At 52.1% G+C, this 139,134-nt stretch overlaps 4 protein-coding genes across 7 annotated transcripts; 2 read left to right on the top strand and 2 right to left on the bottom strand.

The window, feature by feature from the left end:
* The first annotated feature begins 2,940 nt into the window (after positions 1-2,940).
* Positions 2,941-13,053, top strand: Pin1 (peptidylprolyl cis/trans isomerase, NIMA-interacting 1). The gene is made up of 4 exons (XM_048342323.1): positions 2,941-3,037; positions 6,082-6,300; positions 11,674-11,784; positions 12,471-13,053. The coding sequence occupies exons 1-4, from the start codon at positions 2,980-2,982 to the stop codon at positions 12,578-12,580; spliced, it is 498 nt and encodes a 165-aa protein (XP_048198280.1). The 5' UTR covers positions 2,941-2,979; the 3' UTR covers positions 12,581-13,053.
* A 3,334-nt stretch (positions 13,054-16,387) lies between these two features.
* Positions 16,388-64,592, bottom strand: Olfm2 (olfactomedin 2). Of its 2 annotated transcripts, none has more exons than XM_048342268.1 (6): positions 64,561-64,592; positions 21,558-21,707; positions 20,611-20,757; positions 19,329-19,548; positions 18,899-19,005; positions 16,388-17,543 (listed from the first exon to the last, which is right to left on the bottom strand). In XM_048342268.1, the coding sequence occupies exons 2-6, from the start codon at positions 21,564-21,566 to the stop codon at positions 16,866-16,868; spliced, it is 1,161 nt and encodes a 386-aa protein (XP_048198225.1). In that variant the 5' UTR covers positions 21,567-21,707; positions 64,561-64,592; the 3' UTR covers positions 16,388-16,865. The 2 variants fall into 2 exon arrangements, with proteins under 2 accessions (XP_048198225.1, XP_048198224.1); XM_048342267.1 differs by lacking the exon at positions 64,561-64,592 and adding an exon at positions 54,597-55,063.
* A 12,398-nt stretch (positions 64,593-76,990) lies between these two features.
* Col5a3 (collagen type V alpha 3 chain) lies at positions 76,991-121,137 on the bottom strand. Of its 3 annotated transcripts, none has more exons than XM_048342187.1 (67): positions 120,979-121,137; positions 113,917-114,078; positions 113,608-113,797; positions 113,372-113,528; positions 112,250-112,354; positions 111,865-112,023; positions 110,082-110,168; positions 109,836-109,982; positions 108,709-108,756; positions 108,595-108,636; positions 108,135-108,197; positions 107,292-107,366; positions 107,074-107,157; positions 106,573-106,629; positions 106,427-106,480; positions 105,967-106,020; positions 104,670-104,723; positions 104,534-104,587; positions 103,743-103,796; positions 103,203-103,247; positions 103,045-103,098; positions 102,725-102,769; positions 102,538-102,591; positions 102,370-102,414; positions 100,021-100,074; positions 99,882-99,926; positions 99,700-99,753; positions 97,901-97,945; positions 97,719-97,772; positions 97,195-97,302; positions 96,781-96,834; positions 94,514-94,567; positions 94,030-94,074; positions 93,762-93,815; positions 93,608-93,652; positions 92,688-92,741; positions 92,536-92,589; positions 92,397-92,450; positions 92,164-92,271; positions 91,920-92,009; positions 91,654-91,707; positions 89,991-90,098; positions 89,784-89,891; positions 89,650-89,703; positions 89,249-89,302; positions 87,936-88,043; positions 87,801-87,854; positions 87,294-87,347; positions 87,155-87,208; positions 86,991-87,044; positions 86,576-86,683; positions 85,026-85,079; positions 84,824-84,877; positions 84,554-84,607; positions 84,417-84,470; positions 83,965-84,072; positions 83,554-83,607; positions 82,342-82,395; positions 82,091-82,198; positions 81,490-81,543; positions 81,374-81,409; positions 80,405-80,458; positions 79,898-80,096; positions 79,703-79,815; positions 78,991-79,059; positions 77,992-78,231; positions 76,991-77,898 (listed from the first exon to the last, which is right to left on the bottom strand). In XM_048342187.1, the coding sequence occupies exons 1-67, from the start codon at positions 121,049-121,051 to the stop codon at positions 77,752-77,754; spliced, it is 5,196 nt and encodes a 1,731-aa protein (XP_048198144.1). In that variant the 5' UTR covers positions 121,052-121,137; the 3' UTR covers positions 76,991-77,751. The 3 variants fall into 3 exon arrangements, with proteins under 3 accessions (XP_048198144.1, XP_048198143.1, XP_048198141.1); XM_048342186.1 differs by having other exon boundaries at positions 110,082-110,195; XM_048342184.1 differs by having other exon boundaries at positions 110,082-110,219.
* Positions 121,138-122,267: 1,130 nt separating this feature from the next.
* On the top strand, positions 122,268-127,366 carry Rdh8 (retinol dehydrogenase 8). Its single transcript, XM_048342296.1, has 6 exons — positions 122,268-122,370; positions 124,296-124,457; positions 124,988-125,167; positions 126,182-126,275; positions 126,791-126,974; positions 127,054-127,366. Exons 1-6 carry the CDS (start codon positions 122,268-122,270, stop codon positions 127,267-127,269), a joined length of 939 nt encoding a protein of 312 aa, XP_048198253.1. The 3' UTR covers positions 127,270-127,366.
* The last annotated feature ends 11,768 nt before the right edge of the window (positions 127,367-139,134 follow it).

Raw genomic sequence — 139,134 nt, forward strand, 5'->3', positions numbered from 1 at the left:
ACAAGTTAACCCTATCTCTAGTATCCAGATGTAGATACAGAAAACAGACCAAGGCAGCCTTACTTTTCCAACTTGAAACTGTGTTTCTCTTTTTTTTTGGGGGGGGGGGAGTGGGGAGAGTGGGGTGGTGGTGGTACTAGGACTTGAACTTAGCCTCAAACTCTCACTCATCTTTCTTGCTTAGCTGGCACTTTACTTCTTGAGCCTCCAGTCCCACTTTGCTGGTTAATTGGTGATGGGGTATTGTAGAATTTTCTGTCTGGCCTGGTGTAAGGAACCAATGCTAGGCTTGCTATTCTGTTTTCAGTTCTTTTTGATTTTTCCTCTAAGACAAGGTCTTCTCCAAGTTTTCACATTTCATTGGCATGCTGTAGAGAGTATATGAAAAAAAAAAAACCAAAAATCTGTGTAAGCATCCATCATCTCTGGTGTTTACAGAGACTTGAGGCCCAATGCCTCCCCTCCTTTCCCTGGCCAAAGATCTTGTAGGCCTTGGCTTTGTACAGGGATTGGAAGAGGGACCCAGACCCAGCCTCATTGCCAAGCCTTCCACAGCTTCATGCATCCATTCTCTTCCTATGGACCTTGAGATCCTCAGTACATAAACATGTCTTAAGTCTTGGCCACTGCACCTTCACTCCCCTAAGTTCCAGCCTCTTGCCTCCTTCCTTGGGAACTGGATTTTTTATTTTTATTTTTGCCAGTCCTGCGCCTTGGACTCAGGGCCTGAGCACTGTCCCTGGCTTCTTTTTGCTCAAGGCTAGCACTCTGCCACTTTAGTCACAGCGCCACTTCTCGCCATTTTCTGTATATGTGGTGCTGGGGAATCGAACCCAGGGCTTCATGTATACGAGGCAAGCGCTCTTGCCACTAGGCTATATCCCCAGCCCCGGGAACTGGATTTTTAAAAATTAATTAATTAATAGATGTGATATACAGAGGGGTTGCAATTACCTGAATCAGGCAGTGAGTGCATTTCCTTTCATACAGTGTCTTCTGTTCCCTCATTCCCAGTCCTTCCCTCCTGTCTCCACCCACAAGTTGTATAGTTGATTCCCATCAGTATCTAGTGAGCTCCACTGCCGCAGTTGTTCACCCTTTTCCCCTCGAGTTCTGCACCCTCCTTTCTCAATCCTGCCAGTAATACACTTGAATACACCATAAGGTAAAGAAGACAGAATCATGAAAAAACTTTTTTTTTTTTTTTTTGGCCAGTCCTGTGGCTTGGACTCAGGGCCTGAGCACTGTCCCTGGCTTCTTCCCGCTCAAGGCTAGCACTCTGCCACTTGAGCCACAGCGCCGCTTCTGGCCGTTTTCTGTATATGTGGTGCTGGGGAATCGAACCTAGGGCCTCGTGTATCCGAGGCAGGCACTCTTGCCACTAGGCTATATCCCCAGCCCATGAAAAAACTTTTTAAAAAAGTCTCTTGTTTCCATATCTTGGCGTTTCAATATGTATATTATTTTACATAAATATGCAGAGCACTTAGGCATTGAGCCTCTGTGTTTCTCTCTCAAGTGTATCTTCTTTTGGTCTCATTGTGTGAATATCTAGAATCCTGTATAATTTAGCATACCCAAGTCAGTGTATTTTAGATATAATTTTTTCATATCAGAGAGAACATGCACTGTTTGTCTCTCTGAGCTTGGCTTACTTCATTTTAGTATGATTTGTTCTAGGGGAACTAGATTTGAATGCTTCAGGCATGGAGCTTGCTGAGGGTGGTCTGTCCTGTCTTCAGGCTAGCTTCCAATCTGGATTCTCAGATCTCAGCCTTCTGAGTAGCTGGATTATAGGCAGGAGCCACAGACACTTGGCTTATGTTGCCTTGTCATTCACTTATTCATGTCTTTGTGTTTTTGTCAGACAACTGGGCTCTGGCTCTGCCAGTAAACACACAAAAAGATGTTTTTCAATTCATCACCTTGGCAAGAATTTGAATTTGGCAGACCGCCGGGGGTCTCATGCCTATAATCCTAGCTGAATTATTCAGGAGACTGAAATTTGAGAATCGATTTGGAAGCCAGCCCAAGCAGAAAAAATGACACCTACCTTCAGTTAACTGGCCCAAAACTAAAAGTGGAGCTATGACTCAAATGGTAGAGCAGTCTCCTCGAGCAAGAAAGCTCAGGGACAGAACCCAGGCCCTGAGTTCAAGCACCAGGGCCAGTGTCATAGATGGATGGGTGGGTGGATGTAAAATTAACCTCCTCCTACCCAAACCTCCTCCAGTGTTCTCATCTGACTGGCAATGCCATCACCCACCAATCATCCAGGACAAAGAAAGAAGCCAGATTGAGAGGGACTCGGTTAAAGTTAATCGCAAAAGACATGTGTTTGGGTCAGCAGCAGAAATGGTTATCCTTGCAAAAACAAATAAAAGGAGCAGGGTTAGCTTTGGACAGCTGGAGGAAAGGGGTGGGAAGGGGGAGGAAGGCGCAGCCAAGTCTAAGCTTTGGGCTCTTAGCTGTTCGTCACTAAGGCAACTGCGTTACTATGACAACAGCAAAGGCAGCTCCCGCTTCTGACTTCCAGACCGGCCCGCCGCTTCCGCGTGGGGACTTGTGGGCCTCTCAGAACGGCTCGGGGAGGCGGGACTTGCAGCTTCGGTAGCCAATCAAGACACTCTGTCTCACCCGGATGGGCTCTGCGGGTCGGACTTCGGCGTTTGCCGAAGGGCGTCGAAAAGGGCGGGCTCCCCTATCTTCCCACCACTAGGTTGCTGAGGAGAGGGAGGGGGTGGAGCCCAGATGAGGCCGTCGGGGGCGGGGCTCAGGTAAACCATGAGTAGATCCGCCCGCCGTTGCTTTCTATCCAATAAGAAACCAGAGTGACAGACGGACGGTTAGTAAGTCCAATGAACATTGTGAGCCTGCCTCAGGGCGGGACTCAATTGACCAATCAGTAGCGGCGGTAGGCGGTCGCACAGATCTCAGGCGGCGCGGCGGAGGCGGAGCAGGCGCTGCGGCAGGAGGAAGATGGCGGATGAGGAGAAGCTGCCGCCCGGCTGGGAGAAGCGCATGAGCCGCAGCTCAGGTGCCGCAGGGGTCGGGGCTGGGGCGGAGCCGCACGAGCCTACGGAAGTTAGAGCTCGAGCTCGCTTCCTCGAGCACCGCGGGATGGCCACTGCTGTCCCTCGGGGCCTTGCTTCCTCCCTGTCGCCCTTAGGGTAACGGCCTGTGGGGCTATGAGCCCCGGGGAAACTGAGGCAGGGGGCGGGGTTGGGCGGGTGAGGGACTTGGCGGGGGGGGGGTGTCGCTTCGTCGTCCGGCTTGAAGGACATGGTCTTGTCGCTGAATGCATCTTTGCATCCCGCTAGGTCCGGAGAGGGGCCCCCCTGGGAGGAGGTCACCCCAAGACCTTGCAAAGGGCGTGGCCTCAGCCTACCATCCACAACTACCGCTCGTTCTGAGCGTTCATCACAATGATATTGCGAATAATTATTTCGCACCAAGCAACGTGCGAGTCTACGTTCTCTCTCTAAATTGGCACAACTGTCTGGGACGGATGCAGTTAAAATAGTATGTTTTATTTTTGTGCAGGTCCTGGGTCTTGAATTGAGGGTCCGAGCACGGCCCCGTGGCTTTTTTTTTTTTTTTTCTCACGGTTGGCCCTCTATCTACCCCTTGAGCCACAGCTCCACTTCTACCTTTTTGCTGGTTAACTGGAGTCTCGTGGACTTTTCTGCTTAAGCTACTTTCAACCGCAATCCTCATATTTTAGCCTCCTTGAGTAGTTAGGATTACATGGGTGAGCTACTGGTACCCAGCTAATAGTCCTATTTTTACAAGTGAGGCCATTGAGGTTTGGACACTACTGGAACTCACTGAGATCGTGCATTTTAGGGGTCGAGGACTGGATTTAAATCTAGTCACCCTACTTGCAGAACCCCCTTTCTGGTGGCATTTGTCAACTTCCATCAGGGGTCACTGTTGCCTTCCAGAGTCCATAGTAATGCCAGTCGCAGTAATTACTGATTGAACATCAGGCTCTTCGAGAATACTTTGCAAACATCGATTGTCCACATTAACCCCACTAGATTTGATATCCTTCTACTCTTGCTGCCATTTTTCAGATGACAGTCCATAGCTAAAGTTTTAAGAGTCATTCAGTGAGCTGGGTGCTGGTGACCAATGGCTTCATTCCTAGCTACTCTAGAGGCTCAGATCTGAGGGTCATAGTTCAAAGCCAGCCCAGGCAGAAAAGTCTATGAGACTCTTACTTCCAATTAATCACAGGAAAATTAAGAAGTGGTACTGTGGCTCAAGTGGTAGGTAGAGTAGCTAGCCTTGGGCAAGAAACAACAACAACAACAAAAGCCCAGGAACAGCACCCAGGCTCTGAGTTCAAGCCCCAGGACTAGCACACACATAATTTAAAAAAAACACAAAACAGTCCTGGGGCTTGAACTCTGAGCCTGGGCACTGTCCTTGAGCTCCTTTGATCAAGGCTAATATTCTACCCCTTGAGCCACTGCACCACTTCTGACTTTTTCTGTGATTAACTGGATTAACTGGAGATATGAGTCTCACAGACTTTTCTGCACCGGCCAGCTTCAAATGGCAATCTTCAAATCTCAGCCTCCTGAGTAGCAAGGTTTATAGACATTAGCCACTAGTGCTGTGCCTCACACACATTTTTTTTTTTTTTTTGGCCAGTCCTGGGCCTTGGACTCAGGGCCTGAGCACCAGCCCTGGCTTCTTCCCGCTCAAGGCTAGCACTCTGCCACCTGAGCCACAGCGCCCCTTCTGGCCGTTTTCCATATATGTGGTACTGGGGAACTGAACCGTGAGCTTCATGTGTAGGAGGCAAGCACTCTTGCCACTAGGCCATATTCCCAGCCCCTCACACACATTTTTTAAAGAACCAGCTAGATTTTTCTACAGAACCCATACTCTTTTGCCTATTCTGTTTTAGACCTTTTGTGAGTGAACCTCCAGCATAAACCTGATGCTGGACATTGTAGTGCATACCTGTAATCCTGGCACTCAGGAGGTAGAGGCAGGAGAATCATGAGATGTTAGGCCAGCTCTGCCCATCTCTAGGCCCATTCTGGCCATTTTTTGACACCTTGACAGCCTTCTTCATAGGTGACACCCAACTCCTTATAGTGCTAATATACCCAGGCCAACTTCCAGGCCTTAGACTTAAACCCCAAATCTTCTGGCTTCTTTTCTGTCTTTTTTCTTGATGCTCCTCAGTGCCTGGGTCACATCTGTCCCAAAAGTGCTATTTCCTAGCCTTGCAACCCAGGGCACCAGGTAGAGTGGAGACCAGAGCTTGTGGAGTGAGCTGAGCTCCAGTTAGCCTCTGGATGTGCCTGATGCAGGGTCAGCGTGCAGAATACATTGCCCATCACCATATTATCAGAAGGTACATCCTCCGTTTCATAGCCTGTCTAATGGAAAGAAAAGCTTTAGTTCTGTCATAAGCATCTTACAGATGTGTGAACTTAGTTCTTCCAGTAGCCCAACAGGCAGGGTACTGTGTTTTTTTTTGTTTTTTTGTTTTTTGTTTTTTTGGCCAGTCCTGGGCCTTGGATTCAGGGCCTGAGCACCGTCCCTGGCTTCTTCCCGCTCAAGGCTAGCACTCCGCCACTTGAGCCACAGCGCCGCTTCTGGCCGTTTTCCGTATATGTGGTGCTGGGGAATCGAACCTAGGGCCTCGTGTATACGAGGCAGGTACTCTTGCCACTAGGCTATATCCCCAGCCCCAGGGTACTGTGAATCTCCACTTTACAGGTAAGAAAACCGGAGGCCCTGGGAAGGTAGGATCATAGACTAAAGAGCTTAGCCAGATTTGAACCCAGATGTCCTGGTTGCTGAATTCATTACCTGAACTCCTTGCTGCTCCCGGCTTCCTTTCCTCCATCAGTCTGGTCTTTTTATCAGTGACAATGGCCTGGTCTGGCTTTGCTTGCTGTGTTAGCTCCGAGTCTTCCATGGTGGCCTGTACCTATGAGCCTGTTGCCAGTGGTGGACACTGAGTGAGTTTGCTGAGAGAAGGTCTCTCACCAGCCAGTCCAGGGTGCTGTCCTGAGTATAGCCCCAGCTGAGTCCTGCCCACCCCCTCCCCTACAGGCCGGGTGTACTACTTCAACCACATCACCAATGCTAGCCAATGGGAGCGACCCAGTGGTAGCAGCAGCAGTGGCATCAACAGCAAAAATGGCCAGGGGGAGCCGGCCAGGGTTCGATGTTCACACCTGCTGGTGAAGCACAGCCAGTCCAGGCGGCCCTCATCCTGGCGGCAGGAGAAGATCACCCGGACCAAGGAGGAGGCCCTGGAGCTGATCAATGGTGAGCAGAGCTGGGACAGTGTCCTAAGGGACCCGGGTGTTCCCTCCCTGTAGCCCAAGTGTGCCCTATGGAGCTCACAGCGCCCCTCACCCATAGCCTGCTCTGCTCAGTGTGGCATTGGCTGGCACAGAATTGCCTTGTGTGATGTGAGCATAGCCCAGATGGTTGCCTCTCTGGCTTTCTGTTTTGTTTTGTTTTTGTTTCTGGTAGTATGGGGAGTTTGAACTCAAGGCCTTATACTAGCTAGGTAATCACTCCACCACTTGAGCCATATCACCAATCCCTTTTGCTTTTAGTTGGTTTTTCTGGTGGGGTCTAGAACTTTTGCTCCTAACAGCCTTGGACTGTCATCCTTCTACCTCGGCCTCTGCAATAGCTGGGATTACAGGCATCCCCAGCCTCTTTCCTTTTGTCTGCTATTTCCTAGTTGGGGTGAGGCAGGTAGTAGCAGAGGACCCAGCCCAAGTTGGGTGGGCACCCCAGGGATTTTACACAGTACCAGTGCCTTGCCTGCTGTGGGACCTTCAGAACTTTTCTCTCACCCAAGACTCAGTCTTCTCAGTTTTCTGTGACAAGGGCCTCATGGTGCCCCTGCCTCCAGGCCTGTTGTGGACATTCTGTGAGGCAGTACGAGGCTCTGGGTTGCCATCAGCGGGTGGGCACTGTACTGAATGGCACTGTAGTCAAGGAGGGCCTTGGCACTTACTTGTTCAGTGGGGTGCCAGCCGAGCTAGCCAACAGAGTTGATGGGACCCACCTGGGGTCCAGTTTGCTTCTGCCAGGCCCTTGCTGGTTGATCTTGGGCTAAGTTTTAGTCCTTTTCTTGGGTAGCAGTTAGTGGCCTCCTAGGGCTGCCAGAAGGATTCATTATAAATAACTGGGCATGGCATGTTGGATATGGCCCTGCTACAGCCAGTGTTCCTGGTGGTGCAGGACCCAGCCAAGAGCAGGTCCTTGCTCTCTTTGGTAGACTTGCTGTCCCACAGCCAGGCCCTCCATTGGCCCCTAGGATACTGCGCCTGCATACACAGGCACACACGCATACATTCCAGATCAGTGAGCTTGTGTTGAACGGTGAGGTCTGGTGTAGCCCCTGCCAGGCCTTGGTGTGTGGAGGTGGGACAGTGAGGGCAGAGGAGGGCTGGGCAGGAGATGCAGGTCCCGTCCAGGCTGAGGAAAGAGTACCCAAGGTGAGAGGCCTGGCTGTGTTCTGAAGGCAGCAGGGTGTGGAGGGCTGTGGAGGGCCCTGAGAATGCTGTCCCTTCAGGAAAGGTCTAGGGCAAGGTGTGCTGGGCTAGAGAAGTGAGCTGCTCAGCGCCCAGACTGAGTGGGGGCTAGGGAAGAAGAGGAAGGATTGAGGTGACTTCTTGAGTCCTCCAGTCCTCCTAGCTCTAGTGATCCCTGGTCTCAGGCCACACCCCATAAGAGTGAACTAGAGAAGCCAGGCTTGGTAGTGCAGGCCTGTAACCGCAGGTACTTGGCAGGTAGAGGCAGGAGGATTACAAGTTCAGGACCAGTCTGAGCAGTTTTCAAGACCTTGTCTCAGAAACCAAAGGGCTTGGGATGTAGCTCATTGGTAGAGCACTTGTATAGCATACCTGAGGTCTAGGGTTCCATTTTGTGTGTGTATTGGGGTGGGGGGGCGCAGGATTCTGGGGCTTGAACTCAATGCCTAGATGCTGTCCGTGAAATTCTCTTTTCTTTTCTCAAGGCTAGCGCTGTACCCCTTGAGCCAGCTCTACTTCCAGCTTTTTTTTTTTTTTTTTGCCAGTCCTGGGCCTTGGACTCAGGGCCTGAGCACTGTCCCTGGTTTCTCTTTGCTCAAGGCTAGCACTCTGCCACTTGAGCCACAGCGCCACTTCTGGCTGTTTTCTATATATGTGGTGCTGGGGAATCGAACCCAGGGCTTCATGTATACGAAGCAAGCACTCTTGCCAATAGGCCATATTCCCAGCCCTACTTCCAGCTTTTTCTTAGTAGTTTATTAGAGCTATCTCATAGACTTTCTTCCTGTCTTGGCTGGCTTCAAATTGCCATCCTCAGATCTCAGCCTTCTGAATAGCTAGGATTACAGGTGTGAGCCACCAGCGTCTAGCTTCCATTTCTGACCTAATGCCCAAACTAAACTAAGCTAAAATGATCAAGGAGAAATGGCTGGCTGGAGCTAGAATGATGAGGGCCCGTTTCCAGCAGAGGGCTCTCATGAAGAAGCTCCATGTTGGGAGCCTGGTGTGAGGCAGGGAGGAATGAAGTAGATTTCGGATTTAGGAGGCAGAATCGGGATGTGGTGATGGTGAAGGGGCAGGATGGGGTACTGGGGGAAGGTGATGTAAGATCAGCAGCAGAGTGGGCCCTGAGTGGCACAGCACTGATTCCGGTGCCAGCCATGATGCCTCCAGCAAGTAGCTTCCTCCTGAGAGCATCGGTGGCCACTTGTGGGTGGGAACAGGAGGCTCAGGGTTTGCCACTTTCTGCCCATATGCTAGACTTTTTTTTTTTTTTTTTTTGCCAGTCCTGGGCCTTGGACTCAGGGCCTGAGCACCAGCCCTGGCTTCTTCCGGCTCAAGGCTAGCACTCTGCCACCTGAGCCACAGCGCCCCTTCTGGCCGTTTTCCATATATGTGGTGCTGGGGAATCGAACCAAGAGCTTCATGTGTAGGAGGCAAGCACTCTTGCCACTAGGCCATATTCCCAGCCCCCATATGCTAGACTTCTGATCCCCACTTGGTCTGTGTGTGCAAGTGGGACACCGGAGCAGGGGGAGGCTTCTTAGCCCAGGAACTTCCTCTCCTGCTTGAGTGTCCTGCCTGGGGCAGGGCAATCCATTGGACAGTTGGCATGCATGTTAGTGCTTCCTTGCTCCGGACCTCAATCACCCTCCATGGCCAGGGCCCATTCAGGTGACCTGGAGAAGATCTGGAGATGGTACCCACCCCAGCTGGCAGGCTGGATCTAGTGAGCATCCCTGATATCCCCATTGGCCCAGGGGACAGGCTGCCTGCAGCTGACCAGCACTTCCCAAGCCTCCACGGCACTGCGGAGGCTCTTTCTCAGCGTCTGTTCCTCTGCAGCTGCTGGGCTACGGCCAGAGGCCATCAGTAACCTGAGCCCCGCCCGCCAGGGTCATTGTCCCTGTCCTTGTCTGACTGAGCAGAACGAGCCTTGGACAAGTCTTCACTCCCTCTTGCCCTGGGCTGCACTTTCGCAGGCTGCACCCACTGATGGGGGTCTCAGGGAGGCCCAGAGTAGAGCAGCAGTCCTTTTGCCCAGGCCCTGACAAGCATTGGGCTCCTGCAGCCTGCTGGAGTGCTTTCAGCCTGCTAGCTTAAGCCAGGCCTTGGCTTTGCTGGGACAGCAGCTGAATCTGTCCCCTCTCTCCCTGACTACCCCTCCCTCCTGCACACCTTCAGCCTGAAAGCAGCTTAGTGATTGGTAAGTGAGGGCTGGCCCGTGTCTCTGTGCCTTTTTAGGGTCACAGCCAGCCTTTGGTTCATTCACTCTCCCCTAAGTATTTACAGTAATTAGCCTGGGCTGGCCTTGTAGAACGCCACACACCCGGTGGCTTAGTTCAGAAGTCCAGGATCAGGCTTCAGCCAGTTCAGTTTCTAGGGAGATCTGTGTCTTGCACATAACTGCCGCCTTTGTCCTCACGTGACCTTTCCTATCTTTATGGTGCTTCTTCTTTCTCTTCTTCATTTTTCTTCTTTTTGAGACAGTCTTGATCACTAGGTTGCCCAGGCTGGCCTAGAACCTGCGATCCTCCTACCTCTGCCCCCTGAAGGCCGAGATCACAGGCGTGTACCACCACGCCCAGCTGGTTATTTGTTCTGAAATGGATATTGCTTATGTATGTGCATGTGTGGAGAATTTGGGCACTCCAGTCTTGGGACCCCTGTGGCCCCAGCTGCTGGGGGATACAACAAGGTGACACTCGAGGATTGGGGCTGGAGCTGGCTCTGTGAGTGCTGTTTCCACTCTGTATCCCCTCCTGCTTCTGAGAGGTGGGCAGGCGCCCAGGTTAGTGGATGGCCACTGTGCTCCATGCAGAAAGGACAGGGGAATTTGAGGCTCTGTGGGCAAGTCCAAGGAATGGGAGGGCAAGCAGGAACTGTGACATCAGTTGCATCCCCTAGGGACAGGTTCTCATAGCACCAGGATTTTACAGGCAGAAGCCACTGCAGTGTGCAGGCCAACAGGAAGGGGGCTTGTGTGCATCCCCCAGGCTTGTCCTGACAGGGCCACCAGTGCCTCATGGTGGTGGCTGCAGCTGATGGGCAGAGCAAACACAAGTAGGGGCAGCTGCAGCCTTGGAATGCAGACCTCAGAGAAGGGAGATGGTGGTGGGTGGTGGCGTTTGTCAGGACCTCAGTGTTGGGCACGACGCTCCTGCCACCATGGTCTGTGGGTGGCCAGTTCTGTGTTCTTCCAGAAGCAGGTCACACACCCACATTGCTGCTGGACAGGCTGCCTACCACGGTGCCAGTTGGGTGGGTCATGGGGCATTAACCTTCCTCAGAAATCTGAGGCCCAGGAGCTCCTGGGGAATTTGACTTGGCCCAGAGTCAGGCAGACATCCAGGTGGGGTGTTGGCCTCAGCATTAGTCATGTGCTCAGGGGTGCTGAGGGGTTCTGTCCAGCATCCACCCAGTGGTGTGTCTGGTAGCCTGCAGCAGGGAGGGTGACAGGTGTGTGGAAGAAAGCCTTGTGTGGCTCAGACAGAAAAGTACACTACAAACCCAGGGGTGGTAGAGCACTTCTGTTATCCCAGCACTCCAGGACAGCCGCAGGAGGATGAGGAGTTTGAAGTCAGCCTAGGTTCATGAGACTCTGTAGCACCACACCCGGCACTGCACTCCTGGCTGGCGCGCCCCGCGGCTTAGCCGGGCAGGGTGGGTGGGACCTCTGCACCACGAAGTGCAGCTGCTGGCTGGTCAGGAAAATGCTATGTGGCTGCCCTGGGGCCTGGCCACTGCCCTGGAAAGATGGAGATGCCCTCGTGTGCCCAGGCAGTAGGCAGACAGGGTGGGCCACCCCGTGTCTGTGTCACAGGTGTCTATGTCACAGGCTCCTGTACCTGCCCAACCCAGGGACCTGGGAGTGTGCATGGGAGTGTATATCCGCGAATCACACGTGCCAGGCCCCCCAGCAACCTGTGCCTCACACAGAGGCTAGGAGGCTCATCGGGGCTGCACCTGTGCCCCACCTGTCCTAAATATGACACATGGTGAGGGGCCTCCACCCTCTGTCGGCGAGGAGGTAACTCTCCTCTGGCCTGTCCATGGAGGTCACACAGAGTTATAGGGGCGTTGGTGGGGAGCCCAGCACCCTCTAGAGCCTCTGTGCCCTTAACGCGGGCCCCCATTGTCCTCACAGGCTACATCCAGAAGATCAAATCGGGCGAGGAGGACTTTGAGTCTCTGGCCTCACAGTTCAGCGACTGCAGCTCGGCCAAGGCCAGAGGAGACCTGGGTGCCTTCAGCAGAGGTGGGCTGGGCCCAGCACCACCCTCGGCCCTAGAGGGGGAGGGATGGGGATGTAGGGGGGGAGGGCCCTTGGTTCTTGCTGCACTTGCCTTTGCAGCCCACCAGGTGGCAGCACAGCCCCCTCAGGCTCTGACACTGCCCTGCTCTGGGCTGGAAGGAGGGTAGGAGGAGACTCCAGGGCCCTGTCCCCTAGATTTCTCCCAACATCACAGGAGGGGAAGAACCAAGGTGAGGTGGACAGCCCCCAGGTTAGGTCTGCCATGTCTGGACTGAGGAAGCTAGCTGCCTCCTCCTCCACCTCTATTTTTTGTCCTCCATCCTCAATCCTGGTTGTCTTTGGAGCCTCAGCTTGGCGCCCAGGACGAGCTGGGAGGGAAGTGAGCAAGGGACTGCCTGGGGGACAGGTGACATATGAGCAGCTAGCATGAGTTCATCATGGAAATGGGCTCTAAATGCACAGCAGTGGTCGCTGTTCTGCCCGCCATCGCTCATGCTGTCTCTGGCTTCCCAGGGCCTCCTTAATGGCCCTGCCACCCCCAGCTGGGCTGCAGCTCAGCTGTGACAGGGCCATAAAGTGGATGATGAATGAGTCCAGGCCGGAGCCCCATCTGCCAGAGCAGCCCAGCCTGAGTCCTGGATGCCTCCTTCTCCTCCCCTTTGTCCCTCTTCTCCCCTCCCCATCCCCAGGTCAGATGCAGAAGCCATTTGAAGACGCATCCTTCGCACTGCGGACGGGGGAGATGAGCGGCCCAGTGTTCACAGACTCTGGCATCCATATCATCCTACGCACAGAGTGAGGGCTGAGGGCGGCCAGCCTGCAGGGCTGCAGGCTGCAGCCTTGCCCCGCTACAGTATTTATTGTTCCCAAAATGGCTGGTTAGGGGGCTGTTCAAGGGGGTTCTGGGCTTCCTGTTGCCTGTGTACTTGCAGTTGGGGTTGTCCCTGCCAGACTCCCCCTGAGGGAATTGCCTTTAGAAAGGCAGTAGGGGTGGGAAGGCCCCCAGCCCTAGGGGAGGGGGCCTAGTCTGTGCTCCCCCCACCTCCCAATCCCAGGGGCAGGCAGGAGGACCTGGACTTGATTCTCCTTCTGCCCAGTTCCTCTGTTCAGTTGCGGAAAGCAGATACTGGGGGCCAGAGCCATGGGGCCCCTTGTGTCCCCATTAAAGCTGGAACCACTGCTCCAAGGCCTGTGTCTCATTTTGTCTCCAGGGGGCAGGGAGGGCATCATCCACCTTCTCATGCCCATGTGTCCAAGCTGCTCTTCCTGTCCCAGAAACCTCCCTTCTGGGTCTGGCAAGAATTCCTCCTAGGGTACCTGGGGTAGCCAGGTGCTCCTGTGTTGGGGTGCCAAGCCCTCTTTTGTGCAGGGTTGGACCTCCTGGTATCCATCCTGCAGGATTGGGGAGGGGGGTGTCCTGGGAGAACAAGGCTAAGAGTTGGGTGGGTGGGGGGGCTAGGTGCTAGGACTGGGTCTTCATACAGAGATTGCACCCTCACCCCCTGCCTGGGTACCAGCATCCTCACCTCTGCTAGGCCTTCTGGAAAGCTGTTCCTGGGTCTAGCTGCAGTGGCTGGACGAGCACCCTGCACAGATGCTGTTACCATGGCAATGCCTCCCTCCCCTGGAAGGGAGCAGGTATCCTAGAGGGACTAGGGGAGAATGCTGCCTCCAAAGGCTGGTGGAGTCCAGGGGATGGAGTCCAGGGGATGCCTGTGGCAGGGGCTAGAGGGATGGAGATCTGGCTTCTCCCTCATTTCCATGTGCCCCCCATCCCCCAGCACCTCCACACAGCTGCCTCTTGGCTGGGGGGCCAGCATTGAAGTAGATCCTGTGATTGTACCCTCCCCCCTTGTTGGGGACCAGCCAGGAGGAGGGTGGGAGCTGCTGCAGCTGGCAGAGCTTTCAGACAAGAAAGCTGGAGCCAGAGGACTCCCCTCCCCCCAGGGCTGAGTCTCACCGACAGTCACCTGAGCTGGAGCCATCACTTCTCTCTGCCAGCCGCCTGCTGGAGCATTTGTCATTAAGGAGGTTTAATGAGTTTCTTCCCGGCTGCGCTGTGCCACTGCGCTGGACAGAGCTTGCTTTCCAGGCTGCACCTCCAGCCAGAATGTTCTCACGGCTCAGGGGACTGTGGGCAACCATTATATGGCTGGGTGAGGTCTGGAAGGACAGGAAGTGAGTGATGGGAGTCCAGGGCCTTAAGTCCTGATTGACAGATGCCCAGCCCCCTGCCCCATTCTTCCTGTCGGAAATGCCTAGAGAGAAGTCTGCAGAGAAAGGCTTTTGGGGCACAAGTGTGTGTCTGCATTTGACGCCTGTATCTTTGTGGCGGGACCTCAGTCTCCTTCCTGGTTGGCACAGTGGCCAAAGCCTAAGCAGGAATATTGGCAAGTCCATAGCTCACGCCTATAATCTCAGCTACTCAGGAAATAGAGATCTAAGGATAGTACTTCAAAGCCAACCTGGGCAGAAAAGTCTATAGGATCATCTCCAGTTAAATACCAAAGAAAAGCCAGAAGTGGAGCTGTGCCTCAAGTGGTAGTGCACTAACTATGGGCAAAAAAGCTCCCAGGGGCTGGGGATATGGCCCTAGTGGCAAGAGCGCTTGCCTCGTATACTTGAAGCCCTGCGTTCGATTCCTCAGCACCACATATACAGAAAATGGCCAGAAGTGGCGCTGTGACTCAAGTGGCAGAGTGCTAGCCTTGAGCAAAAAGAAGCCAGGGACAGTGCTCAGGCCCTGAGTCCAAGGCCCAGGACTGGCCAAAAAAAAAAAAAGCTCCCAGACCCTGACTGAGTTCAAACCCGTGACTAGCACCAAAGAGAAAAAAGGCTTGCATTTGAAAAACCTGGTCCCAGAGCCCTCTCCTCACTGCCACCCTGGAACTGGGGGAAATGCTGGGACTCTAGGACTATTGATGGTGTGGTCTTTATTCGCCATCATTTTTCATGGTGTTGGGGGGTGAGACCTACAGTCTTCACATACCAGGCAGGTGCCTTGCCTCTGCACCAGCTTCCTGACAAGATTTGCCCCCATCCCAGAGGGTTGACTGCACCCTTGCCAGGTGCCAGTTCTGGCTTTTCCAATCCCCAGGCAGGGCTGGAGCAGATGACCTCAGGGGACCCAGGGTTCCTGAGCTATAGCCAGGTGCATGTCTGTGATGGGGGAGTTGAGTTAGCAGCAGCCAGCCTACTAACAAGTAGACACAATCCTGAGTGTGTGTCTGTCCTTGTGTTCATCCTTTGTGAGAACAAAGGCCACTAGCATGGAAGCATAAAAACTGGCCTCTCTGAGGATGTGGGGTCCAGATGGGACAAAACTGCCCTGTCCTCTGAGAATGTGGGTCCCAAGTCAGTGTGGTGTGGACAAAGATTGAGGCTCAGTGGCCTCCAGTGTACACCTTCCCTTGGGCAGGAGGATCCACCCCACCCCCCATCGGCACACATGCTCATTTACATGGAAATTAATTGCTCTTCTTGGGGATTTCTTTAAAAATGGATTTTAAATGAGTGCATTAGGCAGCCCCATTTATTATTCATGGGTTTCCTTCCCAATATGGCCCCATGTCTGGGTTCCGGAGATGATTTAATCATGGAGACCATTAGTTACAGATGGGGACAGCAGCCTCCTCCCCATGCTGGTTCAGAAGGGGTCTTTGCAGATTCTCTGCACAGAGCACTGAGCCAACATGAGCACAGATGAGACCCCCAGCCCAGTCTCCCACCCACCCCCTGCAGTCCTTCCTGCTAGTCCCTCCTCAGGGCCGGCTTGTGCAGCTCAGCTTCTGTTCAGATGTGGGCCTCATCCTGTCCTTTGCCCTCTGTGGCATCCCAGCCCCTCCTTGTCTCCAGGACTTCCTGTCTTGCCTGGTCTGCTCTAGGAGCCCATCCCTATCGGAGACCTTCTGGGTATGAAGTATGCTTAGTTCCTCTGTAGGTTAGGCCAAGTGCATCTGTAGGCTGTTTTTGGCCTTTTATAACCCAGAAGAGGTGTGATTTGCTTAGTAATGAGTTCTTTTGTTGCTTTTTTGTGTGTATGTGCCAGTCCTGGGGCTTGAACTCAGGGCCTAGGCACTGTCCCTAACTGGTAGATTGTTCAAGGCTAGCACTACCACTTTGAGCTATAGTGCCACTTCCAACTTTTGGGCACTTCATTGAAGATAAGCATCTTATGAACCGCCAGTACCAGGCTAAAAACAGTTTTTGAAATTGCCAAGCAAAAGAGACGAAAGGATCAGTTAGACTCCAACCTTCCCTTCCTAGGTTCTTAGAAGCAGCCAAATTGTTAACAAACACATTAAGACTGCCAGAAAGCTTAGTGATTGCTGCAGCGATCGATCAGTGAACAGCCAGTGACACAGAATATTCATTTGAGGCCAATTTTCATCGTTGTAATAGAATTCTCAGTTTTGATCCAATTTCTCTTAAAGGAATTGCTGTTTATAGTAGTACCTTTTGGGTTAGGGCTCCTCACCTGTGTCCTTCAATGGCTCACCTGGAGAAGGGGGAGGTCTCCAGAAGAGAGGTAGGTCTCCAGCTTAAACCACACCTCCCTTCCCAACCTCTGCCATCATTGGATACACACAGTAGCCAAAGAAGCATCAAATGTCAAAGGTCCCATTTATTCTGGTAACCCAGAAGGGAAACGTGTAAATAAAAATAAAAAAAATCCATGCACTCAACTCCATGGGTGAGGGATGGGGAGAGAGTGGGGCAGGGGTGGGAAGCAAGGAGGGAGGAAGGGGAGGAGAGTGGAGGGAGAGAAAGAACTGGAGGATCCGATCAATCAAAAAAAAGAAAGCTAGCGGGGGACATCAATAAAAAGTCAAGAAAGACCAAGAAGTGGCATATCAAAAGCAGAGATCAATAAAGAAGAGACCAAATTGAGAAAGGCATGATAGAAATAGGAATGGGGGGGAGGGGGAGAGCGCGGAGAATAAAAGCCAGGGAAAGAGAGGCAGGAAGAGAAAAAGGCAGGGCAGGGGGAGAGGGCACGACAGAAACGGCTTCAAAGGGGACACAGGTAGCCAGGGCAGGACCCTCCTCCCCCCAGCAGCCCCGAGGGAGGGGCAGCAGGAACCCTAAGGGTCCCCCGAGGTGCTGATGACGTGGAAGAGCGTGACGTTGTACAGCACCTGGTGGCCATTGTTCCAGGTGTAGAGGGCGCGCTCTCGGGGGTTGTAATCCAGCATGGAGATGTGCGAGTACTGGTTGTGGAAGGGCACGTCCGTGTACTCGTAGCTGGACGTGTTGGTGAAGTAGGCGAAGTAGACCTTGGCCCCGGCCAGGTGCGAGTTGGTGACGTAGAGGACGCCGCAGATCATGAAGGCCTCGCCGGCGCTGCGCTTGGGGTAGCCGGTGTCCCAGGAGCGCACGACCTCCAGGGTGTGCGGGTCCAGCCGGCTCACCACGATGTTGCCCGCGTTCTGGTTGGTGGTGTACACGGCCCACAGCCCGCTCTCGTCCACCATGAAGTCCAGGTCCGAGAAGCCGCCCCACGAGTAGGGGAAGGTGTTGTTGTAGCCGGCACCGGGCAGGCTGCGCTGCACCAGCACGGAGCGCGAGCGGAAGTGGTACTTGACCACCACGTTGCTCTGGTACTTATTGTAGAAGAGCGAGCCGTTGTACACCACGTGGCCCGTGCCCGCCCACGGCTGCGGCAGCAGGTGTTGGATGAAGTTCTGCCCTTTGATGAAGTCGCCCAGGGTGCGGAACTCCAGCACGCGCCGGCCCTTGTAGTAGCCGTCCATGTACCACACCTAGAGGGTAGAGGGCGGGTCACCAGAGGGGCAGGGCATCAGAGGGGAGGGCAGAGGGGCGGGGCACCAGAGGGGCGGGCACCAGAGGGGAGGGCAGAGGGGCGGGCACCAGAGAGGCGGGGCACCAGAGGGGAGGGCAGAGGGGCGGGGCACCAGAGAGGAGGGCAGAGGGGCGGGGCACCAGAGAGGCGGGGCGGCAGAGGGGCGGGCACCAGAGGGGCGGGGCACCAGAGGAGAGGGCAGAGGGGCGGGGCACCAGAGGGGGCAGGGCACCAGAGGGGAGGGCAGAGGGGCGGGGCACCAGAGAGGCGGGGCACCAGAGGGGAGGGCAGAGGGGCGGGGCACCAGAGAGGAGGGCATCAGAGGGGAGGGCAGAGGGGCGGGCACCAGAGGGGCGGGGCAGCAGAGGGGCGGGGCAGCAGAGGAGAGGGCAGAGGGGCGGGGCACCAGAGAGGAGGGCAGAGGGGCGGGGCACCAGAGGGGCGGGGCGGCAGAGGGCGGGCACCAGAGGGGCGGGGCACCAGAGGAGAGGGCAGAGGGGCGGGGCACCAGAGAGAAGGGCAGAGGGGCGGGGCACCAGAGGGGAGGGCAGAGGGGCGGGGCACCAGAGGGGCGGGGCGGCAGAGGGCGGGCACCAGAGGGGCGGGGCACCAGAGGGGCGGGGCACCAGAGGAGAGGGCAGAGGGGCGGGGCACCAGAGAGAAGGGCAGAGGGGCGGGGCACCAGAGGGGAGGGCAGAGGGGCGGGGCACCAGAGGGGAGGGCAGAGGGGCGGGGCACCAGAGGGGGCAGGGCACCAGAGGGGAGGGCATAAGGGCAGGCACCAGAGGGGAGGGCAGAGGGATGGGGCACCAGAGGGGCGGGGCACCAGAGGGGATGGGTCTCCAGAGGGGTGGGCACCAGAGGGGCGGGGCACCAGAGGAGTCAGGGGACCCCACCCCTCCAACAACTGCGCTGGCACTAGCAACACCATCACCCAGCCACTGACCACTCCAGTCCCTTCTAGCCCCAGCTGGCAGCGCTATTAGTCTTTTAGGCTTTTTTTTTTCTTATGTAATTTATTTTTCGGGTAATACTGGGTTTTGAAATCACGGTGTTATGCTTGCAAGGTGGGTGTTCTATCACTTGAGCCACGCCCCCATCACGTGAGTGTGGGCTTTGCCACTTAAGCCACGCCCCCTCGATTGAGCCACTCCCAAAAAGCTAAAAGGAAATAGCACCAGGCCCCAACTTCAAGCTCCACTACTGGCAACAAGCAATGCAAAAAGAGAATAATTGATTATTGGTTTGCAATCCCAGGGCACCGGGGCTAGTTCTTCGAAGGCTCTGATCCCCGGAGCAGGCAACAGCACTCACCCGGCTGTCGGAACTGGGGGCCATTGTGTCTGTCATCCAGGAGCCAAAGCGGGACCCCATGGCCCGGATGGTGATAGGGTTACTGACCCCAGTGAGCTTTCCGCAGCCTGGCAGGCAGAAATAGAAGAAGGAGAATGAGGGATTAGAAAGCCCCCAGGGGAGGCAGGACCCATCCTTGAGACCAGGGAGAAGGAAAGCTGTAGAAACCCAATCCCAACCTAGAGGTCCATTAGGGGAAATCAAAGGTTGGAGCTCAAGGGTCAAGGCCATTCTCAGCTTCTGGACCAGCCCCCCACCCCCGGTTAGAAAGGGTCAAAGGTTGAGGTTTTGATCAGAGGTCAAAAACTACGACCAGCTTCTGAGCAAAGTGGACGGGCAATATTAGGGTTGGGTGGAAAAATCAAAGATCAAGGTCAACGTCAAGACATACCCAACTTCTGGGCACAGGCGTGCAGCCGGGCCTCCAGGGCCAGGACGCGCTGCTGCAGGTCCTCATAGCCATAGGCGCCCATCTCCTCCTGGATGGCCGCCAGGCTGCCGGACAGATTTCTCACCTCCTCGCGCAGGCGCACGATGGTGCGCGTGTCTGCCTTGTACTGCTCCAGCACAGGGCTGAGGGGCTGCAGCTCGGTCATTCTGTCCTTCAGCTCCTGTCCACCAGGGGACAACGGGGACCCATCGTGACCTCTGCCCTCACGATGTGCCCCTGCCCTCTGGGCACTTCTTAAAAATTGTCATTATAAAAGTGATGGTTAGAGGGGCGACAGCTAAGTCACGGACCGAGTACATTTGTTTTGAGACAGTGTCGCCTCTTCCCTCGCTCTCTCCCAGTTCTTTCCTCCCTTCTCCACCTGCAAGTTGCAAGTTCATTTTCCACATAGTGTTCAGTGAGTACCACGGCTGCATGTTGTCCCTCCATGTCTGTGCCTCCCCTTACCCTCCCAAAGACACATAGACAAACAAACAGTGCAAAAAGAAAACAAAAACTGCAAAAGAGAAAAGAGAGAACCTCCTGTGTTCATTTCCTGGAGTTCACTGTGACAAATATTTCATCTGATCAGCTGCACAACAGGCACTGTGCCTTTCTGTTCTTCTCCTAAGAATATCCTCCTTTGGTCTCACCGACGACAATGCCTAGAGACCTGCCTCTGGACTTTTTTTTTTTTTTTGGTGGTGGTGGGGCTTGAATTCAGGGCCTGAGAACTGTCCCTGAGCTCTTCTGCTCAAGGCTAGTGCTCTATTACTTTGAGCCACAGTGCCACTTCCAGTTTTCTGGTGGTTCATTGGTGATAAGTGATTCAGAGACTTTCTTGCCCAGGCTGGCTTCAAACCACAATCCTCAGATCTCAGCCTTCTGAGTAGCAAGGATGATAGTTATGAGCCACCAGTGCTCAGCCCCTCTGGGCATTTTGACTCTGCCAAATTATTATTATTTTGTCAGTCCTAGGGCTTGAAACAGGGTCTGAACACTGTCCCTGGCTTCTTTTTGCTAGCACTCTACGACTTGAGCCAGAGCACCACTTCTAGCTTTTTCTGTTTACGTGGTGCTGAGAAATGGAACCCAGGGCTTCATGCATGCTAGGCAAACACTCTACCACTAAGCCACATTCCCAACCCCTCTGCCAAACTCTTCTTTCCAGACTTCGAAGTCACAGGCACAACTCTCCATCATTTCCTTGACCTTTGACCTTTCTCAACCTAGGAAGACCCACCTGGAAGCTTTTGGCTGAGAGGGACCCGTCGGCTGCCCGGAGCCTAGCGTCCAGGCTGCGCATAAGGCTCTCCATGCCACGCACATACTGCAGGTCCCGGTACGTCCGCAGTTCAAGGACTTCCATGGACTGGGAGACATTCTGGACCTGACAAAAGACCCATGTGAGCTAGGGGTGCAAGTGGCTCCCCTCAAGGGGTAACAGGGCACACTCTTTGCAGAATGGCTCAGCTTTATTTGAGACAGAGAGCAGGAGGATGGTGATTTGAGGCCAGCTAGAGCAAAACAAAAAGTTGATAAGCCCTTTATCTCAACAAACAAACTGGGTACGGTGTGGTTCAACTCAGCTTCATGAAAAGCGGAAGTGGAAAGTTCCAGAACCAGGCTAGCTGGGCAAAAATATAAGACCCTCTTGGGGGAAAAACAAAGACTGGAAACATGGCTCACATAAAGCTCCTGCCTTAGCAAGAGCCAGGTCCTGAGTTCAAACCTCAATACCACCAAAAAAGAAGCCATATGGCAGTGGCTAACACCTATAATCCTAGCTTCTCAGGAGGCTGAGATCTGAGGATGGAGGTTCAAAGCCAGCCCAGGCAGGAAAGTCTGTGAGGCTCTTATCTCCAAAGAATCCCCAGAAAACTGGAAGTGGAGTTGTGGATCAAAGTGGTAGAGCATTAGCCTTCAGCAAAAAAGCTCAGACCCTGAGTTCAAGCCTCACAATCGACAAACGGGGGGTGGGGGGGAGGGAGGGAGAGAGGGAGAGAGAGAGAGAGAGAGAGAGAGAGAGAGTTGGGAGAGGGGTGGCATGCATGGTGGACCTGACTTCACAAGTGAATGGATTCTCATATATTGAATTAAAGTGTAGCAGGCTGAGGTCACTGGGTTAGGAGTCAGCTCTGAACAATGCAATGGCTGGGGCTCGGAGAGGTTCATCTGGAAGACGCTTACCTTTTCCATCAGCTGGCGCAGCTCCCGGCTGCGGCCATCGCGGGAGCAGGTGTTCTGGGCGGGGATCACAGCCGTGCAGATACATTTCCCATCAGGCGCCTGGGCCGAGGTGTACAGCTGCCAGCCCTCTTCTGGGCTCTGAAAAAGTGTCTGTGGACAGAGGAGTTGGGGTTGGGGTGTGTGTGTCAGAGTGCAAGACTCCAGGAAGGCGAGACTCACCTCGATCCTGCTGGGAAAGAAAGGCAGAGGGGAAGAGGGCCCTGGAATGGGCTGGATCGCACATGAAGGGCCTGCTGTGGATCTGTAGTCAGGCTGCTAAGAGCCCAGTTGCCAGATGGCAAGACTTAGGGATGGGAGGATTAAGGAGCACAGCAAGGAATTGTGGGAACCCAGCCTCTCTCCAAGCCGGGGGTTCATTCTCTCACCCACACCTGCACACACAATGCTAGCTCCACTGTCACCATGGCAATGCAATCCCCCTGTGATCACATACAGCCCAGACCTCGCTATCAGCATCCCCTTGCCACAGCGTCACATGGGTTCTGGATGTACCTCAGGGGACACTGAGAAAGAGCAACATTACTGTCCTGACACCCCAGCACACCACAGGTGGAGAAACCCACAAGATGCTCACAGGACATTTCCTCCAAGCTGGGTACCAAGGCTCACGCCTGTAATCCCAACTACTCAAGAGGCTGAGATGTGAGATCACAGTCTGAAGCCAGCCTGAGCAGGAGGGTTGGAGAGACTCTTACCTCCAATTAGCCAGCAAGAAGCCAGAAGTGGAACTGTGGCTCGAGTGGTAGAGTGCTAGCCTTGAATCAAAGAAGTCAGGGACAGCACCCAGGCCCTGAGTTCAAGCCTCAGCACCAGCACAAAACAAAACAACAAAAACTATGAGCACCACACAGAGAGAAAATACAGGAAAGGAAAGGTATGAGATGGGGAGATGCAGAAGGAGTTCCAGGGGTTAAGGTGGGAAGCATTAGAGAGAGCGAGAGAATGAACTTGATCAGGGGACACCGAATAATAGAACTATCACAGTGAACCCTCTTTGTGTAACCTATATAGGCTAATTAAAAATAAAAGACCTTCAAAGGGTGCAACTTCAGGGGCCATTTGAATAAAAAGCTGAAGGAGACTGAGGAAGAGACCATGTAGATATCTGCAGAACTGTCAGTGCAAAGGCCCTGTAGGTCCATGCTTGGCATAATGAGGAAACATGGAGGAGAATGAGAAAGAGGAGGCGGTCACACAGACACTGCAGGGCCTGGTGAGCTCTGGGGAGGTCTTGATGCTGAATTCAGTGGGAGCCAAGGAAGGCTCTAAGTGGAGGAGAGACAAGCTTGACTTCGATGCTTGCTGAGGAGGGAGTGGTGGGAGGTAGACGGTTGAGCCACAAAGCCAAGATGACCTCATGGGCCCAAGGCAAATGACCATACCTATTGGTCATGAGATGGGAAATGGAAAATTCTGCTCCAATCTGAGATGCATTCTTACTGGCACAGGAGAAATTCTGATAAAAACCACAAGTGTCTTATAGAATAGCAAAGCACCACAGTGATTGATCGTTTTTGCCCAGCCATTTTCGTTCACCCAGTTTAGGCCCTGCCCACAGCTGCAGCAGACATCAACCTGATCATGGGGACTCCCCCCAGCACCCCACCTTTTCCCTCTTCCCACTCAACTATATCTTCCTTTCTTTTTCTTAACACTTATTGTGAGCTGATTAAGTGCATGCTATGATTACACAGATGAGCTCAACTCCTCCACTAATTTATAAGAAGAAAATAGCCCATTCATAAACACCATCAGAAACTAGTAGTGAGTCATTGTGTGCTTGTGTTGTACCCTGCCTGAATGGGGGGAAACCCCTTTCTTTTTTAAGAGTCCACGTGTGCATCTATCTGCCCCTGAGTGGAGTAACTGCGGGGCTCCCTGCATACACAGCACAGGGCACCCTCTGGCCAGCATGGTCCCTTCTGCCTTTGCACTGGGCAGGGGTGACTTTTCCTTCCATGCTACATGCGCCCTAAAGGCCTGCCTGCTCCAGGGAGAAACGCTTTTGTTTAGAGTGTGCGTGTGCGCGCTGCTAGCAGGACTTGAACTCAGGGCCTGTACTCCGTCCCTGAGATTTTTCACTTAAGGCTAGTAGAGTTCTACCACTTTGAGCTACAGCACCACTTCTGGTTTGTTCTTGGCGATAAAGAGTCTCATGGACTTTCCTGCCCAGGCTGGCTTTGAGCCACAATCCTCAGATCTCAGCCTCTTGAGGAGCTAGTGAGCCACCAGTGCCTGGCTTCTAGTAATATTTGTGCTCAGAGCCTTGTACTTGCCCGGCAGGTACTCCTGGAACCACGCCGCCTACCGCCGAGCCACGCCCCCTGCCATGACCACTCCCCATTCACAAAGACACGCCCAGTTACCAAGGCTGGGGCCCCACCGCTTGAACCACGCCCCTACCATCGAGCCACGACCCCTCAACAGAACCAGTCCCTGTCCTCGAGCTAAGCCATGCACAAAGTTACGCCCATTTCATGACACCCCATCTTGCCACGGGAACCACATAGAGTCACCTGATCCCCGCCCTCGCTAAGCCACTCCCACAACACGGGACTATACCCCATTCACAAAGCCACGCCCAGTCCCCCGAGCCACGCCCCCACCGCGGAGCCACACATCCCAGAGAACCCAGTAACCAAAATAAAATCAACCAGCAGAGGCTTAAGTCTTCCCAGTCTTTGCCTGGCTGCCTCCCCGAGCAATTAGAACAGACGTCCCCCCCTTCACCCCAAGATTCTCATCTCTGCAGAAACAATGCAGCCAGGCTCAACACAATTAACATCTCCCAGCAAGTCTTTTGAAGCAAGTCAGCCGTTTTTTCCCTTCACCCTATGAGATACTGAATTGGAAAAGACGAGGATTTAAGCGGCACCAAGAGAAGGCTTCTGCGATTTCCCCTAAAATAATTGTCTGCGCCCGGCACCTCCCTCTCACCAGGCGAGTTCTTTGCAGCTCTAATTAAAAGCTTGGGGTTTGCCATGACTCTCAGCACGCTGCCATCCCTAGTTCTGCCCTGTGGGTTTCAGTTCAAATGCACAGTCAAGTTCATGCCTCTGGGAGCTGCCCTGCCATGCTGGTAATGGAATCTAAATGCCGGGATCCTTTTAGACTGGGTCTAGCTTGCAATCAAAGTCAAGACGTCTTGGAGATAGCAGCCCAAGAACAATGTTTGAGAAGCAAGGTGCACCTGGCCACTCTCCTTTGCTGAACCCTGGTTCCAAATTTTAGTCACCAAGTAACAGGCTTGAAGAGGATTCTTTAGGTGTTCACACAGCTCTTGCACAGCGTCTCCTTTTGCCTGGAGTTTTATAATTCTGTTGCCCCAAAGCCACAGCCCTAGTTAAGTTCGAGGTTGCAAGGACACAGATGGAGAATGAATTCAGCCTGAGATACACAGAGCAGTTTTTCTCAGTGTGGCCTCCCTGCCTCCACCTTGGCTTTCTGGGTGTGTTGGAGGTGTAGCTCTATGGTAGAGCCCTTCACCACACGTGTCAAGCCCTTGGATCAAAAGAGAAGAAAGGGGCTGGGAATATGGCCTAGTGGTAGAGTGCTTGCCTCGGGTATATGAAGCCCTGGGTTCGATTCCTCAACACCACATATATAGAAAAAGCAGGAAGTGGCGCTGTGGCTCAAGTGGCAGAGTGCTAGCTTTGAGCAAAAAGAAGCCAGGATAATCGGGCTGGGGATATAGCCTAGTGGCAAGAGCTCTTGCCTCATATACATGAAGCCCTGGGTTCGATTCCCCAGCACCACATATACAGAAAATGGCGCTGTGGCTCAAGTGGCAGAGTGCTAGCCTTGAGCAAAAAGAAGCCAGGGACAGTGCTCAGGCCCTAAGTTCAAGCCCCAGGACTGGCAAAAAACAAAACAAGCAAAAAAGGAGGAAGAGGAGGAGGAGGAGGAGGAGAAGAGAAGAAGAAGAAGAGAAGGAGGAGGAGGAGGAGGAGGAGAAGCAGCCAGCAGCTTTCTGGGTGTGGGAATTATTTCCAGGTCCCCAGGGTGCAGCCATCCAGTTCTGAGGATTCGGTGTCTAGAAGACAGCAAAAGCAGCTTCCTCTTAATAAAATAAGGGTGTTATTGAATTTGAGGCTGGGTAATTTAATCAGGAAGCAGAGGTGGCTTGGGGCTTATATATTTATTTGGCCCTTGCTTTGTTCCAGAAAAGCATCTAAATGGTTTACAAGGATATGTAAAATACCACAAGATGGCTCCAATTAAATATGAGAGCAAGGATTAGAGCTTTCTAGAGGGCAGAATGCCAATCCCCCAGCCAAGGCGTTAAGATTTCTGTACTTGCATTTTTACCCAGCTGAGCTAATGCGAAGAATACAGCTGATGGAAATGAAATGCACAAATATCAGCTGCACAGGTGCTAATTAGAACACTGTTTAAAAAGGCAGCCCTTAAGTTTTCCCTCCAAGTATCTGACAATAAGGAGAAGAAATTTACATTTTAATATGCAACTATAGCATGGAATATTATGCAGTCATTAAAAGGGAATGGATCCAGCCAGGAGCTGGTGGCTCATGGTTCTAACCCCAGCTAGTCAGGAGGCTGAGATCTGAAGATTGAGGTTCAAAGCCAGCCAGGGCAAGAATGTCCCTGAGATTCCAATTAACCACCAAAAGATCAGAAGTGGAGGTATGACTCAAGTGGTAGAATCCTAGCCTTGAGGGGAAAAAAAATGGCTGAGAGAGAGTACCTAGGCCCTGAGTTCAAGCCCCAGGAGTGGGACATACACAAAAAGAAGTGGGTCTGTGATTCAAATGGTAAAGCTCCAACCTTGAGCAAAAAGGTCAAGAGAGAGTGTGTGAGGCCCTGAGTTCAAGCCTTAGTACAACCCTCCCTGCCAACAAAAAAGCTGGGCACTGACGTCTTATGCCTATAATCCTAGTTACTCAGGAGGCTGAGGATCATGGTTCAAACCCATCCTGGGCAGAAAAGTCCTCAGGAGACTCTCTTACCTCCAATGAACCACTCTAAACCAGAAGTAGTGCTGTGGCTCAAAGTGGTACAGCGCTAGCCTTAAGCAAAAAGAAGCTCAGGGACAGTGCCCAGGCCCCAAGTTCAAGCCCCAGGATGGACAAAAAAAAAAAAAAAAAAGAAAAGAAAAAAAAACCTCATCTTTTAAAACTCAACCCATAAACATATGGTTGGGCCAGAAATTTGGCTTGAGATTCTTCCCATCTAATTCAACATAAGAAGGCTGGTCATTTATGCAGTTCCAGCATCCTGAAAACCGAAGCGAGCCAGATGCTTGCGAGCAGGCTGGACTATTTTGGGTGCTGAGAACAGGGCGGGTTTCTCCCACGGCCCTCCCAAAATGGATGCAGTGTGCTTTTCACCCCATCCTTCCAGATAATATCCTTACGAGAGAAACCACTCCGTTCCTGCGGGTGTCTCTTTCTCCTGTCTCCAGAGCGTAGAACTGAGTAAAGTGCAGGGTCCTGAATTCATGTCAGTCTTTCACCATGGCAATGCTGTGTGACGCAGGCACAGTTGCTTAACCTCTGTGTCTTCATATGGGAAACGGACCTGTTAATTGTCCCTGTTTCACAGCACTGCCAAGAGGAGGCCGGAAACCTAAAATCAAAGTCCGCCGGGTGCCCGCAGCTCATGCCTGTTTCCTAGCTACTCAGGAGGCTGAGATTTGAGGATCGTAGTTCAAAGCCGTGGGCAGGAAAGTGAGCAAAACACTTATCTCCAATTAACCACCCCCAAAGCCAGAAGTGGCACTGTGGCTCAAGTGGTAGAGCACTAGCCTTGAGTAAAAAAGCTCAAGGACAGTGCCCAGGCCCTGAGTTCAAGTTCCAGAACCAGTATGCATGTGCACGTGCATACACACACACACACACACACACACACACGAGTGAAGGGGGACCACGTGCCTTGGCCAAAGCAGCACAGCCTGTAAGCTGTAGAAATAGGATTTGAATACTAGTCTCTCTATCTCTGTTTTTAAAAGTCTGTCATGGAGCTGTCCCTGAGTTCTTTACCTCAAGGCTGACTGGCACTCTACCACTTGAACCACAGCACCACTTCCGGTTTTCTGGTGGTTTAATGGAGATAAGTCTCATGGACTTTCCTCCCTGAGGCTGGCTTTGAACCGTGATCCTGATATCTCAGTCTCCTGAGTAGCTAGGATGACAGGCAAGAGCAAGTGGTACCAGCCTGGCTAGCATGGGTCTTCTGACCCTATAGCCCACAGTCCTCCCTGCACTGCCCAGTCCCTTCTCCTCTGAGCACCTGGCTATGCCTGAGGCCAGTCTCTGGCCCTGACAGAAAGGAGCTCCAAGGTGAAGAACAGCATCTACTCTGCAGATAATTCATTCCTGACTCCACAAGCCAGCACCATGGATGTTTGTTGACTGACTCAGCATTGGTAGAGGGGTTACACCAAGCCTTCCCTCCCCCCACCCTGGCTGGCTTCCTCCCTCCCACTTCAAACAGGCGCTGCCAGCCCCATGTCCCCAGTGGCCAATGGCAGAAGGCTGCAATGAGAATCGGGACATGACAAGGCTGGCCACATCCCTGGAGAAGGCTGAGATCATAGCAGGCCGCCCTGGTCAGTCCCTGAGGTGCAGGCACGGTGTTCCTGAGCCATCAGCCTGACAGGCCTTAAACAAGATATCAGCTCCCCAGCCAGACTGGAGAACAGGAGTGGTTGTGGCCTCTTGCAGCCTGAGCTGCCCTGGCTTTACCTAGAAGAACTATGGCAGGGGAAGGGAACTGGATTCATTTATTCATTTGTTCATTCACATGTCCATCGACTTATTCCTTAATTCCTTCGTCTATTACAATCATCTACCTACTCATCTACTTGTTCAAGAATTTGTCTGTTCATGTCCATTCCTAGATTTATCCATCCACCCATCAATGTATTCATCCATCCATGTATCCACGTATTCATTGATTCATCCATCTCACCATCTGTCTACTCTCCATCCATCCATTCATCCATCCAGGTTATTAATCTACCTATTCATTCATTCATCCCACCATGTCTCTATCTATCTGTCTGTTCATGTATCCAGGTATCACCCATCAGTTTATCTATCTACCCCATCTGTCCATCCATCCATCTGCCCATCCGTCCATCCATGTGTTCATCTACATATCCATTAATTCATTCACCTAACCCCTCTCCAGTTATCCATCTACGTATCCATTTATCCATTCACCATCCATCCATACATCCAGTTACCTATTCATTAATTCATTCACCTATCTATCCCTGTCTGTCCATGTATCCATCTATTTATTTATTCACTCATCCATTTATTAACCTATCTATCCATCCCCATCCACTCATCTACTCACACATCTATGTATCCATCCATTCATGTTTCCATCTACCTATTCATTAATTCATTCATCTATCTACCCCATCTGTCCACCCATCCAACTGTTCATTCATTCATTCATGTATCCATTCACCCACCCATCAGTTTATTCACCTATTTGTTCATGTATCCATTCACCCACCCATTAATTACTCATCAATCTATCCTTCCACTCATTCATGTGCCCACCTACCCATTAATTTATTGATCTATCTATCCATTCCCCATCCATTTATTCATCCATCCATCCATCCAACCATGGATTAATCTATCCAGCTGGCAAGCTAGTCACTACTCCATCCATCCATTTGCTCATTCATTCACTTACTCATTCATTCATTTGTTCATTCATCCACTCATTTATTCAGCTCCTGCAGACACACTGAAGCCATCTTGTCCTGAGATTGCATCTGGGCTGTCGTGCAGCCTCTTATTCTCAGAGCCTTGCTGCCTTAACAGAAATCTCCCAGCCCTAGTGGAGGCCGGACTATATATTCAAGGGTGCTTAAGGCTCTGATGTCACAGTGCCCCCAGCCGCAAATCAAAGAAATAGATTTCCTTGGGACAGAAGGGAAGAGACTGGATTTGGATGATTTCTCTGCAGACCACAGAAAATGTGGAGAAGGCTGGCTTGGAGCAAGAATTTTACATGCTGGGTGCTGGTGGCTAAGGCCTGTCATATTAACTACTCAGAAGACTGAGATCTGAGGATTGTGGTTCAAAGCCAGCCTGAGCAGGAAAGTCCATGAGACTCTTACGAACTACCAAAGAAGCTGGAAGTAGAGCTGTGGCTCAAGTGGCAGAACAATAAGCTTGAACAGAGAAGCTAAAGGACAGGGCCTAGGCCCTGAGTTCAAGTCCCAGGACCCTCACCAAAAAGGAAAAAGAAAAAGAGAAGCCTCCTTTGTGTGGGTCTGGACTGTGTGGAATGCAGCCACACTGCTCCCAACTGAGTCGCCAGAGACCTTGCCTATTCACACCTAGAACTTGGGCGTTTCAGGACTATGGTAAACTTGTTATATTGGGGAAAAAAATTTCCAGAGCTGGGGCTTGAAGTCAGGGCTTGGGCTCTGTCCCTGAGCACTTCTTTTGCTTAAGGCTAGCACTCTACCACTTGAGCCACAGTGTCACTTCTGGCTTTTTCTGTGTATGTGGTGCTGAGGAATCGAACCCAGGGCTTCATGCATGCTAAATGAGCACTCTACTGCTAAGCCACATTTCCAGCCCTGAAGTAATTTTGGACTGGCCAGAAAAGTACACAGATAGTACAGGCAGCTCTCCTGCTGCTCCCTCCTCAGTCTCTGTCACTAAGAGCTTATGTAAGTCCAGCAGCATCTCATCACAACTGAAATCCAAGCTTTGTCACTAACTCCATGCAGACTTTATTCAGATTTCCCCACTTTTCCCACTTTGGTCCTTTTTCGGGTCCAAGAGCCCACACATTGAGTCATCAAGTCCCCTCCCTTAGCTGTCTGGTCTGTGACAATTTCTTGCTCTACTTCCTCATGACCTTGACTTTTTTTTTCTTTGTTCTTTCTCCCCTCCCCCCATCGGTCTTGGGCCTTGAACTTGGTTGGTCTGGGTTCTGTCCCTGGAGTTTTCTGCTCAAGGCTAGAGCTCTACCACTTTGGGCCACAGCATCACCTCCGGTATTCCCCTGGTTAATTGGAGATCAGAGTCTCACGGGCTTTCCTGCCTCGGCTGGTTTTGAACCCTGATACTCAGATCTCAGCCTCCTGAGTAGCTAGGATGACAGGTGTGAGCCACCATGGGTTCCATCCCCAGCACTGAGAAAACAAACAAACAAAAACCCCACAAGGATGGAGGACAGCACCTGGATCCCACCCGACCCTCCTTAGTGGAAAGCCCACCTCCATCCAGGCCCACAGGAGCTGCTCAGAGAACAAACTCCCGGATGCATGAACGTCGGAACTGCAATCATTTAGTTCATCCTGCTCGCCTGGCTTTGTTCTCACAGCCTGCCAGCCAGAGGCTAGATCTAGCCAACTTCCCAGAGACATGAAAGGGCTTCTCCCATCAGAGAGATCTGGTCTTGATCCTGCCTTTGTAGACATCAAGGATTCATTTCTTAAATAGTTAGCGGCTTTTGAACAAAAGACAAGTGGCTGCATTTCCATCAGACGGCTCATTTTTCAAGGCAAGTGAGGCTTGTTCTCCCAGATTTGTGGGTTTCTGGAAGGAAGGGGGAGCTGGCGGGGGGGGGGGGGAGGGAAGCTGGAGTGAGGGTTCTAGAATGATCCACACAATTGGGTGTCCTCTGTCACAGCCCAGGGCAACTTTATAACAACCAGGCCAAGTGGCCCATGCAGAGCAAGTTCCCCTGAGCTGGTAGTGGAGATAAATCACCAGCTTGCTAATGGTTTCCTAGGTGCTATCAGGATGGAGAACACTGTGTGTGGGGATACAGAGCCTGCCCCCACCCCCTTTCTAACATCAGTGGCTTTGAATCAGGAATCCCCTTGCTGCAGCTCTGGGGGCCTTTTCTCCCACTCAGGCCGGGAGGGAAACGAAGAATAATGCCCGGGTAAAAATCACTGTGGTCTGTGTGGTTGGAAGACACCCATCCAGGTTTAATCTCTCTCGCCTAAGTTTGTCAGAAGTAAAAATGAGCCTAGGCAAGCTTTGGAGACACTATACTGTGACTTACAGGAATTCAATTTCCAGCTGGGCTATAAATCTGGGCCCAGGGGTGGGGGCTGGGCTGGGCTAGGCTAGCAGAGGCTGGGATGGATTTCTGAAATCAATCCGGCAGTGTGTGGAGAAGGTCGTCAAGAGGGAGATTAATCTACGGGAGCTGCCTGAAGCATTTTGTGTCCATAGCCTGAGACATGGCTACACAAAATGGAGGTGTTAGCTGCCAGTACCCCAAGAGCAGGAGAGCTAGAGTGGGGTGGAGGGACAAGAAGGGAGGATAAGAGGGATAGATCAACCTGCCAGTTAATAACTCAATGACAACTAGGCGTCAGCTCTGCCTCCATTCAGTGTCCAAGGGCACCTTCCTGTTAAGTCCTAGGAGTCTTCCACCCTTCTGGGTAGCTGTCTATCACCTGGCTGGACTGCTGTTCACACTTCCAGGGTTCCAATGAAATGAGTCTCAAAGGTATTTCATTCCACTTTATTCCAGGCTGATTCCGGATTAGAGAGTCTTATATTTAAGTCTCAGCTGTGCTGGACAACCTTGGATTAGTGATTTAACCATCCTGCCTCAGTTTTCCCAGTTGTAACAGGACGCTAAGAATAGTGATGACCAACCCAGGCCCTGGTGGCTCAGGTTTGTAATCGTAGCCACTCAGGAGGCTGAGATCTGAGGATCACGGTTCAAAGCCAGCCTGGGCAGGGAAGTCTGTGAGACTCTTATCTCTAATAAACTACTGGAAAATTGGAAGTGGATGGGCTAGGAATGTGTTTTAATGGTAGAGTGCTAGCCTTGAGCAAAAAGAAGCCAGGGACAGTGCCCAGGTCCTGAGTTCAAGCTTTACTATAGACAAAAACAAAACAAAAGCATGTGATGTTCATATATCAAAATGACTTCAAGGGGTTGGGAATATGGCCTAGTGGTAGAGTGCTTACCTCACCTACATGAAGCCCTGGGTTCAATTCCTCAGTACCACATATATAGAAAAATCCAGAAGTGGCACTGTGGCTCAAGTGGCAGAGCACTAGCCTTGAACAAAAAGAAGCCAGGGACAGTGCCCAGGCCCCGAGTTCAAGCACCAGGACTGGCACAAATAAACCAACAAATAAAAAATGGAGTCTTCACTTTGCCAAGCTTGGTGGCCACATGTCTATCACCCCAGCACTAGGAAGGCTGAAATAGGAGTTTGAGGCTAGCCAGGCACCAGTGGCTCATGCCTGTAATCCTATATACTCAGGAGGCTGAGATCTGAAGATCACAGTTCAAACTCAGCCTAGGCAGAAAAGTCACAGTGAGACTCTTATGTCTAAGAAACCACTCAAAGGGGCTGGGGATATAGCCTAGTGGTAAGAGTGCCTGCCTCGGATACACGAGGCCCTAGGTTCGATTCCCCAGCACCACATATGCAGAAAACGGCCAGAAGCGGCGCTGTGGCTCAAGTGGCAGAGTGCTAGCCTTGAGCGGGAAGAAGCCAGGGACAGTGCTCAGGCCCTGAGTCCAAGGCCCAGGACTGGCCAAAAAAAAAAAAAGAAACCACTCAAAAGCCAGAAGTGGTACTGTGGCTCAAGTAGTAGAGGGCTAGTCTTGAACACAGAAAGGCTCCAGGATAGTGCCTAGGCCCTGAGTTCAAGTCCCATAGCTAACAACAACAAAAAGAGTTTGAGGCCAATGTGGGCTACACTGAGACTCTTTGCCTCAAAAACCCCTCCCCCACAGTTGAGAGAGCAGGTCTGAGCCATGGTGCCTAGCTAGCATCCATCCCTTCTGAGGCCTCTCTCCTGAATTGCAGATGGCTGCCTTGTTGCTTTGTCTTCCTATTGGGTTCCCTTGGGGTGTGTACCTGTGGCAAGTTCCTTGTATAAATGTGCAGTATTTGCACTGAGCTGCACACCATCCTGTAAACTATTCTTGTCTCTAAATGACAGAGAACATCCCCCTACAATGTGAACACGGCGTCAACTATTGTTACACTGGATGGTTCAGGGACCAAAGAGGAGAAAATAGCCCGTGGTTCAAGAAAAAGCCACTCAGCGCAGAGATCACCAGTGAAATTGCACCCGGCTGGAGGGAGCCAGGGGGCTGTGAAATGGTGGGAGATGATAGCTGAGGGAGGGTCAGGGGTTCCCCCGCCCCCCACCACTCATTCACATAGATTCAGTGAAGGGCTTGAGGGACCAGCAAATTTAAGTTGTGCTTTTTGGAAGTTTCTAGAATTTCCTCCCCAATTTCTTTATGTGCCCCAAATGCTGAGCACTATCAAATTCATAAGGGACAATGACTTGTAAGCAAACAGGCTCATACAACTACCTTTTTGGGGGGGGGGGACGCCGCGGGCAGTCCTAGGCCTTGAACTCAGGTCCTGAGCACTGTCCCTGGCTTCTTTTTGCTCAAGGCTAGCACTCTGCCACCTGAGCCACAGCGCCACTTCTGGCCATTTTCTATATATGTGGTGCTGAGGAATTGAACCCAGGGCTCCATGTATATGAGACAAGCACTCTTGCCACTAGGCCATATTCCCAGCCCCCTCCCCAATTTCTTGTGTTCCTAGTTCTGGGGGTTGCACTGGAGTGTTGTTGCTGAGCTTTTGTGCTCAAGGCAGGGGCTCTACCATTTGAACTATAGCTCCAGTTAACTGTGGATGAGTCTCATGGACTTTACTGTCTGGGCTGGCTTTCTGGGTCATTAGGATCACAGACATAAGCCAGTGCCCAGCTCATTTGTTTTATTTTTGTTCCTTTTGTTGTTGGTGGTGGTGGTCATGGGGCTTGAACTCATGGCCTGGGCACTATCCCTGAGCTTTTTTTGTTCAAGGCTAGCAAGCTATCACTTTGAGCCACAGCTCCACTTCTGCCTTTCTGGTGGTTAACTGCAAATAAGAGTCACACTAGACTTTCCTGCTCTGGCTGGCTTTAAACTGCAATACTCAAATCTCAGCCAAAGGAATCATGAGCCACCAACACTCAGCTTTGCTCTTTCTTTTTGTTTTTGCCAGTCCTGGGGCTTGAACTCAAGGCCTGGGCACTGTCCCTGAGCTTCTTTTGCTCAAGGCTAGCACTCTACCACTTGAGCCACAGCTCCACTTCCAGTCTTTTCTGTGTATGTGATACTGAGGAATCGAACCCAGGGCTTCATGTATGCTAGGCAAGCGCTCTACCAGCCCCAGCTTTGTTCTCTCTCTCTTTGTTTTTTGAGACAAGTTCTGCCTGTGTAATCCAAGCAGGCCTGAACGTTTCAGTACTCCTGCCTCTACCTCCCCTATTGCTGGGATTACAGGTGTACACCACGAAACTCAGGTCTGTTCTGATCATTTTTTATATATAGTTGGTTCAATCTGCACACACACACACACACACACACAGAGTAACACAGTTGCACCTCTTTCAATACTTACTGCTTCAGGCTGAGGGCATGGCTCTATGGGTAGAGCAAGCACCTTGCCTGTGCAAGGACCTGGATTCAAATTCCAGTACAGTAAAAACAACCACAAACTCTCTCTCCAAATACACTCACATTCGGGGATACTGGGAGCTCAGACTTCCACATATTGGGAGGATGAAACAATTGAGTCCAGAACTGTCTGTGATGGAGGAAAGCAGAAAAGCCCATTAGGCCCACTAGCAGGAGGAGTGGACTCTACTCGTCCTTTAGATTCCCCCCCCCCCCACCCCAGGGCTTTCAAAGAGATGTTTCTGGAAGACAGACTGGAGCTGCAGCTGTGAGGCATGTCCCCTAGCTTGGAGGAAAGGGGTCAAGGTGGCCCCGTGGGTCACCCAATCTATTGTTAGCAAGAATGACCCACTTGCTGGGAAATCGATTCCCACTTCCCCTGTAGGCAGGGAGGGCTGCTCCAAGCCAAAACTGCAGGGAGAGGCCATGGCCCCTCTTCTTTCTCCTCTGCACCCCGGAAAAGTGCCAGCAGGGGTGGGCGGAGGGCCTGTCATTGTCTTGCCAGGTGGCCAGGCCCAGAAGGCCCTGCAATCAGCAGGCATTGTGACCAGACGCATGGCCACCTGTGTTCCTCCCATTGCAAGAGCCACCACCAAGCGTCTGCACTGAGCAGCAACATTAGATGACAATGATCACCAGCGTCCAGGCGCCTGGCACCTTTACACAGCGGGCACACAAAGACCTGGCTGTGCCACCCCCTAGCTGGGTGATGGGAGCAACTAGCCCGATGCCAAGAGGCAAGGGGGAAACAAATATCAGGGAAAATTAAAACGAAGGATGAAATGGCAAGATCTCTTAAGATGACATGTGACAATTAAACGTCCAGCCCTGTAGGCTGGACCTATAGCAGGGAATGTCTCATAGGCAGTCTCAGGAAATTGCCCAAACTTTAAAGCCTCCATGTTGTGTTTGGCAGTGTTCTAAGCCATTCCTTGAGCAATCACCTTGGGTTCCAGAAAAGAAAGGACTGGTCCATCATATCTGTGTGTGTGTGTGTCTGTGTGTGTGCGCGCATGCAAGTGTTGGTACTGGAGCTTGAACTCAGGGCCTGGTGCCCTCTTAGCTCTTTTCCCCTCAAGACTAGTGCTCTACCACTTGAGCCACATCTCTACTTCTGGCTTTTGGGTGGTTAATTGGAAATATGAGCCCAGAGTTGGCTTGGAACCATGTTCCTCCAGATCTCAGCCTCCGCGTAGCTAGGATTCCAGCGAGAGCCACTGACATCCAGCCTGATTGATAACATCTCTATGATAAGGAACTATACCTAACCCCTAAGGAGCAGCAGGGCCCACAGACCACCCCTAAATGAAGACAATTACCTATAATAATAAGGCTGTACCTCAAAACTAGAGATGTCATCTTGTGGGAACCAGACTGCTCTCCTCAAGTGATGATAGTGATATCAATCAACTTCTCTGGATCCAGCAGAACCATAGCTGAGGTAAAGGCCAGTCCAGGCCACACCAATGACTGGCACTCTTCAACTATGCATACCTGTGACTCCTGCCCCCAATTCTGCCTTCACTTAAACCTAATGCTCCCCAAAGATGGCTGAAGATGAACGAAGGTGGAGACAACCAAGGCCATGTTGGATGGTCTCAAGGAAAGAATTCAACACAGGCTAAAAGGTTGAAGATGTGGAAAACGGAAGCTATCAGCACCTCAAGGGTAGCAGGGAAAAGGAAGAGCCCAGAAAGCAGGGGCACCAGGCAGACAACACAGAGGTGAGAGATGAAACAGGTAAGGTCACTGGCTTACAGCTAAGAGATTAGCAGAAAAATTCCTTGAATCCTCTTCTCCTTCCCATCCAAACCCCCACAACAGCTTCCCATTGGCGGAACCCAACAGGTCAGTGAGCCAGGCCTTCTGGGAAATGTAGTTTTTGTGTATGTGTCTGGGAGTTGGACTCGGATTTAGGTGCTGTCTCTGGGCTCCCTTCCCCCCTCCAAGGCTAGCACTCTACCACTTGAGCCACAGCTCCATTTCTGGCTTTTTGCTGGTTAATTGGAGATGAATCTCACAGACTTTCCTGCCTGGGTTGGCTTTGAACCACAATCCTCAGGTCTCAGCCTCCTCAGCTAGGATTACAGGCGTGAGCCACAGGCACCTGTCTGGAAATGTAGTTTTCATGATCTCCTGTTCTAAAATAGAGTCGAACCAGGAAAAGGTGAGAGAGTAGAGCTCTAAATGGCCAGCCTCCAAGACTCAGGCCCCAAGCTCCCTCTCTCTAAAGTTGTCTGGCCCACCAAGCCATGGGTTTACAGGACATTTGCTAAGATCAAATGCCACATTTCAGTCATGCAAGCAATGGTGATAATATCCATAGAAAAGAGCTAGGCTGCAAAACCACTGCCTCAGGGACGCCTTCCATGATTGCCTTTTAAAACAGCTCTTCCCAGGTCCCAGCTCCCTGTCAGGCACTTGTCACAACAGAAGGCACATTATGACAATCATTTAGACAAGTGGTGGTCTGAATTATGTGATAATGTGGAAGTGGCTGTACTGAAAGCTTGCCCAGTGTGGCAGTGATAGGAGCTGGTAGGACCTGTAAGAGTTGGGGCAAAGGGAGAGACTACTGGAGTGGTGGAAAAGAAAAGATGATGGGGGAAGTCGCTGATTGGTTGTCTCCAGAAGGTTGTTATGCAGAAGTAAGCCTATCTGTGCTCTACCACTGAGCCATGCCCCGTTGCAAGCCACACCCCCTACCACAGAACCACCCCCTTCACCATTGAGCCAAGTCACAGAACCAAGCCACACCCCAACATCAGAGCCCCGCCCTACCAGCAAGCCCAGCCCTATTCTGAACCACTCCCACTACCCCTGAGCTACACCCCCAGCCCCACACTTTGCAGTTGCAGAGCCAACATTAGCATCCTGTAGGGCATAGCAAGCAGGTGCCAGCAAGAATGAATGGATGGATGATTGAATGAATGCCTGTCTGACTTTCCAAGTTTCTCATGTGACATCCTCCCCCCATTCTGTCTGGTTCTGTCAGCCTTCTTTTCTTCCTGATTTTCGTCCACAGAGCTGGTGCCACAACCCAGCTGTGACCCTCCCTGTGGGGGCTCTGGGACTGTAGGAGTTATTCTTGGGGTTCTTCCTGGACCGTATACTAACGGCTGGGTTTAGATCCAGCTGCTGCATGTCTGTGACCTCTGGAGACCTGCCCTCGGTTTTGGGGAGCCACCACACCCTGATGATTCATATGCTCCAGTGCACCCACCTTAGGAATCAGAGCCAGCCTGTATACCTCTTCCTTGCTCAACCTAGCCCTTCTGGAACCTTCCCCCCCTTTCTCTCACACCTATATTTTCCTTTTTTGTGGTCATCTCACTATGAAGCCCAGGTTGGTCTGGAGCTCATAATCCTCCTACCTCAGCCTCCCAAATACTGGGACGACAGTCAGGCACTATGGTTTGCGGGGGAGAGGGGGAGGAGGAGGGGAGGGGGTTCAGTATAAACTATCCAGCCTCAGGTAATGTGTTATAGGAACACAGAACAAAGACTAAAAGTCCAAGGGGCAGAGCTGCCCCAAGTCTGTCCTCTCTCCCACTCTCTTCTCTCATTCTGTCCCGTGTGTGTGTGTATGTATGTGTGTGTGTGTGTGTGTGTGTGTGCATGCTAGTACCAGGGCTTGAACTCAGGGCCTGGGCCTTGTCCCTTAGCTTTTCTCTTCAAGGCTGGCACTCTACCACTTGAGCAACAGCTCCACTTCTACCATAGGCCTGTTATTTATAGATGGATCCTGGTTCATAAATTCCAAATGCTTTTTTTTTTTAATCTCCTTCACTGCCAGGCCCTTATACATATTCATGAGTTTCCTGCCTGGGAACATTTGAGCTGAGAGAGAGGAGTGGGCTGGCAGAGAGCAGAGAGTCCCTGGGGGCCAGGGAGGGGGAGGCCTGGGGTCTGTGTGGATTGCTCCCCCCCCCCCCACTTTCCTTTCCAGATGTCCTGGCAGGAAGGGGAAAGAAGACATCCTTGAGGCCATGGTCCAATCCTGGCGTCCCCTCCCTGGACTGTGGAAAAACACCACCCAGGGGCAGGGCAGGTGCCCACGCTGCAGCTCTTGCTCTCCGTGGGAAGCTGTCACCCTGGGATCCCCTCCCCAAGCCCAGGAGGGACAGGAGACCCCATCTGATGGGCCAGGAGGCAAGAGGAGGGGAGGTTGACAAAAGCGAGTGTGACTTAGGCCTCATTCCAAGAATAAACACAAGGAAAGGACTGGTCCTTTATGGAACAGACTGTGTATCTGCATGTATGTGTGCGCATGCACACATACACATATGTTCTCTGTGTGTATAAGACACAGTGATAAATTTTCCAATTCTTTTGTGTGTGGGTGGTTACTGTGAACTTGGGTTTGAACTCAAGGCCTCCTGTTTGCTAGGCAGGGGCTCTATCATTTGAGCCAAGCCCCCAATCCCCAGGCCTTTTAGGGGATTGGGAATACAAGTACACATTATTATACCTAGCCTTATTTATTTATTGTTTTTGTCGATCATGGGGCTTGAAGGGAAGGCCTGGGCGCTATCCCTGAGCTCTTTCACTCAAGGCTAGCACTCTAGCACTTTAAGCTACAGTGCCTCTTCTGGTTTTCTAGAGATTAATCTGAGGTAAGAGTCTCATGGACTTTCCTGCCCAAGCTGGCTTTGAACTATGATCCTCCAATCTCAACCTCCTGAATAGCTAGGATTACAGGCAGGAGTCATCAGGACTGGGCTGGTCTTGTCTAACTTAAGTTTAAGCCAAGCCTGGCCAGATCTATCCAGTCCTGATCCACACAGACCTTGGATTTGACCCTGTGTCTGTCCTCAAACCCAAATCCAGCCTGATCTACGCAAGGCTCGGTTTGATCTGGGTCTGGCTCCTACTCAACCAAAGACTATGCAAGGCCCTCAGGATACCTCTCTGTTCTGTCCCAGGGCTTGGAATTCGGTGTGTGTGTGTGTGTGTGTGTGTGTGTGCGCGCGCGCACACACGTGTGCCCTTTCTGAGGCTTGAACTCAGGGCCTGAGCACTGTCCCTGAGCTTCTTTGCTCAAGGCTAGCTTTCTACCAGTTGAGCCACAATGCCATTTCCAACATTTTGTTAATTAATTAGAGAGAAGAGTCTCATGGACTTTCCTACCAGGGCTGGCTTCAAACCAAAATCCTCAGATCACAGCCTCTTGAGTAGCTAGGATTACAGGCATGAGCCACTGGTGCCGGACAGGACTTGGAATTTGTCCACTATCTTAGGACCTGAGCCAAGCTTTATCGGTCTCCACACCCAGGTCCCCCCAGCTCTAGCTGCTGTCCCCTCGTCAGGCAGAGACCAGCACAGCACCCCCCCCAACAGAGCCCTCCCCCCCCCCAATTCTCAAGCCTTCTGAATAAATATTTACCACCAGGGATTGATAAGCCCCTGGATTAATGAGAGTAAGAGGATTTTGGTTTTCCAATGTGATTATCCGAAATTCATTAATGTGGATTTATGGTTTCTTCTCTAGGATTATCATTACAGAGTTTTCTCCACAAGTTAATATACATGTTATTCTTCTTCAAAATTTGGGGATTTTAAAACTAGGGGCGTAGCTGAGAGCACCTGTGCTTCATCTCCAGTAACACACACACACACACACACACACACACACACACACACACACACACTAAAAGATTTGAGAAACCTTAGCTGGGCATAGTGGTACATGCCTGTAATCCCAACGCTCAGAAGAGTAAGGCAGAAGAATCACAAAGGCCAATCTGGACAAAATAGGGAGATACGATTTTAATAAAATAAAAAGCTGGATGCAGTGGCTCATGCCTGTGATCCCAGCTACTAAGGAAGCATTGATCAGAAAGATAATGATTTGAGGCTAGCCCAGTCAACATGTTAGTTAGCACCTCATCTTCACCACCAAACTGGGCATAGAATGCCCATCTGTCACCCTACTGTGTCTGAGGCTGGAGGTCTAAGGTTAGCCCTGGGCAGAAGTTTAAAAGATCTGAGGATCAAGGTTGGAAGCCAGCCCAGGCAAAAAAAACCCACCCTTATACTCTTATCTCCAGCTAATCACAGACACAGGTGGAAGTAGCACTGTGACTCCAGTGGTAGAACACTAGCCTTGTGCAAAAGGAGCTCAGGGAAAAATGAGGGAGGAGGTAACAATTTGGATAACTGATAACTGCCTTACCTGTGAAACTGTAAGCCCTCTGTACATCACTTTGACAATAAATTTAAAAAAAATTTTAAAACAGGAGCTCAGGGGAATATGGCCTAGTGGCAAGAGTGCTTGACTTGTATACATGAAGCCTTGGGTTTGATTCCCCAGCACCACATATATAGAAAATGGCCAGAAGTGGCAGTGTGGCTGAAGTGGTAGAGTGCTAGCCTTGAGCAAAAAGAAGCCAGGGACAGTGCTCAGGCCCTGAGACCAAGCCCAGGACTGGCAAAAAAAAAAAAAAAAGGAGCTCAGGGATAGTGCCTAGGCCCCAAAGTTCAAGCCCCAGGATCAGCAAGGAAGGGAGGGAGGAAGGGAGGGAGGGAGGGAGGGAGGGAGGGAGGGAGGGAGGAAGGAAGGAAGGAAGGAAGGAAAGGAAAAAAGTTTAAGACCTTACCTGAAAAACAACTAAAGTGGGGGAACAACTAAAAGCGGGGGAAAAAAGTATGGCTCAATTGTTAGAGAGCATTTGCCCAGCAAGTGCAAGGCCTTGAATTTGATCCCCAATACATCCCTCCAAAAGCTGGGGACTTTAAGAGAACCAACGACGATTCTTACATCCTAGACACATTTCAGATGGAAATTGCCCCCATCTGAGCTGTCCCCAACTCAGCTGCTTTGTTCATGACACACTGTGACAAGTTTACTGGCCCATGACAGACCATGCTAACTGGGACAGTTCAGATCCATCCCTTCCTGCCTATCCTGGCCTGACCTCTAAACTTTGTAAATTGGAGATATTTTCTCCCAAGTCTCCCAATCAACTTTCACTTCCCTCTTGGCCCCTCCCTCTACACTGTACATACAGTTCATGTACTTTTTCATTTATTTATTTATTTATTTATTTATTTATTTATTTATTTATTTATTTATTTATTTTTGCCAGTCCTAGGCTTGACCTCAGGGCCTGGGTATTGTCCTTGAGCTCTTTTTGCTCAAGGCTAGCTCTCTACCACTTGAGCCACAGTTCCACTTGCAGCTTTTTCTGTGTATGTGGTATTGAGGAATCGAACCCAGGTCTTCATGCACGCTAGGTGCGCACTCTTAACACTAGGTCAAACTCCTGGCCCCCATTGGTTTGTTTTCACTAGTTTGCTTAGTTATTGTTTTGTGTTTTTTTTAAGAGGGCCTCAAAGCTGACCTTTAACATTGTTGTTTTTTTAATTTTAGGCAAACACTGTTCCACTAAGCCACATCCCAAGTCCCACGACTTCCGTTTTTTTTTATTGAGTGGTTAATTGGATATAAGAGTCTCACGAGGACTTTTCTGCCCAGGCTGGCTTTGAACTGCAATCCTCAGATTTCAGCCTCCTGAGTAGCTACGATTATAGGTGTGAGCCACTGGTGCCCGGCTAGCAGGGGTATGTTAAAGGAAGAAATGGATCCTGGGAAAATGTTTACTTTAGGCACAGAATATGTTTAAACAGAGATCAACAGCAGAATCTGTGGCCCAATGGACAAAACAGTGACTTCCTCCCCACAAGGCCACGCCCCCATGGCCTCTACTCCCTCCCAGCTACCCCGTACCATTGAGCCACGCCCTTGCCCTTGTTACCTTTGAGGTCTAACTGCCAAGAGTTCACAGGGACTTATGGAGATTTGGTCATTGATGTCCCCAAACACACTAGGATTGTGTGACTTATCAATGGATACCCGGGTTTAGGAGCAGGTGTCCAGGCGTGAGAAATTATGGAATATATGGACACGTGTGTGACTAGTCACGTACATACATGCACATTAGCATAAATCCAGGCCCTGTGCAAAGGTGCGCAACATGGGCACTGTGTTGTTGCTGAAGACCACCAACCGTGTACAGATAGAAATGCACATTGAAGTGGGTGCCGGGAGGTCTCACCCATCATCCTAGCTCCTCAGAAGGCTGAAATTTGAGAATCAAGGTTCAAAGCCAGCCTGGGCAGAAACGACTGTGAGAATATTATTGCCTTGAGTGAAAAAGCTCAGGGACAGTGCCCAGGTCCTGAGTTCAAGCCCTACGACCAACAACACAACAACAAAAATTCTCTACTGAACATGCCTTGCTCTATACCATCATGAAGTTGTAAACTCCTAAAGCAAACCATCAGGAACTAGCTATCCTGTGTGTGCAGTACAGCTGTGTAAGAATGTTTACACTTGTTTGCTGGGTGTATCTTCATCTATTTAACTCTTCCGTGCTTATTGGTGCCCAGGTGACACCAACCAGCTATGCCTGTACCTTGCCCATAACTCACAAACGGCACAGCCACACCATGAAACACACTCATCACACCGGAAAACGCCTCCCTGTGAATAACCAGGGCCCTCTGCATGCTCGCCATGTCCACATTATGTCCTCTCAAATGCCACACGCATGCTACCTGCCCGTGAGTGCTCAAGAACAGCCAAGCTTAGCTACTCAGGAGTCGATGGGGGGAGAAGGCATGGGGGAGGTAAATCACAGTTCTAGGCCAACAGGGGCACGAATGTTGAAAAGATTCCATTTGGGCTGGGAGTATGGCCTAGTGGCAAAAATGCTTGCCCTGAGGATTCTCCAGCACCACATATATAGAAAACGGCCAGAGGTGGCGCTGTGGCTCAAGTGGCAGAGTGCTAGCCTTGAGCAAAAAGAAGCCAGGGACAGTGCTCAGCCCGAGCCCAAAGCCCAGGACTTGGGGGGAGCGGGGAGCAAAAAGCAGAAAAGATTCCATTCCAGTGGCTGAGTGTGGTGGCGCTTGCCAGTCATCGCTAGGGATATCAGGAGCACAAATAGGAGGATCATGGCTTAAGCCCATCTCAGGCACAAGGCAAGAAGACTCTAACTGGAAATGCGTAATAGCCAACATATAAAGGGGCTGCAGGTGTAGCTCCGTTGGAGGTGTGGCTTAGAGCTGGGGGCGCGGTTCCGCGGTGGGCGTGGCATCAGGGGTAGGAACAGGGCTCACTGATAGGGCAGGGCTCAGCAGTGGGGGCGTGGCCCAAGCGATACAGGGCGGGGCTCAAGAGGTGGGGGCGTGGCCCAGTTATAGGGCATGGCTCAAAAAAGGTGGGGGCGTGGCTCCCACGTAGGGGCGTGGCTAAGAGGTGGGCAGGTCTCAAGCCATAGGAGCGTGGCTCAGCAATGTGGGTGTGGCTCAGAAGTGGGGGCGTGGCTCATAGGTTAAGGGGTCTGCTCATCAAAAGCCACAACCTGACTGAGTTAAAACCCCAGTACCACTCAAAACCGAAAACTGGTCAGATGTGTGTGCCCTTGCATGTGTCATCCCGCATGTCACTTGTGTCCACCTGTCAGCACACGCAAACGGTCCACACCCACGAACGGGCTACACTTTTCTCAGGAGGAGACATTTGCGCACCCACTGCCAACTGGTGGCTCCCTAGCCAGCTCATTAGCTTTGCGGTCGGGGCAGAAGTGTTCTCACAGAGCTGATGTTTTACTAATAAGCCAGGTGTCCTGCTGGGGTCACAGTGTCCTGCTGGGGTCACGTGGTGCTCACAAGGGCTAATAAAGTCAGCCATGATGATGGCTGGCAAGCCTTCTCTACGGCCACAGAACCAGCAAATTCCTTCTCACATAGAGTCACATTTCCAGTTAGTTAAGGAATACCAGCACACGCGCGTGCACACACACACACACACCTGGGGATCACATCCAGAGATGGATCTCTAGACCTGGCACTGTGCCAAGGGCTGTGCCACCCTGGAGGCGGCTTACCACCTGTCATTTATAGTGAGGGTCGCGTTCACAGACCTGTCATTGAGCTCAAGCTTGCCTTACTCTTTGAAGCATTGTTACACTAGGGATTTTTGTTGATTTGCTGGTACAGGGGTGTTTTGTTTTGTTTGTTTTTGGCCGGTCCTGGGCCTTGGACTCAGGGCCTGAACACTGTCCCTGGCTTCTTTTTGCTCAAGGTTAGCACTCTGACACTTGAGCCACAGCGCCACTTCTGGCCATTTTCTGTATATATGTGGTGCTGGGGAATTGAACCCAGGGCTTCATGTATACGAGGCAAGCTCTCTTGCCACTAGGCCATATCCCCAGCCCTGGTACAGGGGTTTGAACTCAGGGCCCCATGCTTGTTCAGCTTGCTTGCTTCCTAGCTGGTGGTCTACCACTTGAGCCATGCCTCCAGCTGGGGTTTTGCAGGTTAGTTGGAGATGGAGAGTCTGTGTCTTTTCTTCCCCAGGTTGACTTTGAACCAAGGACCTTTGGATCTCAGCCTCCTGAATAACAAGGGTTACAGGGGCGAGCCACCAGGACACGGCCATCAGATCTGAATCACGTTTGTTTAGTTACAGCACGGATGGCCTCAGTCTAATACTGGGCAAAAATACGCGAACTTTGTAGCTAGACACAGTAATTGTGAGACAACATTTTCCCTCTGGGCTGGGAGCAGAAGAGTGAGCAGAGATGAGGCTTAGTGACCCTCAAGGACGTCCAAGGGGCAACTGGGGACCCTGAAGCCATGTACTGCGGGGAGGAAAGCCACAAATGACAAAAGAGCAGACAGTACATCAAGAGCTTCAGTACCACGGGATATGGTGACACATGCCTTTAATCCCAGCACTTCGGAATTTGAGGTGGGAGGATCAGGAGGTCAAGGCTGTCTGGACTCCATAGTGAGACCTTGTCTCAAAGAATCATGAAACAAACAAAAAAATTAAAAAGAAAGAGCTGAAACTCAACCCTATTGACTGCAGCGACCAGAGTTGGGGGTGACCCGGTGTGTAGTTTGGGGTTCTTTACTGGATTTCCGGAAAGCTGTAGGTCCTGTCTCGGGTGTCCCTGTCACAGGGCCATGCCAAGCCCAGGACTTGGTGTGTAAACGCCCCCATTTTGTCTCACCCATCAAACCACACCTCTTCCGACCACGCCCAGATGTTAGCCCCGCCCAGCCCTCCCAGATACGCGCCTGCGGGCCTTGCCTTTCCGTTCAGTCAGGTTCAAAGCCCTCCCTCCCACAAGCCTGAGCTTACTTCAGGGTCAGGCAGGTGGCCAGCTGCCACCTGCATCCCTTGGCCATTCTACCCTTCCAGATGGATCGATGGGGCCACAGGGAGCAGGCTGTGATAAATTAATCATCCAGCCGGTCTGAGCCGCCACCCTCTGCCATCCCTTCATTGGCTGGGTCCCCTCCCGGGGACTGGAGGGGGGGGCAGGGGAACGACAGGGCAAGAGGAGAGGGCAAGGGGAAGCGGCTCGCTTAATTAATTAGTTCTAATTGAGATATCTTTACAAAATATCTTTCTATTGAAGGACACGATTCCATCTGTTTCTGGGAATGTTGTCACCTCTATTTATCTCTTGGCCCTGCAGGATGGCAGAAATGAAAAGACAAGAGAGAAGACCAGGCAGAGCGCTGGGGCTGGCCTTGTGGCCGTGCTTCTGATAAGGATGGCTGCGGTGATGGGGACAAGGCGGGAAGGCCCACAGATTCTCAACAGAGACAGGGAAAGAAGGGGCGGAGACAGGGGGACCGCTCTGGAATCCTGGAAGAGACAGGCAGAGAAACTTTGCAACAAGGAGGACCAGAAGTTGGGACAGATGGACCCACGGCTGGGCAGACAGATCTTCCTCGGCCTTTTCCAGCCTCCATCGCCTGCTTTCCTCGGCTCCTCGGCCCCTACCCCCACCCATCCACAGCTCACTGCAGCCAAATCATTCCTGATTCCTCCCTGGCCCGGTTGCCCTCTTCTCCCCCCCCCCCCGCCCCCCACCCTCCGCAATCATCTCCCTTGTTCCGAATAAGCTGCAGCTGGAGCCGAGCTGTTCCTCTTGGAGGCCAGAGCTGGAGCCTGGTGGCTGGGTCCTAAAGGTACAGTTTCCAGGGTGGCCATGACAGGACTGGGATAGCAGAGGGATGGGAGTGTGGGTGCCCACTTCCACCTCCTTCCACCTCCTGCCCCAATCAGAGCTCAAGTGACCCACAGATCAGGACACCCCCCAACTCTCTGGGGCTTTCCTAACTACTCATCCAGTTCTTCCTAACCAGACCTCACAAGTTTGAGATGTGTGTTCTCTCTCTCTCTCTCTCTCTCTCTCTCTCTCTCTCTCTCTCTCTCTCTTCCCACTTCCTGGCAAGGTCCTATAGTAAGGGAACGAATCCCAGAGACAGACAGATTAGACATGCAGGCAGACATAGACAGAGAGATGCATGGAGATATCCAAGAGGAATGAGAGACAACCAGAGCCCAGAGAGACACATGGAAGCAGAGACTGAGATAAACTCAGAGAGAGAGAGAGAGAGAGAGAGGTGTGCACGTGCATAAAGTTTAACAGAGACATCCAAGATAGAGAAAAACAGGAAGATAAACTTGAAGCAGCTACAGGCAGACACCATACCACTTTCCCCTTGCCTCCTCTGCCTCAGTTTCCCTCCTGCCTGGCTTCCTAGTGACAGACTCTTCCCTCTCCCACACAAACACACCCAACCTCACATCAGACTCTTGTAAAAGCTCAGATGACTGCTTCTCTTCCTCACCCAGCCTGGCCAAGGAGGTGCCTGTTAGAAGTGGCATAGTGTGTGTGTGTGTGTGTGTGTGTGTGTGTGTGTGTGTCTTGGTACTGGTGCTTGAACTCAGGGCCTGGGCCCTGTCCCTGGACTTTTTCTCTCAAGGCTGGTACTCTAGTGCTTTAGCCTCAGCTCCACTTCCAGTGTTTTGCTGGCTAATTGAAGATATGAGAGTCACGGACTTCCTGCCTACACTGGTTTAGAACTGAGATCCTCAGATCTCAGCCTCCTGAGTCACTAGGATTACAAATGTGAGCCACCAGCACCCAGCAAAACTCTCATTTTATGGAACAGAAGATGATACCCTAAACATCTCTGGCCAAATTCCTTGGTGGGCTGGAACCACTCTGACTACTAGGAACATTTCCACACCCATCTCAGAAACTTGGGCTGTTTGCAATTTTCCCTGAGCCCACCAGGATGCCCGTTGCCCCTTGCCTCTGAGGCTGTGTCCTCACTGCTCCTTCTATCTAGAGGGTCACAGCTTATCCCTTCACTTGGTTGAGTCTCAGACTTTAAGACTCAATTGAGGGGCTGAAGGTGTGGTTCCGTGCTTGCCTAACATGTGTTGTGAGAGAAAGAAATAAAAAATGAAAAGGCTCAGTTTAGGCATCACCACCTCCAGGAAAACTCCATTGCAACCAGGCTGGTTTGGGTGCCTCTCCTCTGCCCCCACAACGTTCCTGATATATCCCTGTCACCACACACACCATGTCATGTCACTGGGACTGCTGACCAGGCGGAGGATCTTGGGGGAGGCTCTAGTCATGGCTTTTAGGCCTAGTGATGAAACCCAGGACCTCTCTCCCACAGGATAGGCAAGCACTATAGCCTGAAACCACGCCCATGGCAAAGCCACGCCCCCACAAACCACACTCTCGCACGTGACCACACTCACACTGCAAAGCCAAGCTCACACGACCAAGCCAGTGGTGGGATCAGGCTCCTCCTGCCTGACCACACCCACAACGGAAGCTCACACCCACTATAAAACCAGACCCATCGCAGACCCCGCCCCTGCCTGCAGCCACGCCCCTGGAATGAGCCACGCCCTCGAACCACGCCCCCTACCAACAGGCTCTGAGCCTGCCTTGTGTCTCTTAGCAGAAGCCAGCTGTCCACAACTGAGAGCAGGTGACATGGCTGATGGGGTCAAGTGCTTCTCTCCACCTCCTTCACCTTGACCCTGGTCCAGCTTCCATCCTCACTCACCCGCGCACACAGTCACCTCTGTCCTGCTCTCCTAGCTCCTGCTTTTGTAATCTTTTGTTCTTCTCCTGCTTAGAACCCTCCATAGCATCCCATTCTGTTCCATGTATGTATTTGACAAGTATTCATTGAACACCTACTATGTGCTAAGGTCCCAGACTAAGCACTGTGGCTAACAGTCAACAAACTGCTTGAAAACAACTGATTAAAACAAAATCCCCACGTACAGGACAGGATATTTATATGAGAATCCATGAAGAATGAAGATGTGTGTGTGTGTGTGTGTGTGTGCGCGCGCACACGCATACACACCAGTCCTGGGCTTGAACTCAGGACCTAAGCACTGTCCCTGAGCTCTTTCGCTCAAGATTAGCACTCTACCACTTTGAGCCACAGCTCCACTTCTGGCTCTTTGATGGTTAACTGGAGATAAGAGTCTCATGGACTTTCCTGTCTGGGCTGGCTTTGAACCATGATCCTCTGACCTCAGCCTCCTAAGTAGCTAAGATTACAGGTGTGAGCCACTGGCTGGCCAGACAATTCTTATTTCTTCGGTTTTTGTTTGAAACAAAACAAAACTCCAGATCCTCAATTCCAGATTATCCTGCCTCATCCTCCTAAGTAGCTAGGATTACAGGTGTATGTCACTGTGCCCAGCTCAGACAAGATAAATAAATCAACAATACAAAATCTATTAGAAGGTCAAAGTACAATCAGAAAAATAAAACAAGAGGCCAGGGAGCATATAGAAATCCAATCTAAAGTCCCTACAAGACATCTCCACAAGATTATCACTGTCCTACCCTCATCTGCTCTTAATCTTCCCCTCATCCACTTTGTACCAGTCAAAACTGACCTTCTTTGGTACAATGTTCAAGTTCATTTCTACCCCAGGATTTTTGCACATGCTACTACCTGTAACCTTCCTTTTAGATACCCTTCCTCCCTTCCTTCATATCTCTGCACCAGTGTTACCTCTTCAGGGAGGTCATTCAACCAAAATGGTTCTCTTCCCCCATTCTAGATCATCTTCTATTTCTTTCCAGGACACTCAGTGCCAGCTTAGTACACATTTATATGTATACTCCTTACTCCCCTCTCCTACCCTGACATGCTGGCCCCACAAGGATGGGGATTTCTGTCTGCTGCATTCACATAGGTGGTCAGTAAACACTTGTTGAATGATTGAGTGAGCAAATGAACAGAAACATTCTTCAGGAGAATTTTGCTTTAGGTTAAGAGAAAGGATTGATTTGCTGGGTGAGTGAAAATGGGGAATATTTCACCACTTTTCTCTGGGCTGATGTGACAATCACATTTTTCTCTCCCTCTTGCAGATTATTCTTTGTTGTTTGACTTGTTTCTGGGGTGAGGGGAAAGCTTTAGGAGCTGTAAGGAGAGCTGCTGCACCCCTCCCCCCCTTTTCTTGCTTCAATGCTTATGCCAAATGCAAGCCAAGCTGGGCACTGGTGGCTCTGGCCTGGAATCCCTGCTACTCAGGAGACTGAGATCTGGTTCGAAGCCAGCCTGCTCAGGAAAGTCTGTGAGACTCTTCTCTCTGATGAACCACCAAAAAGCCAGAAGTGGATGGAGATGGAGTAGAGCACTAGCCTTGAGCACAAAAACTCAGGGACAGCGCCAGGCCCTGAGTTCAAGTCTCAGGAAACACACACACACACACACAGAAAAGACATAGATTCTGAGATGTGTGTGTGTGTGTGTGTGTGTGTGTGTGTGTGTGTGTGTTACTGAGGATTGAAACTCAGGGCTTAGCACTTGAACCAAGCCCCCAACCTTTTTGTTCTATTTTATTTTGGGGAAGCAAGGTCTTACTGACTTTGCCTAGGCTGGCCTCAAACATCCGATTCTCCTACCTCCACCTCCTAAGTAGCTGGGATTACAGTGGGTATAACCATGCTCAACCTGAGCTTAGGTCCCTCCCTCCCTCCCTCCCTCCCTCCCTCCCTCCCTCCCTTCCTTCCTTTTTTGCAAAACTGGGATTTGAACTCAGGGGCTCATGCTCAAGCCTGTGCTTTGGTATTGATTGGGAAAAAGCACTGAAGGAAATGGAACAACCCTCCCTCTCCCCCCATCCCCCCCAGTCTCTTCCCCTTGTTCCCTCCCCTCCCTGAAGCCTTCATGAAACAGGGAGGGAGACTGGATTAGGGAAGAAGACAGAAGACACAAGTAAACTCACTGCAGGCTCTGGAATGGCAGTGGGCTGGCCATGGCGGCCAGCTCGGAGTTGGCCAGCTTAGAGTCTGCTGGAGGATTTACGATCCCTCGGGAGAGGTCATTCTGCCAAAGGCTCTCATCCAGCAGAGATGGTTTACGGCTGGGAAAGACCAAAGCTGGAGGCAGGGGCAGCTTCCTCTGGCCTGGTCCTACAGCTGCTGTTGAGGGGAGCTGCTCGAGTGGACGAAGCGGTGGAGGGATGGGAGAGGAGCCCACTGCAGGATGGCTCAGCCTCACCTGCATCTCACCATCTGTCTGGTGGCTTTGGGAATTCACACTGCTGAGATTTCTAAATTCATCTGCCTCCCCCAAATCAGCCTGCCCACCCCCACCATCCCCTCCTGAGCACCTACTGTGCGCCTTGGTAGGAAGGGGAAGGGATTTAGTCACTTAAGCACGTATCTAGCCGTGCGCAGACAGCTCACGCCTGCCATCCTAGCTGCATAGGAGGCTGAGATCTGAAGATCGTGGTTCAAACATGGCCTGGGTAGGAAAGCCCCTGAGATTCTTATCTCCAGTGAACCAGCAAAAAGCTGGAAGTGGAGATGTGGTTCAAGTGGTAGAGAACCAGCCTTGTGAAAAAAGAAATAGAGCTAAGTGCTCAGGCCTTGAGTTCAAGCCCCTGTACAGGTACACACACACACACACACACACACACACACACACACACTACCCGTTTGTTTGCTTTTTGCTTATTGTTGTTGTGTCACCAAGCTAAGCAAGTCAACTACCATAAAGCTACACCCCACCAGCCCCTCCCAGATCTCTGGGTCTAATGGAGACTCAGTTCTCCTGGACCAATAAGGAAAGTGAAGTTTAGAGAGATCAAGTAGTTTCCCCATGGGTCCCACAGCTACTTAATTGCAGGCCAGAATTCAACTCCCCGATATATTTAACTCGAAATGCTATACCACTAACTGATCACCTGACACGAAAGGCACTGGACTGGGAGCTTTCAAATACAACATGCTGGACATACAAGAGGTGCTGGGTAGTTTTGCTGAATAAATAGAATGGAGGGCCGGGAATGTGGCTTACTGGCAGAGTGCTTGCCTAGAGTGCATGAAACCCTGTGTTCGATTCCTCAGTACCACATAAACAGAAAAAGCCAGAAGTGGCGCTGTGGCTCCAGTGGTAGAGTGCTAACCTTGAGCAAAGGAAGCTCAGGCAGGGACAGTGCCCAGGACTGGAGTTCAAGGAAGGAGGAAGAGAAGGAGAGAGGGAGGGAGGGAGGGAAGGAGGGAAGGAAGGAAGGAAGGAAGGAAGGAAGGAAGGAAGGAAGGAAGGAAGGAAGGAAGGAAGGAAGGAAGGCAGGAAGGAAGGAAGGAAGGAAGGAAAGAAGGAAGGAAGGAGAAGGAAGGAAGGAAGGAAACCTAGATGGATGGATGGATGGGTGAATGGAAAGGTAAAGATCAGATGGGAGATGGAGGACAGTGGACAGGCAGGTGTGTAGTAGAGTAGCTGGTGGATCCCTGAACGGATTTATGGATGGGAATCTGGACAGCAGCACTCTGTCCCCCCACAGCCATTCACTGAAGGAGACCTCCTCTCTAATCAATGTGAGGTGCAGTCAGTGATGCATAGAGAAAGTTGGGGGGAAAGGTAGTTTCTCAGGCTTCCCAGAGCCTCTCATGTCACAACCCCATCCCAGGACCCACCAGCAATCCTTTATCTCTACCTTGCCCAGAGAAACCCTTGACAATGCACGGTAAGAGGGAACAGAGCGGGACACACACATCAGCCTTCAGCCAGTGACAAGGATCTGTTTAGCTGCATAGGTGCCAGAGCACAGAGCAGAGGCGTGCACACGCAGTTACACCCAGAAAAATTATGCCACGCATGCGCATATACCCACTTACGGAACTCATATCTCCCATGCACACTTACACACGTATGGGAGCCATGACACACTCAGGCACAAAGGTCTCGTGCATGCAAAGCCAGCAAATGCAGTGGCAAAGATGCATTTGCACAGAGGTACACCCTTGCATACATATGCACACTTGTGCACACACAATTCAAACTCAGAGGCAGGTGCTTGCACATGTGTGAGCACCAACTCTACACACCTATGCTGGTGTTTGCACACATGCAATACATGTGCATTTACACACTCACTTGGGAGGAGAGGGGGGGAACTTGGCTTCTGGCTTCAGGGACACCAACTCCACAGTCCCCCCCATATCCACACACACCCAGAACACACTCAGCAACATAACACACCCCAGGACAGAGCCTCACAGTGTCACACCATGTGACATGCACACACACACACACACACACACACACACACACACTGGGGTTCATCTAGTGGCATCAAGTGTAAGAACTTGCATTTGTGTTCAGCTCACAACCACCTCTCAGCTCCGAGGGAGCAGAGCCCCCTTTCTTTCCAGGAGGAGCAGTGTGATGGTTTGGGGGTATACACGAATGGGGGCTGGTGAAGTTGGGACAGCCTGGGCCCATGCCTTGTATTGGGGTGAGTCTTGCAAAGGCACTGAGGCTGGCAGGGAGGGAGGGGGCTCCTAGAGAGGCAAAGGGGAGAGGGGTGGGGCTGGGGTAAGTTTGTAATGGGGGAGCCCCCTCCCTGACCCTCCACTTCGCTCTCTTCAGGACCTCAAGACCACCATTATTAACCCCTTCCTTCTGAAGAGAGGGAAGCCAGAATGCAGGGAGGAGGGGAAGGGCTGGAAGCCACATCCCCCCACCTGCCAACAGGGGTGGGCGACTTAGGGGGTACAGAAATATTTGGCACTTGGCAAAGACGGGGAGGAAAATAGGGATGTGGGAGAAGAGAGACAGGAAAAGAGATGCAAAGTCTGAGATAGAGCCGCAGGGATGGAGACAGAGACAGAAATAAAGACAGAGAGAGACAGACAGACGGGGGGGGGGGGTGTGTGTGTGTGGAAGTACTCAGAGACGTTCAGACACAACCAGGCGGAGCCACTGAAGGCGCAGGTAATCGGAGACACCCGCTCCATGAAGACACAAGATCCCTTCCCGGGTCCCCCCCCCCAACCTTTCCCTTCCCCTTGCACCCCACTCAGCTGGGACCCGGCTCAATTCCGCAGCCCTGGCCGCCTGTGCCCGCCCGGGGGGGCAGGAGCGAGCCTGGCTCGGCCACTGGATTGCTACTCCTTAATAAATAACACTGATTCATAACCAATAATGATCATCATCATCAGAACTGTAAGCAGCGGGGAGGCTGTTTAGGGGTCTAGGGCTCCCTTCACCTGCGCGCCCAGTCTCCCTCCCCCCCAAAATAAATAAACATCCTCCAAGAAGAGGCGGGGTGGGAAGGGCGCCCCCGCCCCGCGCCCCGCCACGGCCCGGCAGCCGGGGGACTCGGGGTGGCCGCGGCCACCACGCCCCCGGCCCCCGCCCCCGCGCACTCACGATCTTCTCGGAGGAGCCGGCGCGGGACGCGGTGCCGTTGAGCCCCACAAGCGAGGGCAGCGTCTGCGACATCCAGTTGGTGACCATGGCCATGGTACTCAGCACCGCCCCGATCTTCAGCAGCGGCACCGACATTGCGGCCCCGCCGCATGCCCCGCGGACCCCGCGATCTGATCCAGACCCCCGGAGGGGAGGGGCACCCCCGACCCGGCCGTGTGCCCCCCAAGAAAGAAGGGGAACTCCCGGTCTGGCCGTGCGCCCCAGGGAAAGAAGAGGAGACCACCCCCGGATCCGGCTGCGCGCCCAACGGGAAAGAAAGGGGGACCCCTGGATCCAGTCGCGCGCCCCCCTGGAGGGGAGGGGCACTCCAATCCCGCTGTGTGCCCCCCCTGGAAATAAAGGGGGACTTGATCGGGCCGTGGAACCCTCCCTGCGAAAGAAGGGGGGAACCTGCGATCGACCGCGATCTGGGGGCCACCCGGGACGCGGGCTGCGGCTGGGCGCCTCGCAGGCTCCGCTTATAAAGCGCCGGCCCCCCGCCCCCCTGCACCCCGCCTCCCTGCACCCCGCCTCCGCGCCGGGCACTTCCAGCCGCCTGACGTCACGGCTCCCGCCCCGAGCCTGTCGGGGGTCTGGGGGCTCCCGGGCAACCCCACTCCTGGCCGCCCCGCAGCCCCCTCCACTGGGACACAGCGGGTGGGGGACCCCCACTTTCTCAGTGCGTGGTATCACCAACCCTGCCCCCCAAGGGGGGGCTCTCTCACCCCAGGGCCTCCTGGGGCCCTGCGGAGACCCTGTAAAAGGGGGTGCGGCCCATCACGACCTCCCTCCTCGAGCTGGCAGGGGGTGGCGGGAGTCGCCAAGTCTCCACCCACCTGCTATAGTGAGGTGCTCCCCAAAACCCGGAGGGAGGGCGCGGGACCCCCATGCGCTCCGGTCGGGGGGGATAGGACCCGCATGCGCTCGGGGGTGTGTGGGGGGGGACACGACCCCCCATGTGCCCTGGGAGGGTACAGGACCCCCATGTGCTCGGGGAGGGAACAGGATCCCCATGCTCTCCGGAGGGGGGACAGGATCCCCATGCGCTCGGGGTGGGGGTGGGGGCGGGACCCCCATGGGCTCCGGGAGGGGGACGGGGACTCCCATGCGATCCGGGGGAAACTGGGGAACTGGGCACCAAGGCCGCCCTGGGAGCCCCCGGGTGGGGCTGGGGGTCGGGGGTGTCCGGCGGAACACGGGACCATGAGTCCCGGGGCCAGGGTGGGTCTCGGCCCCCGCCCCCCCCGCCAGTCCGGGATGGTGAACTGGAGCTTGGGGCGGGGCGGGGCCCGGGCCCCGGGTGGCGCCCCAGGCCGGGCGCGGGGCTCGGGCTCGGCGCCTGGCCGGCCGCGCTCGGCCCCCCTCCCGGCGTCCCCGCGTCACCTCGTGCCGTCGCCCCGCCGTCTGGAGGCGGCCATGACTCAGCCTTTGCAGCCGCCGCCGCCGGCCGGAGCTGGCAGAGGGGGGACAGGCGCCAACCTGGGGGTGCGATGGAAGGGAAGGCAGGGTCTTGACCGTGTGCAAGGCGAGAAGCAGAGGCTGCTCCTAAGTGACATCCTCTGCACCCCAGCCACGACCTCGCCGCTCCCACTCTTCCCGCACCCCCAAAGGAGGGAATACTGAGGACGAACTGACGGGCTATTTTAGAGATTTATTTAACATCTACTACATGCCAGCCACGAGCAGCAGACAGCAATGCCTGACTGCGGCTGGGAGACAGGCAAGAAACAAAGGACTAAAGAAACCAGGGAGGGCTCCGTGTGGCGGCTCACACCGGTGTTCCCAGCTGCTCAGGAGGCTGAGCTCTGAGAATGGCAATCCAAAGTCAGCCCGGGGCAGGAAAGTCTGTAAGACTCTGATCTCCCATTAAACCGCTCAAAGAGCCAGTAGTGGCGCTGTGCCTCAAGTGGAAGAGTGCTAGCCTTGAGAGGAAAAGCTCAGGGACAGTGCCCAGGCCCTGAGTCCAAGCCTCATGACAAAAAGAGAGAGAAGTTAGGGAGGAAGGAAGGAAGGAAGGAAGGAAGGAAGGAAGGAAGGAAGGAAGGAAGGAAGGAAGGAAGGAAGGAAGAAAGGAAGAAAGGAAGGGAGAGAGGGAGGGAAGGAGGGAGGGAGGGAGGGAGGGAAGGAGAAAAGAAGAAAAGAAAGGAAGGAAGGAAGAAAGAGAGAGAGAAAGAAAGAAAGAAAGAAAGAAAGAAGAAAGAAGGAAGGAAAGAAAGAAAGAAGAAACAAATATGGAGTACAAGGATTAGGGACTAAAGTGTCCTAGACTTTCTTCCCCCAACCCACACCCACCCCTGTTCTGAGGCTTGAACTCAGGGTCTTGGAACTGTCTGAGCATTTGTTCAAGGCTAGCACTCTACCACTTGAGCCACAGTGCCAGTTCCGCTCTTTCTGTTTATGTGGTACTAAGGAATTGAACCCAGGGCTTCATGCATGCCAGGCAAGCACTCTACCACTAAGCCACATTCCCAGCACTGTCCTAGACTTTTTTTTTTTTCTTTTGCCAGTCCTGGGGCTTGAACTCAGGGCCTGAGCACTGTCCCTGGCTTCTTTTTGCTCAAGGGTAGCACTTTGCCAACTTGAGCCACAGTGCCACTTCTGGCTTTTTCTATTTATGTGGTGCTGAGGAATCGAACCTAGGGCTTCATGTATATGAGGGATGCATTCTACTGCTAAGCCACATTCCCAACACTGTCCTAGACTTTCAACAGGAGGAGCTCCAAGCACTGGGAATGACACACGCAAAGGTCCTGGAGGCAAGGGCACTCAAGGGAATGGGGGGGGGGGGTGCAAATAGGATCAGTGAAGCATTTACACAGATACTCACACTGGTTTGTTCCTGGGGTCATTGTTTTTGCTTGTGGTCAGGGGGCTTGAGCTCCAGGTCTGGGCGCTGTCCCTCAGTGCTTTAGCTCAAGGTTAGTGCTCTGTGACTTTGAACCACAGCTCCACTTCCAGTTTTCTGGAGATACAAGTCTCATGAACTTTCCTGCCTGAACCATGACCCTCAGATCTCAGCCTTCTGAGTAGCTAGGATTACAAGTGTGAGCCACTTGTGCCTAGCCCTGGGATTCATTTATGTCTCTGTGCAAACACTGTGGGTCAGAGGCCTGTGCAGAGGCATCCAGAAAACTACATTTCCCAGGTGCCTTGAGGACATGTGGACAAGCCTTGTGGAAGGCACCTGGGAGGAACTGAATGTCTCTCTTTTTGCTCAGGGCTGGAGCAAGGTGGGGAGTTGTTCTTAGACCCACTCCTTCCTCCTCACACCTCCCCTCTGCTCTGTCCCACCAGCTGATCTCTGGATTTCCTGACCACAGGCTGGCAAACCCCTCTATTCAATTCCCTCATATAACCCAGCCTCCAGCATGCTTTGGGGGGCTGGGTCCTCAGGGACCTCATCAATGCCACATGATTTATGCATCCTACCTTTCCCCACCCCCTTGAGGTATGGGAACCGCTAACCAATCCTCATCTGTTGCCCTACTTCTATTTGTTTATTGATTGAGTGAGTGAGTGATTGCCAGTCATTGGGCTTGAACTCAGGACCTGGGCACAGTCCCTGATCTTTTTCTGCTCAAGGCTAGCACTCTACCATTTGAGCCACAGTGCAACTTCTAGTTTTCTGGGGGTTCATTGGAGATCGTCTCCTGGACTTTCCTGCCCAGGAGCCACAATCCTCAGATCCTTTGAACCATGATCCTCAGATCTTAGCCTCCTGAATAGCCGGATGAAAGGCATGAGCCACCACGGTCCAGCTTCAAACAATTTCTTTTTCTTTTTCTTTTTTTCCTTTTTGCCAGTCCTGGGGCCTGAACACTGTCCCTGAGCTTCTTTTGCTCAAGGCTAGCACACTATCATTTGAGCCAGAGCGCCACTTCAGGCCTTTTATATTTATGTAGTACTGAGGAACTGAACCCAGGGCTTCATGCATGCTGGGCAAGCTCTCTACTGCTAACAACAACTTCATCCAACCTCCCTTGCTCTCCCCACAAAAGAACATATAACCAGAAGACACAGTCATGAATATTCATTAGGAGTGCTTTTCATAGGGAATGAAAACACACATCCATACCTGGCAAGGGACTAGAGCAACACCAATAAATGTTTTTTAGCCTTAAAAAGTGAAAAGCATTCCCATACAGAGACCAGGAAGTAAATGAACCTTGAAATATTTTGCTAAGTAAAAGAAGCCCAGCAGAAAAGAAGGCAACATGTTTTATGATTCCACTTAGACAAAATGTCCAGAAAATTGACAGAGATGGAATAGATTTCTAACTGCAGGAGTCCTCCCTCGAGGGTGACAGAAATGTCTTGAAACAGGGTTTGAGTAGGAGTTACATAAATGAGTAAATTTATGAAAACTTATTGAGCTGTATACTTCAACAGGTGAATTTTATAACTCTACAAAAGTTGGGCACCGGTGTGGTTCACGCCTGTCATCCTAGCCACTCAGGAGGCTGAGATCTGAGGATCATAGTTCAAATTCAACCAAGGCAGCAAAGTCTGTGAGACTTATCTCCAATGAACCACCAGAAAACTGGAAGTGACGCTGTGGTTCAAAGTGCCAGAGCGTTGGCCTTGAGTGAAAGAGCTCAGGGATGGAGCCCAGGACCTGAGTTCAAGCCCCAGTTCTAGCAGAAATATTTTAGAGAATTTGAATCCATACAGAACACATACAGACATCTCATCATTTTCCTCTACACAGCTCAGCCTAACAGCTATTTCCATAGCTCTAGTTGCATTAGATATTATAAGCCATTTAGAGATGAGTCAAGTTTGGCTGGGAAAATCTACACCATTGCACATGCAGAGACTTAAGCGTCCATGACTGCAGAGGGCCAGACATCCAGGCCCCCCAAATATGCCCAAGGACACTAGAGACACATTCAGATGTGGCCAGGGCGAAGATAAGGCCGGCTGAGCAGGGGTTAGAGTTGTATTTTATTTAACATTTTAATATTTTGTTAAGCATAGATTTCATTTTATTTATTTTTATTTACTTTTGTTGGTTGTGAGGCCTGAACTCAGGGCCTGGGCACTGTCCCTGAGCCTCTTTGTGCTCAAGGCTAGAATTCTACCACTTGAGCCACACCCAGCACCACCTCCAGTTTTTGTTATTGTTTTTGTTTTCTGGGTGGTTCATTGGAGGTAAGAATCTCAGAGACTTTTCTGCCCAGGCTGGCTTTGAACCACAATCCTCAGATCTCAGGATTATAGGTATGAGCCACCAGCACTTGGCTTAGATTTCATTTTAGAATTCTTTTGGTTTTCTAAAAGTATTGCATTAAAAATATTTATCTTGTAGAGGTGGGAATGTGGCTTAGTGGTAAAGTGCTTGCCTAGCATGCATGAAGCCCTGGGTTCAACTCCTCAGCACCACATAAACAGAAAAAGCTGGAAGTGGCACTGTGGCTCAAGTGGTAGAGTGCTAGCCTTGAGCAAAAAGAAGCCAGGGAAAGTGCTCAGGCCCCGAGTTCAAGCCCCAGGACTGCCAAAAAGAAAAGCAACAACAAAAAACCTTATCTTGGCTCTGTGTGTGTGTGTGTGTGTGTGTGTGTGTGTGTGTGTGTGTGGTCAGTTGTTGGGGCTTGAACTCAGGGCCTGGGCATTGCCCCTGATTCTTTCACTCAAGGTTAGAGCTCTACCACTTTGAGTCACAGTGCCACTTCCAGATTTCTGGTAGGTCACTGAAGATAAGATTCTCATGGACTTTCCTCTCCCTAGCTGGCTTTGAACCGCAACGTGATCCTCAGATCTCAGACTCCTGAGTAGCTAGAATTACAGGCATGAGCCACTGACACCCAGCCTTTGGTGGGGTTTATAGTGTGTGGGGAGGGGCATTCCTTTAAAATTTTTATCCTCAAGGCCAGTGCTTCAACGGACTTATCTTGAAACACACACACACACACACACACACACACACACACACACACACAGAATTTCTGCATTAACCTAGTTCTACCACTAGGTGTCACCTTTGGTCCTTAATCTGAGAGGCCCAGCCTCAGCCTGCCTTTCCTTACAATGTTTGTGCACTGTTTGTTTTTGGTTGTTATCTATGTCTACTTGGCACATTTACATGTTCTAGAAGACCCTGGGGGCGGGGGGGAGGAGAGGGAACTGCATCTTAGCTCTAAATAGCAGTGCCCTATAGTGGCACCGGAGTTCATCTGTCTTTATGGAAGAATTTCAGATATGGGTAAATAGATCAGTTTGCTTTTGCTTTTGTATTAATGTTTACTTACGGTGCTGGCATTGGCACCTGCCATATGCACATAAGGCAAACGTCCTCCCATAAGCTATAGCCGCAGCCCAAGATGGGTTTTCTTTTTCTTTTTTTCTTTCTTTTTTAGCACTATTGGGGCTTAAACTCAAAGCCTGGTGCTTGCTAAGCAGGTGCTATACCACTTGAGTCTCACCCCCAGATCATTTTGCTCTGGTCTTATTTTTTGCTTAGGCCAGCCAGAACTGTGATTCTCCTATTTTAAACTCCTCACTGGGATAACAGGCACAAGCCATCACACTCAACTATTAGCTGAGATGAAGGTGTCATAAATATTTTGCCTGGGCTGGCCTTAAACCATGATCCTCAATTATCTGTGTCTCCCGAGTAGCTGAGATTGTAGGCATGACCTATTGCTTTCCTCTTTCATTTCTTCTTTTTTATTTCTTTATTTTATTTTATTTAGTTAGTTCTTGCTGGTTTTGGGGCCTGGGCACAGATCTCTACTTTCAGCTTTCTGATGGTTAACTAGAGTCTAAAGTCTTAAGGACTTTCCTGCCCAGGCTGGCATTGAACTGGGATCCTCAGATGTCAGCTATTCATGCTTTTCTTCCTTCCTTTCTTTCTCTCTTTCTTTCTTTCTTTCTTTCTTTCTTTCTCTCTCTCTCTCTTTCTTTCTTTCTCTTTGCCTCTCCTGGGGCTTGAACTCAGGGCCTGGGCACTGCCCCTGAGCTTTTTTGCCCAAGGCTAGCACTCTTATCACTTGAGCCACAGCACCACTTCCAGCCTTTTCTGTTAATATGGTACTAAGGAACCGAACCCAGCCCTTCATGCATGCTAGGCAAGCACTCTACCAGTAAGCCACATTCCCGGTCCTATATTATATTGCTTAATTGTTGACATTGATTTAATTATTTATTTTTGTCATTCATAAGCCTTGAACTCAAGGCCTGGGCAATGTCCCTGAGCTCTTTTGCTCAAGGCTAGCACTCTACTTTGAGCCACAGCACTATGTCTGGTTTTCTGGTGGTTCATTGGAATAAGAGTCTCAGGACTTTCCTGCCCCAGGCTGGCTTTGAACGGCGATCCGAGGATCTCAGCCTCCTGAGTTGCTAAGATGACAGGTGTAACCCACCAGCAACCGGCTTTAATTTTTTAATCTGTCTCCTCCGCCAGAAAGTTAGGTCCAGGAAGGCAGGGATTTGTCCATCTGGTTGGTGGACTGGCTGATGCTTAACTATATCTACTGATTCAAAGGATACATAAGAGCTGGGAATATGGCCTAGTGGCAAGAGTGCTTGCCTCATATACATGAAGCACTGGGTTCGATTCCCCAGCACCACATATATAGAAAATGGCCAGAAGAGGCGCTATGTGGCTTAAGTGGCAGAGTGCTAGCCTTGAGCAAAATGAAGCCAGGGACAGTGCTCTCTGAGTCCAAGCATCAGGACTGGCCAAAAAAAAAAAAAAAGGATACATAAAAGATTTGAGGGTAGGACATATTGGGGTGGGAGCCCATGGCCCACTGAGGACTGGGGAGGGGTCTCTGACGCCTCGGAAGAGGTCGGAACTCCTTTTGGAGAAGGCATAGAGAGCATCCTTTTTCCAGACCCTTCCCTTTGGCATAGAGCTGAGGCTGTTTTGGACGCATTTGTAGCGCCCCACGGTGGCCACCCAAGGAACTGCCACCCGAGACAGGATTCCACCAGCCCCGCCCCTAATGATGACTTCATCTAAGCCCGGCCCCGTCTGCGTTTAGCCCCGCCTCCTCTGAGCTCTGATCGGTCCTTCTCTCAAGCAGTCTTGACTTGCCCGGCCCAAAAGAGTACACAGGTTAGCACCGCCCCCAAAACACCTTCTCAGGGTGGGGGTGGGGGTGGGGGTGGCTCCCACCTAACGGATCAGAAATCGAATTCACATCATTTCTGGTTCCTTCTTTTCTTCCTAGCAAGTTCTCTAGTGTGAAGTTCTTTGGGTCTCTGTTCCTCTCCTCCCCAGCTCACAAATTATTTGCAGCCTGATTGATGCCTGGCTTTGGGCACCCATCCCCGGCGATGGAGGAGACCCCCACCACCTCAGCCTCTCCTTGTGGAAATTCTCCAATCTGGAGTCTCACTTCCATCCCTCCCAGCGCCCCATCAATCCTATTTTGATGAGGACATTCCCCCTCCTCTCAGATGCATTGTCTTTGGAATTTCTACCTGAAAACCCCACTGAGATGTCTACACCCGTGTCCACGCCGAGAGACTGGGCTACTTGGCAAGCAGGAAGCCACTTCTTGGCTGTGTGGCCTTGGGCAAGAGACTTAACGTCTCTCTGCCTCTCATAGACTTAACGTCTGTCACAGCTCTCACAACAGCAGAGCTCCAAGGAGTGCAAATGTCTCACATAACAAGCACTTTGTGAATCCTTGGTATTATTGTATATTATTATTATTATTATTATTATTATTGCTGGTCCTGGGGCTTAATTCAGGGCCTGAACGCTGTCTCTGAGCTTTTTTTTTTTTTTTTAAACTCAAGGCTGGTGCTCTACCACTTGAGCCACAGCTCCATTTCCATCTTTTTTTGGTGGCTCACTGGAGGTAAGAGTCTCACAGACTTTCTACCCAGGCTGGTTTCGAACTTCCATCCTCAGATCTCAGCCTCCTGAGTAGCTAGGATGACAGGCGTGATTGTGTTTTTAAGCCCAGCTTCCCCCTGAGCTTTCAGGGACCTGAGACATGGAGGGGGTGGGAGGGGTTTCCACAAAGATGGAGGAGGGGAGAGATGTCTCACCAGCTCCATGGAGATGGGGGTGCCATGGGGAGGCAGGGCTGCCTCTGGGATGACTCAGATGAGGAAGGGTGCGTGCATGCACACCACTGCACGCCCCTCTTTTGAAGCGACCGACTCCAAGGCAGGGACGGAATGGTCACCCGGGGACTCTCCCGCGCACACCTGGCCACCACGGTTGTACAACACCCCGAGATCACGAGGACGCCGGTGCCCCGCGGACCTGGACACGTAGCCGCTGGCTGTACACATGGACACGGCCAGTCACACACAACTCCCATCCCAGGCTGGCCCCCCGCACGCCTGCTCGGGGCCGCACCCCAACTCCCGCCCGGGCGTCCGGGGTCACACCCAAGCGCCGCACAAAGACTCACGCTTCCCGGGGACCCCCGCCCCCCCGACACCCCGGCACCCCTCACGCGAGCCCCTGCCAGTCACCCACGCGTGAGCCCCGCCCCTCTCCCCACTCCAGGGGTGCGGACGACCTGTGTGGGGGGGGAGCTGGGGGTCAGAAGCCCAGCATCCCAGCCATGATAAAGGGATGGAGGGTGAGCGGCACCCCCAGGCCCCCCGAAGTTTTATCCCCCATTCCCGCTCAGCTCCAACGAGATGGCGGGGTGTGGGCTCCGGCTTCACCCAGAGGGGTTAAGGACCCACCCCCAAAAAACAGGGGTCCCGGTGTCCCCCCCCTTCAAGCCATCCCGGCGGGAGGCTGCATGAGAAGCGCCCCCCCCCCCACGTCCCCAAACCCAAGTCAGAGGCGCGGCCCCTCCCCCGCCGCGACCCCCGCCCTCGCTTCCCAGCTCCGGCCTGATGGGGCGAGGTGGGCTGGGGCGGCCCGTGGCACCCCGCACCGCGTGGATCTGGGGGCCCCGGGGCGCGCCCACCCTGTCCCCCGCGGCCGCACCTGCCCGCGGGCCCCTACCTGTCCGGCCAGGCCTGGGCACAGCAGCAGCAGCAGCAGCAGCAGCGGCGGCAGCGGCGGCGGCGGCCCCATGACGCCGCCCCCCGCCCGCCCTGGGCGCGGGCCCGGCCGGGGCGACCCTGCACCCCACTCCCCGCGCGCCACCGCCCGCCGCCCCGCGCCCCGCGCCCCGCGCCCAGCGCCCGCGCGCGCCCAGCCTTTGTGGCGGGCTCCGCCCCCCGCCCCGCCCCCCTCGGGGCTGCGGGAGGGGGAGGGGCGCAGGGCCACGCCCCGGCGAGGGGGGCTATCACGTGTCTCTCGATTCCGTTTCCCTCCCCACCCCCTGCCAGAGTTGGGAGGGGAGGCTCGGTGGGGGAGGGGGCAGGGGTGGAGGAGAAATAATCTAAACGGAGAAATCCTCAGGATCCCCTCTCTTTAGAGAACTCAGGGAAACTGAGGCAGAGATTGTGAAATGGAATTGGGGAATTTCCCAGGCGAAGCTGGGGAGAGGGAAAGGGCAGACTTGGAGATTGGCAGACATATTGGGTAAGAGGGAAACACTGAGACAAGAGGCCCATGGAGGTGACCAGGTATGTACGTGTGGGGGAGGGGGTCCAGCCTCCTCAGGGGTGTGGTGTTTTGTCCACTCTCCCTGGGGTGCATTTCCCCAAGGCCCCCTTCCCCATTACACCTGGGACAGCGCCCCCTAGTACCTCTGGGACATTATTCCCTCCCCCCTCAACTCCTGCTCCAGTGACCCAAGATGACAAGCCAGATCCACAAGAAGATTTAAATATTAGCCAGGCATAGGTGGCTCACACCTGCAGTCCTGGCTACTCAGGAGCTAAGTAGCCAACATGGGAAGGAAAGTCTGTGAGTCACATTCTTATCTCCAATTAACTACTCAAAAACTAAAGATGGCACTGTGGCTCCAAGGGGTAGAGCGCTAGCCTTGAGCAAAAGAGCCCAGGGGGCTGGGGATATAGCCTAGTGGCAAGAGTGCCTGCCTCAGATACACGAGGCCCTAGGTTCGATTCCCCAGCACCACATATACAGAAAACGGCCAGAAGCGGCGCTGTGGCTCAAGTGGCAGAGTGCTAGCCTTGAGCAAAAAGAAGCCAGGGACAGTGCTCAGGCCCTGAGTTCAAGCCCTACAACTGGGTGGGGAAAAAAGAAGAAAGTAAAAATATCTACACCAACCGCCCCAGCGGCTGTCCCAGTCACCTTGAATTCCCGCAGCCTCTCTCTACCACTTTTTTTCTGGGGAGGGGGATATGAAGGTGGCAAGTAAATCAGATGGTATAGAAAGTCATCTGTAAAATATTGGATAGGTGAAGAAGAAGGCTGTCATATTTCAGATTCCTTGGCATCAGGCAGAGTTCAGGTTAGTGATGATTTTGTCAGTCCAAAGAGGACCAACTGGGTATGGGACAATCCCAGCTCTGGCTCTGCTTGGTCAGTTAGCCAGAGAGGTTTCAGTCCTTTTTTTTTTGGGGGGGGGGGGGTCCTAGGCCTTGAACTCAGGGCCTGGGCACTGCCCCTGGCTTCCTTTTGCTCAAGGCTAGCACTCTGCCACTTGAGTCACAGCGGCACTTCGGGCTTTTTCTATTTATGTGGTGCTGAGGAATGGAACCCAGGATTTCATGCATGCTAGGCCACATTCCCAGCCCCTGAGGATTCCATCTTAAAGCAACTGCTCCCTTCTCATTGTTCCCCCATGGATGGGGCGGGAGGGACACTTCAGTGACTCCGTCCATTCCTGGAGTAGATTGCCACAGGCAGAGAGGTGAAACACACTGTGCAGGGATCTGGCGGCCCCAAGTCACAATCAGAGCCTGGGAAGCCTCCTTCAGCCCCTCCTTTACCTCCTTTTTCCAAACAGAAAAACCGAGCTGGGTCCTGGATGGAAGAATTGGTGGTACCTGCCAAGTTTTGATCCAAGAGTGGACACTCTCGCATGGTTGGCATTTCAGGACCTTGAACAGGGTCCTCCCTTTGCTCTGATACTGGAGAGATACTCCCGTCTCAAGGCCAAGGTACAGCCGGGGCTGTGTGGTTTAGCCAAAGTTGGTTCCTTTGGTTTTTAGAGGAAGTTTACCTTTTTTCTCTGTTTCCTTTCTCTTGGGTGGGAGGGAAGGGGAGAGAGGGGAGAGAGAGAGAGAGAGAGAGAGCCTCTGCAAACTACATTTCCCAGACACCTTTGCTGTCCTGCAAACTACACTGCCCAAGCTCCCTTGCATGTAAGGCGGCTCAGCCAATGAGGAGGTCTGGGAGGAGACTGGAGGCGGGAAGAAAGGCCAAAGCAGAGTACTGGGGCCTCTGTCTCCACTTTGGGTGTGAGGCTGAAGGGGTAGGTGAGGGTCGGTGGTAAATCACCCTCTGGGTGTCACCACGCCCCGCTATCCAATCTTCTACTTCACTTGACGCATAAGAAGTTTCTGGATGTCAGAGTCTTTTTGTTGTTGCTGCTGCTGCTGCGACACAATACTGGAGGCCAGGTAGCTTGCAAAGAAGAGAGGTTCATTCATCTCACTGTTCTAGAGGTTCTCGAGGTTCTGCGGGAGTCTGCGAGAGTCTCACGATGGATGGATGGCATCACGATGGTGGAAGTACGTGAAGAACGGTGGATGTGGTCAGACAGGAAGCCAGGGCAATGCAGGAGCCAAGCTCACTCGTTCGCTCTCTCTCTCTCTCTTTTTTTTTTTTTTTAAAGAAGGAAGGCAGTTGGCTTTGTTTATTTGTTTTGTTTTTGTTGCCAGTTCTGGGGCTTGAACTCAGGGCCTGAGCACTGTCCCTGGTTTCTTTTTGCTCAAGGCTAGCACTCTACCTCTTGAGCCACTCAGTGCCACTTCCGGCTTTTTTCTATATATGTGGTGCTGAGGAATCGAACCCAGGGCTTCATGTATACTAGGTGAGCACTTTACCACTAGGCCATATTCCCAGACCCCGTTCTTCTCTTTTCTCTTTCTGTGGTACTGAGGTTTGAACGCAGGGTTTCCCACTTGCTAGGAGTGCGCTCTACCACGAAGCCACGCCCCCATGGCTAAGCCGTGCCCCTGAACATAGCCACACCCCCAGTACTGAGTCACGCCCTAATGCGAAGCCCTGCCTGTCACAGAGCCACGCCCTCGAATGCCACGCCCCTCTGAGCCACGCCCTCCCTCTTAAGCCGTGCCCCTGTGTTGAGTCACACACTAATGGGAAGCTATGCCTGTGTCCGAGAGCCACGCCCCTTGAAGTCCTGCCCCTCTCCTAGCCACACCTTTTCTATTAAGCCACGCTCCCAGGGCTTTTTCACTTTGGTTCTTACTCAAATAGAGTCTCACATTTTTGTCCAGACTGATCTGGACTGCAATCTTATTTATGCTTCTGTGTATCTGGGATGACAGGTGCCTGCCTCCACCCCGTTGTACTGAATAAGATGAGATCCTGATAACTTCTTTTGCCCAGGCTGTCCTGGAACCATCATTCTTCCCCATCTCCACTGCCCAAGTAACTGGGATTACAGGCATGAGCCACTGTACCGGGCAAAGCTTGCCATTTTTAGAACAGCACACATGTTCTTGTGGGAAATCATCAGGCGCCCATGAAAACAACCAGAGATCCCTTTCAACCACAGCACCCTGCCCTTTCTCCCCCGACTCCAACCTAATCACCTTCCAGCTGGCCCCATCTTTAGAGGTTACCAGAGTGAGGGCCAAGCCAAGCTTCTAGCAGAGGCATTTTGGGGCACATAGTTAAACTACATGCAAACCAGTGCATCTGGTATTGATTCTGGGCTCCCACAGCCAAAGTCTGATTGAGATGTGGCTGGAATGTCCCTTCCCTTCCCTCCGCTGCCTGGGGGAGAACCTTCTTATTCACTCAGCCTTAATACCCCAGGCTCAGCTATGACTAAGCACTCAGCACTCCCTTCCAAACCACCCTGGGAACATCCTGTAGTAGCCATCCCCTTGCTGACCTCCAAGTCTTCACTCCACACTGGGCTAAACCCTTTCAATCAGCATTTGCTGTTCCACCGAGCCAAGTGTGGGGATACACACCTGTAATCCTGGCACTCGGGAGGTAGAGGCAGAAGGGTCACCAGTTCAAAGCTAGTCTGGGCTAATGAGGAGACCCTGTCTCAAAAGCAAAACACAAATAAAAGTGCTGAGAGTTTGGCCCCAAGTGGTAGAGTGTTTGCCTAACACCCTTGAGGCCTGGCATTCTATCCCCAGCTGAGATCTAAGGATGGTGTTTTGAAGCCAGCTGGGGCACAGGAAACACCAGAAAACTGGAAGTGGAGCTGTGGCTACAATTGGCAGAGGGCTAGTATTGAGCACAGAACGCTCAAGAACAGAGAGCCCAGGTCCTGAGTTCAAGCCCCATAACCGGCAAGAAAAAAAAAAGAAAGAAAGAGAAAAGAAAAGAAAAAAGAAAGAGGAGAGGAACTAAGAAGGAGGAAGGAAAGAAGAGAAAGGGAGAAAACAGAGAGAGGGGTGTAGTAGCATATGACTGTAATCTGTGCTAAAACTTGCACATCTGGAAGTGGAGGCAGAAAGATGAGAAAGGTCACATCCAGCCTGAGTTCCTTAATGATGCCCTGTCTTGCATGCACATGTGTGCATACACACACACAAAGTGTGAAAAACAATGTAGAATAAACATATTAAGGCACAGAGAGGCTCAATATCTTGCCTAGGATCACTCAGGACTGAAGAGCAGACATGGGACTGCAATCCAGTCCTGTGTGTGAAGTCCGCCTGCTGACCTCTGGACTTTGCCGTGGCATCTGAACTGAGGGGAGGAAGGGGTCCTTCCCATGACCACAATCCCCTGGGCCAGCCCTGGGGCCGGTGGACTTGTACAGGCTCTGGGATCCAGGCAGGCCACCTGCAGCATGCAGGCCCACCCATTTCTCAGATAGACAAACCCAGGCTCAGAGTGGCTGCGCAGTGCAGGATGGGGTGGGGGTTGCAGGTCAGAGCTGGCAAGCCTGCCTCCAGATGCCAGCCTCTACCCAGCATGGCTGACTCCTCACCCCATCCTGACATCCTGCCAAGGCCTGCAGTCCCCCGTGTGTCCTCCTGTGGGGCCTTCATCACTGTAGCGTGCTTGTGTCCGCCGGGCACCCTGCACACCCCTGCATGGGTGACCCAGTTCTGCGATGGGAACCTGGCCTCTGGTTACCCCAGGATCCCTGAGACACAATGGGGTCGCCAGGTCAGCCAAGGACACTGTAGCTGATGTCCGGGCCCAGAAGCCCTCTGGACTAGCAGCCCAGCCATCCGCTGAAGGAACGGCCGCCAGAGATGACTTCTCCACAGACACACCCAAACAAGCACTCACAAATTCAGCTGTCCACCCACACGCAGGCCCCGGACCCCAGAACCTCATTCACTGACACAGAAATACACAAAGGTTAAAACGTACACACCAGCTCTGTGAGACGTGCAATGAATGCATTCATTAATCACTCGTGTCATTCATTAATTCATTAGTGTGTAATTAAAATCTCCACTGGCTCAGAGATGGTCACACAAAGCAGGCAGATGGAGTCTAGTGTTGGTGGCTCACACCTGTCATCCCAGCCACTCGGGAGGCTGAGAGCCGAGGATCGTGGTCCAAAGCCAGCCTGGGAAGGAAATGTCCATGAGACTCTTCCTTTAGTGTGTGTGTGTGTGTGTGTGCTGGTCCTGGGGCTTGAACTCAGGACCTGAGTGCTGCCCATGACCTCTTTGTCCTCAAGGCTAGCACTCTACCACTTAAGCTACAGTGCTACTCCCGGATTTTTCTCAATAGTTGATTGGAGATAAAAGTCTCATGGACTTTTCTACCCAGGCTGGCCTCGAACCACAATCCTCAGATCTCAGCCTCCTGAGTAGGATTACAGGCATGAGCCACCGGTGTCCAGCCCCATGAGACTCTTATCTTCAGTGAAACACCAAAAAGCAGGAAGTGGGGTAGTGGCTCAAAAGTAGTAGAGTGCTAGCCTTGAGCAAAAGAGCTCAGGGACAGCGCCCAGGCCCTGAGTTCAAGCCCAAAAACCGAGGCGGGGGAGGGGGGGGAAACACAACAGCCAGGCACTGGTAGATTACTTCTGTAATGCTAGCTACTCAGGAGGCTGACATCTGAGGATCATGATTAGAAGTCAGCCTGGGCAGGAAAGTCCGTGAGAGTCTTTTCTCCAATAAACCACTCAGAAAAAGCTGGAAATGGCACTGTGGCTCAAATGGTAGAGTGCTAGCTTTGAGTACAAAGAGGCTCAGGGACAGTGCCCAGGCCCTGATTCAAGCCCCAGAAGCAACAACAACAAACCCACGGGCCCTGAGTTCAAGCCCCAACACAGGCCCAACAATAAATAAATCAACAAACAAACCAGGCAGACTGCTCACACATCCACACACAATGCTCTTGCACACAGGCTCAGAGAGATGCTCACACACAACCACATGCTCACAATTTGTCACAGTCACGCTGCCCCTCCCTCATCCCCCCACCTTGCAGGCAGAGTGTCACAGGCACAGGGCCTCGGGGCCTCCATGCTGCTGTCCTGCCTGTGAAAAGCCAGGCTTGGTGGGAACCGGACTGTGAGAAGTGAGTGCAGAGGTCATAGTGACTCAGGAGGCCTGGGAAGGGGAGAGCAGAGGGGGGAAAGGGAAGGGGGGGGAGAGGGGAGAGGGATGGGAGGTGGGCTGGCTTCCAGCACATGTGTTTCTCATTACAGGCCTGGGAATTGAGGCCGGAGCTGGCGGGACAAGAAGACCTAGTAAAGCCTGCAGCTGGGCCAAGGCCGGAAGAAGCTGGGTCCTTGCGCCGAGGTTAGGCAGCCGGAAACTGGCTCAGCACCATGGAAGCTCCCAGTGCTGAGCCAGAACAGGCTGGTGCCAATTTCAACTCCTGCAGAAGCCCTGGGAAGGATTGATTTCAGAGAGGAAAAGCAAGGCTCAGAGAGGTTAAGCTACTGGTTTAGGGTCACACAGCTGGAAGTAGTGGGGCTGACAGTCTCCCCTTCTAGGTCTCCAGGCAGCCTTGGATAGTCCCCCCACCCCCAGCCACGTGGAGACTGAACACTCCTGAAATGGATTTGTGTGCCTATGAGAAACACACTCCCCCCACCCCCCCAGCCAGGAATGGGCTAGCATCGCCTGTAATCCCAGCACTCAGGAGGCTAAGATCAGAGGATAGAGTTCCAGGCCAACACGGGCTGCACCTTTTTATTTATTTATTTGTTTATTTATTTAGCCAGTCCTAGGGCTTGAACTCAGGGCCTGGGCACTGTCCTTGAGCTTCTTTGGCTAAAGTCTAGCACTCCACTGCTTGAGCCACACCACCACTTCTGGCTTTTTCTGTTTATGTTGTTTTGAGGAATCGAACCCAGGGCTTCATGCATGCCAAGCAAGCACTCTACTGCTAAGCTAAATTCCTAGCCCCTGGGCTGCATTTTTGAGATTGCATCTCAAAAAATAAAAAATCCCAAATCATATGAGCCCCAGTAACTCACGCCTGTAATCCTAGCTCCTCAGGAGGCTGAGATCTGAGGCTCACAGTTTGAAAGACAGCTGGGGCACAAAATGCCCATGAAACTTTTTTTTGTGCCAGTCCTGGGGCTTGAACTCAGGGCCTGGGCACTATCCTTGAGCTCTTTTTGCTCAAGGCACCACTTCAGCCAGAGCGCCTCTTCTGGCTTTTTCTGTTTATGTGGTGCTGAGGAATCAAACCCAGGGCTTCATGCATGCTAGGCAAGCACTCTACCACTAGGCCAAACTCCTGTTGTCCCCTGTCCCCCCCCACCCCCAGACTCTTATTGCCGATGAACCACCAAAAAAGCCAGAAGTAGAGCTGTGACTTAAGCAGTAGATCACTAGCCTTGAGTGAAGAAAACACACACACACACACACACACACACAGAATTAGAATGAAGTTCCATGGACCCTCAGTCCATGTGTGCAATTGTGTGTGTGTGTGTGTATGTGTGTGACTAACTATCTCTGTACAAGGCCACAGTGGTCCCCTGTCTAGATGTCTGCCCTGCCCCCAGCTGAGAATACTGGGTGTCAGTAATTGCTCAGGAAGCAGGAGCCGGTGTGATTAATTATGGCTGTTGAATATGCAAATCAGCTGGGGGCTTTCCCAGTATGCTGGCTGTAAGGCTTCACAAATGTAGGAAGTGGAGCTACCCTTCCCCTCCCCCCCCAATGGCCTTCTGACACCGCTCTCAATTAACCTTTAATTTAAAGGGTTGCATTTCTCATTCATTAGCAAGCTTTGGCCTCATGAAAGCATCCTTATTAAGGTATACATTAACAGTCCCTTCCCTCCAAAATGACCATGGTGGGATGAGTTGAAATGGGCAAACCCAAGACTGGTGGGTCTGCATTCAAATCATGCACTGGAGCCGGGTGCTGGGGCTCACGCCTATAATTCCAGCTCTTCAGGAGGCTGAGATCTGAGGATCTAGGTTCAAAGATGGCCCAGGCAGGAAATCCACAAGACTTTTATCTCCAATTAATCAGGGGTCAAAAAAGCCAGAAATGGAGCTATGGCTCAAGTTGTAGAGTGCTAGCCTTAAGGAAAAAAGCTCAAGAACAGTGTCCAGGCCCTGAGTTCAAACCCCAGGACTGGCCTTTGCACACGTACACACACACACACACATACATATACACACACAGTGGCAAAAAAAACAAAACACCCAAAACTCTCCTTAGGAGATGTCTTTTTGTTCAGCAAAACTAACTATGGATTTTCCTTTCTTGTTAGCTCTAGATTTCAGGCAAGTTCTTTTACCTTTGTGTTCCCCTGTTTCCTCATTTGCAAAATGGGAATAACAGGTTATTATGATGCATGGAGAAATTAATCCAAATAAGACTTTTGTGTGGAATGTGTCAATCCTGGGGCTTGAACTCAGGGCCTGGGTGCTGTCCCTAAGCTTTTGTGCTCAAGGGTGGCACTCTACCACTTGCACTGCCATTCCATTTTCGACTTTTTTGGTGGTTAATTGAAGATAAGAGTCTCACAGAGCTGGGCACCAGTAGCTCATGCCTGTAATCCTAGCTACTCAGGAAGCTGAGATCTGAAGATCGCAGTTCAAAGACTGCCTAGGCAGGAAAGTCCATGAGACTCTTATCTCCAATGAACCATCAGAAAACCAGAAGCCCAGGCCCAGATGGATTCACCAATGAATTCTATAAAACCTTTACTGAGGAGCTAATACCAATATTCCTCAAACTCTTCCGTGAAATAGAAACAAAGGGAGAAATCCCAAACTCATTCTATGAAGCTAATATCATACTCATTCCCAAACCAGGAAGAGACCCAACAAAAAAAGAACTACAGACCAATATCACTAATGAACACAGACGCAAAGCTCCTCAATAAAATATTAGCTAACAGGATCCAGAAACTGATCAAGAAAATTATACATCATGACCAAGTAGGCTTCATCCCACAGTCACAAGGATGGTTCAACATCCGTAAATCAATCAATATAATTCACCACATCAACAGAACTAAAATCAAGAATCACATTGTTATCTCAGTTGATGCCCAAAAAGCCTTTGACAAAATACAACATCCAGACTTATTAAAAGCTCTGGAGAGAACAGGAATAGATGGAACATTCCTCAAAACAATAAAAGCCATATACAACAGACCAACTGCTAACATCATATTAAATGGAGAGAAACTTAAATCATTCCCCCTAAACTCAGGAACAAGACAAGGATGCCCACTCTCCCCACTTCTTTTCAACATAGTGCTGGAATCCCTAGCCATAGCAATAAGGCAAGAGGAGGACATCAAAGGGATCCACATCGGCAAAGGAGAAATCAAGCTATCCCTATTCGCAGACGACATGATCTTATATCTGAAGGACCCAAAATACTCAGTCCTCAAACTCCTACACCTCATAAACCATTTTGGCAAAGTAGCAGGATACAAAATCAATCCACAAAAGTCAGCAGCTTTTCTGTACACCAGCAGTGTACAAGCAGAAAAGGAAATTATGGAAACAATTCCATTTACAGTAGCCAATAAAAGAATAAAGAATAAAAAATAAAGAATAAAAGAATAAAGAATAAAAAGAATAAAGGGATCAACCTAACCAAGGACGTGACGGACCTATTTAATGAGAACTATAAAAATCTAATAAGGGAAATCAAAGAAGACACAAGGAGATGGAAAGCCCTCCCATGCTCATGGGTAGGCAGAATCAATATAGTGAAAATGGCCATATTGCCCAAATTGTTATACAAATTCAATGCAATCTCTATCAAAATCCCAGTTACATTCTTCACTGAAATAGAGAAAGCAATCCATAAATTCATATGGAACAGCAAAAGACCTAGAATAGCCAAAGCAATTCTAAGCAAAAAAAAGCAGTGCAGGAGGTATCACAATACCAGACTTCAAGCTCTACTATAGGGCCATCATAACAAAAACAGCCTGGTATTGGTATAAAAACAGGCCGGAAGACCAATGGATTAGAATTGAAGATCCAGAAATAAAACTGCACTCTTACAGTCAGCTGATATTCGACAAAGGAGCTAAAGACATAGAATGGAATAAACATAGCCTCTTCAACTATACTGGTGCTGAGAGAACTGGGCAGCTATATGCAGAAAACTCAAAGTAGACCCAAGCCTATCACCATGTACCAAGATCAACTCAAAATGGATCAAGGACCTCAATATCAGACCTGAATCCTTGAAACTACTGAAGGACAGAGTAGGAAAGACGCTAGAACTTATAGGCACAGGAAGGAACTTCCTGAATATAGTCCCAGGGGCACAACAAATAGGGGAGAGACTGGACAAATGGGACTACTACAAATTAAAAAGTTTCTGTACAGCTAAGGACATAGCCACCAAAATAGAAAGACAGCCAACCATATGGGAAAGGATCTTTACCAGCACAGCAACAGACAAAGGCCTAATATCTGTCATCTACAGAGAACTCAAAAAACTAAGCCCCTCCAAGCCCAATAAATCAATTAGGAAATGGGCAAAGGAGCTAAAGATAGACTTCACAAGAGAAGAGATAAAAATGGCAAAGAAACATATGAGGAAATGTTCAACATCCCTGGTAGTAAAGGAAATGCAAATAAAAACAACCCTGAGATACCACCTCACTCCAGTTAGAATGGCCTGTACTCTGAACTCAGGCAACAACAAATGCTGGAGGGGGTGTGGGGAAAGAGGAACCCTTCTCCATTGTTGGTGGGAGTGCAGATTAGTACAACCACTTTGGAGAACAGTATGGAGGTTTCTCAAAAAGCTCAATATAGACCTACCCTATGACCCAGCCGTAACACTCCTAGGCATCTATCCTGAACAGCAGGTCCCAAGATATCAAAAAGACATTTGTACTTCCATGTTTATTGCTGCACAGTTCACAATAGCCAAAATATAGAAACAACCCAGATGCCCCTCCAAAGATGAATGGATCCAAAAACTATGGTACCTATACACAATGGAATACTACATAGCGATTAGGAAATGGTCAGAACTTGAACAAATAATGTTGAGTGAGACAAGCCTAGAACACAGAAAACAAAGGGGCATGATCTCCCTGATATATGACTGTTAAGATGGGGTGATGGAGAGACAGTAGAGACCAGGTCTGTGAAACCAAAAACTGCTTGTCAAATGGTATTTCCCACAGGATTGGGTCAGCGACCCAACATTATGTAACTAAAACCAAACAACTACTCAACATATAAAGGTCAAAAATTGACCTCTCAGTGGAATACAATAGCTTAAAAGCTATGAATGTACGTTCATATAAGACTACTGTCGACATATTGTCTAAGGTCGACATTACATTTAAAGCCCTAGGCGAATTTTCTTGGGCGTAGGCCATGTGGCTACTGTATGTGTTCTTGGTACATTGTGTATTGTATATATGTCTACCTGACCTAGGGAAGGGAAAGAAAAACAGGGTGTAAGATATCACAAGAAATGTACACACTGCCCTACTATGTAACTGTACCCTTTTTGCACAACACCTTGTCAAAAAAATTGTGTTTAATTAATAAATAAATTACAAAAAAAAAAAAGAAAACCAGAAGTGGCGCTATAGCTCAAGTGGTAGAGTGCTAGCCTTGAGGACAGAGGGCCCTAAGTTCAAGCCCCACGACCAATCCAATCAATCAATCAATAAATAAATAAGGTCTCACAGACTTTCCTGCCCAGGCTAGCTTCAAACTATGATCCTCAGATCCCAGCCTCCAGAGTAGCTAGGATTACAGGTGTGATCCATTGGCTAAGACTTCTGTGTTTGCAGTGCTGTGGAATCCAGGGCGTCCTGGAGTCAACCATTGCCATTGTCCAGGGGATCCAAGTATAGTTGTATTCCCAATAAATTTGCTTAGTTCATTAACACAGGTAGTCCCCTCAGGTGAGACAAAAATGCAGCGTGTATGTGTGTGTAGGTGGGGTTAATACCAGACAAAAAACAGCAGCAGAAACACAGTTCATTGGTTTATTCTCACACTGGAGATGGGACTTCTCCCTAGGGAGGTTGGGGGGAGGAGGTGGGGAGGAGGGGACTGTGCTAGAAATATCTCCTGGGATCTCCTCCCCTTCCCTTCTCTTTTCCCTCCCCTGTCCCAGCCTTCTCTATGGAAGAAGTAGATTAAATATAACCACAGAAGAGATGGTTACCAAAAAAAAAAAAAAAAAAAAAAAAAGACCCAGGGATTCATAGGGCAGCACCTTTGAAGGATCCTGATCCATGCCTGCCATCTTGGCCCCCACACTACCTGGTGGCAGCAAGAGAGGCCTGGGAAAGAAGGGGTGAGGGGGAAGGGGCACACAGCTCTCCCAGAGAGGGGAGGGGAGGACATCCAGTGCTTAACTATGGCAAAAGGTAGCACCAAAGGGAATTGGTTGGCAACCTGGGAGGGGTGAGGCACAGGCATGGGGCTGGGGGTTTCCTTAGCTCTGAGTTTGAAGCTCTTTGCAGGGGGGCAGGGGCGGGGAGGGAAGGGGGTGAATGAGGTTACAGAGGAGAAAGGGGCAGAAGACAGTTAAGCCCCCAGAACCCCTGGGAAACCCGAGGACTCCATCCCTCAGGCTGCCAGGGAGAAGACACCTGCAGAAACCCATCTTCAAGACCCATAGTCTCAGAAGGTAATAAATATGGCGCCTTCAGAGCCACAGCACCCCACAAGACCCCATGAGAGGGGATCCGTCACTTTACTTCTTTCCCATCCTACCCCCACCCCCAAGATCTTCAGCTGCTAAAGCACACAGGCCCAAGTTCAAACCCGAATTTCTGATTGGTCTGGCCAATGTCCATGGCGGCGACATCCCACAAGGGCAGGAAACCCACTGGAGAAGAACTGAGTTCCAAGATGGTCCTCGCCTGTCCTTTCCGAAGCTGGCCGTCAGAAAGACACACAGACATGAGTTCAAGGGAGGGTGAGCAGGAGGCGGGAGCCCTCCCCTCCCCACCCCCAGCCCACTGCCTTACTCGGCAGCCATCATGGGGCACCCTGATGGTGGCTGTGGCTGTCTGATTGAAGGACAGCTGCTCTCTGTTGGTCCCCAGGAAGCGGAGGGAGCGGCGATGGTCACCCATGGCTTCGTCCAGCCAGGCAACCGAGTTCTGGCACGTGTAGGTAAAGCGTTGGTGAGCCGTAGCACTCAGGAGTTTCAGGAAGGTCAACTGTACCACGTTTACCGGGGCTCCATCGGCATCCACATATGAGAACTATGGGGGACATCAGGGCAGGGCAAGGGATGGAGAGTACACCAGGGCTCCCAAAGCCAGCTCCTGGCATTTTCCTAGTGGCACATCTGTCACCCTTGCCATATCCCCACCACAGCCTGGAGACCTATCTGCCCCTCACCACCACTACTCCTATTCATCTTGACTCAGTTGACCTCCTGAGTCTTGGCCATTTCTATTTAGGATTGTTTGTGTGCACTGTCCCTTGAGCTGTTTTGGGCTCAAGGCTAGTGCTCCACCTCTTGAGTTACAGCTCCACTTTTGGCATTTTTGGTGGTCCATCAGAGATAAGAGCCAGGGCTGGCTTGGAACCATGATCCTGAGATCTCAGCCTCCTGGGTAGCTAGAATGACAGACGTGAGTGCCTGGCATCACCAGCTCTTCTTGACTGTGCCTTTGTTTATGGTATTTCTGTCTAGAACACTTGGCCTTGCCCTCTCTACCTTGCTCACTCAACTTTGACTCCAGATGAGCCAGGACCTCCAGCAGGAAGCCTTTAACTGCTTCCAGCTCTCCTTGTGGATTTCTACCCCATCTGCCCTTCCCATCCATGCCAGCATCATCACTGAGTGGGCTGACCAAGCACCGGCAGCAGGCACACGTCCATGCTGCCCCTTTCCCACTTCCTGCCGCAGAGGATCTGTCCCTTCTCCCTCCTGCCTTGGAGCTCCTCCCCCGAATCCTGTTATTAGTCCCACCACCAATAGTCAAGCCACCCCCACATCAGCCTCTGTAACCCACCTTCTTCCCTCGCCGGAAGGTGCTATACCAGTTTCCAGGCTTCTCCTTGGACCAGGAGGCCAGTTTCACCTGAGGGAGGATGGGAGGACGCATGACTGCCCGTGTGTCCCTGCTCTGGCCCTGGGAGTGTGCTCCAAGCCGCCCTCAACCAGCGATTGGTCAGGTTTGCCCCACCAGGGCAGCTCTCAACCAATGACTGGTAGACCTTGTGAATGAATCTCCAGAACCCTGTCCCCGCCCCCAAGCAGCCCTCAACCAACGACTGCTGGAGCTCGTGAATGAATCCCCAGATCGCTGGCCCCGCCCCAAGGCAGCCCTCAACCAATGACTGGTAGAGCTTGTGAATGAATCCCCAGATCGCTGGCCCCGCCCCCAAGCAGCCTTCAGCCAGTGATTGGTGCTAGTGAAGAACTCCCCAGCTCCCCGGCCCCGCCCACAAGTGGGGTGCCTCTCAGATGCCTGCTCCGCGTTTTCATACACAGACACAGACACACACACAGACACACAGACACACAGACACACACACACACACACACACACACACCGTTCCTCCGTGGGACTGAGCCCTGGGCGGTCCTTGGGACCATCCTTCCCTTCCCCAGGGCTGGAGCTGCTCCTTGGGGCCTCATGCATTCTAGCCAAGCCCTCCCCAGGAGGCCAGGTGTGCGTGGGACGGAGCGGGAAGGGGTGTGGCCCCGTTCTAGTCACTCACGGTCTCGAACTTCTTGTCGGGATAGAGGCAGGTCTCTCCTCCTGCCGTGAAGTTGCAGAAAACCCGGAACGCATCCCGCGCGCAGCCCTGATTGGGGTCAATCCAGTACTCCCCTGCGGCAGAGTCGGAGCCCAGGAGTCAGCCGAGCGGTGACCCCAGGCGCACCTGTCTCCCCCACGAAGGCCCAGGCCTCACCATCGGGCAGGTGAGGGTGGTTGCGGTGGAGCTCGTGGCACATCAGGCCTGGGCGCTCGGCGGTGCCCAGAGGGCGCTGCAGCTGCGCCACCTCCAGGCTCAGAGAGTTGAGAGAAGCCAGCACCTCCTCCAGGCCGCTCTCCGGGAAGCCCTGGGCCGCATGACGCCGAAGCCGCCGGTGCAGCTCAGCAGGGGGACCCTGCACCAGGGCAGAAACAAGGGGGGAGGAGAGGGAAGCAAGGCAGAGGAGGGGAGACAGGCAAGTGAAAAAGGAAAGAGACATGGGAAGGGGAGGCAGAAGAAAAGATGAAGACCCAAGGAGGTCAAAGCCTGCATGAATGTCACCACAAGTTGCCACACACACCCTAGGAACCCCCAGGCCCTCCTGGGAGCTTTCCTCCCCAACCTAACCATCTGGCTGAGCTGTAGGGAACCCAATGAAGACACCCCAAATCTAGTCATTCCCTATGATTCTGGTGCATAGCCCTCTCTGCTTTTAAAACTTACTGGGGGGCCAGGAGGACCTGCAGGTCCAGTGTCTCCACGGGGACCAAGGGAGCCCTGTAGAGGGAAACCACATTGTGATGAACTCTTGTTTGTGAAGAGCATTTCTCTGCCAGCACGTGTGCACACGCACACACCCATGCAGACGCGCATGAACACACAGAGCTCTGGGAAGGACTCCACAAGTTCAGTACTAGACATAAGATGCTTATTTTCAAGGAGGGTGCTGGTGGCTCATGCCTGTAATCCCAGGAGGCTGAGATCTGTGGATCATGGTTCAAAGCTAGCCAAGGTAGAAAAGCCTATGAGACTCTGATCTCCAATTAAGTACCAAAATGCCAGAAGTAGAGCCTTGAGCAAAAAAGCTAAGGGCCAGCACCCAAGCCCTGGGTTCAACTCCCATTACAGGCACAAAAAGAAAAGAAAAAAAAGATACACAATTTCTTTCCAACATGTCAGATGTCCCAAATCAACATCTTCCTGTGTTTGGCAAGTTATTATCCACTTGGCAGAGCTGTTTGCTTTCTTAGTTTATAAAATAATGCTGCATCCATCAGACAATTTATGACAGCTTAGATTCAATAAAATACAATGGACTGCGTTAAATAAATATTTGTCTCTGGGAAAGCCAGTTTGAGATGATGCCATTTCTTTTTCTTTTGCATTCATTTAATTTTGGCAGTATTGGGTTTGAACTCCTGGCCTTACCATTGCAAGGCAGGAGCTCTACTGCAGTGCCAGGCCCCCAGAAGGAGACCAAGCCCTAGAAGTGGGCCATGCCCCAAAATGCCTGACTGCGCCCCCACATAATGCCCCATAAGCCACGCCCTCCCATAGCCACACCTCCAGTGAATAAGTACTGCTGAATATGTTTGGCTGCATGAATAAAAACTTGAAGGAATGCAGAAGGCAAAGGTGAATCTGATGAAATGGGGGGGGGCATGGCAAAAGCCGAGGGCAGCAGCTACTCACCGGGGACCCTTTAGAGCCTTTCTGTCCCAGAGGTCCCTGTAGGGTAGAGACAGGGAATGCTGGGGTCCTGGCCTGATTCACCACCGTGATGCCACCCCACAACCCCCCATACTTACTGCCACACCTGGGGCTCCAGGATGGCCCAAAGAGCCAATGGGTCCAGGGGAACCCTGGAGAAGAGACATTGGGGTCACTATTAATAGGATGCACCCCATTGCCCAGTTGCATCTTCCATCTCCTCCAAGGCAGACCCCAAGCCCTAAACAAGCTTCCAGTTCTCCTATTGACCCCCCAACTCCACCTTGTGTGTGTGTGTGTGTGCATACACGTGTCTGTGCACACGTGCGCGTACACCAGTCTTGGGGCTTGAATTTAGGACCCAGGTGCTTTCCTAAGATTTTATTTTCCCAAGGCTAGTGCTCTACCACTTGAGCCACAGCTCCACTTCTAGCTTTTTCCTAGCTAATTGTAAATAAGAGTCTCATGGGCTCTCCTGCCTGACTGCCTTTGAACTATGATCCTCAGATCTCAGCCTCCTGAGTAGCTGGGATTACAGGCATAAGCCACCAGTGCCTTGGCTTCCCAACTCAGCTTTGAAGCCCCCAAACAGATGTTCTTTATTTCACCTCACCCACAACCCCCACCATTCCAGGCCCAGATTTCCCAAGCAGCACACACCCACAGTCCCCAAACAAACCCCCACCCCAGTTCACTCACAGGATCTCCCTGGGGGCCTGGAGGGCCCTGCACGCCTGGCAACCCGCGGTCCCCCTTCTCACCAGCCTCCCCCGGGGGGCCGATGAGGCCAATCAATCCAATATGGCCCTAGAGGGCAAAGAAGCATGGGAGGGAGACGGAGTAGGGAATATGAAGGTATTTTTCAAGTCTTGGGGGTAAGGAGTTAGAGAGCAGAGGGCATCCCAGTCTCTCAGCCCCTTGGCCAGGTGAGCAAGGAGTGGAGGCCTTACCTTCTCCCCCTTGGGGCCTGAGTCTCCCTTTAGCCCTGGAAGGCCAGAAGGCCCCTGTGAAGAAGCAAGAGTCAGTTTTCTGGGGGTTCTCAGTGCGAGATTCCCAAGGCCCAGGTGGATGACCGGGAAATGGTCCACCAGGAAACTGCCCACGTTTCAGATAGGAATAACCAGAGAACAGTCGAGAGATAGATGGAAGGGATGAGGAGGAATGAGGAGGGTTGGCTGGAAGATGGTGAATGACAATAGTCAGTGGCCAAGATCACTGTGCATGGTCAGTTGTAGACTAGTAAGATGGAGGGTCATGCTGGGTAGAGATCTGTACACCTGCAATCTCAGCACTAAGGAGGCTAAGGCAGAATGATAGAATGTTCTCAGGTTCAAAGCCAGCCAAGACCTTGACTTAAAAAAAAAAAAAGGCTGGGCTGGGAATGTGGCTTAGCAGTATAGTGTTTCCCTAACATGCATGAAGCCCTGGGTTTGATTCCTCAGCACCACATAAACAGAAAACATCAGAAGTGGTGCTGTGGCTCAAGTGGCAGAGTGGCCTTGAGCAAAAAAAGGAGAAGGAGAAGGAGAAGGAGAAAGAGAAGAAGAAGGAGAAGAAGAAGAAGAAGAAGAAGAAGAAGAAGAAGAAGAAGAAGAAGAAGAAGAAGAAGAAGCAGAAGCAGAAGCATCCAGGGAGAGTGCTTAGGCCCTGAGTCCAAGCCCCAGGACTGGGGGGGGGGGGGGGAGTGGGTGTGGCTTCATAGTGGGTGTGGCATGGTTAGGTGGTAAGGATGTATGTAGTTCAGTGGCAGAGCGTGGTTCTGTGGTGGTGGTGTGGCTATGTGGCAGGGGGTGTGGCCCCATGGTAAGGAATGTATCAGCTATCTAGCACATACTAGGTCTTGGTTCCATCCCCAAGCACCACAAAAAAGCAATGAAAAGATGGAGAGTTGCTGTGGACGGTCAGTATAGGCCCTTAATTGGACCTGGGGATTCACACCTATAATTCTAGCTACATGAGAGGTGGAGATTGGGAGGACCATGGTTCCAGGCCAGCCTTGATAGAAAAATCTGCAAAGAATCAGTCTCCACTGAAGGAAGTGGGGCCAGGTGGTACACACCTGTCATTCCAGCAATGACAGGAAATCTAAAAGTAGGTGGATTGCTGTCCAGGCTCAAGCCCAGGCAGGAAGTGAAACCCTCAAGAACAAAGGAGTCTCTTACCAGAGGGCCTGGAGGGCCCATTAGCCCCGGGGATCCCAGGAGGCCTGGCTCACCCTAGGACCAAAACAACATGGGTAGGCTCTTCATTGCAGCACCCTATGTGGATGCCCCTACAACCCACCGAGTCAGTTTTTTTTTTTTTTTTTTTGGCCAGTCCTGGGCCTTGGACTCAGGGCCTGAGCACTGTCCCTGGCTTCTTTTTGCTCAAGGCTAGCACTCTGCCACTTGAGCCGCAGCGCCACTTCTGACCATTTTCTGTATATGTGGTGCTGGGGAATCGAACCGAGGGCTTCATGTATATGAGGCAAGCGCTCTTGCCACTAGGCCATATCCCCAGCCCCTACCGAGTCAGCTTTGCCCAGCTGTGACCTGCCCCCCCGCCCCACGTTTTCAATGCCCCATCCCACTCACCACAGGGCCAGGAATTCCTGGAAGACCCTCAGGCCCAATATGTCCAGGGGACCCACGAGCCCCCATTGGGCCTGTCCGTCCTGGGGGTCCGTCAGGCCCTGGGTCTCCCTGAAATGAACAAAGGAGGGGAAAAAGAGTCATGGGGAACCAGGGGCTGGTGGCTCACACCAATAATCCTAGCTACTCAGGAGACTGAGATCTGAGGATGGTGGTTCAAAGCCAGCCCAGGCAGGAAAGTCCATGAGACTCTTATATCCAATGAACCACCAGAAAACTGGAAATGGCGCTGTGGCTCAAAGTGGTAGAGTACTAATGTTGAGTAAAAGCAGCTCAGGGACAGCACCCAGGGCCTGAGTTCAAGCCCCATGACTAACAAAAGAAAATAATGGTGTCGGGGGGCTACCTGATGCCCCAGCACAAGGACCTCCCCAGAGGGTGAGGAGGAGTCTCACCTTGGCACCCCTCTCTCCTTCTCTTCCTTCTGGACCCATGCGGCCAGGAGGACCCTAAGGAGGGAGAAGGGGGACTGAGTGTGCAGCTGAATGGCACACCCTGGGGACAGAGCCCCCACCAGGATGGCATTACTCACCCTTTTGCCTGGAGGCCCCCGAGCACCAGGCTCCCCAGAAGCTCCTGGAGGCCCCTGGAAAGAAAGGGCAGAGGGCTGAGGGTGGCTGTCTCAAAGTCATGGTACCCCAGACATCATCCTGGCACCAACCTTCAACCCCTCTCCCCCTGAAGCCACACACCTCCAGAGGTTGTCCCACCCTGAGGAAGGAAAGCAGGATCCTGGGTACGTCAATCCTGCCAGCCCATCCCTCTGGGTCTCCATCAACCCCACCACCACTCCCCTACTCACCGGTCCCCCAACATCTCCTGAGTCTCCCTTCTCCCCAGGGTGGCCATCAATGCCCTACAGGGTTGAGAAGGAAGATAAAGAATTAGGGGAAAGGTACCCCATGAGACTTTGAGATGGGGCTTGAGGAAAGTGAGGAATATCTTCAGGGGAAATGGGGACAGAATTAGGGGACATGCTGGGTTGTGGGAGGGGCCACACTTACTGGAACCCCAGGATCTCCTGGGGGCCCCAAATCTCCGGGAAGCCCTGTGGGACCCTGAAATACAAATGATTCATAAGTTGCCTCTCCGTTAGCAAGAGGTCATTGATTTATCATCGTCATCGTCATCGTCATCATCATCATCAATAGTTAGTTAGTCAGTCAGTCAGTCATGGGGTTTGAACTGAGGGCCCGGGTGTTGTCCCTGAGCTTTTTTACTCAACGCTAGTGTTCTACCACTTTGAGCCACAGAGCCACTCCAAGTTTTCTGGTGGTTCACTGGAGATAAGAGTCGCATGGACTTTCCTCTCTGCGCTGGTTTTGATCCTCAGATCTCAGCCACTTGAATAGCTAGGATGACAGGCCTGAGCCACTGGCACCCAGCCATTGATTTACTGAATGGAGACACAGTGTCAATTCAGATTGCACAAAATCCTCCTGGGGAAGGGGGTGTGCAGCCAACCTTCAGGGGCTGGAGTCGTGGTATTTCCTCATTCACTTCATCACCACCAGTCCTGCTCCTGCCCTGCACCCACCCCCCAGGCTCCATCAAGAGGCAAACAGGCAAACAGGCCTCAACCTGCATCCCAAGGTCAAATCCCATACTACCCAGCATTGACCTTGACCTTCCAACATGGTTAGGAATGATGCAGTGTGAAATTAACTTTTACTCCATAGCAACCATTGCTTATGTCACTCATTCATTCATTCATTTGTGCATGCATACATTCAGTGCTTCATTCACTCGTCGATCATTCATTGCTTTTTTTTTCGGCCAGTCCTGGGGCATGAACTCCGGGCCTGAGCACTGTCCCTGGCTTCTTTTTGCTCAAGGCTAGTACTCTTCCAACTTGAGCCACAGCGCCACTTCTGGCTGTTTTCTATATATGTGGAGCTGGGGAATGGAACCCAGGGCTTCATGTATATGAGCAAGCACTCTTGCCACTAGGCCATATTCCCAGCCTCTCATTCATTGCTTTATTTCCACTAATTCATTCATTGCTTAATCCATTCACTCATTTGTTGCCTCATTTATTCACTCATTCAGAGCTTCATCCTTTCACTTATTTATTGCTTCGTTCATTCTTCCACTAAGTCATTCACTGATTCATTCATCACACATTTATTCATTCATTGCCTCATTCCTCCATTCATTCATTGCCTCATTCATCTGCTTATTCATTCATTGACCCATTCATTCATTGCTTTGGTCTTTCACTTATTCATTGCTTTGTTCACCCATTCATTCACTGTCTCATCCATCCACTCATTTATTCTCTGACGTTTTCATCCACTCATTCATGCACTCATTGCTTCCATCTTCCACTTATGCATTGCTTCATTCACCCATTCGTTCACTGCCTCCTTCATTTATTCATTTATTCTTTGGCTCTTCATTCTTTCCTTCCCGCTTTATTCTTTCACACAGAAGCACCATCCACTCACTCAGCCATGTCCTGAGCTCATCACAGGACCACTAAGTCGGAGAAAGGCTGCCAGCTGGCAGTGTGCCCCAATCTTCACCATCGGCACTCCCCTCCACCCTGACTCACCATGCTTCCTTTAGAGCCATCTTCTCCAGGCAGTCCTTTCTTGCCTGGGGGTCCAGCAGCCCCCGATGGACCTGAGTCCCCCTTTTCACCAACTTCCCCTTTGGGACCCTTGCAGAGACAGAGGTCAGGGGTCAGAGGGTCAGAGGGACCTGGCCTCTACAGAAATAAGCTGGACCTGCTATCAGGCTAGGCTAGGACATTTCTGGGATCTGGGGCCGGAGTTGCCTAAGGCAACCGAGGGTCAGAGGTCAGAGACAGGTAGGACTGACATGAGTCTGGCGCACAGAGGGTTCCAGTGCCCCCAGTGCAGCACTTGCATCGTGTTCAACCTGCACAACCTCCATGTCACCCAGCGTGTCAGGGGACTAGGGGCTCCTGAGAAGGGAACAGGGGACCAGATTGAATAGACACTCACTGGAATGCCAGGGGGTCCTGGGAGGCCTGGGTCTCCTGCCTCACCCTGCTCACCCTGCAGGGGGCAAAGAGAAATCAGGCAGACAAGGAAGGGGCTCCCCAGTACAGACACCCCAATATTGGCAGGGTTGACCCCTACTTTCCCTCCCTCTGCCCTTCTCTCACCTTCGTGCCCACGGAGCCCGGCTGGCCAAGTCCTCCAGGCAGCCCCGGGGGGCCCTGAGACAGCAAGAGGGCCCAGTGAGAGGGGGGAAGCCCGTCGCCCCTTGCTGGGAAGCTATCCTGCCCCCTCAAGACTTCTTACCTCAGATCCGCTGGGGCCATGAGGACCCCGAGGCCCGGGAGGCCCATTGGGACCCTGTGAGAAGATACAGAGTTATCCAGTGTCCCCCATGACTCCCTGGCATTGCAGTGAGCAGCCTGAACCACTGTGCACTGGGGCCCTCTGCGCAGCCTAGGGACTTTCAGCAAGATAACCAGAAACAGCCGGATAGAGGCGGCTCATGCCTGCCGTCCCAGCTACTCAGGAGGCTTCGATCTGAGGATCATGGCTCAAAGCGTGCCTGGGCAAGGAAAGTCCAGGAGACTCTTATCTCCCATGAACCAGCAAAAACATAAGCCAGAAGTGGAGCTGTGGTTCAAGTGATAGAGCATCAGCCTTGAGTGAAGGAGCTCAGAGAGAATATCCGGGCCCTGAACACAAGCCTCAGTACCAGCACCCCAAGAAAGATCCCTTATAAGTGAACCCACAATGGACGCAAAGGTCTCCCACCCTTCCCCAGTGCCCCCCCCTTTTCCTGGGAATCCATACCATGGATCCCACATCTCCGACCTCCCCTTTCTCTCCTGGAGGGCCTGGCAGTCCCTGTGGTACAAAGAAGCAAATTTGGGGTACAGGGTGTGGGGAAATCAGAATGGCCAGCCCCCCCCAAGCTCAAACACCTACCTGCAAACCTTGAGGGCCAATCACACCCACAAAGCCCCTGACTCCTTCATTTCCTTTCTGCCCAAAGAGGCCTGGGGGTCCCCGACGTCCCTGGGCCCCGTCAGCCCCCTGGGAAGAGGACAAGGGCAGAGAAGAGTCGGGGGGGTCCAATCAAATGATGGTGAGAGGGTGAGGGTCAAAGGGAAGGATTGAGGCAAAGGGTTGGGAGTTGGTTTGAGGAGGACTAGAGTTGGGTTTGGAGTTGGGGTTCTGGTAAGAGTCAGGGTTAAGGGTCCAGGGGAAGGTTGGAGATGGGGACAGAGAGAGTCAGTTTGGGATTTAGGTTATGAACATGAGAAGGCTTTGCATGGGTTAGGGAGAATTGGGATCAGGTTAAAGGTTTGGGTCTCCTATGGCTTAAATGTGCCTCTCAAAGGTTCATGTGTTGGACCAAGTACCTGTAGCTCAGACCTGTAATGCCAGCCACACAGGAGGCTGAGATCTGAGGATTAGTGATTCAAAGCCAACCCAGGGGGCTGGGAATGTGGCTTAGTGGTACAGTGTTTGTCTAGCGTGCATGAAGCCCTGGGTTCAATTCCTCAGTACCACATACACAGAAAAATCCAGAAGTAGTGCTGTTGCTCAAGTGGTAGAACAAAAGCAGGCTAGGGACAGTGCTCAGGCCCTGAGTTCAAGCTCCAGGACTGGAAAAAAAAATCCAACCCAGGCAGGAAAGTCCATGAGACTCATATCCAATGAATCACCAGAGAACCAGAAGTGGAGCTGTGGCTCAAAGAACACTAGCCTTGAACAAAAGAGCTCAGGGTCAGCATCCAGGCCCTGACTTCAAGCCCAGGAGTAATAAAAAAAAAAAAAAAAAAAAAAAAGCGGGAGAGAGCCCTGAACTGCTGACATGCACACAGGGGTCTCACCATAGGACATGCCTTGCTGTGGAATGTCCCTGGGGGCTGGGGACATTCAGGATGGAGCCCAGGGTTTCAGATATTCTAAGCAAGTGTGGAACAGGGAGCCTCCTCCAGCCCTTGAACCTCCATTCTTTATACATCACCCAGCCCTGGGTATTTTGTGATAGGATTAGGGGGGGGGGAAAAAAAGACTTGGCCAGATTCCAAGCCAAAGCTCAAGTTGAAATGTAGATTTGGGACTAAGCTGGGGTTTGTTTCAGTGGCAGGAGTGAAGAGAAGGTTTGAGGAGGGGCAGAGATGGGGTGAGGGCCCCGTGGAGGGGAGACCAAAGCAGGGATCGATTCAGTCCTGGGGACAAATGTCCTCTCTCTTTCTCTCTCTCCATTGAGCCAAAGCCAGGAGACTCACCGGGGGGCCTGGGTGTCCCACAGGACCCCGAATTCCTGCTGGTCCTGGCGGGCCCTAGGAGAAGGAACAGAATAGAAAATTCCCTTAGTTACCAGGTGTGGTGGCCCACACCAGAAACCCCAGCTCCTCAGCAGGTTGAGATCTGAGGATCACAGTTCGAAGCCAGCCCAGGCTGAAAAGTCTGTGAGACTCTTATCTCCAATTAACCACCAAAAAGCCGGAAGTGGCGCTGTGCTTAAGTGGTAGAGCACCAGCCCTGCGCAAAAGAGCTCAGAGATAGCGCCCAGGCCCAGAGTTCAAACACCCCCCAAAAAAACCTCAGCAAGACAAACCTCCCCAGCCCACCTGGACATTCATAACTGGGGTCTCCCCCCACACACACACACATACACACAACTCACCGCATCTCCCTTGTCCCCTCTGCTCCCTTTGTGACCAGGGGCACCCACTTCTCCCTGGGGAGGAAAGAAATAAGGGAGGATGGAGCCCCTCCCACTCCATCCCCCATACCCACTCTTGTCTGCAAACCCCTCACCTTGTCCCCTTCCTCGCCAGAAGGCCCGGCAGCTCCAGGGGGGCCCTGGAGCCCCAGGGGTCCCGGCACACCATCTTTGCCAGTGGGACCAGGGGAGCCACGTTCTCCCTGATGGGGGAGACAATAAAAAGGCGGTGTGAGTGCTGGAAGGCTTTGCAGGAGCCGGACTCACGTGATGCTGAGGGGTGGGATGGGCAGAACACTTACCGGGGACCCCTTCTCTCCTGCCGGACCCATCGGGCCTTCACCTCCACTCTGGCCAGGAAGCCCAATGCCTCCAGTTGGGCCCACAGGGCCCCGCTCACCGGGGGAGCCCTGAAAACAGGGTAGACACAGAAGTGAAGCATTCCTAATGCTTTCCTTTATGTAGATTTTCTTTCTTTCTTTCTTTTTTAATTTCTTTCTTTCTTTGAGGGTCCCAGGGCTTAAACTCAGGGTCTGGGTGCTGTACCCGAGCTTCTTATGTTCAAGGCCAGTGCTCTACCACCTGGGCCACAGTGCCACTGCTATCTTTTTCTGAGGGTTCATTAGAAATAAGAGTCTCATGGAGTTTTCTCATCCCAGCTGGCTTTGAACCATGGTTCTCAGATCTCAGCCTCCTGAGTTAGCTAAAATGACAGGCATGAGCTACTGGCACCGGGCCTATGTCAGTTTTTGTTTTGTTTTCTTTTGCTTTGCCAATCCTAGGACTTTGACTCAGGGCCTGAGCACTGTCCCTGGCTTCTTTGTGCTCAAGGCTAGCACTCTACCACTTGAGCCACAGCACCACTTACAACTTTTTCATATATGAGGAATTGAACCCAGGGCTTCATGTATAGGAGGTGAGCACTCTACCACTAGGCCACATTCCTAGCCCCTATGTCAGTTTTTAATCAAGAAACCCAACTGGGCACTGGTGGCTCAGGCCCATCATCCTAGCTACTCAGGAGGCTGAGATCTGAGAATCTAGGTTCAAAGCCAGTCTGGGCAGGAAAGTCCATAAGATTCTCTTATTTCCAATGAACCACCAGAAAACCAGAAGTGGAGCTGTGGCTTAAAATGGTAGAGTGCTAGCCTTGAAAACAAAAGTTCAGGGACACCGCCCAGGCCCTGAGTTCAAGCCTCATGACTGCCCAAAAGTAAAAAAAGTTAATCAGCCACAGGTATTGCATTACAACAATGTGAAGATTCTGTTATTGGAGTTTTATTTTTATTTTTTTATTTTTTTGCCAGTCCTTGGGCTTGGACTCAGGGCCTGATCACTGTTCCTGAGCTTCTTTTGGCTCATGGATAGCACTTTACCTCTTGAGCCACAGTGCCACTTCTGGCTTTTTCTCTTTATGTGGTGCTGAGGAATGGAACCAAGGGCTTTGTGCATGTTAGGCAAGCACTCTACCACTAAGCCACATTCCCAGCCCTGTTGTTGGGGTTTATAATCACGAGAGAGGATGGGTCCAGCCACAGTCCACAGTGATTTTTGGTCAATCATGGGGCCTGGGCGATGTTCCATAGCTTTAGTGTTCAAAGCTAGTGCTCTAGCACTTAAGCCACAGCTCTTGCTTCAGCTTTTTGGCAGGTGATTAGAGATAAAAGTCTCCCAGACTTTCCTGCCCAGGCTGGCTTTGAACCTCAGTCCTCAGATTTCAGCAGCCAGGATTACAGGCGTGAGCTGCCAGTGCCTGGCTATGGCTGTCACAACATGACAGAAGGAGAAACCAAAGCTTTCCAAGAGACACAGCCACCCTGTGAATGGCACAAAACTGGGTATCTCCAGTCTGTCTGACCCCAAAGATGGCTAGGCCTCTGTTCGTGGCAAAGCTGTGCTTCTAAGATACCCCAAGATGTCCCTCCCCCACTCTCAACCCAGCAGATAGATGTGAGTTCTACTTACATTAGCCCCAATGGGACCAAGGGGGCCCTTGTCACCCTTCAAACCAGTGGGTCCCTGAGGGAAAGAATGGGCCACAGTTATGAACCCCCCAAGGGAACCACCATGTCTTTTCACTTTGCAGGTCCCCCCTTCCTTATTCCTTTGTCCACAGTGACCCTGAGGAACCCTCATCACAGCCCCCCCCCCTCACCAATTGAGCTTCTTCTCTGCTTCCCAACCCCAGCCAGGCACATACAGGGGTTGAGGGGAATCCCAATGATACTCACCGGGTCCCCGGGGGCCCCTTGGGAACCAGGAAGGCCTGTGGGTCCAGGCGGCCCCTCCTTTCCAAGAGGCCCGAGGGGTCCGAGTTCTCCCTGCAGAAGTACAAGGGAGATGGGTCTGCCTACAGAGACAGGGTGCTAACCCCCCACAATCTATGACTCTGAGCCCCTCAGAGTCATAGGTAGATTGCATCAATGAGATTTTAAGAAGAGTCACACAACATCCCCCACAGGGCCACCCACTCACCTTGGCGCCCTCTCTGCCTTCCAGGCCTGGGAGGCCCTGCTCCCCAGGAGGTCCCGGGGGGCCCGGGGGACCCCTCTCACCCAGAGGCCCTGCATCCCCGACCTTTCCCTAGACAGCAAAATGGTACATTGTGAGTGGGGATGGTTTGTGGGGGTGCATCAGAGATCCACTTCCCAGCCATGTTCCCCAAATGGTACAAGATGGGAGGAGGCACCTTGCAGGATCACTTATACCTGTGGGCCCAGAACACCAGCGGGTCCAGGGGGGCCTGTCTGACCTTGGAATCCCTGGGAAGAACATTGAAAGTGGGGTGTGCATGGGAGAGGAAGAAATAGAGGGCCCAGTAAAGTCTGGGGTTTCAGGATCACTCACCAACTCTCCTCTCGGCCCAGGGTGCCCCGATACCCCATCTTTTCCTTGAGGACCCTAGGTGGTAAAGTTTAAGAGTTGGAGTATAGATACAGAGCTTTCCCCTTCCTGATCCCCTCCCACCTGTCCCCACCAATCAGGATGGCCTCACTCACAGGGGGCCCCTTTGGCCCAGGGAATCCTGGGGGGCCTTGCAGACCAGGGAGGCCCTGAAATGAAACCAGAAATAATAATAATTACTATTATTACTATAACCCTCCTGCCTGCACTCTCCCCTATTCCCACATCCAAAACTAGTACACAGCCATGTGTGGTAGTGTACACCTGTAATCCCAGCACTCGGGAAGCAGAGGAAAGAAGATCAAGAAGTCAGTCAGACCCAGGCCCTGGTGTCGTCCTAGCTACTCAGGAGGATGAGATCTGAGGATTGAAGTTCAAAGCCAGCCTGGATAGGAAAGTCCATGAAACTCTTATTTCCAATTAACCACACACACACATACACAGAAAAAGCTACAAGTGGCATTGTGGCTCACACGTGGTAGAGCATTAGCCTTGAGGAAAAGCAGCTCAGGAATAGCTCCCAGGACCTGAGTTCAAGAATGAGGACTGGCACAAAATAAAGGAAAGAGAAAAAGGACAGGAGGAAGGAAGGGAGGAAGGGAGGGAGGGAGGGAGAGAAATAAAGAAAAATTCAGTCTGGGCTACACAGAAGAGACCTTATCTCAAAACAAAATTATTAGCACTGTGGAGTGCTTCCAGTATGCCTGGCAGGGCTGAGCTGTCTGGCAGTGTGTTCTTTCCTTTTATGTGCCTGTGTGCTGGCCCTGGGGCTTGAACTCAGGGCCTGGGCACTGTCCCTGAGCTTCTTTGGTAGAAGCTAGCTCTCTACCACTTGAGCCACAGTGCCACTTGCGGCTTTTTCTGTGTATATGGCACTGAGGAATCGAACCCAGGGCTTTGTGCATGTTAGGCAAGCACTCTACCACTCAGCGGCCTTCTCATCCCCTCTTCCACTTCTTATAAAGCCACTAATACCATTATAATAACGTTGCCCATCTTCTGCCACCCCCCTCACCTTGTCTCCAGGAACTCCAGTGGACCCATCCTGACCCACATCACCCTAGAACAAAGTAAAGAGACTCCAGGCACAGAACAGCTGGGGGGCTGGGGGGTGAGGGGCTGGGGGGCTGGGGTAGGGTGGAGGGTCCTGGTCACCCGCCCACTCCTACCTTGGGGCCTGGTTGTCCTGTGGCCCCAGGCTGCCCCCTCTCTCCTCGGGAGCCCTGCACAGAAACAAAGCAGCTGACACCAGCAGCAAGCCCCTCCCTCCCACCTGCAGCAGGCCCCTCCCTCCCACCTGCAGCAGGCCCCTCCCTCCCAGGCCCCATCCATGCTGCAAGGCAGCCATGACTCAGCCCCTTCCTCAGCCCGCTGCGCCCCCTCCGCCCCTCCTTCGTCCCCAAGACCCAGCCAGGTGCGGGCTCTTTGTTTTCATACTGGAGGTCCCCGCTCTCCTTCGAGGCCTGGCTGTCCTGCTTTGCCCTGAAAAGCAAATGCATTTGTTGAGGGGAAAGCAGAGATAGGGTGCCAAACACGACAGGTGTACGAATGCACCTCCCAAAAAAGATGTCTGCCACTCACTACTCACAAGCTTTCACACACATACAAACACACACAAACCATTTGCTCACAACCACGCAAAGAAAGGCCACAGACACTCAAGTTGGGCACTGTGGTGCACACCTGTAATCCCAGCTCTGCAGAACCGCATAGAGCAGGACTGCTGTCTGAGGATAGCCCCAGGCAAACCATGAGACCCTACCTAAACAAGGACAGCAAACAGCACCGATGTGGGCATACCAATTTCTAAACACACACACACACACACACACACACACACACACACACACAGCGCCCACCTTGACTGTGCAAAGACATGCTGTCCCCTCCACAAACCCTTCTTTCCCAGGTTCAAACTCACCCGCTTTCCTTTCTCTCCTAATGGTCCCAGGGGACCAGGAAACCCAATCGATCCCTGAGAAGAGAGATACAAGGAGTGAGAGTTAGGCAGAATTGAAGGGTGCTCCTTCCTCTAGGGCTCTTCCAGTGGTTTCTTTGGATCGTCCCAGCCCCAGGCTTTTCCAGAGCAGCCATCTGTCCTCCTCCCCTCCCTCTGCCCCCTTCTCCCTTCACTCCAGCCACAGTCTTCCTTCATGTCTCCCAGATACACACTTCTCACATTTCTGCCTCAGGACATTTGCACAGGCTCATCCTCTGATGCCCTCCCCCATAGCCAATAGATTTTGGCCGCCTCTCTTAAGGGAACATCTCTCAAGCTCCCATGAATGTCTGCTTGCAGAAGTGGAAAGGTTTACTTAGCTACAGTGCCTTGAATGTAATCCCAATTCTATTTATGTCCTGTGTGTTTGCTATTGGGAATACTGTGATTTCACATACAAAAAATTCTCAGAGAGCTTAAGAAATATAAATGGCAAAAGGAAGATGGCTACGGGAACTCAAGCAAAATCACTAGGAAGAAAGTTTGGGGGAGGGGTATTAAATTGTGTGTAGGCCACAGAATACAAAACACTCTTTATGGTTTTGTTTTGTTTTGCCAGTCCTGGGGCTTGGACTCTGGGCCTGAGCACTGTCCCTGGCTTCTTTTTTTTGCTCAAGGCTAGCACTCTGCCACTTGAGCCACAGCGCCACTTCTGGCCTTTTCTATATATGTGGTGCTGAGTAATCGAACCCAGGGCTTTATGTATATGAGGCAAGCACTCTTGCCACTAAGCCATATTCCCAGCCCCCAAATACTCTTTATGGAAAGGGATTAATGTAGTCTGTGAAAGGGTTGTTCTACAGAAGCAAGACTGAGCCAAGGATGGGGGGGGCTCATGCCTGTCATCCTAGCTTCTCAGGAGACTGAGGTCTGAGAATCATGGTTCAAAGCCAGTCTGGCCAGGAAAGTCTATGAGACTCTTATCTCCAATGAACCACCCAAAAGCCAGAAGCAGAACTGTGTGGTAGAGCACTAGCCTTGAGCAAAAAAGCTCAGGGACAGCTCCCAGGCTCTGAGTTCAAGCCCCAGGACTGGCACCAAAGGAAAAAGCAGGGCTGAGGACTGAGGACTGGGGATGTAGGTCTACTCTAGGTAGGGCGTGGCCCAGAATTGAGGGTGTGGCCCGTTCATGAGTGGGTGTGGTCTGTGGTAGGTGGTGTGGCCAGTACTGGGAACCTGGCTGGGATTAGGGGGTGTGGTACACTGCTAGGGGCGTGGTCAGGTGCTGGGTCTAAGGTAAGGGGTGTGGTCCACTGCTGGGGGCGTGTCTCAGTGCTAGGGGCGTGGTCGAATACTAAAACCCAATGTTAGCAGAGTGGTTCAGTGCTTGGGGCTTGCCTAGAGTGCTATGGGGTGGGGCCGCTAACAGGGCCTGATATTAGGGGTGTGGCCTGTGCTATGGGGCGTGGCTCACGGGACAGCAACTCACTGTCTAAGGAGCTCTAGGTCCTGACAGAACCCTCAGGGATGTGAGGGCCATCTGGCTGTGACATCTGTCACTGCATTGAGCACCAGGGTTGATTTAGCTGATCTAATGCGTTAAATGGGTATCTCCCTTTCTTGCACCCTTGGTCAAGGGTGTGCTAGAACCTCTAGATGACCTCTTCAGTACCAGTTCTGCCATGCACCCTGTCTGGCTGCAGACAATTCCTCAAACAGGTGCCCCCCATGATGCTACCCACCATGTGGAGAGCGTGACCTTCGACAGAGGCCAAATCCCAGGGGCAATCTGATCTTGGATTTCAGTCTCTAAACGCTGAGCTAAACAAACTGCTCTGCTTTATAAAGGACCTGGCCTCAGGCGCTTGGTTATGGTGAAGAAAACAGACAGATTCATCTCCGTTCACTAACCAGTAGATGGAACAACCTGAGTCACATCAAATAAGGAATGTGCCGTTTGTGGTTTTGTGCTGGGGCTTGAACTCAGGGCCTGGGTACTGTCTCTGAGGTTGGTTGTTTGTTTTAACCACTGGAGCCACAGCTCCACTTCCAGTTTTCTGGTGCTTAATTGGAGAGTTTCACAGGCTTCCCTGCCTGGGCTGGCTTTGAACTGCCATCTTCAGATCTCAACCTCCTGAGTAGCTGGGATTATAGGTGTGAGCCACCAGTGCTTGGACAGCTCAACACTTGGACCCCCAGCTGTCAGTCCCTCTCCTGAGCCTGTCCACCTCCAGCTCCTGGCTTCTTACCTTAGGTCCAGGGCGTCCTGGGTAGCCAGGGAGACCAGGCACCCCAAGTTTGCCCTGCCAAGAAAGTATGAGACAAAAGGTCAGACAGTGCCAGTCAGAAGAGAAAGGTCAGGATAGATGAAACAGTGAAAAAGGAGAGGCAGAAAGAATGAGTTTGAGTCCTGCTAAGAGTTAAGGTCCTAGGTGAGGTCATAGTAATTATGGGGAAAATCTCAGTTTCCTGTTTTAAGAAATCATAATAAAGATGGTTATACATGTGTTGTCAAAGAGGACAAATATGTGAGTTCTGAGAAGCTTAGCCGAGCTATTAAGGGGTGATGTCAGGGTGCAGGCAGCCTTTCATAACATGGGAGCAACCCTGGGGTCTATTCCCCCGCAAAAGGCCAAGATCAGAATGAACTAAGGTTAATTCACCTTTTCTCCAGCTGGTCCTGGAGCACCCTCTTCACCCACCAGGCCCCCAGGCCCCTTGGGACCCTCAGGCCCATCCTCTCCCCGAGGACCAGGGGGTCCCGGCTGCCCCTGGAATAGAAAAGAGAGAGACATTGAGGCCAGGAGCCAGTGACTCATGCTTCTAATCTCAGCTGTTCAGGAGGCTGGAATCTGAGGATCGCGGTTCAAAGCCAGCCCAGGTAGGAATGTCTGTGAGACGCTGATCTCCCATGAACCACCCAAAAGCTGGGAATGAAGCTGTGATTCAAGTGGTAGAATGCTAGCTGGCAATGAAAAGGCTCAGGGACAGCACAGAGGCCCTGAGTTCAATCCCCAAGACTCTCTCTCTCTCTCTCACACACATACACACACACACACACACACACATACCCCACACACACCCCTACACACACAAAAACAAACAAAAACACTGAACACCATGTATCCTTCCTGTTTCTTCAAGCCCCATCTTAGTCCCCAAACCCCTTACCTGGAGCTCAGCTTACCCGATCGCCTTTCAGCCCTCCATCACCTTTGAAGCCAGAAAAGCCATCATTGCCCTGGGTGGGGGGGTGGGGGGCAGGGCGGGAGGAAGAGAGACAGAAACCAGAAGTCAGAGCCTCAGCCATGATCCAATTATGAGGGTTCCCTAGCCACATGCCCTCCCATAAAGCCCTCTTTTTCTCACCCTTTCTCCTTTTTCACCTTGGAGGCCTCGATTGCCAGAAGTGCCCTGAAAAATTAGTAAACTCTGTCTCCTCTGCTTAAAGAATGTCCTAGGCTCTGACACCCACCCCCTCCCATCTCCCTTAAACAGCCAGAACAAGTCCAAGAGAGAGACCTGGGAGTAAGTGGTCCCCCCTCCAGTCCAGTTGGCACGGCCCCTCCCCCTTCCCTTCCACCCAAACCCAGCCCCCCACCCACCCCACAGCCCGTCAGGATCATGGGCCCAGGGTGAGAATGGGAAGGGCAAATTTCTAAGTTGAGGATCTCATTGGCCGGGACCCTGTGTGCCCAGTCCCCTCTGGCAGGAATGTCACACACACACACTTAGGCTGACAAGGAAACGGTGTGGCTGGTGACAGGAGGGCTCTGAGCCCAAGGAGGCGCTTCCTACTCTCTCCACACTGGTAGTCCCATTTGGCCACAATGGAGCCCAGCTCAGCCAACAGCTGGGAATGACACCTGAGTACAACTATCTGGAGACAGTCAGAAAACTTGCTTGCCCAGGGTAATTCCATTATCCGCAAGGTAACAAGCTTGTTCACTACTGGCCTCTGGCTTCCCTTACCATGTAACTAGAATTAAACTACCACCTGTTTGTAGCTGTCTGGCCCCCCTGATCTGCAGGGGAGATGCCTGCACAAACCCCCAAGCAGATGGCTGAAATCACAGGTAGCAATATGCCCTACCTATATTATATTTTCTTCTGGATACAACCTACGAGCAAGCTTGAGTTACAAATGAGAAACAGAGTTTAGAAATATTTAATAATCAAGAATAACTAATCAAGAATAATGAGTAAGGGTTGGGAAGGTGGCTTAGTGGTAGAGTGCTTGCCTAGCATGTATGAAGCCCTGGGTTTGATTCCTCAGCACCACATACACAGAAAAGGCCGAAAGTGACGTTGTGGCTCAAGTGGTAGAGTGCTAGCCCTGAGTAAAAGAAGCCAGGGACAGTGCCCAGGCCCTAAGTTCAAGCCCCAAGACTAGCAAAAAAAAAAATAATAATATGAAGCTCTTATGGCTCAAGTTTATAATCCTAGCTACTCAGGAGGCTGAGAGCTAAGGATCACAGTTAGTGTGATATGGATTCTTTTTTTTTTCCTTTTTGCCTGTCCTGGGCCTTGAACTCAGGGCCTGAGTATTGTCCCTGGCTTCTTTTTTGCTCAAGGCTAGCATTCTACTGCTTGAGCCACAGAGGTACTTCTGGCTTTTTCTATATATGTGAGGCTGAGGAATCGAACCCAGGGCTTCATGTATACGAGGCAAGCACTCTACCACTAGGCCATATTCCCAGCCCCTAAGGATCACAGTTCAAAGCCCATGCAGACCAGGAAAGTCTGTGAGACTCTTATCTCCAGTCAATTTCTCAGAAAAAACCAGAAGTGGTACTGTGTGGCTCAAGGGGTAGAGTGCTAGTCTTGATCACAAAGAAGCTCAGGGACAGCGCCCAGGCTCTGAGTTCAAGCCCCAGGACTGAAAAAAAAAAAAAAAGAAAAGAAAAGAAAAACTTCCTTTCATCTAAGGAACTTGATTCGTGACGGATTTTGCAGCTGAAAGGCTCCTGGAAACAAGTTCCTTGAGAATCCTGAAGAACACTTGTTTCATTTCTGGAACTCGAACCCCATCTTACATTACACTTAGCCTGGCCAATTCTTTCTCTCAATAAACACCCCAAAGTTTCTGACCCAGCTACTTCCCTTAAGGCAGTACCCATACATGCTTCTACACCCCCACTCATGAAATCCCCTCCCCCCTCACCTACCTTAATGCCCCGAGGTCCTGGGTAGCCTGGGGGCCCTGCTGACCCCGGAGAACCCTGAAAAACAAGTTCAGTGCCAGCTGTCCCACCCCTTCCATAACTCCAGCATCCCCCCACCCCACAGTGGTCCGTCCAACTCCTGAGTCTGCCTCCTGAGCCTCCTTCCTATTCTCCTGCTCACTCACCTGAACCCCTTTCTCTCCTGCAGGACCCTCGTGGCCTGGGTGGCCCTGAAGGGGAATAAACAAGCCATCAGAGAACAAACACTTGTCAGCCAAAGTCCCCCTTCCCCTCTCTGCCTTGTCCCCAACCCTTGGTTCTCACCGGAGGGCCATCAGCTCCGGGGACACCCGGAATTCCTGGATTTCCAGGGGGGCCCTGAAAGAGAAGGAGAAGTAAGCAGGGGCTCAGAGGACCTCTTCATCGCCAGACGTCGCTGGCCAGGAAAGCCGTCCCAGCTCTACCAAGGCTTGCTGTGTGACCTGAGGAAAGCCCCTGGCCCTCTCTGAGCCTCTCTGAGCCTCAGAATCCTCCTCCTCAGAGAGCTGAGATACCTGATATAAAGAATGTGAGGGAGCTGGGTGCTTGTGCTCACGCCTGTAATCCCAGAGAATCAGGAGGCTGAGATCTGAGGATCATGGTTCAAAGCTAGCCTGGCAGAAATGTCCATGAGACTCTTAACCTCCAAGTAACAAACAAAAATAAAAAGCCAGAAGTGGAGCTGTGGTTCAAGTGATAGAAAGCCAGCTTGGAGGGAAAAAGCTCAGTAACACAGCACCCCGGTCCTGAGTTCAAGCCCCAGGACAGACAGACAGACACACCACACACACACACACACACACAGAATGCGAGCCAAGTGTAGAGTTGCTTAGTGTGTGCAAGGACCCGGATTCCAGGGCCAAAGATCACAGTGAGAGGCGTGTTGGAGTTGGGGTGCTCCCCAGACACACCCCTTTCTTTAAATGTCACACACACTTCCATCTGCAAAAGGATTGGGGGGCATAGACAGACATGATGTGACCCCTACATCCTGGGAGCACTTCCCAGGTCAGTGGGCGGATACCTTGGCCTGGCTCAGTCAATCAGTTTCCAGAAAGAAACACCATGGCTGATTGAGCGACTCTGGCAAATGATCTAAGGTCACAGAGGCCAAAATGGTTAACACGGACAAAATGGTTAATACCAGCTGACAGGAGACAAAGCCCAGATAAGATATGGTCAGAAAGAAGCTTGTATGCCAAGGAGAGGGGACACAGATGCCCAGAGGAAGTGGGGCTCCCTGCCCAGGAGTCTCAGAAGGCCCCTCTGTGACAGGAGCAGGCTTGCTGCATCCTGACAATGTTTCCCTGTGTGACTGGTGCAAAAGAGCCTCAGCTTCCCCGCTGGCCCCTTCCCCAACAACAGCACTTTGTAAGTCTGGGCTGGCAAGAAGGGAGGGGACAATTTATTACTAACTGAAGCTGATAAAGGAGGCCTTAGAGAAGGAAAGAGAAGAAAGGAAGAAGGAAGGAAGGAAAAAAGAAAGAAAGAAAAAAAGAGAAAGTAAGAAGAAGGGAAGGAGGGTGGATGGAGAGAGAGAGAAAGAAAGAAGGGGAAGGGAGGGAGGGTGGAGAGTGAGAAAGAAAAAGAAAGAGAATGAAGGAAGAAAGGAGGGAGAAAGAAAGAAAGAAGGAAGGAAAGAAGAAAGAAATAGAGAAGGAAGGAAAGAGAGAAAGAAAAAAGAAAGAAAAGGAAGGAAGGAAAGAGAAAGAAAAAAGAAGGAAGGAAGAAAGGAAGGAAAGAAGGAAAAAAGAAAGAAAGAAGGGAGGGAGGGAGGAAGGAAGGGAGGGAGGGAGGAAGGAAGGAAGGGAGAAGGAAAGAATGAATGAGGGGCTGGAAATAGGGCCTAGTGGCAAGAGTGCTTGCCAAGTATACATGAAGCCCTGGGTTCGATTCCTCAGCACCACATATATAGAAAAAGCTGGAAGTGGTGCTGTGGCTCAAGTGGCAGAGTGCTAGCCTTGAGCAAAAAGAAGCCAGGGACAGTGCTCAGGCCCTGAGTTCAAGCCCCAGGACTGACAAAAAAAAAAAGAACGAATAAACTAGGGACTGAAGGCTCATGCCTGTAATTCTAGTAACTCAGAAGGCTGACATCTGAGGATCATGGTTCAAAGCCAGCCTGAGCAGGAAAGTCTAGAGATATCCTCTCCCATTAACTGCCCAGGCTCTGAGTTCAAACCTCATCACTGCCAAAAATAAAAAAGAAGGAAAGACTGAATAGGAAGGCCTACAATCCCAGCACTCAGAGAAGAGGAGGGAGAGTTCTAGGCCAACCTGTCCTACATAGCGAGATCCCATCTCAAAAAATAAAGTCTAGCCAGGCAATGGGGGCTCATGCCAATAATAATCCCAGCAACTCAGGAAGATGACATCTAAGGGCCAACCTGGGCCAAGAAAGTCTGCGGGATGCTTTATGTCCAATGAGCCAAAGGGGAAAAAAAAGCTGCATATGGAGCTGTGTCTTAAGTGGTAGAGCACGAACTCTGAGTGAAAAAGCTCAAGTACACCATTCAGGCCCTGAGTTCAAGTCCCAAGACTGACAAAAGAAAATGGGGGAGGTTTTTCCTGGTGACAGAGTTGAGGGAAATATTCTGAGATAAGATGGTACTGGGGACAGCAAGAGGGGTGCCTTACCTTCTCCCCAGGAGTGCCAATGGGTCCCTGGGGGCCAGGGATCCCCTGCAAAGATGGAAAGGGGGAAGAACTGTGAGTCTCCAGATTGGGGAGGCAAGGAGAGGCCTAGGGTCCCGCCACCCCCACCCCCCACCCCACCCCCCCGTTGCTGGGAGAGGCAATTCCCACCTGGGACCCATGGTTTCCCTGTTGTCCTGGGGGGCCCGGCTCTCCCGGAGGTCCCTGCGGAGAGAGTGAGGGTGTGATGACGCTGGTGTCCCACGTTGGTAAAGCTGACATGAAGGGTCATCAGCATGGACAAAGATCATGGGGTCAGCATGTGAAAGGGGCAGGGGGCAGAGGATCCCACACGTACCACATTGCCTTTGGCACCTGGGGCCCCATCGCTTCCGGTGATGCCCTGCAGAGTTGGGGAGAGGACGTAAGACCAGGACAGAGGATGGAGGAGGGAGGAGAGAGGATGGAGGATGGAGGATGGAGCATGAAGGCTAGACAATGGAGAATGGAAAATAGAGGACAAAAGATGGAGGATGGAGGGTAGAGGATGGAGGATGGAGGATGGAGGATAGAGGATGGAGGATGGAGGATCGAGAATGGAGAATGGAGGATGGAGGACTGAGGACAACCTAAGAAGAGATAACAGGTGAGTGAAAGACAAGACAGTGACATTCTCACCGGGCGTCCCAGGGGACCGGGGGAGCCTCTGGGGCCAATCAGACCTCGGGGACCCTGTAAAGAAGTGGGGCACCAGCTCAGTGCCCTGTGGACCTGTGTGTGGCGGCATCCCCTTGCTCTCTCTGCCCTCAGCAAGGAGAGGGGAGGTCAATACGCACCGGCTCCCCGGCGGGGCCAGTGGGCCCTGGAGGTCCCTCTGCTCCCTAAGAGAAGGGTCATTATTAGGAGGGAAGTATCAGTCTCCCATCAAGGAGGCCCCGCCCCCTTAAAAAGGGGACCTCGAAGCTATTACAGAGGTCTCCAGCATTCTATAGATGGAATCCCATCCCTGACTTCGATCTTGAACTTAACGATTCTTTCTTGAGCTTTCGTGCTCAAGGCTGGTCCTCTACCCCTTGAACCACAATTCCATTTCTTTTTGGTGCCTCACTGGAGGTAATAGGCTCAGGAACTTGCTTTTCCTGGCTGGCTCTGGACCAGGACACTCAGCTCTCAGCCTCCTGAGCAGATGAGATTACACCTGGCCTGGCACCTGGCCTGGACTTACAATCTAAGTCTTACCTCTAGTTCTAGAGGGGGCCTCCTGACACCCCACAAACACCCCACACACACTCAGTCCCCGAATTCTCCCCTCCTTAATGCTGGTCCACTCAGGCTTCTGAACTTCCAGATCCCCTCTAATTCTCCTGTAAACTTACCTTTGCTCCATCCTCTCCTGGGGGACCAGGCTGTCCCACGTGGCCAGAGTCACCCTGGAGTTGGGGACAGAAGGGAGATGGGAGAGGAGACACCCACACACTCATCAAAAGAAGAGAGAAGTTTGGAAGCCAAGGCACTGGTGGCACACGCCTGTAATCCTGGCTACTCAGGAGGAGGCTGAGCTCTGAGGATCCTGATCCAAAGTCAGCCGAGACAGGAAAATCAGTGACTCTTATCTCCAAGGACCCAGCAAAAGCCAGAGTGGAGGTGTGGCTCAAGTGGTAGAACACTGGCCTAGAGCACAAAAGCTCATGGACAGCATCCAGGCCCTGAGTTCAAGCCCCAAGAACGGCACCAATAAAAAAGAGAAGATAGAGGCTGGGAATGTGGCTTAGTGATAGAGTGCATGAAGCCCTGGGTTTGAGTCCTGAGCAACACATACACAGAAAAAGCTGGAAGTGGCGCTGTGGCTCAAGTGGCAGAGTGCTAGCCTTGAGCAAAAAGAAGCCAGGGACAGTGCTCAGGCCCTGAGTCCAAGCCCCAGGGCTCGCCAAAAGAGAGGGGAGGGGAAAAAGAAGGAGGGGGAGGGGGAGGGGGAGGGGGAGGAGGAGGAGGAAGGAGGAGGAAGGAGGAGGAGGAGAAAAAGAAGGCAGAGGAGGGGTGAGGACTTACACTATGGCCTTGAGGCTAACACCAAGGGAGGAGTGAAGAGCTTGAATATGAAAAAAAGAGCGGGGGGGGGGGGGGTGAGGGGGTGCATCTGGATTGGGGACAGGAGTCTTCTACTCACCCTCTGGCCTTTCTCACCAGGCAGCCCTGGCAGGCCATCGAAACCCCGATCACCCTGCGCGAAGAGATACCACCTGAGTCTTGAAGGCTCAACTCAATCAGTCCCCACCACCGCCCAGTCCTACTGCAGGGCTTACCTTAGGTCCTGTGTCTCCCGGGAGGCCCCGGGCCCCATCTGCTCCAGAGCGGCCCTGAAGGAAAGGGAAGACTCAAGGGTCAGCTGCCCCTGCCCCCCAGTTAGGAGCTCCAGTGAAGTGGTCATGTACATCATGTACATGCGTATGAGACGCTGGGTGCAGGGGCTCATGCCTCTAATCCTGGCTACTCAGGAGGCTAAGATTCAAAGATAGCAGTTGGAAGCCAGCCCAGGTGAGAAAGTCCATGAGACTCTCATCTCCAATGAACCACCAAAAAGCTGAAAAGTGGCGCTGTGGCTCAAGTGGTTAGAGTGCCAGCCTTGAGCAAAAAAAGCTCAAGGACAGCACCCAGGCCCTGAGTTCAAACCCTAATCCACACTCACACACACATTCATGTCCTTTTATTGAGTTCTGTGGTGGGAACCTCTCTGAGTACCAACTTCATCTGCCAAATACATCTCAAGGCCACCCACTGACATTAGCCAGGCACTGGTGGCTCACCCCTGTAATTCTAGCTACTCAGGAGGCTGAAATCTGAGGATCACAGTTCAAAGCCAGCCCAGGCAAGAAAGTACCTGAGATTCTTATCTGCAATTAAGCCAGCCCCCAGGAAAGTCTCACAGACTCCACTGAACCATGAAGAAGCCAGAGGTGGCACTGTGGCTCAAGTGGTAGAGTGCTAGCCTTAAGCAAAAAAGCGCAGGAACAGCACCCAGACCCTGAGTTCAAGCCCCATGGCTGACCAAAAAAATAAATAAATAAAATAAAAAAGGATTCCCATCTTCAAGCCAGGCATGGCAGTGTGCGCCTGCAATTCCAGCCATATGGGAGGCATGGGTAGAAGAATCAGTCTGAGACTGACACAGGGCCAGAGGGAGAGAGAGACAGAGAGACAGGCCTTACCTGGAAAGTAAACTAAAGCAAACTAAGGATGGGAGTGTGGCTCAAGCACCAGCCTTGGAAGCACAAAACCCTGAATTCAAATCCAACATCAAACACACACACACACACACACACACACACACACACACACACACACACACACATTTCTCATCTTCAGCCTCCACAAATTGGTGAAGTGTGTGAATTTCTGTGTTCATCCTAGCCTGCACTTGGGTTACACTTGGGCTCACAGACTGAGCCTTTGCCCCAACGCATCCTCCTGACCCCCCCCCCCACCAGAGCCCTGTGCTCTGCTCCCGCAATGACACCCACACACCCCAAGACAGAGCCACGGGGCAGGCTGGGGGCTGGGTGGATGGGTTCAGAGTGACGTGGGGACCCAGGAGTTACTCACCATCTTTCCCTCTCGGCCTGGAGGCCCAGGGGGGCCCTGCAGTCCTCGGGGACCCTAGAAGAGAAAGAAAAGGAAGGAGGGAGGGATAAAGAGGGGAAGGGAGGGAGGGAGGGGGGGAAGGAGAAGGAAAGAGAAGGGAAGAAGGAAAAGGGATGAAGAAAAAAAAGGATGGGAGGGAAAGGAGGGAGGGAGGAAGGAAGGAGGGAGGGAGGGAGGGAGGGAAGGAAGGAAGGAAGGAAGGAAGGAAGGAAGGAAGGAAGGAAGGAAGGAAGGAAGGAAGGAAGGAAGGAAGGAAGAAAGGAAAGGAGGGAGGGAGAAAAGGGAAGGGAAGAAAAGGAAAGCAGAGGACAGGTTTCTTGCGGGCCACTGTAGGAATTAATCCCCAGCATCTCTGACACCCCCATGGGGTCCCCACTGCCTCCCTGGAGGAAGGCCTGTACCCCACCCACCCTGACCTTACCTGTGGCCCTGCTTCTCCCGAGTCCCCTTTCAGACCTGGATAGCCAGGGAGACCCTTGAAGGAGGAGGAGGAGGAGATGGGGGTGCAGTCAGAGGGGTGAGCATCGTCTCCATGGACAGAGGTCCCCCAGAGACACACATTCTTACCACAGGGCCTGGGCGCCCAGTGAGCCCCACAGGGCCAGGGGGTCCTTTCATGGAGAGCTGAAAAGACAGAGAGAACAGAGCCTCAGTCTCTCGTGAGCCTCCCCCAACAGTCCCTACCAAGGTGCTCCTATGGTTTCCCAATATGTCCCTCTCCAAAATTTATGCATAGAATCCCCAGGTGGCATCTCTGGGGGATCACAGGGGTGCAGGGCCCCTAGGACGGCATTCCTGGCCCCTCCTCACTCTGCGGTACCCTCAGCCCTCTCTGGCAGCAGCAAGACACCGCCACCAGGGGGCAGCACCATGCCCCGCTACTCCTCAAACTCCTCAGACTCAAGTATTCTGTTACAGCAATGGAAACCCGAGACAGACATCTTTAGGAGATGGAAGCTCCCCCATCTCCTGACCAATCCTTCCCTCACCTTCATTGCTGTCACCACTCCTATGCACAGTCCCTCCAGCTCTCCTGTCAACCTCCCCTCCCCCACCCCACACACACACCTGAGCCTGTTGCAGTACTGCTTGGGCCTGGGCCTGCTGGAAAGAGACTGGAGGTCCTTTGAGGGAACCACTTGCAAACTGGAACTAAGAAAGAGAGAGAGAGATCACTGGTTAGGAAAGCAGAAAGAAGAGGTTCCCCCCCACCCCCATTTCCCCTGTCCTCCATCAGAACTCCACCCATCCCACCCCCCTAGGGCTGAGCCTTCTAGTCTCCTTACCGGCATCATGATCACAGTGCCTGGTGGGCCCCGAACCCCATCAATGCCAGGAATCCCTGGAAGGCCAGCAGGGCCCTGAGAGTAGGATCAAGAGACAAAGATGGGTGGAGAGAAGAGAAGAATAGCCGGGCACCAGTGGCTCATGCCTATAATCCTAGCTACTCATGAGGCTGAGACTTGAGGATCATGGGTCAAAGCCAGCCCAGGCAAGAAAGTCCAGGAGACTCTTATCTCCAATGAACCACCAGAAAACCAGAAGTGGTGCTGTGGCTCGAGTGGTAGAGTGCTAGCCTTGAGCTGAAGAGCTCAGGGCCCAGAGCTCAAGCCCTATGACCAACAATAAAAAACAAAGAGAAGAAAAGAAACAGAGGGGGTCAGAGGCAGACAGATGGAGACCAGGAAGCAAGAGGAGAAAGAGGAAAGAGAGAAAGAGAAAGAGGCAAGGAAAGAAAGAACACTGCAGGGTCCTGGTGGCTCACGTCTGTAATCCCAGCTCCTCGGGAAGCTGAGATCTGAGGATCACGGGTCATAGCCAACCAGAGCAGGAAAATCCATGAGACTCTTATCTCCAATTAACTACCAAAAAGCCAGAAGAGCTGTGGCTCAAGTGGTAGAGCACCAGCCTTGAGTAAAAAGGCCAAGTGAGAGCAGGAGGACCTGAGTTCAAGAAGCCCGAGAGATTATTCCCAGATAGAAGAAGTAATCTTAAGAGGGGGATCAATGCCAGGCCTGCCATGGTCTCCCCAAGCCAGCGCCTCTCATCCATGCTGAGACCTTCAGGCTCCCAAACAGAAATCTCACCCCCCCCCCCACTAGGGTCACACCACAGTGAGAGTCTCTTACCGGAAGACCGCGGTCCCCTGGAAATCCTGGGGGGCCAGGAGGTCCTGAGGGACCAGCCACCCCCTGTTGGGGACAGAGAAACAAAAGTCACAGGAAATGCAAATTTTGAGCCAGACTAAACTCAACCAACCTCTGACCCAGACCCCCTCTCCCGCCAGCTGTCAGGGATTCCTGAACCCTTAATATACACTGGGTCATACCAACATTGAACTCCACACCTCAACCTTTATTCTTCAAATATCCAGGCAACATTACACCCCAACTCTCTAAAGGCTTACATACTCCTCCCCTCAGCTAGGCATGAAAGAGCCAGGTAGAGTGTTGCAGGCCTGTAATCCCAGCACTCAGGAGGCTGAGGTAGTAGGAGCGTACACTTCAGGCCAGCCTGGGCTACATAGGAAGACTCTGTCTCCAAACCGAGAAGGAGGATGCGAAGAAGGGGAATGTGGTCACTACTCACTCGTGGTCCTGGGGCTCCTGGAGGCCCCTCAAATCGCTGTCCCTGGAGAGTGAGAAACAGGCATGACCACTGTCCAAGCGAGCCCCTCTACCCTGCACAGACTCCGCCCCTCACCTGTTCTACCACAGCTGGTTCTCCTTTTGCTCCCTTCTCTCCAGTGCCCTGGGAAGAGGAGTGGGGAGAGAAGAGATGTGAGCCAACCCCCACCCACCCACACATAGGACTCACCCTCTCCATCTGTATCTGATCCTTTTGTCAGCCAATGGGCATTAAGCTCAGCCTCCTCCACCAATCAGGCAGTGCTATATCAAGGCAAAGGGCCCCACCCTCTCCATCTGCATCCCATCCATTCTTAACCAATAAGCATCAAGCTCAGTCTCCTCCACCAATCAAGTAGTACTGTATCACAGTGAAGGGCCCACCCACTCCCTCTCCATCCCATCCTTTCTTCAGCCAATAGGCATTGAGCTCAGTCTCCTCTATCAATCAGGCAGGGCTACATCCAGGTGAGGGGAGTGATCTCCTGAGAGCCCTAGTCCTGGCTCTGCCTCATACCAATTGAGTGATTTGGGGAAGTTAGTCAAAGCCTATGGCCGGTTGGTGAGTGATGAATGTGTTAAAACAATGTTTGGTGCTGGACAGGCATTCAGTTACTGGCACACAACTCTACCTCGCCCTCTGTCCAACATCAAAGCTAGAAATGACATTTCCTCTAATGCCTGAGCTAAAAGTACCATCTATCTTCTCTGCTGAGGAGTTTGAAGTCTTTTTCCCCAGTTTTCAACACCTCCCCCGTGAATTCTGGAATTTTCTAGCTTGGCCTATCTATTCAGGGATCTTGGCAATTTTTCCCTGGGCTAGCCTCAAATTGAGATCTTCCCTACTTCTGCCCCTCATGTCTCTGGGACCACAGGTACATGCCACCCCAACTAGCTTGTCTGTTGAGATGGTATGCCACTAACTTTTTGCCCAATCTGGCCTCAAACCATAATCTTCCAATCTCTGCCCCCTGAGTAACTGGGATTGTAGGCATGTACCACCAGGCTTGGCCCGAGAGCCATGTCCAATATCACAAGACCCAAGAACTCATTTTCCTCAATGGCCACCATCACAGATCTACTTTTGTCTACCTCCAGCTGCAAGACCCAAATGGAACATGTCCCCAACCGTTTCTTGCTTTTACTACAGGCGTCTTTGCTGCCTCTCTGCCTTCCTCTGCAGATCAATGCCCCCAGACTTACAGGAAAGATCTGGAACTCCGTCCTGGATGGCTGTTCGGCTGCTCGAAATTCAGGACCCATAGTCGGACGCCCTCCCATTTCATCCTCCTCAGCTGTGTCAATCTCAGGGGTCCTCAGCTCGCTTCCACTGCCAGGATCCTTCCCCTCCTGAGGACAAAGAGACATTCCTGGTTTGCACCTGATCTTTTACTGTGCCATCCCACCCCCAGGATCTCCTCTTTTCAGAACCATCCCTGTGCTGCTGACCTGGAAGACGGTGACATTGTAGCCAATGCTCACAGTGGTGGTGACAACCCCAGGCACAGCAGTTGGTGACATGGTTGGCCTTGCTGTCTGGATGGTGGAGACAGCATCAGAGGTCTGGAGCGAGTGAGCATCAGAAATCTGGGGTCAGGATGATCAATATAGGTGGGAGAACCAGGCGTCAGTGACTCACGCCTGTGATTACAGGATACCCAGGAGGCTGAGAGCTGAGGATCACGGTTCAAAGCCAGCCCAGGCAGGAAAGCCCATGAGACTCTTATTTCCAATGAACCACCAGAAAACCAGAAGTGAAGCTGTGGCTCAGAGTGGTAGAGTACTATCCTGGAGCAAACAAGCTCAGGGACAGCACCCAGGCCCTGAGTTCAAGCCCCACAACGAACAAAAAGAAAAAAAGTGGGCTCCCTTGTTGGCCCTCTGGGCTGTGGGTGAAGAGTAGGTCTGGGCCAGGGAGCAGAGCCCCCAGAACTCCAAAGCCCAGAGATGAAGGCCAAGGTCAGTGCTCAGGGCCAGCCCCCACGGCCTCTCCCAGGGCAGAGCTCAGTGGTCAGCCAGCCAGGCCACAAAGACAGTCAGCGCCGTCCAACCTAGACAGCTGCAAAAGTGATCAGGGTGGAAGGAAGTGGGGGAGGGGTATGGAGGCCTGGGAGGGACGGGGCTAGGGACTGAGGAAGGGGCTGGGGTGAAACAGGCCACTGCTGGTATCTCTTCTGGGACAGAAAGATCTGGAATGGAGCCATGGAAGAACCAATGACCCCTCAAACCAAATAACAGATCCCTTTCCTACAACAGTGACCAAAGGGCTCCCCCCATTTATAATCTCCACCAACGGCTCAGCCACTCAGAGACCTTCTCAATCTGTAGTCCCCCAACAAGTGACACCCGAATTAATGAACCCCCAAAACAATGATTTCTCTAACAATGAACACCCCTAGCTGAGCCCAAATCATGCTCTCCAATGAACAGACTTTCCCACAGAAACTTATTCTGCTATCCAATGGCATTTCGGTAACCAGTGTGTGTGTGTGTGCACGTGTGTGTGTGTGTGTGTGTGTGCATGCGCCAGTCCTGGGGCTTGAACTCAAGGCTTGGGCACTGTCCTGAGCTTCTTTTTACTCAAAACCAGAGCTCTACCACTTGAGCCACAGCTTCACTTCTGGCTTTTTGGTGGTTCATTGGAGATAACAGTCTCATGGATTTTCCTGCCCAGGCTGGTTTTGAACTGTGATCCTCAGATCTCATCCTGCTGAGTAGTTAGGATGACAGGCATGAGCCACCTGCGCCTGGCAACACCTAGCTATTTTGAGGGGGCAGTGCTGAGGTTTGAACTCAAGGCTTTGTGCTTGCTAAGCCTTCAACCACTTGAGCCATGCCCCAGCCCTTTTTGCTTTAGCTATCTTTTCAGGAAGGGTCTTGTGCTTTTGTGGTTTTGTTTGGGTGAGCCTGGTCAATGATCGTTTTGTTTTGTTGGGGTTTGTTGTTGTTGATGATGATCTGAAATTGGGACTTGAATTCAGCTTTCTTTCACTGGCAGGCACTCTACCACCTAAGCCATGCCTGCAACCCATGATTCTCCCATCTCTTCCTGCCTTGTAGTTAGCAATAAACAAGGGTGCATCATTTCTGGGTTGTTGGATTGAGATGGGGGCCTCCTTTGCATGCAGTCACCATCTGAGAGAAATCAGAGCTCAGCGGCCAAAGATTTGGGGAGTGAGGTTAGAAGGAGGGGTCAGAGATCCATGGGGATGGAGGGTCACATGTGCCTTACCTGCTTCTCCAGGGCATCAGCGGGGGGCAAACTTAGGGGTGAGGTTTTCTTGTTTTTCTTTCTGCCCTTCCCCTTGCGACCACGGCCTTTCTTCTTCCCTTTCCCCTTCCCCTTGCGTCGAGGAGGAGGGGTGGGGGTGTCTGGTTCATCCCAGGGGGTCTGGAAAGAGGATAATGCTTAGGCCTGCACACCCCTGCCCCTCCAGGAAAGATGGTCACCTGTGACCACACGGGATCCACTGGCTCTCACTCAACTCTGACTCAGGGTCAGAGTTAATCATGTCTGCTTTCTGTGTGAGATCCCACTGGGGCAGAATTCACTTGTTCCTGATAGCTGGAGTCAGGGGTGACTTGGGGTGGGTGGGGCAGCAGCCTGTTCCACTCACTCCTGTGGTTATGGGATCCACGTGTTCACAGCCAGGGAGGTACTGCTTGCAGGCCCGAAAGGCAGCTTGGGGATCTGGGATTATGAGAAGCTCCTGGATGTCCCCCTTGAGAGAGAAAGGGACAGGAGAGAGTCACAGGCTGACCCCAGCCCTCCCCCCACCCTGTGCACCCCCAGTCCAGACTCTAGTATTTCTTCTTCTTCTTCTTTTTTTTTTTTTTTTGCCAGTCCTGGGTCTTGAACTCAGAGCCTGGGCTCTGTCTCAGCTCTTTCACTCAAGGCTGGTGCTTTCCCCCTTGAGCCACAGCACCACTTCTGGATTTCTGGTGGTTCACTGGAGATAAGAATCTCATGGACTTTCTTGTCCAGGCTGGCTTTGAATCGCAATCCTTCATATCGCATGGACCGAGGGGCAGGGACAAATGCATCTGCACAGGACAGATGTTAGATGTGGCCCCTGGGTGCAATGTGTGTATGCCATGAATGCAATCTTGCCTTCTCTGAGCTTCTAGAGGTGACTAAAGAGAAGGTTGCCACCCCCTTCCTTTCTTTCCTCCTTCCTTCTCTCCTTCCTTCCTCCCTTCCATCCTTTCTTTCTTTTTGTTTTGTTTTGGTATTGGCCAGAACTGAGGGCTTGGAACTCAGGGCCTGAGCACTGTCCTTGGCTTCTTTTTGCTCAAGGCTAGCACTCTGCCACTTGAGCCACAGCGCCACTTCTGGCCTTTTCTATATATGTGGTGCTGAGGAATTGAACCCAGGGCTTCATGCATGCTAGGCAAGCACCCTACTGCTAAGCCACAGTCTCAGCCCGCCACCCCCTTTCTGACAGGTGGGGTATAAAACTAAACTCTGAGCTGGGCACTGGTGGCTCACACCTGTAATACAAGCTGCTCAAGAGGCTGAGATCTGAGAATTGTGATTCAAAGCCATCTCGGTGAAAGTCCGTGAGACTCATATCGCCGATTAAGCACAGAAAAAGCCAGAAGTGGCACTGTGATTCGAGTGGTAGAGCACTAGCCTTGGGACAGGGCCCAGGTCCTGAATTCAAGCTCCACAACCAACCAAAAAAAATCCAATCCAAGTCATCCTCTGCCTCAGTTTCCTTTATCCCTGAACTCCCTACCTCAAAACTCTCTTCCTGAAACTCCCAGGTCCCCAACACAGTGCGTCCCGCCGTACTGATGAACCCAGGCCCTTGTCCCAACATGGGTGGCTGACGTTCACAGTCAATGACCCACGTGGCCACGTCGCCATCCACGCTGACCGCAAAGCGGTGCCACCTGAAAGAGCATGACAGGCATCTCAGTGCAGGAGCGTCTGACCCCGTGGCGACTTGGGGGTGCCCTTTGGTATTCTTACCTGCCGTCAGTGAGGTTGAAGGGGAGAGGGGAGGGATGCCAGGAGGCCCCCACGAGGCCCAGCACTGGCCCCAGTGCCAGCCCCAAATGCCGGGTGCCCTTCTCATCATAAACAGATAGAAGAACGAAGCGGCCAGTGGACTGCACCCGCAGAGAGGTCAGCACCGAGAAGTTCTCAGGAAATCGCCCATCTGGGTGGAAGGAGAGAAAAGGGGTGTGGGGGGGAGGGGCAGGTCAGCTGCCCCCACCCCCAAAGTGACATGGTTCTCTTCAGCCACGGCTTCTCGTCCTCCCTCTGGCCCAAACTCACCCGGGAAGAGCTCCAGGGTGGGGACACTGAGCACGCCGGCCTTGCCCACTCGGAATGCCTGGTCACCCTCTGGAACTCGGTGGGGACACAGGCCAGGTGTTTTGGGGGTCCCAGCCTGGTCCCCACGCAAACCTAGAATCTCCAAGACATCCACAGGCTCCACTGTAGAAAGAAAACCAGGGGTGAGGGGGCAGTTAGAACCAGCCCAGGATGCCATGGGTATGAGTCAGGAAGAAGCAGTGAAGGCCGGGTGCTGGTGCTCACACTTGTAATCCCAGCTACTCGGGAGGCTGAGATCTGAGGATCGAGGTTCAAAGCCAGCCCAGGCAGGAAAGTCTGTGAGACTTCCTTCCAATGAGCCATGAAAAAGCCAGAAATGGAGCTGTGGCTCAAGTGATAGAGCACCAGCTTTAAGAAGAAATAAAAAAAAGTTGGGAGTCAGGTGCTGCTGGCTCACACCTGTAATTCTAGTTTGGGGGGGGGGGGGCTGAGATCTGAGGATCATGGTTCAAAGTCAGCCTGAGCAGAAAAGTCTTTGAGACTCTTATCTCCACTTTCAGAAAATTGGAAGTAGTACTGTGGCTCCAAGTGGTAGAGCACTAGCCTTCAGGAAAAAGAGCTCAGGGACAGTGCCTAGGCTCTAAATTTATGCCCCACGAATGGAGAGAGAGAGAGAGGAGAGACCACTCAGGAACAACACCCTGGACTAGAGTTCAAGCCCGAGGACTGGCACAAGAAAAGAAAAACACGCGAGCCAGATGCCAGTGGCTCACACCTGTAATCCTAGCTATTCAGGAGGCTGAGATCTGAGGATCAAGGTTCAAAGCCAGCCTGGGCAGGAAAGGCTGTGAGATTCTTAACTCTAGTGAACTACCAAAAAGCCAGAAGTACAGCTGTGGCTCAAGTGACAGAACGCCAGGTTTCGCGCGCGCACGCGCGCACACACACACACACGCACACACACACACACACGCACGCACGCACGCGCGCCTGGCAGTTAAGCCTGGGACTAGAAACACACCCCTCCTCTCCCCATCACCCCACAGATGTTTGGGCCACATTAGTATGTTATTTTTTTTTTTCCCTTGGTTTTTGGTGAGAAAAAAATAAAAAGCTGACCTAGTTCTAGAATGAATCAAAACTTCCTGGCTGGAGCCCCAGAGCCAAACTGTCCCCTTATTTCTTCCTACTCCCCCGCACCGGCCAGCCCCAGCCCCCTTGCCAGGGGAAACCCACGGGGGAGGGGGAAGGGAGCAGCATGTACTACCCACCCCCTTGGGTCTCCTCCTGTGACCTCCAATTCCTGTGAATAGCCTTGGCCCACCATCCTACACCCCAGGGCCTCTACACTGGGAGCACCGCCTCCCCTGACTTCTTTTGCTCTCTACCCCTTTGATTTGGGCTTTGGTTTTGTTTGGGGTTTTTCTGCCAGTCCTAGGGTCTTGAACTCAGGGCCCAGGGGCTGTCTCTAAGCTCAGAGCCACAGTGCCACTTCCAGCTTTTTTTGTTGTTGTTGGTTTATTGGAGATAAGAGTCTCATAGAGGGGTGGGAAGGAGGTTTAGTGGCAGAGTGCTTGCCTAGCATGCATGAAGCCCTGGGTTCAATTCCTCAGTACCACATAAACAGAAAAAGCCAGAAGTGGTGGTGTGGCTCAAGTGGTAGAGTGCTTGCCTTGAGCAAAAGAAGCTCAATGACAGTGCCCAAGTCCTGAGTTCAAGCCCCAGGACTGGCAAAAAAAAAGAAAAAAAAAGGTCTCATGGATTTTCCTTCCTGAGCTGGCTTTGAACTGTAATCCTTGGAGCTTGGGGTCTGATTATAGGCATGAGCCACCAACGCCCAGCTTGCTACTGACCCTGAGGGACTCTACCCTCCAACTATTCTTTCTCTAGTCTGCTTTTTATTAATACTATGTTATTATTTGTTGTGCTGTTATTTCTAAGTAGTGTGACAATGCATCTTGATTGAGGTCTCTGCTTTCCATCATTTGCCCCCATCTCTCCCAATCCCACCCATACCCTTAAATTACCAGGTTCCATTTTCATTCTTTTTTTTGGGGGGGGGGTCAGTTGTGGGGCTTGGACTCAGGGCTTGGGTGCTATCCCTGAGCTTTTTCGCTCCTAGCTAGCACTCTACCACTTTGGAGTTTTCTGGTGGTTTTGTGGAGATAAGAGTCTCACGGACTTTCCTGCCTGGGCTGGCTTTGAACCACAATCCTCAGATCAGTCTCCTGAGTAGCTGGGATTACAGGCGTGAACCACCAGTGCCCAGCTTCTGATTTTGATTTTGGTTTTGAGATGGGGTCTCACTAACTTGGCTCAGGCTGGCATTGAACTGAAGGTCCTCCTGTCTCTGCCTCCTGAGTAGCTAGAATTACAGGCGTGTGTCACCCTGTCCATCCTAGATGCTGATTGCGTTTCTGATGCTCACCCCTGCGGCTCTCTGATGTCTTTCTCCCTGTTTCTCATTCTTTTCTCTGACCTTTCTTCGGCCTCTGTCACTCTCTGAGCTGCGAATGCCCACAATAAATGGCACTCTCTCTCACTTCTCTCTCTGACCTACAACAGGATCACCTCTTCCCCCTCCCCCAACCAACCTAGAAAAAGAAGACACTGATGTGGTCCAACCTGACCTTAGTCCCCATGCAGCACAGCCAGTGTTAAGTGGAACCACATGGCTTGGGGCGGGGTGGTAGGGGCTTCCCCTGGGCCCCCACTGGGCCCCAGGCCCCTCCCCCACCCTCAGCCAACTGTCCCACTAACCCCCTGACCCAGCCTCTTGGCAAGAAGCTAGGTCCTGCCCATTCTGCAGCTCATAATCTCACCCCTCCCCTCCCCCGGGGGGGGGTGGCTCTGCTGATCTCACCACTTGGGAAGTGGAACTGGGGGGCCAGATTTGGGGGAGATAAAGGCTTAATGAAGATCCCCCCCATCCTAGCTCTTTCTAAGCATGAAGTCTCAGATTCTAAACTCCACAGGCACACAACACATGTCCACCTCCTTACACACCTCTGCTCCCCACCCCCCTCCCCCCACCCCGCTCCACCACCCCCATCCCGCCAGTCTCTGATCTCTCTCTCTCCTCTCTCTCTCTCTCTCTCTCTCTCTCTCTCTCTCCTCTCCTCTCTCCCTCCCTCCCTCAACCCTGCCCCCACCCCCGAGGGTTTGCACTCAGGGTCTCTCATGCTTGTTAGGCAGGTATACCACCACATGAGCCTCACCCACCCAGCCCTTTTTTTTTTTTTTTTTTTTTTTTGCCAGTCCTGGGCTTGGACTCAGGGCCTGAGCACTGTCCCTGGCTTCTTTTTGCTCAAGGCTAGCACTCTACCACTTGAGCCACAGCGCCACTTCTGGCCATTTTCTATATATGTGGTGCTGAGGAATGGAACCCAGGGCTTCATGTATACGAGGCAGGCACTCTTGCCACTAGGCCATATTCCCAGCCCTATCTGTCCCATTTTCTATTCCCATTTTTTGGTTCTCTGCATCCAACCCTGAGTCCATCAATAAATCAGTCTCATTCCTTTGTCTGACTGCATCTCCAGATTTGATTGGTCCTTCCATTTCTGACTCTCTAGGGCTTGAACTCAGAGCCTGGGTGCTGCCCCTGAGCTTTTGAGCTCAGGAATAACACTCTATCACTTGATCCACAGCTCTCACCTCAAGATCCACAGCTCTACCTCAAGCTTTTGGGTGGTTCATTGGAGATAAGAATCTCACAGACTTTTCTGCCCATGGCTGGCTTCAAACCGGGACCCTCAGACCTAAACCCCCTGAGTAGCAGGGATGACAGGGGTGAGCCACCAGTGTCCTGCTTCTCTGCATGTGTCTGTCTCATCTCTCTGCCCCACCCCTCTCTTTAATTGCCTGCTCTGTGGCTGGGCTTTGTAAGAGGTATTTGGGTTACAGCCCTCTAGGGCTAAAGATCTGGACTCCCAGGCTCTCTAGACCACAAGGGTCAGTCCTCCTGGAGGGGCGGTGGATAAAAATTAACCCAACTGCCCCACCTCGAGGCTGGGGCCAGGAGGAGGCCTTAGAGCTCGCTAAGCCTCACCCCAGCCTCTGTACAGTGGAAGGGGTCTCCCCCAGGGGGCCACAGTTCATTCCCATTGTAAAAGTCCTTCCTGGCATCTAACCCATAGACCTCCTGCTTCAGTCTTCAGTGTTCCTTGTGTAATGACCTTTGGGAAACTGACTGGCCTTTCTTTCTATGGCTGGCTGAGGGACAAGAAGACACACTAGAGGCATTGAGTCCTGCCTGCAGGGCTGGAAGGTTGGGGGGGGGGAGGTCTGCCAAGGACCTAGTCCCCCCACCCACACACACCCCTGCAAAGATGTACCAAAGCCCTGGGGAGACACTGGGTGGGTGGGGAGACACAGAGGGTGGCAAACAGGGAGCAGGTAGAGATAAGGCAGGGATCCCCCACCTGGGGGGGGGGGAAGAGCAGAGCTAGATGTGGACAAATATGGGGGAGGGTATGGGATTGTACAAGTGTAGGTGTTTGGAGACATGGAAAAGGGGGAGCAATTTGTGGAGACAGCAATCAATGTATGCAAACAATGTATGCTGGCCGGTGGTGGTGTGTGTCTCGTGACACTGTTTGGTGTGTGGCTGGGTGCTGGTGTGAGTGGAGGTGGTGAGTGGTTTGGACTGGTGAAGAGGATGGGGTTCTGTCACTGGATCCATGAGAGAATATGGTCAGGTCAGCCAGTGGGCGATTGGTGGGAATGCTGTGTGTGTGTGTGTGTGTGTGTGTGTGTGTGTGTGTGTGCGTGCGTGCATGCATGTGGGTATGTGAGAATTTGAAAGTGTAGGAGGGTGACAGGGGCATGGCGGGGGATGGGGGGGTGTAAAAGGATCTGGGCGTAGCCACCATGTCCCACATTTCCTGGCATCCTATAGTCATGATCCCACGAGTCCATGGTGTGTGAGCATGGGGATGGGGCAGGCAGTCCGCGGGACTGGAGGGACATTTGGGACAGTGTGGTACAGTGAGTATGGGTGTGTGAGCATGCATGTGCGCCTTAACTTCTGGGAGGTCCCACCCTCAGGATCTTTCTAGATTTGAGGGAAATCTCTGATCATTCATCCCACCACTTTCAGGAGCCACAGAGCCCTCTCCACACAAAGGGAAGGACGCCCTATCCCCCTGCCCCCCACCTCCCAATCCAAGCCCTGCAGGGAGCCCGTGGGGCGCCCGGCCAGATGTGCACAGCTGGGCGTACGTCAGCTCTGACTCACACCCGTCCAGTGCTCCCCTCTTCCCTCCCACCCCCACCCCATCCTCGCCCTGGGACCTCTGGTGAGGGTTTGGGGGGGGGGTGAAGAAGGGCCCTGAGAAATTCTTCGGGAAAAACACGCCGGCAGGGGTGGGGGACTCGTGTCCACTCCTGCCGCCCCCGCCCTGCGCGCCCCGCCGCGCCCTGCCATGCCCCGCGGCCCTGTCCATGGTGCTGACCGCGTTGGCTCTGGGGAGCTTAGGGTGGGGGTGGGGGAGGAGGGCATGAGGAAAGGAGGGGGCCTGGGCCAATCTGGGGCAGAGGAGAAAGAGGAAGAATGGGGTGAAACCTATAATCTAGGGGATCCCTGAATAGCCACACACAGACACCCCCACTGGCCCTTAACCTCAGAATCAGTCTTGTTTTTTTTTCCCTTTTGGTTGTGGGCTTGACCTCAGGGGGCGCTGTTCCTGAACTTCTTTTGCTCAAGGCCTAGCACTCTACCACTTGAGCCACGGTGCAACGTCTGCCTTTTTCTGTTTATGTGGAACTGAGGAATCGAACCCAGGGCTTCATGGATGCTAGGCAAGCACTCTACCACTAAGCCACATTCCCAGCCAATGCACTTGCGGCTTTTGAGTGGTTAAATGGGGATAAGTCTCACCGGGACTTTTCTACCAGGCTGGCTTGGAACTATGATCCTCAGGTCTCAGCCTCCTGAGTAGCTAGGATGACAGGCGTGAACCAAGGCACTGGAGTCATTTCTAACACCTCCCTTGCCCCTCCCCACATAGTCACAATTATTCTCACAAGGGCACACAAGCACACCCATAACACACACAAACATAAATCAGTCCCAGGTTTCTCATCTCCCAAGATGCCTCCCCCCAGGGGCCACCCTCCCCCTCCCCCATTTTTTTTGGGGGGGGCCAGTACTGGGGCTTGGACTCAGGGCCTGAGCACTGTCCCTGGCTTTTTTTTTTTTTTTTTTTTTGCTCAAGGCTAGCACTCTGCCACTTGAGCCACAGCGCCACTTCTGGCCGTTTTCTGTATACGTGGTGCTGGGGAATGGAACCCAGGGCTTCATGTATACAAGGCAAGCGCTCTTGCCACTAGGCCATATCCCCAGCCCCCCTCCCCCAATTTTAACAGCACCCAAACAACTCCAAGCATGCTCAGAGCTGCACCCAGGAGCACAGACTTATGGACTGCCTTCATTTCCTTTCCTTTCCCCTTCCTTCCTTCCCTCCTTCCTTCCTTCCTTCCTATTGTGCCTGTCCTGGGACTTGAACTCAGAGCCTGGACGCTATACCTGAACTTCTTTTACTCAAGGCTAGTTCCCTCCATTTCCAGGTCTTTGTGATTCACTGGATGTAGGAGTCTCACAGACTTACCTGTCCAGGCTGGCTTCGAACCACTATCCTCAGATCTCAGCCCCCTGAGTAGGCTTAGAGGCGTGAGCCCCTGGAGTTTTTTTTTTTTCTCAGTGCTAGCACTCTACTACTTGAGCCACAACGCCACTTGCAGCTTTCTGGCCTTTTCTGGTTAACTGGAGATAAGAGGCTTTCCTGCCCAGGCTGGCTTCAAATGTCAATCTTCAGGTCTCAGCCTCCTGAGTAGCCAGGACTGCCACAGCGTGCGCCACCTGCCTTCGTTTTTCACGCACCCACCTGTCCACACAGCCACACGTTTCCTGAGTCCCTGCTCCCAGCTGCCACACCCACAAACCCGGCAGGGTTGGGCATCGTGTCCACATGCAACTTGCGGAGCCTCCGTGGATCCCTCCATCCGCTTCTCTGTCCCAACCGCACCCCAAACCCTATGCCCGCCTCCCTCCAGGCTCACCGGCCAGCGTCCAGGGCAGAAGCTGCAGCGTGGCCAGCAGCGCGCAGAGGCCCAGGCGCCGGCGGCCGCCCATCCCCAGCGGGGTCTGCGCAAGGCGGGGACCGGGACCGCACTGGGCGGCTCCCGCGACTCCGCGCGGCAGAGACTCGGGGCAGCCGGCCGGACGCAGCGAGGACCCGCGGGAGACTGGCGGACCCTGCGCCCGGGCCGCGCCCAGCGCCTCAGGCGCCCGGCGGGGCGGGGAGGAGCTGGGGGGACGGGGGCGGACCTCGGCAGGGGAGCGGAAGGGGGGTGTCCCGAGCGCTGGTTGGCTAGCTGGAGCCCCGGCTAGAAGAGGGGAGGTGGAGGGGGCTCCTAACCCACCCACCGCGGAGAAGGGCCACTCCCGGGCTGTCTTAGAATTCGAGGTTCCAGCCTTGACCCTGCTCCTCGCTGATCTCAGCTTCAAACTTTCAGCCATTCAAGACCCTAAGCAGCATCCTCATCCTGCTCACCCAAAGCACCCCCAAATCAGCTTTCTTATCTGCACCCTAAATTTTCATCACCATACTCAAATCTCACCTCCATCTTCCAATATCTAGATTTTGTTTTCCCCAGGACTCCGTGCCCTGCTACGACTAGAACCCAGGACTTCCCCCACCACTGAGCTCTACCTACCTCCTCCCGTCCCCCTTCCCCAAAGGGGTGGCTCCTCAGCCCTAAATATCCCCCCCCCCACACACACATATACTGGAGCTTCCTTCCAGCCCAGGCCCCAGGCGCCTCAGACAAAGAGTCTCTGTGTCCCTGGAGAAGAGGGGGTGGGGCCCCATCTGGCTTGAGAAAGACATTGGGGGCCCCTGGAGTGGGAGGGAAAGAGGGAGTTTCCCCCCAAAACACCCCTTCCACCACCCCCACCAGGGATCTCAAACTATACCTCAATCTCGTTTAAAAGATTCTCACCAAGCTCCTACTCCGCCCTCCCTTGCTAGGAAGTTCTTCCTATAGTCTAACTTCTGATGCTACAACTGTACTCTCCAGGTAGTTCTACAGACCACAGTTCCTGGGGCTTTCTTTCATTCTTTTCCTCCAATGAGAGAGTTGTTTCATTCAGAGTAAGAGAAAAGGGGGATGGGGGGAAATGTTCTACTAATTCCTCACACTGGCCTGAAACTCCAGGCTAGATCTCCTGGCCCTGTTTCCTGCAGGAGATTAGGTGATGGCTTAAGCATGGTTGCAGATGAGCTGGGGGGCAGATGAGGGAGGGAGGAGGTGCCCCTCCACCCGAGATCACATGTCCAGAGAGCAACATGGCAGCCTCCCCTCGGACTGTGCTGATCTCCGGGTGTTCTTCAGGAATCGGCCTGGAACTTGCTGTGCTACTGGCTCATGACCCCAGGCAGCGTTACCAGGGTAAGGGGTCCATGGGGGACCTGGGCACAGCAGGTTGGCTTGAATTCTCAGGGCCCTCCTCCCCTCTCTCCATTGTCTGTCCCTTCCAGAGGCATCTGAAGGTTTAGGGAGGACTCAGGACACACAGTGGGAAGTCCTTCATAGATAATCCCTTTTGCAACCAATATGTCTTGAAGATCTATCTCCAGGGAGCTAGGAACGACCCTTGGTGCCTAAAAGAGAACTAGCTGGCTGGGGCTGGGGGCTCACTCCTGTCATCCTAGCTACTTACTCAGCAGGCTAAAATCTAAGGATCCTGGTTCAAAGCCAGACAAGTCTGTGAGACTCTGTCTCCTGTTAATCAGCAAAAAGCCAGAAGAGGCACTGTGGCTCAAGTGGTAGAGTGCTAGCCTTGACCAAAAGAAGCACAGGGAAAGTACCCAAGCCCTGAGTTCAAGCCCCAGGACTGGAGAAAGAACGAGAGAAAAAAAGAAAGAAAGCAAGAAAAAGAAAAAGGAGTGTTTTAGAAGGTCTGATCCAGGAAGAAATAAAGCCCAGGAAAGAAATAAGAGCCTCAGTGAGGTTGCTTCCCCCATCCTGCCCCAGATTACTGCCCTAAGCTAAGCCTCTTACAAGCACCTGGACTTGGGGTTTAAAGGCAGCCCTTTCCTTGGGGGCACTTTCCTTCCTACAGGTCTGGAGCTCACACTCCAGCATGTGCCACAGCCTAGTAACCTCTGACCCATAGCAGGCTGTGGGAGAAGGCAGCACCGGCTGTTGCTCAAGATGAGACTGGGGGAAGGGGTTTAGAGCTTCAGTCTAGTTGGCACAGCTGGATCACCCAGCCCTCTGCCCTCTGTTTTGTGTGTGCGCGCGCATGCGCGTGCTCATGTGCTTGTCCTGGAGCTCTGGCCCTGAGCTTTTTTCTCTCTCAAGGCTAGTGTTCTATCACTTGAGCCACAGCTTCACTTACACCTGCTTTTGATTCATTAGAAATAGTGTCTCACAGACTTTCCTGCCCTGGCTGGCTTTGAACCTTGATCCTCAGAGCTCAGCCTCCTGAGTAGCTAGGATTGCAGGCATGAGTCGCCAGCACCAGGATTGCAGCCTCTATTTTATCTTTGTTTGTGTTGTCTTTCTCATTAAGCTATAAATTCCATAAAAGTAGGCACTGCATTTTATTTAGTCCCAGCATCTAGAATAAGGTGCAATGTGCAGGAGATACCCAGCGTTTGTGGATAGACAGATGGATAAATGAATGGATGCATGCATGCATGCATGGCTGGGAAAGTGGATAGATAAATGGATACATGGGTGAATGAGTGGGTGGATAGATATTAGATGATGAGTACAGATGGATCACAGATGTACTAGCCAGGTGCCAGTGGCTCATGTCTGTAAACATACCTACTTAGGAGGCTAAGATCTGAGGATTGCAGTTCAAAGCCAGCCAGACAGGAAAGTCGATGAAACCCTTATCTCCAATTAACCACCAGAAAACTGGAAGTGGTACTGTGGCTCAAAGTGGTAGAGCACTAGCTTTGAGCTGAAGAGCTCAGGGACAGCACCCAGGCCTAGAGTTCAAGCCCCATGACCGACAAAAAAATAGTAATAATAATAACAATAGATGGGTGAATGAGTGGGTGGATGGATGGGTGGGGTAGATGGATAAACAGATGGATAAGTGGATCGATAGACAGGTGGATGAGTGGACGGGTGGATGGATGGGAGAATGAGTGATGGATGGATGGATGGATGAGTAGATAGATAGATGATCGATGAATAGTGAATAAGATGGATGGGTGAATGGATGTGGGTGTGTGTAAATATGTGCATCTGTTGAATATGTAGTGTATAAATTAGATGTGTAGACTTGTGCCTCTCATGTAAAATCATAGAAATATGCAGGGGATGGGTCCTGTCCTACGTCTTATCTCTGTCCTCAGTAGTGGCCACCATGAGGGACCTGGGAAAGAAGGAGGCCCTGGAGATATCTGCCGGGGGTGCTCTGGGGAAGACTCTCACAGTGGCCCAGCTGGATGTGTGCAATGACGACTCAGTGGCCCAGTGTCTCAGTCAGATCCCAGGAGGTGATGTGGATGTGCTGGGTGAGACTCCCCAGTCCCTGGTCCAAGAATAGTCATAGCTTGAATACCAGCCCTCTGGATTCTTCTCACCCTGAATAAAGAGGTAGACCAGTTGTCCAAGAGCAAGGAACACTAAAGATCTCAAAAGCGTTCTGAGACCTGTTTGCAGGAGGGGATGTGATGTGGTTTGAATAGACTAGACATTCTCAAATATGAAGTAAACCATATGTGGTTGGGAAAATTACTTCTGATGAGTCAACTGGAGGAGGAATTATTATGAAGCAACAACTCATGGTATCTAAGCAGGAGGTTTCATGAAACCACTTTGATACAATTTGGGGAATAAGCTGAATTGCTCATGCCTTACAGGAAATTCAGTTTCCAAGAGTTCTCCTACCCACCTGGGGCCCAGAGTTGCCTCAAACAAATCCTAAACTGTGTTTCAACCTTACCAAGGGCCTGCATGTATCCACCCATGATGCGCTGCATTCAAAGTGGAGTGGGTGACTGGTGGAGGGGCTTCAAGGTAACACCCGACCCTTCTTCCCTAGTGAATAATGCAGGAGTGGGCCTGGTGGGGCCCGTGGAGGGGCTCAGCATAGCTACCATGCAGAATGTCTTTGACACCAACTTTTTTGGGGCTGTCCGTCTGGTCAAAGCTGTGCTTCCAAGCATGAAGAGGAGGCGACAGGGTCACATCGTGGTGGTCAGCAGTGTCATGGGACTGCAAGGTGAGCTCTGGAATCCCACTCTTAGAGGTGCCCCTCCCCAGGCTGAGAGGATGGACAAGAGCTTTCCTATTCCAATGGAGCCTAAGAGAGCTAGGATGGATAAGTGGGTGGATGAATGGATAAATGGGTGGGTGGAGGGATGGATGGATGGATGAATTGATAGATGGGTAGGTGGATGGATGGATGAATAGGGAGCTAGAATGAGGGGGTTCTTACTGCTCAAAAGGAAAAAGCTCTGAAATCAATTAACTCTGCCTGCCCTGGCATAAGAATAGGTGGCGAATGGCATGTGTGGCACTGATGCCATTCACAGCCTAAAATCAACTCCATTTCTGATCTGAACACTCCCCCAAAGCCCCAAAACACCACCAGAATGCCTTCTCCTTAAACTCCTTCTTGCCAAAGATCTCCCATCAGACTCTGGAGAGTCTAGAGTGAGGATCCTTAGGCTAAGCAGACAAAGAAAGTAGCAATTGACTAGTGATGTCTGTCATGGGCCTGCCTTCATGGACCCCTGTTTGCCATCCATGCTGCTGAGAATGGGACTATGCTCCTTGCACCCTTCTAGACTCCCTTCCTTCCTCCTCCTGGAAAATGTCCAAAGATCTGACTTGTCCTTGCTCATCTTCAAAACTCACTCAACATGTAATAATAAGGTCCTTACTAAAGGAGACCCCCTATTCTTTTTTTTTTTTTTTTTTTTTTGCCTATCCTGGGGCTTGAACTCAGGGCCTGGGTGCTGTCCCTGAGCTCAAGGCTCAAGACTATAGCACTCTATCACTTGAGCCACAGCACTTTTCCTGTGTATGTGATACTGAGGAATCGAACCCAGGGCTTCATGTGTGCTAGGCAAGCACTCTACCACAAAGCCACATTCCCAGCTCAGAGAACTCCCTATTCTGACTCCATCACTGTGGAGCCCACAAAGCTCCCAACATACACACACACACACACACACACACACACACACACACACACACACACACCCTGCCCTTTGCCCTCCAAACCTCCCAGGTGTCATGTTCAACGACATCTACGCTGCCTCCAAGTTTGCCCTGGAAGGATTCTTCGAGAGCCTCGCCATCCAACTGCTTCAATACAATATCTTGTGAGAAGAGGCGGGCACTGGGGCAGATGTGGGGCCAGGGGAAGCGGAAGGGTAAAGAGAGGCAGAGAGGGGAGACGGAATGGGGATGGGGGAGACAGAGGCAGTGAAGGAGATGGAGGATAAGCAGATAACAGAAAAGAGACACTAAAGCCGGGTGTTAGTGGCTCAAGCCTGTCATCCTAGCTACTCAGAGGCTGAGATCTGAGGATCAGGGTTCAATGCCAGCCCAGGCAGGAAAGTCCATGAGACTCTTATTTCCAATGAGTCACCAGAAAACCAACAGTGAAGCTGTGGCTCAGAGTGATAGAGCACTAGCCTTGAGCAAAAAAGCTCAGGGACAGCACCCAGGCCCTGAGTTCAAGTTCCAGAACCAGCACAGAAGATGACAGAAAGATAGATGATAGAGAGATAGATAGATAGAATATAGGGGAGGAGAACAGGGTCAGTCCTGGGCAAAATGGGGCGGGGCAGTGGCTTAGGGCACCAGACCCACCCCAGCCCTGCCCCTTGCCTAGTGTCTCCCTGGTGGAGCCCGGCCCGGTGCTCACAGAATTTGAGGGGAAACTGTTGGCTCAGATCTCCACAACTGAGTTTCCAGGGACTGATCCAGACACCCTGGCCTCCTTTCGGGACCTCTACCTGCCAGCCTCCATGGAGCTCTTCCGCTCCGTGGGTCAGAGCCCACAGGATGTGGCCAAGGTAAATGGCCCTGTAGTCGCAGATCTGATATGTTGTGGGGGTAGGGGAGGGCTCCAGAGCTCAAAGGTCCCTCCTACAGGTCATTGTCAAGGTCATCGGTGCATCCCAGCCGCCTCTGCGCAGACAGACCAATGTCCGCTACACTCCTCTGACAGTGCTGAGAACTGTGGACCCCTCAGGCAACCTGTATGTGCGGACTGCCCACAGATTCCTCTTCCGATGGCCAGGCCTCCTCCACCTGGGCCTTCGATGCCTGGCCTGTGGCTGCCTCCCCAAACGGGTGTGGCCAGGATGAGCAGAACAGTCTGGTGCCACCCCTTTCACCCAGAAACTGAGGAAGAGCCCACACTCCATTCACCAGACACTGGCTCATTCATCTGCCACTCATTCATAAATCTATTCCTTCATAAAATCACTTCAGAGGGCTGGGAATGTGACCTAGTGGTAGAGTGCTTGCCTCACATACATGAAGCCCTGGGTTCAATTCCTCAGCACCAGATATATAGAAAAAGCTAGAAGTGGCGCTGTGGCTCAAGTGGTAGAGTGCTAGCCTTGAGCAAAAAGAAGCCAGGGACAGTGCTCAGGCCCTGACTTCAAGCCCCAGGACTGGCAAATAAATACATACATACATACATACATACATACATGCATACAATAAAATCACTTCATCACCCATGATGCATTCATTCATTATAAGTTCATTCATAAATGCACTTGTTGGTTTATGCATTCATGCATACCTGCTTACATAAATTCTTTCATGCATTTGTTCAATCACACATGCATTTATAACTCATGCATACATTTCTTTCTCTTTTTTTTGCTGGTTGTGGAGCTCAAACTCAGGTCCTGAGCACTGTCCTTGAGCCTCTTGGTGCTCAAGGGAAGTCCTCTACCACTTGAGCCACAGTACCACTTCCTCATGCATGCATTTATTTCTGAATTAATGTGTTCATGCATGTATTCATACATTCATTTGTCTGTGCATACATTCACTTACAAATTCATTTATGCATGCATTCATTTATAGATTCATTCATGCATGCATGTACACATTCATTTCTTTTTATTTATTTATTTATTTATTTTTGGTCAGTCCAGGGCCTGGGCACTGTCTCTGAGTTTTTGTGCTCAAGGCTTGTGCTCTACCACTTGAGCCACAGCTCCATTTCTGGTTTCTTGGTGGCTCATTGGTGATATGAGTCTCATGGACTTTTCTGCCTGGGTTGGATTAGAACTGTGATCTTCAGCTCTCAGCCGCCTGCGTAGCGAGGATTAGAAGTGTGAGCCACCAGGTCCTGGTTCACACATTTATTTATAAACTCATTCATCATCCATGTGTCCATTCATTCATAACGTCATTCAGCAAACTGTTTCACCTGCTTTGTCTCCATGCTGCTGAAACCCGGAAAGGGCATCAGTCTCCAGGTCCAGAACCTTCTGTGACCCAGACCTGGGCTAGGGATACGATATCAGGAAGTGGGAGGCAGTCTGGGCAGGAAAAGAGCTTCCTAGAAGAAAGGATGTGGTCCAGAAACAGGGTGACCCCAGACCCATGCCTCCCACGCATCAGGCACCTATGATCCTCCCTCACCTCTCTCTTCCCTCCCTTCTTCCTCCCTCCCTCCCTTTGCTTCCCCGATCACCCATGCCATTAGCAAAGTGTGTTTGTATACATACTAGAATGTCCAACAGGACCCTGTGTGAGTCTCCACAGGGTGTCCCCCAAGTTCCCCAAGTCACCTGGCCTCCAGAGAAGGCACAGCTGTCTCTGCTCCTCTGTCACAGGCCTGGCAGAAAGTCCCCCGTCCTACTGCCAGCCATGCCCGTGTCTTTCCCAAGGCTCCACCTGGGAAATTCCAAGGCAGCCCAAATCTGTGTTCACCTCTGCTGGGAAGACTTCTCCCAAGTCCAAGAAACAATGACAGAGGACACAAATGGAGCAAAGGGAAGCTGTTATTAAATCCCAGCTGGCGCAATTGCTCACCCGCCATCGGCCAGTGTCCAGCAGGAGGAGCTGGGCATGAGGCTCGCCCAGCCCGCCTGGCCTCAGCTGCCCTGGCTAAAGGCCTTCCCAATCCCTCTCGGATTTAACAGCTGGTCCCCCTTCCCCTCTCGCTCCCCTTCTCCCTTCTTCCTTCTTCCTGAGCCCTTCTTATCTTCCCTCCCTCCCACCCTTCCTCCCTTCCTGAGCTGTTCTGGAAGTGAATATAACCCACTGGGTTATTCTCTTCATAATGGGCTAATAGAAGAGTCCAGGTATGGTTACACACACCTGTAATCCAGACACTTGTAGGCTGAGACAGGAGGTCGGGAATGTGAAATAGCCAGGGCTACAGGGAAACACCCTGTCTCAAAAGCAGAAAATTAAAAAAAAATTGAAGGCTAGGATGGTAAATTTTATTGTATGTACAATTTACCACAATTGAAAAATAAGCACAATGTGTGTGTGTGCATGCGCATGCATGCACGTGCCCATGTGTACAGGCGTATGAGGGTCCTAAGGCTTGAACTCAGGCCTAGGGGCTCTTTTTTGTTCAAGGCTGTCTCGACTTTACTTCAGATTTTATGGTGACTTTCCTGCTCAGGCTGGCTTCAAACCACCATCCTCAGATCTTGGCCTCCTGAGTAGCTAGGATGACAGGTGGGAGTCACCAGCGCCCAGTTCACAAAAACTATTAATGGGGAAATAAATATCAGCATATCTTTTTGATGGATTTTTTTCTGAAAAGCAGTACACTAAACACAAGGTTTGCAGTTGGAGTTTTTCTGCAGAGCTTTGCATTGGAACTCACTCCTGGGAAAGCTGGTGGCGGGGGGAGTGTGCGGCTGTGAGGTGCTTCGTGTCCTGGGCCTCTCCCACCTGGCCTGTGCTGAGCCCCAGGTCCTCGCTGTGATCCAACTCACCCCCATGACTAACTCCAAGCACTCGTCATCTCACACATGTGCAAGGACTTGCTCAGAAAATGCCTCTGCCAAAAACAAATCTATGCATTTGTCATCATTGTGAACATGAGAAAATTCATCCCAGCCTGAAGAGCTGTGTCCACACCCTAGCTTGCTTGCTTTCCTATAGCCCTGCTACTCGGTGTATTTTTCCATCTGTGTGTGTGTGCCAGTCATGGGGCTTGAACTCAGAGCCTGAGCACTTTCGCTGGCTTCTTTTGTTCAAGGCTAGCACTCTACCACTTGAGCCACAGTGCTCTGGCTATTTCCTGTTTATGTGGTACCAAGGAATTGAGCCCAGGGCTTCCTACATGTTAGGCAAGCACTCCACCGCTGAGCCACATTCCCAACCCCTCCAGCTCTTTTCTTTTTTCTGGTTATTGAAGATGGAATCTCTCTATGGCTGATCTCCAACCGCTGGGCTCCAGAAATCCTCCTGCCTCAGCCTCCAAAGTAGCTGAGACTCCAGGCAACAATACCACTGCTCACTGATGCCTCTGTCAGTGAGATTATCTGGTTTATCCTATACACCAACTCCTCCAGGAAGCCTTGACTGCCCATGCCAGCAGGCACCCCTGGGTCTCCCTCAGGTATGTGTTCCAGGCACAAAGAATTGATACTGCGCACTCGGCACCCCATGTGACTTGAATGGTTCCTCTGTGTCAGCCACAGACTTAAACACTCTCTCTGCCAGCTGACCTCCCTGAACTGGAGGTCTCCAGAAGCAAGATTTCCCAAAGAAAATGAATGTGCTGAGCAGCAGTGGCTCACGCTATAATCCCAGCTACTCAGGAGGCTGAGATCTGAGGATCAAAGTTCAAAGTCAGCCCGGGCAGGGAAGCCTGTGAGACTCCTATCTCCAATGAACCACCAAAAAGCCTGAAGGGGAGCTGTGGCTCAAGTGGTAGAGCGCCAGCTTAAGCAAAAAAGCTTAGGGATGGGGCTGGGAATATGGCCTAGTGGCAAGAGTGCTTGCCTCGTAAACAAGAGACCCTGGGTTCGATTCCTCAGCACCACATATACAGAAAACTGCCTGAAGTGGCACTGTAGCTCAAGTAATAGAGTGCTAGGCTTGAGCAAAAAGAAGCCAGGGACAGTGCTCAGGCCCTGAGTCCAAGCCCCAGGACTGGCCAAAAAAAAAAAAAAAGCTTAGGGACAAGCTCCCACGACCAGCACACACACACACACACACACACACACACACACACACACACACTCCCTTTGAAGCCTAGTACCAATGGCTCACATGTGTAATCCTAAATACCAGTAAGGCTGAAATCCAGAGGATGACAGTTCAAAGCCAACCTGGGCAGCAAAAATCTGGATAAGAGGCCTGACTCAAGTGATAGAGCATCAGCAGAGCAAGCAAGCCCAGGAAATGTGAATTCAAAACACACCAGTACATCCAGAAAAAGAGTGTGATAAATCTGGGCACCAACAGAAGAGAAAACCAGCATGTCTCTGAGAACTGGGTGAAAAAGTCTCTACTATGCGCTGGAATGTGTCTAATAAATAGCCACTAATGCATTCATCAACGGTGGGGTTTGGTATCATCTTTGGGTCTCCTGAGGTCTGCCCAGCCTTTTCCTGGGAAGTTCTGGGCTCCAAGCCCTGGGCGAGGTGGGAGGCACCCAGGCCACCCATCCCTGCAAGGGTGCACCCGAGAGGAGGAGGAGGCTGCTCAGGGCCAGAGCCAGCGGCCCCGCCCTCCCGCCGCTCGCATTCCAGCGGGAGGGGCCGCGCGGGCCGGAGGGGGGCTCCTGCCCGCCCTCTGGCGTCCAAGTGAGGGATGACACTTGACCTTTAGGAGCGCTGAGGACCACTAGCAGTCAGGAACTCAGCTCCATGCTTAAACTATTATGTGGCCCTGAGAAAGAGGCCCAGCCTCTCTATGCCTTGGATTCTGAGGTGCATAATTTGGAGTCAGGACGCCTTCCCCCACTGTTTTCTTTTATTATTTATTTATTTTCTTTTTTTTTTTTTGGGCCAGTCCTGGGCCTTGGACTCAGGGCCTGAGCACTGTCCCTGGCTTCTTCCCGCTCAAGGCTAGCACTCTGCCACTTGAGCCACAGCCCCGCTTCTGGCCATTTTCTGTATATGTGGTGCTGGGGAATCGAACCTAGGGCCTCGTGTATCCGAGGCAGGCACTCTTGCCACTAGGCTATATCCCCAGCCCTATTATTTATTTCTTGAACTCAGGGCTTGGGTGCTGTCCCTAAGCTTCTTTCTGCTCAAGGCTAACACTCTACTGCTTGAGCCACAGCACCACTTCCAGCCTTTTTTTTTGTGTATGTGATGCTGAGGAATCGAACCCAGGGCTTCTTGCATGCTAGGCAAGCGCTCTACCGCTAAGCCACATTCGCAGCCCCAATAATTGAAATCCTTTTCTTTTTTTTTTTTATTGCTGGTGTTGGGGCTTGAACTCTGGGCCTGGACGCTGTCCCTGAGCTCTTCAACTCAAGGCGAGCGCTCTACCACTTGAGCCACAGCGCCACTCCTGGCTTATTTGTTGAGATGAGGTTTTGCTAACTTTTTTGCCCTAGCTGGTCTCAAACCACAACCCTCCTAGCTCCATCACCCGAGTTGCTAGGATTACAGGCATTCCCCACCACATTGGGCCTTAATTTGATTCTGTTGATTCATTTTTCACCACATCCTAGCTTCCTGACACTGGACCAAGTGCCCGGTTTGGGAGGATTTTGAACATCCTGTTTCTCCATGTATTATAATGGTCTTTCCGGGTGACTATGAGACCCCCAGAGGTTACAAAGAGCTTGTAAATCACTGGAGGCGAGAAAACTTAGCTCAGTAGTAGGGGACGTGGTCTGCGTTGTAGGAGCGAGGATCAAGCCGTAGGGGCTCGGCACAGAGCTAAGAAGCGTGGCTTTTGGGGCTGGGGATATGGCCTAGTGGCAAGAGTGCTTGCCTCATATACATGAGGCCCTAGGTTCAATTCCCCAGCACCACATATACAGAAAATGGCCAGAAGTGGCGCTGTGGCTCAAGTGGCAGAGTGCTAGCCTTGAGCGGGAAGAAGCCAGGGACAGTGCTCAGGCCCTGAGTTCAAGGCCCAGGACTGGCCAAAAAAATAAAAAAGCGTGGCTCTAGTTGTAGAGCTGTGGCTTGTCAGTAGGGTGTGGTTTGCCTTGTGGGCGTGGCTCGCATGTGGGGGCCTCTGTGGTAGGAGGATGGCTCTAGTGGTAGAGCGGCCTAGCCAGCATAATGCCAAATCAAAGAATGTCTAGCAAGTGTCTGACATTTGTTCAGTTCTATTAAAAAAAAAAAAAAAACAGTGTGCTGGGCACCGGTGGCTCACGCCTGAAATTCTAGCTACTCAGGAGGCTGAGATCTCAGGGTCGTGGTTCAAAGCCAGCCCCAGCAGGAAAGTTTGGGAGAATCTTATCTCCAGTGAACCACCAGACAACTGGAAGTGGCACTGTGGCTCACAGTGGTAGAGTGCTAGCCTTGAGCGAAAAAAGTTTAGGGGCAGAGCCCAAGCCCTGAGTTCAAACCCCACAACTGACAAAACAAAAACAATAGCAAAAGTCCCCTAAACCGGGAAGACCAGCCTGGGTGGATTGTAAATGATGCCATCTGCTGGGAAGTTTTGTTAATGCTGGTCCTGAGGTTTGAACTGGGGACCTGGGCGCTGTCCCTGAGCTTCTGAGCGCTTGTTCATTGCAGATAAGAGTCTCACAGGGACTTTTCTGCCTGCGCTGGCTTTGAACCACCATACTCAGATCTCAGCCTCCGGAGTAACTGGGATTACAGGCGTGAGCCACTGGTGTCCGGCAATCTCTACATTTTCAAGGATCACTTCTGCCTTTCCCAATGCACAGGCCCCAGTACAGTCCTCCATGACTGTACAAGCGGTGTGCACAGCCAGGTGGGGCTTCGTGGTGTCTCCCCAGACAACAAGGTGGCTATCCATCCTCCTGGAATATTTTCAACAAGCCTGTGGAGGAACACACCCTTACAGTGGTCATGGGGAAGGAGGATCTCAATGTGTACCCATCCCAAGGTCTCTGAAGAAAGACAGAGGTGACAGAATCTGGCCCCCATCTTCTCCTTCACCTCCACCCTTTCATCATTCTCCCCCTCAGCAAGGTGTAGTGGCTCACCCTTGTAATGCTAGCATCTTGGGGGTCAGAGATCAGGGGATCATGATTCAAGGCCAGCCCAGGCATAGAAGTATGTGGATGAGAATACATCTTACTCAGTGAACAGGCATGATAGCACATACCTGTCATCCCCTCAAAGTGAAGCACAAGTAAGAGGACCATGGTCCAGGCTAGCCCATGCATAAATCAAAACTCTGTCTCAAAAATAATCAATGCACGGCTAGTGGTAGAGTGCTTGCCTCGTATACATAAAGGCCTGGGTTCGATTCCTCAGCACCACATACACAGAAAAATCCAGAAGTGGTGCTGTGGTTCAAGTGGTAGAGTGCTAGCCTTGAGCAAAAAGAAGCCAGGAACAGTGCTCAGGCCCTGAGTTCAAGCCCCAGGACTGCCAAAAAAATTCAATGCATCCAGGCACTGGTGTCTCACACCTGTAATCCTAGCTACTTATGAGGCTGATATCGGAGGATCATGGTAAAAACCAGCTCGGGTAGAAAAGTCTGTGAGACTCTTATCTTCAACTAATCACAGAAAAAGCCAGAAGTCAAGTGGTAGAGCACCAGCCTTGAGCAAAAGGAACTTAGGACAGCACCCAGGCCCAGAGTCCAAACTCAGAACGGGCGCGCGCGCACACACACACACACACACACACACACACACACACCCCAAAGATCTGTTCAGACTTTGGAGCCTAGTAGTAAAGCAGAAGGGCAGGGGACAGGAGATGCTGGGGCCACCATGGGGCTGGTGGCCATGAACAAGGAAGTCCATGCTTTGAGCAGAAAATACAAGCTCACTCTGAGGAAGATGTTTTAAGTCCATCCTGGGCTACACAGCAACACACTGTGTCAAAAAGAAAAATGGCAGAAGGGACAGTAGAGTAGACCCATTATTCCAATGAGTTCTGCAAGACTTATAAGATACTATCTCATTGAAACCTTGCAAGAACTACAATGATTCTCCTTGGTGTCAAGAGGAGGAAGTGGGGGGGGGGGGTGCTGGGGAATATGGCCTAGTGGCAAGAGTGCTTGCCTCGTATACATGAGGCCCTGGGTTCAATTCCCCAGCACCACATATACAGAAAATGGCCAGAAGTGGCGCTGTGGCTTAAGTGGCAGAGTGCTCGCCTTGAGCAAAAAGAGGACAGGGACAGTGCTCAGAACCTGAGTCCAAGGCCCAGGACTGGCAAAAAAAAAAAAAAAAAGAGGAGGAAGTAGGGGCACAGAGAAGGGAAAGGCTTGCCTGACATCCCTCAGTACATCTGTGACCAGGTCAAATGCTGTTCTTGTCACTGACACTGGGAGGAGGCTGTGGGGTACAGAACACCACCCCAATTCCTACTATCCCAGGTCCAAGTAGTGTTTCTCAAAAGGAACCCTTGTGCGGCATTTCAAACCAGAGACCCCTCTCACCAGGTTGTCTGCTAAGACAGTCCGGCTTCTTCTTTATTCTTATTCTCCTCCTCCTCCTCCTCCTCTTCTCCTCCTCCTTCTTCTCCTCCTTCTCCTCCTCCTTCTGCTCCTCTTCCTGCTCCTTCCCTTCCTCCTCCTCCTGCTCCACCTCCTCCTCCTCCTTCTGGAGTTTTGGGCCTTGAACTCTGGACCTGGGTGATCAAGGCTAACACTCTACCATTTGAGCCACAGCACTACCTGTTGGGGACAGCTGTGTCTTTAAGAGGCCACAGCTGGCTTTAGCTTGTCCCCTCCCCTTCCGCCTTTAACAGGAAGAGAGCCCCTGGGGCGAACACGTGCATGCCACCATCATGGCGGGGACTTCTACAGAGACCCAGCTCTTGGGGGGCTGTAGCCCCCGCCCACAGAGGAAGTTTCATGACATCACTTGATGGGCAGCCCAGCTCAGCTATCAGTTAGTCATCCCAAGTCCCTCCCCTTCTGCCTTTGTCACCGTAATAAATTTTTCTGCCGCCCTCTGAGAGGCTGAGGCACATGGACCATCGAATCGCCTCCCCGATGTCTCTCTCTCCGCCGCCGTTCCACACGTAAGTGGACCAGGGAGGGGGTCTCGGCATTTCTCCTCAACTTAGTGCAATCCATTAGAACACGCTTTGCCTTCTGCTGGCAGAGGGACAAAGCCAAGTCTTCTTTCATAGTTTAGAATTCAGGCATCTCCCCTGGAGAAGTGGGGAGAGGGGTCCCAGAGAGACCCCGATAACTACCTTCTGTTTTTCTGGTGATTCATTGGAGATAAGAGTTTCACTGACTTTCCTACTCAGGTTGGCTTTGAACCTCGATCCTCCAATCTCAGCCTCCTGAGTAGCTGGGATGACAGGTGTGACCCACTGGTGCCCAGCTCTCTGGTCCTTCTTCCTCTTGAGTCAATAGTGGTTGTGGACTCTTACAGCTTTGCAGTCATGGCTGGACACAACTGGCCTTTAGAAGGAAAAGCAGGAGGGAGGGAAGAAGGAAAGAAGGAAGGAGGGAAAAAAGAAAAGAAAGAGGAAAGGAAGGAGACAAGGAAGGAAGGAGAGAAAGAGAAAGGGGAGGGCCAGGAGTGTGACTTAGTGGTAGAGTGCTTGCCTTGCATGCATGAAGCCCTGGGTTCAATTCCTCAGTACCACATACACAGAGAAAGTGGAAAGTGGCACTGTGGCTCAAGTGGTAGAGTGCTGGCCTTGAGCAAAAAGAAGCTCAGGGACAGTGGTCAGGCCCTGAGTTCAAGCCCCAGGACTGGCAAAAAAAAAAAAGAGGAATAAAAGAGGGGACGGAGGGAAGGAGAAAAGATAGAAGGAAGGAAGGAGGGAGAGAGGAAAGAAAGTAAGAGGAAGGGAAGGAGGGAGGAAGGAAGGAAGGGAGGGAGGGAGGGAGGGAGAGAGGGATTCCAAATGTGAAAGGCAAAGGCCCTGGACATTTCTACATGGCGTGAGCTTGGTGTGTCTGCTGGAGGCAGTGAAAGGACCTGGTTACAGGCAGTCTCGGCCTCCCAGGCCCACTGAGACTCCACTTCCCCTCTTCTCTGTCCTCCATAAGCCTCACCCTGCTGTGAAGTGCAGTGAAGCAGGTAGGAAACTGCTTATTGTAGATTGGAAGGATTGCTTTACCTCTCAACAACCCATGTCTAAATGCTTCCAAGTCTTGTCCCCTAGGGTGGTTTTGTTTTGTTTTATGCCAGTCCTGGGACTTGAACTCAGGGCCTGAGTGCTGTCCTTGAACCTCTTTGTGCTCAAGGCTAGTGCTCTGCCACTTGAGCCACAGCGCCACTTCTGGCTTCTTCTGAGTAGTTATTTGGAGGCAAGAGTCTCACAGACTTTCCTGCCTAGGCTGGCTTTGAACTGTGATCCTCAGATCTCAACCTCCTGAGTAGCCAGGATGACAGGCATGAGCCAGCCCCCAGTGCTCAGAGCCAGGGTGTTTTTGTTTTGTCATTTTGAATCAGATTCTCTCCATGGCTCAAGCTGCCCTAGAACTGGTGGTCCTGCTGCTTCGGCCGCCCTCCAAGGCTGGGACCACAGACTGGTGCTTCTGTCTCGGCTTACATGGGTGATTTCGAACTGTCTGCCGTTGCAAATCCTGTAAAGTCTATGCTGCATGAAGTTCCTGATGGAGAACCGGGGGCTAGGAGGGGAGGACAGCGAGAGGAGGACAAGGGGAGGAAGGGCCCACTGTGGTTTCTCCTAGACAAAACCAACTGGCTAATGGCGAGCTGGCCCAGGTCTTGCTACCCATAGTGAGGCCCGGCCTATGCACTGATGCTGAGAGACCATGGTCCAGCAGAGGCCTGAGTTTGTGGGAGGCTTGGTGGGCCAGCCAGGTGAGCGGGGAATCCAGGGCTCCCCCCGGAGGGGGCGGGGGGGGGGGCAGGTTGCTGTCCGTGGTGCTGAAGGGGACCCGTTCTCGTGTGCTGCTGTCCGTGGTTCTGACTCTCTCTCTCTCTCTCTCTCTCTCTCTCTCTCTCTCTCTCTCTCTCTCTCTCTCTCTCTCTCTCTCTCTCTCCCCTCCCCCCCATCATCCCCAACCCTCAAACCACTGGGCTGACCTAGAAGCCTGTCCTCTTCCACGATGCTCAGGATCTGCACGTCCATCTCAGAATCCCCAAAAGAGACTTGGGCCTGCACTAGCCATCAAGCTGGGTGGCTCTAAAATCAGCGCCTCAATGGCCATGGCCCAGGTCCTGTGGTACATAGGGCATGATCACCTGAGGCAGAACTCCTCCTCGCCCACCCTCCCTAGGATGCTGCAGGCTGAGCACCTTCAGGCCACCCCATCACCATGTGCGATGACTGCGAGCCTTGTGAGACTGGGTCCAGGCCTGCAGGACGATGGCTGGGCCTGGATGCCCATAAAGGGTGTGGCCTGCATGATTCTGAGTAGGCGTGGCCAGGAAGCTGCAGAACCAATGGAGATTGAGCTTGGCCTGGTGAATGGAGCAGGACTAGAGGGGCGTGGCTTTCAAAGAGGTGGGAGCTGTCTAGGGTGGCAGGCCCAGCAGGGTGAGGCTTTATGGGAGTAGGGATAGAGAAAGGGGGCTGAGTCAGAGTCCAGAGGGGTGGAGACTGGTGGAGGGCGAGTCTAGTAGATGGGCGGGACCATAGTCATGAGGTGGAGCCTGCTGGGGTGGGGTGGAGTCTAGAAGGGTGTGGCTTGCTGGGGCAGGGACACGAAGGGGGCAGAATCAGAGTCTGGAGGATGGAGTCTGTTATGGGTAGGGCCAGGGGAGCAGCCCCAGGAAGGCTGGGCCCAGCCAGTCCTGGGCACTCTGCCCCCCACCCCCCAGGTGCAGCACATTCCACTTGCGGGGGGGCAGCAGGCTCGGAGTCCAGGAGACCTTTGCCACCTCTTGCCTGTCCTGGAGGCTGAACATGGACAGAAAGGCTGGGACAGAGATGATGGACAACACTGAGGTCCTGCCAAAGATCAAAGAGGGAGACAAGTCCAGCCTGCAGGGATGGGCCACCCCTGGGACCCCAACCCAACACTGGAGGCTGAGTCAGGAGCTGCAAGACGGGCACTGCACAACTAATTCCAAGAGGACATCAGGTTCCAGGCCAGCGTGGGCTACACACACACACGGGAGGGGAGAGAGAGAGAGACAGAGACAGAGACAGAGACAGAAATTCTACAGACAAAAGATGAGCC

The sequence above is a fragment of the Perognathus longimembris genome, chromosome 3 (genome assembly GCF_023159225.1).
Source record: "Perognathus longimembris pacificus isolate PPM17 chromosome 3, ASM2315922v1, whole genome shotgun sequence".
In the NCBI taxonomy this organism is placed as follows: domain Eukaryota; kingdom Metazoa; phylum Chordata; class Mammalia; order Rodentia; family Heteromyidae; genus Perognathus; species Perognathus longimembris.

What these genes read in the sequence shown, in the direction of transcription:
- Col5a3 (XM_048342184.1), bottom strand. Translation starts at nt 121,051, where the DNA reads ATGGGCGGCCGCCGGCGCCTGGGCCTCTGCGCGCTGCTGGCCACGCTG. An exon ending in CGGGAGACACAGGACCTAAG is followed by an intron (nt 104,588 to 104,669) that starts GTAAGCCCTGCA and finishes CTCTTCGCGCAG; the next exon opens with GGTGATCGGGGTTTCGATGG. An exon ending in CTGGGCCAAAGGGGCCCCCT is followed by an intron (nt 92,590 to 92,687) that starts GTGAGTGAGGCC and finishes TTTACCACCTAG; the next exon opens with GGTCCTCAAGGAAAAGATGG.
- Olfm2 (XM_048342267.1), bottom strand. Translation starts at nt 54,731, where the DNA reads ATGTCGGTGCCGCTGCTGAAGATCGGGGCGGTGCTGAGTACCATGGCC. An exon ending in CCGGCTCCTCCGAGAAGATC is followed by an intron (nt 21,708 to 54,596) that starts GTGAGTGCGCGG and finishes CTCTGTCCACAG; the next exon opens with ACACTTTTTCAGAGCCCAGA. An exon ending in CCCCCAGTTCCGACAGCCGG is followed by an intron (nt 17,544 to 18,898) that starts GTGAGTGCTGTT and finishes TCTACCCTCTAG; the next exon opens with GTGTGGTACATGGACGGCTA.
- Pin1 (XM_048342323.1), top strand. Translation starts at nt 2,980, where the DNA reads ATGGCGGATGAGGAGAAGCTGCCGCCCGGCTGGGAGAAGCGCATGAGC. An exon ending in GGCCCTGGAGCTGATCAATG is followed by an intron (nt 6,301 to 11,673) that starts GTGAGCAGAGCT and finishes TTGTCCTCACAG; the next exon opens with GCTACATCCAGAAGATCAAA. An exon ending in CCTGGGTGCCTTCAGCAGAG is followed by an intron (nt 11,785 to 12,470) that starts GTGGGCTGGGCC and finishes CCCCATCCCCAG; the next exon opens with GTCAGATGCAGAAGCCATTT.
- Rdh8 (XM_048342296.1), top strand. Translation starts at nt 122,268, where the DNA reads ATGGCAGCCTCCCCTCGGACTGTGCTGATCTCCGGGTGTTCTTCAGGA. An exon ending in CAGTGTCATGGGACTGCAAG is followed by an intron (nt 125,168 to 126,181) that starts GTGAGCTCTGGA and finishes CAAACCTCCCAG; the next exon opens with GTGTCATGTTCAACGACATC. An exon ending in CTGCTTCAATACAATATCTT is followed by an intron (nt 126,276 to 126,790) that starts GTGAGAAGAGGC and finishes CCCCTTGCCTAG; the next exon opens with TGTCTCCCTGGTGGAGCCCG.